The sequence below is a fragment of the Lepidochelys kempii genome, chromosome 8, assembly GCF_965140285.1.
Source record: "Lepidochelys kempii isolate rLepKem1 chromosome 8, rLepKem1.hap1, whole genome shotgun sequence".
Taxonomy (NCBI): domain Eukaryota; kingdom Metazoa; phylum Chordata; order Testudines; family Cheloniidae; genus Lepidochelys; species Lepidochelys kempii.
Window position 1 is genome coordinate 14,580,428 of NC_136387.1, and position 134,099 is coordinate 14,714,526.

The window sequence follows — 134,099 nt, forward strand, 5'->3', positions numbered from 1 at the left end:
TTGAGGCCAACATTTTCAGACTTGCATAACATTAGACACCTAAATCCAAATCAGGCATGGAATTAAGTGATCTCTGCACCTCTGGTAATCATAACATTTAATTAGGTGACAAAGTAGGGATTTCAGGGATCTGATATTAGGCACCCAAGTTTCAAACCTGTGGTCATCATGGTTTGTATTTTCACCCACACAAGTCACAAACAAAAAAGAGTCCCACCAGGAAGTAAACTGACATACTGTATTTATTGCACAATTTCCCCCTAAAATTGGGAATGGTTATTATAATACAAGTGCACATCTTGGGAAATATATACAAAAAACAAAAGAGATAACAAATATGTACATTTTACCCAGCATTTTACACATACCACCATCTAAATAATTTAGAGAAAGCAAAACAAATTGTCCTAAAACATCTGTCATAACTAACAGGGAAAATGTATGCAAGGTGTAAAATCCTGTTCTTTTTATTATTATTTTGTTTTGAGCAGACCAGTGTTTGCCAATTGTAACAAAATAAATTTGCTAGTAGATATGTTTAGTATACTTAATGTTTTCAGCCTAAAAATTAAGACATATTAATAGAGGTTGGGAATATTGAAGAAATAAATCAAACAGATTAGTTTTTTTATACACAAAAAAGGTGTGATACATTTTAAAGAGTCAACACTACAGTGTTGTTAAAGATCCCTTTTTTAAAATTATTCAACAAAGGTGCATGTACCACATTTCTCATGTACCATAAAAGAGAAGTTACAGGAACACTGCCCATCATGCTAAAGTTAAATTTGCATATTTATTACAACAGCAGTATGGTTAGGAAAAGTGTCCATACGTTTTAGACCTAAAGCTCAGATATTCGTCTCACATGGGGAGCTAGCATTGGTGACCTGATAACCACAGTGATGGCAAGATGGCCACTTTGTCTAGGACTGACTGAACAAATGATTGTATTAAAACAGTCTGAGGGAGTTGTGTTAGGCAGAAGAAAGCTGAAAATGATTTATCTTAATAACAATTTTTTCTCTCTCAAGTACTTAATTTCGTGTTGGCAGAGGCCATGTGTTTCTTAGAGTCAACCCCAATTTCAAAATAATGTCCAGAGTTTGCTTAGTGATGAGTAAACAGAAGAGAACAGAGTATTTACTTGTAATAATTCATTAGGGGCTTAATCCTACAAGGTGCTGAGCCATCAAAGCACTTAAGCATGTGCTAGTCTCATTGACTCCAGTGAGACTATTTGTGCTTAATGAGACTAGTACATGCTTAAAGTTAAGCACGTGCTTGAGTGCTTTGATGGATCAGGGCCAGAGTGCTCAATACGTTGTAGTACCAAGTCTTGTTGTACTACTGCGATCAGGTTATATTAACTGTAAACTATGTACAATGTTCAGAATTGTAATTATTGGCTACATACTGTATTCTAGCAAAAACAGTTTAAAATTCGTATTTTAGAACGCAATCCTACATTACTGATGTGTGTTTGTAGAATCAGGCCCTTAAACATTTGTTGTGTTCATTCTAAAACCCAGATGTAATATAATCATGTGCTTAAAAGAGGACATTTAAACAATAAGCAAAGTGACAAATTAAATCTTCAGACTATATTAAATATGAAAGTCTTCCCTGCAGCAGTCAGCATTAGATTTTGTATGCAGACAGAATTTCAGGACACACTGCCCATATTAAAGTTTGGCTTACTTACCAAGTTAGATTCCAACCCTACAAGGATAATGGTGCAGGTGCAAGTCTGTCCATACGGACACTTGTAGGAACGGAGTCTTAAGATTAAAGTTACGATTTTTTTATACTACTACCAAAACACACTGGGTGAAATTCTGGCCTTGTTGAAGTCAGTGAGAGTTTTGCTATTGATGTCAGCAGGGCTGGGATTTCACCCATTGTTTTTAAGTTCGATGGGGAGGGGGGGACTGTTTTGTTTTTAAAAAACATCCGCAAACCACAACAGAGAGCATGTTACACATTATTGAAAAGAGGCTTATAGAAAGAACGAGCTATTATAGAATGGTAAAGATAGTTTAGCAAACGAGTGAACCAGTACCTTTCACTTTTATTAGGGATAGGCTGTGAACTCCAGTATACTGAAAATGATCAATGAAAACAAGAACTGTAATTAGCTATGTGAACTGGCTGCTAGGACAAGCAAGCACAGAGAAGCACAGAACGCAGTGTCCAGTGAAACTGAGGTAGTAGCGCCTTTTGATACATAATCACCCACCTGCTGAACGTTCACATCACTTACAGCAGAGTGATTCCACAGCCGCTGGTTTTTGCGACTACTGTATGTCTGACGGCAAAACAATGGTGAGCGAGTAAAGGAGAAATGCTGAGAATGGAATAAACAGCATTTCCTGCTGGTAGCTAATCAAGTCGGTAGAAAAGGGATTACAACCACTTGCATCATTGGGACATTTTGTCTAAAAATAATTTTGATATTTCTGTGCAATGGCATAATCACACATCCACATTTGTAGAACTTTTTTTTTTTAAAAAATATATAGCAATTAGTTACCTGAGCAATTAAGGTTAATAGTCTATTTTTTCCTCCCCCAGTGCTTTGGTACAATTATTTCTAGCTCATTATTTCACTCACTCACTGACTGCTGTAAAAACAATATATTGCCAGAATATTATAGACTGTAAAAATATTAGAGGTAATAGTCATGGCATTTTTGGGATGCCACCGGGAAATTTCAATCATCATTCTCTCTTTAGCATTTGTTGGTTTTGTTTCAAAATTGCATTTCTTCTATTTTTTGTAAGTCATGAAACAAAAGTATCACTATAAAGCAACATTTAAACATTATAGCCATTGAATACCTGTTACAACACCAAGCCAAGAAAGGGAAATAGTCACATTTGCCAGTTTGTTTGTTGGCGCCCCCCGCTGCTTGAAAACGGATTACAAATACATTTTTAGCTGAGTGTCATTAGTAAGCTGTTTACAAAAAATCATTTTTCCTTTGAGAAATATCCACAATTTGACTATTTAGTGAAAAAGCAGTTGTTACAAATCACTGCAGTTTGAGAGTTAGAGATCTTAACCCACTCCTAATAAGTATAAGCCAGTCTCAAGACAGCTGCTTTCTTCTCCTGTTAAAGTTTACAATCAGCAAAAGCACTGTACATTATTACAAAGCAGTTCTTCCTTGCATTCCCTGTTTTTCACTGTACATAATTAGCCTCCTTGCAGAAACTGCCAAAACCATTTGCAGTTCTTCAGCTTTTTCTAAAATCTTGGGTTTTCTTCAGTAACCTCAAACTCAGGCTTTTCAATTATGATTATAGTTTAAATTCTTTTTTATGAATGGCCAAATGGGAGAGAGAAAAAAAATAAAAAGAACTCTCCAATTGTTTGTATAATATGCAGTCAGTGACGGAGACCCAGTCAGCTCAGCAAGCTGTTCAGTTCAGTTGCCTCCAGTGAAAAGAAACCAGGACAAGTGTGTTTCATGTCTGTCTCCTTGTCTTCCATTTCATTTCCAGGAAGAAAAAAAAAGTTAATCTCTATGCCCTTCAGCATTTTAAAGTAGTATCTGGGCAACATATGGAGAGTGAGTACTTGCTACAGCTGCCAGTAAAGGGAGGTCGCTGGATTCAATCCTAAAAGGAAGAAGAGAAACACTAAATCTAACCCAAAATGTAGGTGGGCTGTACATGTGCATTAACTGCTATATTATCCATGCCAAGCTAAGGTATTTGCAGTTGGACTATTCAAGGAGAGAACTTCTATATTTTATTTATAAAGCTTTAAACTACAAGTCATTCTCAATGTAAAGTTAAAACATTTGCATTTCTGAAGGCAAGGCAACATCACCACGTGTGATTAAAAATGCGAACAATTAGTTTGTTTTTCAACAGACATAAAAATTAATTCCCGATCTGCCTGGTGACTCACTGACAGATCTTCATTGTCATGCAGAAGACTTGGGTTCCATTTCTGCCTGCTCTCTTGGTCACTGAGCTAACCGTGCTGGCAAGGGAATACACGGGGGGGGGGGGGGGGGGAATTCGTCCTACCCACTGCACGCACGCAGCCTGAGTAAAGGAGCTTTATGTGGGGAACTCAGCACAAGTTAGGAGCAAAGGGGGGAGTGGAATTCATTTATTCCCCACTCTCAGGCAAGCCATGGCACTGTGCTGCAGCTCCTCCCTTTGCAGATACTACTTCAGCCTGTGGCTACACACCCCCCCCCACCCCTGCATCCTAGCCTTCAACCAATACCCATCTGCATAATGGAGTATTTAGAGCTGGTGATGAGATCGCCTTCCTAGGATCCATTAAATGGCCTCTCTGCTTGTGCCCCATTCCCACTGAGGGGATTCAGAGAGTGTTCTCTGTGCCAGGTGGGGAATGTCACCCTGGAGGTATCAAGTGCCTTGTGTTCTTCAACAGGGACTGGCCACCTAAAGAATGGTTCTGATGAACTCTGGAGTGGTGAGTCCGGGGGGGGGGGGGGGGGGGAATAGAGAGGGATCTTGGAAGACATGGAGACAGCCCCAGAATGGGAAATTCATGTCAAACTAATAGTCCTGATCCTGCACAGGGATCCACTAGCGCAGAGCCTGTGGCTGTGACAACCCTACTAGTACATGTAGAGAAGATTTGTGATAGGGGAAACACATGTGGAAACTGTACTGAACAACGTGATCATACCCAAGTACCACGCCCAGCTCCTTGACATGAACTCGCATCTGGCCCTTGAGGTATTCAGACAGCATCTTGCTTTTGAAATACAGCTCTTGCAGCCGATCTTCCAGGTGCATAACACACTAGGAGCACATGAAAACAATCACATCAGAAACAAATCACCTTGCAGCCCCCTATACCAGCCAAATGCCAAAGAACAACAACACAGTCCCCATAATTCTACTTTCTTTAGTGGGCCACGTCAAGGTACATAATTATTTGAAAGCACCTGGCAATAGCAGGGGAAGACACACAGCAAGAATGACACAAACTTTTGTTTAGATTTCTGTTCTGAAAAGTATTGTTTACGTAAAGCATGGATCTTATGGTCCTACTCTAGCAAGACTCTCACCTATTTCAGTGGAAATTTTGGTTGCAAATCAAATCAGGACCAAAGACAGCTATCTTCGTTACAAAACAAAGTTCAACTGAATATCCCAAATGGGCAAAACTGGAAGTTAGAAAATGCACAATATGACCAATTGTGGCTATGTGGAAGTATGAGAAATATCAACTTATAGCATCTTCGTTAACACACTAATTTAAATTATATTCTCAAAGTATATTCAGCCCTTTATATGTCACCCATACTTACAAAATTTGGAGATAAATTATGCTTGTAAAGCTGAAGAGTGGAATGAAGCAGATTGGAGATAAGGCTAGAGACTAACACCTCTTTTCCTAGTTTATTATCAATCATTCGCCTTTGGCTACTGGCCACTTGCACTGTCCATTTATCCGTGTCTGCGATAATGCAAACAGCCTCTGCAATTGGTTCATCCAAAACAGGATGCTTAAAAAAAAAAAAAAAAAAGACAAAGACAATAGTTTAAGTCTGAGAGTAACAAAAGACAACTCAATTTTTCCAAAAATAATTTGTTCCTGAATAGTGATGGCATTTTTACATACACTGCAATCCCTTAAAAATGGATCTTTATAACAGAAAAGCTACCACAGTTTTAAAAGGAAAAAAATACTACATTTTCCAAAGTAGTTTTCTTTTTATTATCCTCTATTGTATTGAATATCTTCTTCCAAGCATGAATATGTGTTTCAGTGCCCACAAAGTTTCCCATTGGACATTCAATAAATATTGATGTGTCCTGTTTGAATGGAGCTGACGTTAAATGGACATAGGTTAAAATTATATTTAAAAAAAACCCAACCCCCTGACTAGCTTTAACTGTTAAACTTTAGGTTATTAAAGCTGAAAGCATCCAAAATCTAATTTCCTTGTCACCATGTGTGCTGTTATTTATTTTTTGTATTTCACTCAGTTTGGACACTTTAAATAGTTTCACTCCTGTTACTAGTCAAGTTTTCCTTACTGTTAGCAACAGCTCTGGGGATAAGGTTTGTTAACTGTTGCTGCAGAACCAGCAGAGGGAGCAAACAACAAAGTCCACACTCACTCGTCTAGTGCCTTCAAACAGCGCATTGACAAAATATTTCTCTGCAATGGATTTTTCTTAAAAGAAATATTTAGAACTCTGTTGGTCCTTTTCCCATTATATTTTTGGCTTAACTGCTTGAGAAAGCATCCCTTTACCCAGAGCACCACCAATGTGGTGCTATGGTACAGTATGATTTTATTTGAAAGCCAGTGAGTAAAATCTTTTCTAATATTTTATATTCCTGGCAGTGCTTGATGTTATCAGTTCAGTTAAAAAGTTTGTTAGGGGAGAAAAAAAAATCTCTCTTTATTTTGTGGTATATAAGAATGAAGCATTCGTTTCACTCCAGTAGTCACTTTGAGATACTGAACTGGTTTCTCAAAGTTCAGCTGGGCTTTATTTATAAATGGGTGAAATCCACCCAGGTGTGCAGGGCAACTCAGTGGCTAACATGCATCTGATAGTTTTCTTCCCCTTCCCTGCACATAGCCCTATGGGAAATGGCCACAGATACAGGTAGCCAAACCGCATAAAACGGTGCTATTACTGGGGCTTTGTGGCAGAAGGGATCTGTTTACTGCTCACAGAAAAAGTGTTCTTTTATCTTTGCTAGGGACTGATCCTGCTCCCACTGAAGCAAGCTATTGGCTTATAGGGAAGAAAGATCATGCCCTTCAATAGCAAATGGCAACCCTTGTCTGTAATGTCTTTTCCTTTAATTTCCACAGAGCCAGAGGGGGTAGGGAATGATGCACTTCCACCCATCCACTCCTCCCTCCAACCTGCCCATTCTCCAGCCTCTCCCCCAGTACAGATAATGGATTATGCGGCTAGGACTCTGTTAGGGAAGAAACAGTGCCCTAGAGTCCCCATTCTATAGGAAAGAATAGGAAGAGAAAGGGAGATCAGAGTGCAGAGAGCCCTGCTCCCCATGCGCCTTGGGGTGGGGGTGGGGTGTTTGTCTCTCTTTTCCCCACAAAGCCAGCACCGTTGGGTCATTACCTTCTATGAAAAAGAAATAACAGTACTGGGAGATCCCAGTATTTCTGAGGACAATGTTAAATTTCACCACTGTAAGTTCTGCTTTGCAGACACTCAGGACATCAGCAGTTTGTTTGGGAGACATAAATAGGGAAGGCTATATGGCAGTTCGGACTCCATATCTCATAACGCTATCTATCAACGGGGTTGCTGCACCTAAAAGAAGAGAGACTTCATGATTTCTCTAAGGTTTAACATGAATGTCTCTTTTCTCCTAGGGCATGATCCTTCTTCACTGGCTTCAACAGGACCTTACGGTGCAAATCTGGAGCAGATAACTATAACCATGTTACTCAGGAGTAACAACTGATAGACAAGAGCATTGAGAAACTAGTGAAATGGGTGTGTGGAGACTAGAATGGAGCTGTGAGAATAAATATTTTCAGTTCCAGCAGGTTTGCCAGTTCAGAAATATTTGCCTCTCTTTATTGTGTAATATACATTTCATTGGATATAGTTTAATTACCTGCACCGCATGCGACAAATCCGACACCAAACAGTGTCTCAGTTTTTCATCATTTCCTACTCCTTGCAAAACAAAGTCAGGTACGTAAGATGAACAGTAGCCACCTAGCAAGGACCTTCCAAAATTGGCAATACTGGGCTGGATAGAGTTCACTTCAACTAATTTTGACCTGCAAGAAAGGTATATCATGGACATGTACTATAACTAGCACTGATTTTGACTCATTTCAGCTTGAGCAAGTGTGACATTTCCGTTCCGATCATCTCGCCTCTAAACGTGATCAGCTGTCCAACCACATTTTAAAAAGGAACTTCAGTTCAAAGACAGCTTAAAGTATTCAGCCCTGTGCATAAAATACTGTAGAGGAACAAGATACAAGCCAGGGTTGCCATGCATAATTAATACTGTTAACATCCAGATCACCATGCTCTTTAAATTCATTTTACAACCACCGAGCCCAAGAGAATCTTTCCAACCATGGATGCAAAAACAGGCGGCAGGACCTCAAGGCATGTGTATGGAGGAACGAGGAGAGAGATTATATTTACCATGGTGTCGGTTACAGTTGAAAATACTTACCCAGGAAAAGGGATCTCATCTTCTTCTGTCCAATCTTCATGCTCTCCTACGTAGTAATTACTGTTTTGTCTGGTTAGATCATGACCTGTATCTTCACTTTCACTGTCACCGAGAGCACTATCTGAGCTCTCGTTTCTTGGAATGTCCCAATCAGATCCGGGGGCAACTTTTTTCTCTGAATTCTCTTTATCCCCATGGGGGACACAAATAGAGATTGTGTTTCTTTGGTCCTGCTCAGCAAAGCATTTTTTGCATGTCTCCTGGCGATCAGATTCCATAAACTTACAAAATTCACTGGGTAGTTTGCTGTTCGTTGTACCTAATTTTTTAGAAAGTTCTAAACTGCTGCCATGATCTAGAACGTCTATAGTTGCTTGCATTGGAATATCATCAATAGTCCTGGTTTCAATTGAACCGTCATCCGTAAAATACTCATCAAACAGACTCATGCTCTCTGCATTGTAAGGATTCGGATTCCAATTCTGATGCGCGCTGGCAACTTGAGGGAACGGTTCAGCTGTCCCACAGTCTCTATTTTGGTCCCCAACAGTTTGTTTTGCTTCACAGTTCTGAGCAGCACTCACTCCTTCCTCCATTGCTGCTTGGTTGTGATGCCTAGCAATTTGTTCCACGACTGCTTGACTTCGGAGTTCAATATCTGAATCAGGAGACATGGAATCTCCAATCAGGAAAGTCACCTTTGTCTGAGCCTCAGCGGTACTACAAGGAAACGCATCAGACAAGAGCTTATCCGGAGGCTTCTTTTCCACTGCTATACCTGTTGATCTTGTTACTCTGATGGCCTGGTTACCAGATTCCAGTGACTCCTCAGTCCTCCACGTTCCTGCTGTTGGCTCTAATCCCGACTCTGCCATTGCACATTTGTCCACTGAAGTTGACCCTGTGCAGATTACTGTTTCCAATTTTGTGTCCAGACAAGATGTCAATTTATCCTTGCACTGCTTAATGTCAGCAGCATTTTCTTGGCAGTCAGCAACAGAAATTGTCCTGCTCTCATCTGAAGAAGTCTCCAGATCCACCTTAGAGGCATTTTGGGCGTATTCTCTCTCTTGATGTGAAACACCCTCTGTATTTTGCCCAAGAAGTGGACACTTGCAATATTTACAGCTACAGTTAGGAGTTCTCATTTCTTCAGACTCTCTAGATAGCAAATTGCTTCTGTTCCTGTGGATTGTTATGAGCACATATTCAGATTCCTCTACCTCTCCTTTCTCCAGTGTGGTAGTAATAACTGTTCCAGGCATTACTATGGCTTCATCTTCCCCATTTTCTAGAAGATGCGTCTCTTGTAGTTCAGAGCATCTTATGAAGTAAGTGAGGAAATAAAGCAATCTCTGGACTAGATCTTGTCTTTTACCAACCACCACTGTTTTTGCTAATCTCACAGGTGATCCAATAGCCCCATACAAGTCTCCTACAACAGAAAACAAAGCAAGCATCAATATTTTGCAGCTTTAAAATAATCATGCTGTTATTCTACAGATACTAGTTTTCTAAGGCCAGGTCAACAGTAGATGAGATTTGTGGGTAAAGCTAGACCAGTAAACCTCCCTAGTGCAGATACAGCTTATACTGGCAAAAAAGTGCTTTTGCTGGTACAATTGTGTCTACACTATTGCTTTTGCTGGTATAGAAATGTTGCCAAACAAAACAAAGCACACACTCCTAACCAATATTTTTACACTAGCAAAAGTTTCTAGTGTCAATGTTGTCTCAATCAGCTTGGGCACCTCTGTATTTAGGCTTGACAGGTGTGACAGGGTCAAGCCAGATGGCTACAGGAGAGTGACGGAAGGCAGATATATTAGCCCCAGGTTAAGTAGGTCCCTTTTCCCTGGGTAAGGTAACAGGGAAGGTTCCAGAACAATCAGGAACTTTCTTTAAACAAGGCAGACAGGCTGATTGGAACACCTGCAGCCAATCACGAAGCCGCTAAAATCAATTAAGACAGGCAGGCTAATCAGGGCACCTAGGTTTAAAAAGGAGCTCACTTCAGTTTGTGGTGTGTGTGCGAGGAGCTGGGAGCAAGAGGCGCAAGAAACAGAGTGAGAAGGCATACTACTGGAAGACTGAGAAGTACACACATTATCAGACATCAGGAGGAAGGTCCTGTGGTGGGAATAAAGAAGGTGCTGGGAGGAGGCCATGGGGAAGTAGCCCAGGGAGTTGTAGCTGTCATTCAGCTGTTACAGGAGCCACTGTAGACAGCTGCATACCACAGGGCCCTGGGCTGGAACCCGGAGTAGAGGGCGGGCCTGGGTTCCTCCCATCCCTCCATCCCCCCAGCTCCCTACTTGATACCAGAGGAGTTGACCTGGACTGTGGGTTCCACCAGAGGGGAAGGTCTCTGACCTGTTCCCCGATCCACTAGGTGGATCAGCAGAGACTGCAGGGATTGTTCTTCTTCCTTTCCCCATGCTGGCCAGTGATGAGGCTAACTGAGTGAATGGCAGATTTGAGCCATGAAAGTGGCCAAACTGAGGGCTGCCAGGAACCTCTGAGGTGAGCAAATCCACCGATAAGCACAGGACCCACCAAGGCAGAGGAGGAACTTTGTCACACAGGATTGCCTTTAAATTGTCAGTCATCATTAGACAATTTCACAAGACAGAAATTGACCAAAAAAACCACCACCAACAGTTGGCAAGCCCAGCCTCGCCCACATCTAGCGCCCACAAGGGTCTAGTGCAGAGGTGGGCATACTATGGCCTGTGGGCCACATCCGGCCCGCGGGACCCTCCTGCCCAGCCCCTGAGCTCCTGGTCCGGGAGGCTCGCCCCCTCCCCCGCAGCCTCAGTGCGCCATGCCACCGGCGCAATGCTCTGGGTGGCTGGGCAGTGCAGTTGCAGAGCCTCGGCCTGACCCAGTGCTCTGGGCGGCATGGTTGTAACGCCACCAGCCACCGGTGCTCCAGGCAGTGCAGTAAGGGGGCGGGGGGGTTGGATAGAGGGCAGAGGAGTTGGGGGTGGTGGGCAGGGAGCAGGGCTGTGGATAGGGGTTGGGGCGGACAGAAGGCAGGGGGGTTGAATGGGGGCAGGGGTCCTGGGGAGGCAGTCAGGAAGGGGGAAGGTTGGATGGGGTGGCAGGGGACAGGGAGAAGGGGTGGTTGGATGTGGCAGGAGTCCTGGGGGTGGAGGAGGCAGTCACGAATGAGAGGGGGGGTCGGATGGGGTGGCAGGGGGCAGTCGGGGTGAGGGGTCCGGGGGTAGTTAGGGAACATGGGTGGTGGATAGTGCAGGAGTCCTGGAAGGGAGGTAGGGGGGGCCATCAGGGGACAGGGGTAGTTTGGATGGGACAGGAGTCCCGGGGGAGCTGTCAGGGGGTGAGAAGCGGGGGCGGGGGGGGATCAGATAGGTGTGGCCCAGCCCCTGCCTCCTGGCTGTTTGGGGAGACACAGCCTCCCCTAACTGGCCCGAAATATAATTTTGAAAACCCGATGTGGCCCTCAGGCCAAAAAGTTTGCCCGCCCCGATCTAGCCTGATCTAGTGTCATTGGCCCTGCTGTCACGGCCCCGCACTTTAACATTCAGGAGCACAGAGGCCACCCCTAGGCAGGAGCCCCTAGCCATAGGGTGGCCTCTCCCACAGCCAGGAGCTACTCCTAGGGGCCCTGGTCAAGGATCCGTGCTCTCCTGGACTAGGACTGCCTTCCTCGCACCTTGTGCCCCTCTGTTGCACAGGGAGCCCCCTGCAGCCCAGATATCAGTTCTGGGAACCCCCTGCCACCGCCCTATCAGCGCTGCCCTAATCCGAACCCTAATACTACTCCCCTTAATTTCCCACAACTATGAATTGTTAAAAACATGCTTAAAAATAAAAATTGCTATTAGTTGCCAAAATTACAAAGAATTACAAATTCTGCCACGTGTATCTCTATTGAATACAGAGGATTGTAATAGTGCTGTTTGACTCATACGGAAGATGATGCACTGATCAGAGGAACATATGAGCTGCCCTATTTAGGCCCAATGGGATGAGTTCAGGGGGAAAGACATATGTTTTCTTTTCAAGGGGTAATTAGTTTTAGAGGGACCCTTCCATGGGCAACAGCCTTAACAGCAACCGTGAAACTACACACCGGATAGGGGTTACGACGTCAGTCTCACCATTACAGTCCAAAGGCAATGGAACCTTTCACCTCTACGCCAAGCCTGGCCCAGATTTATAGCCAGTGAAATTTATCCTCTGTTATCACTTCAGTGGTCTGTGGATGACGACTAGCTGGGTCTCACACTCTCACTTCAGTTCTTACTGAGCAGGTGTTTACAACACAAAAGCCAACGGGCAAGCTCAGCAGAGAAGCCAAGAATTCAGTGATCACGGAAACGGAGCTGAGCTTTTACTTCTGCAGGAGACTCCTCCAGATCAGGGTTTGGGGTCACTGGCAGGGCAGCAGGGGGAAACTTGTGCGGCCACAGCCAGTGCTCTAACTGTTCTGGGGATACAAAGGACTTTGGTCTCCAGGGCTCTCTATCCAGCACCTTTAATGAGCACTAAATTCATTCAAGCGTGTTTACAGTGCAGCTCTGCTCATGGCTGTCACTGGTTATGAAAGTGAGGATCAAGGAGAGTACATGGCCAGGGATGGTTTATTTCATCTTTATGGTCATTCTGGAGGCAAAAGGGGCCCCATACCGATCCTCTTTTTCCTCTTTCTTTTCACCTGTAGGAGCCACACTGCCTGCTCAGGCAGTCCACCCAAGGCAGTGGGTCAGATAGATGCAGAAGCTGGGTCAGCTGCACCTGCTGGAGGGGATAAGATTGCTCCTGATACTACTGTAAATAGCAAAAAGAAAAGGAGGACTTGTGGCACCTTAGAGACTAACCAATTTATTTGAGCATAAGCTTTCGTGAGCTACAGCTCACTTCATCAGACTATCACGGCTGTTACTCTGAAATACTGTAAAGAGCCACATCCCCAGGAGACTGGAGCAAACCCCACTCCCACCTAAGGGAGAGAGAGCCGAGGGAACAGTAAATCTGTGCCATCCATCAGTGCACAATGTGACAGTGCTGGGGAGAAACACTACCCAGCTGCAGCTCTACCCCTCCGCCTTCTCTTCCCTCCCACCCAGCGCTCTGCAATATTTTGAATGGGGGAGGAGTTCTACCCAGCCCCATGCTTATCAGAGCTGCTCTGGTTGTTTTGTTTGTGCAGGCGAGTGGGGGGCTTGGCTGTTTTAGGGGTACTAGGAGGTGGAGAAGACTCACAGGGAGCCAGAGGGCATTGCAAAGGCACAGCACCTCCCTAATAACAGCTCTGGCTTCCAGCAGATTCCTGGAGTTCTGGGATGTGAGCCTCTTGCAGGCCACCCCTGCCTATACCGAAGTGGGAGAAATTCTGTGAGGGGAACCTAAGTCTTCCTTTCCCCTGACCAACCCACTTCCAGGGGACCTTCTGCCGGAAGGGGCAATATGACCGAATTGTAGGAGTCTTAAATCTTCCTCTCTGTTGGCCAGCCATGAGATGGTGACATGAATAACCACACACAGGGTCTGAACCATTGAAGGCTTTCCATTGGTTTTAATGGGCTTCGGAATGGGTCCTTAGCCCGAGCATTACCTATGGGTTTTATGCATTAATCATTCACTGCACCTTACCATTCATGGTCTCTTTAATTGATGACACAGCTGTTTCTTATTCAAATTAATTTTTATTAAGTTTTTAAGTAAGTAATTTTCCTGTTTTCTACTGCCCCACCCCCAACTTGAGTTGTCAAGGATAGCAACCGAGCAGCTAGAAAATGCAGTTTCCCTAAAAGGATCCACAAGGAGACCAAAATCCCCCATCACCATCAAGACACTGTAAGACCTGCCCTGCCTAACATAAAAGGGACTTTGTACTTTTCTGCTGCGGCTTTATTAATGGTAGTGCTTAAAGTAATTACATAGTATATAGTAAATGCAGTATCTCTCTGTATGCTTGATCTATAGAGCTGTATCTTGGTCTGAGGGCACAGGTTTCTACTTGTAAATAATCAGTGGGATTGGTTAGCAGAAGTCACTGCACTGATACACATTTATGTGGTGTTTTAACAGATAGTTTGGTGAGGTTTAAGACATACCTAGTTGCGCCCACAGTGGGTTGTATGGATGAGTCTTGGCCAACATGTCCACACTCTGGGAGGAATGCTTTTCCAGGAAGATTTTTATAGGTGGCTGTCCGTTTGGCATGACTGTCGGGACCCAGGCCAGGTGGTTAGTCAGAATTGCAGTCAGAAGGGCTGGTAAAAATCTGAAAATGAAACACTCAGTGTCACTTTTTCCAATGAGGCATTCATAGAATTAAAGCAACAGCAATTCTATAATCTAAAAAACGCAGGAATGCTAGCTTCCTAATAAGAACACAGAGACAGTAAAGACCACTCGGTCTGCTTGGATTTCTTTATGCATCAGGCTGGAAAAGAAAATGTACTGCCCAAGATGAGAGGCATTTCTTGAAAGGAATATAAAATTAAAACTGTAGAACGTTTCCATATTATGGGCATTTTAATTCCTCAGTTTAGCAATATTATGAGACTTCTATTCACCAATGATTCCATGCATAGCAAGCTGTTTACTGTAGCCATAGATTGTGCTAAAAAATCTCTGTGAAACCAAAAGATCTGGTGAATATATTTACTAATAGTACACAGAGTACCATACTGCTAACAGAACTAACTGTAAGTACAGTTTATTATTAGAAAACACTAAACATATTATAGAATTTGCATCTAAAGGTAAAGGGTGGGTTTTAATTAAGTTGACATTCCACTTTAGCAACTCTTTCACTGTCCAGTAGTTCTTAAGTATGATATCTTCTCAAAACACAAGTTATTGGGCTTTATTACAGGAGTAAATGGGATGAAATTCTATGACTTGTGTTATACAGGAAGTCAGATGAGAATATGATCTAAAGGAATTATCCATTTTGGTCTTAAAATCTGTGAATCTATGAAAAAGAACATCTCAGGAAGAAGGATCCTTTATAGTTACTATCAAACCCTGAAAACAGATAGACATTGTGCATAACAGTTATGCAATTTAAAAATGAGACAGTCACTTGCTTTCAAAAAATGCTCCAAGTTCTGTGGCATCAACACATAGCTCTGTAACTATCAGCCAGGAAAGGTGCATCTCTAACAGGCAAAAACAGTTTTCATTTGCCAAGTTAAAAAGTTGGGTGAAAAAGCTTTTTGAAAAACAGAACTAGTAGATTTAATGTAATGATATAACATGGTTATTGACACTGCACAAAAACCAGCTTCACATTCAAATATAAATTGGGTAACAATCACTGGGAAGACTTTAAATAATCCCTTTGAAAGATGAGATCAAACCATTCTTCATCTGAAATAGGACTTTTACTACAGCAGATTTGAATTTAACATCAGTCATATGCTACTTTCACTCCATCAAGGCATGACAGAAAAACCTACAAAGCAACATACTTCATACGATAACCAAATTTTAAATTTGCATTTATACAGAAACACTACATTAAAGGATTTTAAAAGTCATCAAGGTGACACCTTGTTGTGTCTAAATATGGGAAGACAAAATTACATGCTTCCCTTCTTCCAAGCATTTTCTTTGTTTTTGTCCATTTGTATTTCAACCAAATTGTGTTTTTATAGGCCTTTGTTTTGCAAAGATATTAAAGGTAAACTGAGTCATTCAGGACAGAGAGACCTTGTATCTTGCAAGTGTTGGAAGTGCTTTGTATGCTTATGGCACTCCAAACAAACAACAATCATGCATCTATAGCTAATCCAATCAGATGGGAAATTTAAAGTGTTAGTGGGTTACAGATTCTATCCCTACTCCCGGTGGCTCAGTAATGTTAAACTGAGTTCCACAGAGCAGAACCCTTTGTTCTATTAAAGCATTATGAAAAGGTAAATTACTATTGTTTGAATTATTTTCTGAAGGCAGTATTCTGCACAGATTCCTGCTGCTGAACTGCACTGACAGTAATTTGAGAACTGTAAGTTGAGAACTGTACACTGAATGGACATTTTACATTTAAAAAGTCCCACTTGTTGGGGGAGAGAGAAAGCGTACATGGAAGACACAAATATGATGGATCTGGGGAGGTTCTGACCTACAAAGTGTCATTATTTTCCTGCAGTCAGCTGTTAGGCAGTCAACTGTTGGCAAATCTTAAAGGAGAAGCAGCACCTCATAGGGCTTCTGAGTTTCAGTGGCATTTTTGTTTGGATATTGTTTTTCCACACATTCTTCCCCACAGCAATGCTAACCAAAGGAGCTGCAGGAGGCCAGTGAGCTGGAGAAAGGGTTAATAACTCCACTTCTCCTACAGATATTTGCAGAGAGGTGACCAAGGACCTGGCATTCCAAGATTCCTCTTCAGACCAATGGGTGGTGATGGTTGGCCTGACTACAATTTCAGGTGCCCCTGCCAAAAATACCCCCCACCTCCAGATCCCTCTGGGCCTGAGCAGAACAGAGTCTATTTAAATACAGTTTTGTAGATCTTAAAAACCCAAAGGCTTTAGTCCTCTCGCTCTGGATTGCTGGCTGGAGAGAGTAAGGTGGAATAAATGAATGGAGCTTTGGAAATAAACTAGAAACCTACAGGTGTTGGGTTTGATTCTCCTTCCACACCAATGTGTATTAAGAGTATTTCTATTGAAAATAATGGAGTTACATCAATGTAAAACTGGTGTGACATAGTGGAGAATCAGGCTCACAGACTTCATTGCTGCTAATACCCTCACTGAAGCATTTAAAGGACAACACCATCCTGCCCCATTTAAAACAAAAACCAAACCAAACCAAACCACACTAGAAAATATATCTTAGAGTGTACAGTTCAGAATGACTGTGGGCTGAGGAGTTTAATCTTGGCCAAATGCTTCCATCCCGATTGGAACTTATTTTGGGAAAAACATTTTAAACTCCCTCTACAAATCATCAGGGCTTTTCACATTCCACTGACGTCTGCTGGCACTCATACTGCTGCAAGAGATCCCTTACTTACAGGAGGTGGACGATGCTGCACGGTAATTGTGACCTTCCTGTCAGGGGGATAAGGATTGCGAAATTACCACTCAGAGGCAAAAGTAAAAGGCTCTGAGGAACAGCAGAGTCACATTTTCCTTTGCAGATGCCTGAGCTACACTGACCAGCTGCTGGATCTTCTCCTGTCCATTTCTTTGAGTTAAGAGCTGCTTTGCAGTTCTATTCTCTCTCAGACTTCACATATTTGTGCTTGGTTTAGGATTTCAGTGAAGCCACACTTTTTAATCTCCCATATTTAAGCCTTGGAGGAAGAGGATGAAGAGAAGAGAAGACGAAAGAGTGACTCTGTAAGATTCCACAGTTGAGTTAACCAAGAACTTTTTTATTCTGAATTCTTAGCACCCGCTTAACGCTTTACCCTTTTGGGCCCCGTGGTGGGTTCTAATGTAGCACAAGTCCTCATTAATGCTTCATGAGGCCCTGGCTTTTTGTGGAAGCCAGGCTACTAACAATTTGTGATCAGACTCTGCCACCTGAGTGGCTCTTCATGAATTTCTGACCTTGTTCATTACAGCTCTCCTATTCAATGGTTTTGAAAGGTAGATTAATGCATTTCATAGGGGATGTTTTCCCTCCTCCCCTCATACCATCTCTGGTTTTCTATAGCCATCTTTTGAAGGCTTATTCTTGAGTTGGGATTTGATGAGATTGAGGGGAAGGAGTCATATAAGAGACTTTTTGTGTCTTCCTCTTGTCTTGCAGACTAGAATGTTTGTGACTTTCAGGGTACATCAACAATGTAAAAACAAAACCCCGCAACTGTGCGTCTCAGAGCCCAGGTCAACTGACTTGGGCTCAAGGGACTCCTGATACTGGGCTAAAAATAGCAGTGTAGACATTCAGGCTCGGGTTGGATCCCTAAGCGTCTACACTGCTATTTTTAGCCCCACAGCACAAGCCCTGTGAGTCTTCCTTTGCAGCGTAGAAATACCCTTAGCTGCTGCTAGCTATTTCATCAGCCTTTGTCTATGTTAAACACTGACAGCACGAAAAAAAACAAACAAACCCTAAACTAAACAACTTACTGATTTTTTGAGGCATTTTCCATTAAGAAAGTGAACTCCTTCATGAAGCGATGGCACAGCTGGTTCTTTTCTGGGATCCCTGACATCATGGTAAGCCAGACAGGTTCGCCAATACGTGGCATAGTATAGAGATTGCAAATAGTTGTTCTAAAAGAAATTTAAGAAGGAAAAGACATATGGGTAAAGAATTTATTATAATATTTAGTCCCAGTGGTTATTTATGTCAAACGTAAAATTTTTGTTATCAACTATTAGCCAAACTCAACAGAAAACAAAGAACCTTTCACCAAGTACACCAAATTCACCTTTCCACAGTTGCAAATTAAAACACTAGAAAATCCTTCTCAGACTGATCTCAAACACAATAATGCACATTGTCGAGGTTCAACAGGTTCCCTATTTAGAATGCAAAGGAAATGAAGGATTCCAGACAAATAATTGGTTTAGCATTCCTTTTTTTGTTTGTTTTAATAAATTTCCTACTTTTTATATAGGACATTCAAGCCACATAAATCCTTCCCAAGTTGGTGAATATGGCAATTTTGTGTGCGCATAATTTATGAAGTATTTTCATTTGCTGCTTAGTTTAGAATCAACAAATATCTCCACCAAATCCATAAGTGTATGGATTTGCAGAGAGACAGACCAGTTAATTCTTTACATGTAAATTTACTGCAGGTAATTACTGGACTGAAGGGTTACTGCATCTGTCCATACCTTTTTAGTCTTACAGAGGACAGTAAATATATGATTAGAATTTTGACTGTTTGCTAAAGCACCAGATTAAAATCTCAGATTATTGCCAAGTTTTCCTCCCCCATCCTAATGGGTTTTGTTTTAAGTACAGCACCATTAAACAAAATATTAAACCAGCAACATTCCAATGCTGTCAGCAACTTTGAAGAAGTCAAAGGAAATGCCTAACCACTTCAATTGGGTTTTCCCCAACTAAACAACTACTTTATCTCCTCCCCCACCCCCCCAAAAAAAAAAAAGATTAACAAGTCTCTTTCATCTAACAAGACATGCACGTCTCAGTTCCTGGTAAATCATGCCTACTCAAATCTCTTGCTTATAATGGTGTTTTCCAAAAGATCAGTGTATTGGCCCCAAACTTATCCTCTGCTCAGAACGGACACTTCTAGACCAGAAAACTGACGGTTATGCATGCCAGGAAGATGAACGCACTCAAGAAGCAGCTGCCAAAAAAGCTGAACCAATGAAGATTTAGTTGAAGATCTCTTGGAAGTGAAGAAGCTCTGGATGAGAGCGTCTGTGATGCAAGCCCACAGAAATATTCTAATATGACAGCAGAATTCAAAGGCAGAAATTGCCCTGAGGCAATTGGGCTCAGCGAAAAGAAAGAAAAAAACCAAACAAACAAAAAGAACCCCCCCAAAACAAACAAAAACACACAATGCCAGGAACCTCAGAGCAAATGGAAAATCTCTGCCCAGACTGAACTCAACGGGCCTGTCAAAACTTCCAACATATTGTACAGTGTTCAGCAAAGCAGTCTGAGAAAAGGGGAGGAGGGCGGCTTTTTCTCTTTTTAAAAATGATTCGCTCTATTGATTTTCATTTTTAAAAACAAATTCTACCTGGTGTTAGTAACATTCAAAACTGTCCCTCTCTTCCTTGGCAAAATCTTACAGTAAGCGCTCGAGTCTCAGTTACTCCGTTCCTGCACTTGTGGCAGGAGAGAGGCGGGATGGGAGTTAGACGGGAGGAACAAATGTGGCTTTAAAGACACCTTTGTGCTCACCATATTCTCAGGCAGTCTACGTGGCCCTAGGCTGCTGTAACTTACACTCTGCTTCTCATGGCTCTGTGTGGGCTCTGGGAAGCAGAGAACAGTGGTAGGACAGTATGCTGTGGCCATGGCTGCGTGCATGGCCTGGGGTGGTAGGGAGGGGAGTGTGTTTGTGCTGAGGCATTAGAGCTTGAAGGTCTCAGACAAAGTGCAGCTGCTTCAGTTCATTGGGGAGTTGATGCCTCCAGGGTAAATCGTCACACTTATGAGTTACGGCTAGAAACAGGATTATGAAAAGAGAGCCTCCCACCAGCCCTGATTCACAGCCCCTTCTCTTCAGTGGCCTTTACATCCCGTTAGTCGAGTGGGAGAAATCCTGAGCATCAGACTGCATATGACAGAGCTAAAAAACTGGTGTCAGACTCTACATCGTGAGAGAGAGCAGACCTTAAAAAGCCAGAGGTAAATCTAAGAGCTCGTAGGTAATAACCCCTCTGTGCTTCCGTGAGTGCAGACTAACACCAAATCAAGCTCCCTGCAGCTGTTCAGCTGGTTTCAAAGGAAAAAGAAACTATTTCTACACTAAAACCAAGATATTAAAATATTTGTTTTTGTTGAAAGGAGAGCTTGAGTCTTGTGACTTGTTATTTACTATTCTGGTAACCAAGGCTGCATCTGCAACTGATAGTGTTTCCTCAGAGACAGATCAGATTCCACTGGCCACCTGCCAGCAGGCATGTGACTGCAGTAAAGGGAACCTTCAATACCAGACATGTAAGTAATGGCACAGAAACCAAGGACAAGGATTAACTGCTTTGCAGCTCTGCTGATGGGGGTGGAAATCCCTCCTTTAAACTCAGAAATATTTTCCCAAACAAACGAACAAATATTCCTACTTTCATCGATCACCAGCCGTGATCTGCAACAAACACCACATTTAAAACCACCAGTCCCCTCCCCTTCGCTGTTCAGACCCAAACTTCCCCAATTCTGTATGCACATCAGCACCTTAAAGTGACAAGTCAGGGAAAGTTCACTTCGTAAGAGACTCTCTTCCTGTGAACCTTAAAAATGGGTTACATTTAGAAATGCGTAGGGGAGTCTGAACTTTAGCCTAGAACTCGCAGACACTCATGGTGTGGTGGGCGAGCAGACACGTCCCTGGCAGCGCAGGGAACCCTAAAGAAAATGTCATCTCTCATAATAGATTTCTCAGCTTTGAAAACATACACAAACGCACACACAAAGCCGTCGGAGAGCTGTGCAGTGTTTTGCTGTGGGTGCAGAGAGCACCTAGCACGCCCAGGCTGCTACCAGAATACAAATAACCATTATGCTTATTAAGAATGCAACTGTACTCCTTTGGAGGTAGCTCTGCCTACTGGTTAGAGCACAAGACTATAGGACTCTTTTCCCTGCTCTACACTCACTGTGACACCTTTGGAAAATTCTTTCACTCTTGTAGCGATATAGGAACCCCACTGGGAGAGGCACTGCACAAAGTCAGATCAAAAAGATGGTCCATGCCCCAAAGGACTTCTCCCCGTGCCTCAGATTCTCAATGGGGGTAATAATACCTCAGAGAAGTGTTGCAAGGTTTACTTCATTGCTGTATGTAAAGCATTTTGAGGTTCTTGAAGGCAAAGTGTTATTAAAATACTATTTTATGATGAGAAAATCTTAAAAATGCTCAGAGTATTTTTCTTTTATGTTAAAATAATTTTGCTGGCTTGCAAAATTCATTAACACTTACACTTTCCCTCTCCCACTCCATTTTATTTTCCTCTATAAAATGGGCATTTTCTTTAGACATGAAAAATATTACATTCAGAATGCAGGATTTTGGATTAGGAGCATGTCTGTTCTTTTTTGTCACCATACCTTCTGCTGCTCTGGGACAGCCCATGCAATATGCAAGACTCGTGCACCTTGCTGAGTTATGCATAATGCAAGGGGCCATACTGCACCATCAATTTTTAAGCAGAACTCTCCACGGACGTCAGTAATGTAATCTGCTTAAATATCACTGGTATGAAATAGGCCTAAGTCTGGTGCAACCATGTTACAAGAGGTGTTTCCCTTGTTATGTTTTTAATGTTTCCTCAGCTATCTGCATATTTACCACACCCGGAGATGCCACATGGATATTATTCAAATGCATAATCAGCACTATTAATGCACTCTGTTGGCTTGGCCCTTAGGGTTTTGAGAGCATCTGAACGTGTATGCAAGCACAGTAGCTTACTTTACAAAGCACGTGTCTGTGTATCTGAGATCTGAAGACAGCCTTCAGCCTGCGAGTCCAGTGTTAACAGCTAAATCCATTAGTAGTTTAAAAAATTTTAAAAATGTTTTAAAGTGAATAACAATTCAAGGTAGATCTAGAGTTTGATGCTAATATTTATTAATATCAACAATTTGCAGCAGGAAAAAAATTTCAGTCTGGGCCATTCATGGTAACAGCTTCCCCTCTCGGAGTATGAGGTAAGAGGAGCAAACCAGGGCACAATTTCTTCTTTACTTAGATTGTAAGGTCTCTGGGGCAGGGACTGTCTATTTGTTCTGTATTTGTACAGCACCAAGCACAACAGGTGGGAGCCCTAGTTGTGCTATCATAGCACCCGAGGTCCTGTCTACAAATCATAAATAAGAACATGTGCAGGCAGGTAAATGTAGAAAATCTAGAGGGCCGGATCCTCTCCTGCGTTAGAGCAGCTTGACGCTGCCATACCAGCACAAAACTGACCTAAAGCCATCTGTTCCAGCCACAAGAGGATCTTCCCTGCATAGGGGTGTCTTTGGACGGTAGCAGGTCTTGCATTCCTACCATTCCCAGCAGCCAGTGCAGAAGCGTGTGGCCCGGGAAAGTTATACATCCTAGTGATTCATGGGCTGCTGTCAGAGCCACACAGGGCCAGAGGCAGTTGGTGCCCATTAGATTTAAAGTCTAGCTTGGTCTGTATCTTTAACATACAGCATATAAAAAGCTGACCATTACTTAAAAAAAAAAAAAAAAAGAAAAAAGAAACCCAGAACCAAACTAACTTCATGGTAAATCTCTGTATCTTGGAAAGTCACAAGGCAGGGCCTCTATTCAAAGTGTCCCTCGGGAATCCCCATTTGCGTGGCCAAGAATGATCAAGGATTGACTAGATGTCCCGTGGGAAAGGAGGAAAGACAGCGAGATGCAGCATTATGCTACTTACTGCAGAATTAAGCTCATAGAGAAAGGCTGAAGGGCGGAGGGATGTGGGGAAGGGGAATTCAGGAAAAACAAGGCAGGTCCCAGAATCTAACAATGGACGCTGCCTGAGCACATGGTGAGAAGAATAATCCCCTCAGGATTCCGCTTCCTTCCTGCAGCCCAGAACAGATTTTTGTGGTTGGCAAGGAGAGGGCCACGGGTGGACCATCCTCATGTTCACTTCACCTCAGAGAAGTACATCAATTAATCTTTCAACTCCTTGGTGGTAAAGCAGGGAGCCCCACTCTCAGCAGATATAAATTAACGTTGTGCCATTGACTTCAGTGAAGCTATGCTGATTTATACCAGCTGAAGATTGAGTCAAGGATGTCGTATTCTCGTTGTTAGCAAGGACATATACTAACAATGCCATCACTATGGGGCTAATGGTGGGGTTAACATTACACACACACACGAATTTGCTGAATAATGCAGAAATCAAAGTGCCTATCCAGAAGATATTCCATTTAACCCCAAATAGATTTCTGAACTCAATAATCCAGATGTTGATATTTAGATGCACCTCTTTTGGTACAAACACTTTACTTATAAAAAAAACAAACCAAAAGCAAGTGTTTTTCTGTTCCATAACAACATTTTTATAGTACACAAGTTACAATATAGCACCACTATCCTACACAGCAGAGAAATAAGGTTCTAGAAGGCAACCAAAAGCCGCAAAGGGGCATTTGTAGCGTACATTCCTATTCACATACTTAGTTAAAATATAAAATCATCCAAACGAAGGCTGCAGCCCCAGGAAATCCATACTGGATTTAATTCACCCAATTATGCTGCAATGGAACAATATTTACAGCATCATGGAAACGCTGCATACAACGGGTAGTACACATACGTGTCCATTGAGGGTTACACAATCAATGTGTCATGTGAATGATCACATTTGACAATACTTTAAAGCCTCAGAAAACAAGCCTGTCAATCTTGCCCTATAAAGTGGGGTGTTTTGTTTTACTTTTCCACATGCATTTTCACCCTACAAGTATGCAGACGAGAACCTTCAACTTCTCTATTCAAACTGTGCACGTCGTCTACACTTCAGCTACAGCACAACCAAACAGAACTTATTTAGAGGGGAAGAACACATGGGTGAATTTCTTCTGTGCTGTGCCTTGCAGAAGCACAGCACAGAACTTGAATGCTAAGGGAGGGAGCCTAAGGGCGCTTCAAGCCACCTTTGAACCTGCCAAGTCTCCCGATGCCAGGCTGCTCCTAGAAATAGGCCCCAGGACAACATATGCAGGCCAGGTGGTGCTGGAAAGACTCACAGTGGGGTGTATTACAGGCCTGTCCCTCCATCCTGGACAGACAGCCGACAGAATAAAGCAAATGCATGAAGAACTGAGGATTTGGCTCATTATGAGATGAGAGATGTTTGGAAAATAGAACTGTGCTACGTTTGCCCTTAAATATCACATAATCCATGGCTATTCAGTAACACGACTAATTCTGCTGACTGAAACTAAACTGAAAACTAAACTGAAAAGTCATTTTTTCCAAATGAATGATCTTTCACTGCTAAGAAAAACACCCTGTGAGTGGAAAGCAAAAGGTTAACTACTTTTTTACAATATAATGTTTCCTTCTACAGGGCTTGTTAAATGTAGTTCTAGTCTCTCTCTTTTTAGGGGCATCCTGCCATTCCTATTTAAGTGATGACAAATCACTAGAAACAGACGGATTCCTTTTTTCTTTGCCCCTCCATCCCCCATGCTACCTGAATTACTGAAGGAAAATGCCAGTGATGTACTCATCTGTGTTATTTCTCAACAGAACTGAATAGATGCTAGGTTTTGATATTGACCCTCTCCTTTGTGCAGGTGTCAGAAGAAAAGCTTAGATGTTTTTTGAAAGATGCTCCTCCCCTCCAACAAACTACCTATGAGCAATAACTATGGTTCCCCTCAGAGATCTGAGAGGGGGAAAGGTTACGTTCTATTCACAGATTAGGAAAAAGATGAACTAGAACAGTGTTTCTCAACCAGTGGGTCGTGACCTGCAGGGTATACCATGAAAGGCAATCAAAGTTTTCAATGTCTCACATCCCCTCTATTACAGTGTAAAGCAAAGAAAATCTCGCTCACCTGTTCCCCACACAGCCCTGCCCTTTCATGGTCAAGTACTCTCTGACATCCTCTCAAAAACCATACACCCAGGTAAATTATACAGGCTTTCGCAAAAAGAAAAGGAGTACTTGTGGCACCTTAGAGACTAACCAAGTTATCTGAGCATAAGCTTTCATGAGCTACAGCTCACTTCATCGGATGTAGCTCATGAAAGCTTATGCTCAAATAAATTGGTTAGTCTCTAAGGTGCCACAAGTACTCCTTTTCTTTTTGCAAATACAGACTAACACGGCTGTTACTCTGAAACCTATACAGGCTTTGCAATGGTAGCATTAATACAGTTTTCACCCTGACTTTTACAGTTAGGGTAAGTGGGTCAGCACTCATTTTTTACTTTGAATAAGAGGTTGCCAATCTGAAAGCATTGAGAAACACTGCACTACAAAGGATCTGGAAGAACTCAAGCACATTAAAAGATACAGCAATAAAAGCTTTAAGACTAAATACTCACCTGAATTCATTTAGGGCGTCTACAATTCTGTTATATGCCAAGCTCCGTTGACTGGCATCAGCTGATCTACGGCTCATTTTCATAGCCTTGAAAACAATCATTAAACAGATAAACGAACGCCAGACGTGGCAACAGAGGTAAAGAAAATGGAAAACAAAGTCATGTGTTTGGCTTTATCTTTTATGCAACCAGTCAGGCAAATAACATTTTTTTAAACATGATAAATGATGGTACACTGCTAATTTTCATACGCAGGGAGAGTTTTATGTGTTTGCAGCCTCTTTCTCTTCCGCACTTTCAGTGATGAAAGCCAGAAAAGGGTTCAAAGGTTTCATATAGTCACTACTAAAGCATTTCCTAGAAGAGGATTTGAGACGAATTTATATGTAAAACTGTTCATTCTTAGAGAATCTGATAAGATTAGGAATCAGCAAAAAACAAAAATACTAGAGTTATTTAGAGCCCATACAAGCCCACTGAAGGATCCTGAACCTGCAATGCAATCCACTAGAGTAGACTCTTGTATAGCTGAGGAAAGGAGGCAAAGGAGGTCCTAAGCCACCTTTCAACCTTGGTTGATATTAGAGCTGGCTGGGAGCTGAAATTCCAGTGCAAGTTAGAGCAGCCTAAGGACTGTTCTAGCTTCCAGTGATCCTTGCAGAATAATGCAGCATGCTTTGTCCCCACCCCAACAGAGTCCCTATGCTGTTAGTAGGAAGCAGGGTCAAAGATCTGGCCCACTGAGCATAAATCATCTACAGATACATTAGTAAGATGCAAGGGAAAAAAAAATCGAATACAGAAAGTAAACGAAACCCAAGAGACTGTGTTTACCTGTTCTATTGCACTCTTCAGTTTGTTCATGTGACTCTCAAAAAGAGGGAAATGTGAAAAAAAGAAGTCATGAAATTTATTATTTTCATCTTCATCCTTTGAGAGTGAAAATATCACACCAATTGCTATCTTCTTTTTCCTAACAATTCCCGGGCTGGGACCAGAGCTGTCATCTGACAAATTAAAGCTTTCCTCTACGGACCTTGAAGGGGAAAAAGAAAAAGCTTGAGGAATTCATTGCTTTAAATGGCAGTTTGAGTTCTATGTAATTAAATATCAGAACATTTAACTTAAGCTAACTCCTTTTGTGTGCATTTGTTAAATCATCTTCCTTGGTAACATCAGTGTTGTCACTCTATAAAAGCATAACACATTATTGAAAGATGGGCCTTAAATCTCAAAGTCCAAATCTGATATTTCAATTCACACCTATTTTTGCCAATAGTTTGCTATTTTATTAGGATCTCAGGGCTTCTTCTCTTCAGAACTTGAATCCATATTTTTACCTGCAATTTGTTGTCCGTTTTATTCTGTGAAAAAGCAGTAAACACTATGAATAAATAAACCACAAAAAGCACCATAGATCGAATTCTAATTTCACTTACACCTGTATAAATACAACACAGCAAGTAATGGTGTTACACTGGGGTACGCCAGAGCAGAATCAGACTACAGGAATCTGCAAGAGCCTAAGGTAAAACCAGCGTTATCTCCAGCTCACCATCTAGGGAAGACCCCATTCTCCAAGCTTGTGGTCTGACTGCGACGCCAGCGTCTTTGGTAACTGCTGGCACAGCTTCTGGTAAGCGAAGAGCCCGGGGAAGGAAATGGAGTGATGAGCAGGCTGCTAAGAGATGCTGTAAGAATTAGAAAAACCAAGTGAAACACTTCCTACATAGCTAAGGCACACAAAAGAAAAGAATATTTGGGAAATTACGGTAGCAGTTAGAGGGACCCCACTAAATGCATCTGATATAACTCAAACATCTGACTTGTCCTTCCTATCTATACACATATCTTATTTTAAAAATGTCCAGTTTACAGTAAAACCAGCAAAGTATACCAGCACTGATGTGCTGGAACAGACTTTAAACCCTCCAGTGTAGAGGTAATAAACAGCATAGGCACTGTATATATGCAGATACCTTGCACTGTGTCTCCAACCCCACAAGGATGAGAGAGAAAATTCTTCTTCAAAAAGATAAGAAACTTGGTAGTTTCAACCCCTTAACTACTCTCCAAAAGCAGAGGTGGAAACAGACAGGAAGGATGGCCTATGAGATGGAAATCCCCAGTCGTAACAGGCCCAGCGTCCTGAGTTTATTGGGGGAAATTACCCATTCTAAAAGCTGGAGATTATTATTGCCCTCAGTAATAATGGGCCACAATATTTTTGAACACGGAGTTTGTTGTTTGGGGTTTGATTTGAGTTTTGAAATTTCCCGGCTCATTGGGAGTGGATTGTATTCAATTGTACTACTGTGCTCAGAGTATTTCTATGAGGTATTTTTAAGTATATCAAGGTTGCTTAAAGTATATGGATAGGTGCCCTTCTCTAGCATTTGCATAAATATATATAAATGAATACATACATTTCAAAACAGATCATTATAGGAGGGAAAGTCAGATTTCTGGATTCTGGTTTTAGGGTGGTCACCAGGCAACAGAGAAGGTGGCTTAGGCAAGAGGATAGATGGATATCTAATAGCAATCATTCATTAGTGCTCTCTAGTGTGCTGGGTTTTACCAGATCTCGCTATGCCGCTGTCTCTATCCTCATTCTGCTCCCTCCCAGGCATGTCCATAGGGTTGCTGTGAACTGTAAAATAAGGCACACCAATTAGCAAGAGAATATACATTCCTGTCCCTGTTTGTAGTGTTCCAGTTAATTAACAAAACCAAATCATGCTCATCTCATTGCATTAATTTAGATATTTTTCAACACTCTGTGCAAGCCCATCACCAAGAGATGCTGCTAAGCTGAACAAGCCAAAACATTTATTTGAAAAGCTCTTACATATTTTTCTGAAGTCTGCCTCTTTATTTTAAGCACAAAAAGAACCAGACCCACATTCATTCTCTCTCCTACAAAAAGATTTTGGAGTAAAATTCTAATTTATAAAGGGCTTTAGCTGCTTGGCTAATACCCTTTTGGTACAAGACAAAAAGAGTAACTTAGATTTTAGACGTGTATAAACCAGCAACATTGAATAAATGCTTTATATACAAGTCTGGACCATGTAATAAAGAATTCTTCCAAAATATTTTACAATAGCAGTGAGGAAGGAAAAGGATTACTATTAAAACTTTATACAGTGAATTGCTTGTTCAGCTAAGCCTTGAGCAGCATCTGTATTCATAGCCAGTCCTTATGTGTATAGAAGATAAAAAGTGTCTCAATCATAATCTTAAATGTGATATATTTTACAGATCTGTGAAACAAAAGCTACTCAGCCATGGAAGTAAGACCCAGCCACTGAAAACAAGCATTGTTTATTTTAAATGAACCAAAAGAGACTACATATTTTTATAAATTTGGTTAAAACAAGTCCAGATCTAAATTAGCTTGGAAAGCAACTAGTGTCAAATATTGCCTCCTAAAATAAATATGCACCATGCAAATGGGTAAGTGTCTATAAAACAAAACTCATTAAGAGAACAGAACTTTTAAAGCATCTACTGCTCTCGAGGATATGTGCTTAAAATTCCCACAAACGATAAAAAGCTGAAAAGCAGGCATCTCTGCTCACTTTACATTTTCCCCATGCCCTCCAATTTCACAATTGTATTTTTAAAACATCTCTTATTTCCATGGCTACACTACAAATCCACACATCTTTGTTACATCAACTAGACTATCCACACAGCACACTGCAAACCTGCAAAGAAAGAGGCGCTCCGGATCAGGCGGAGCGGACCTTGTTCAGAGAACGCTCGCCTAGGGCTGCAAAGCTGTGAAAGACCTACACGGCAGAACGTAAAATACATATGAAAGAAGGAGGTTAGTAAAGCAGAGCTGAGTCTGTAGGAAAAAAAAAAAAAAAAAAAGTTATAAGCCAACATAAATGCAGACCAACAGATACAGAAGAATACAGCTCTTATGCTCAGCAAGAGTTACAATCCAAGCTGAAGTACCTATGACTAAAACATTGTCTTTCCAATATTATCTTTTTTTAAAAACAGGATCCAATTTTACATTACCGCCCATAAAAGGGACTTTTAAAATGCAAATAATTAATTTAGGCAGGAAGTTAAGAACACCTACTAGCTCGATTCACAGATATTAGATTTAGCCTGATGTAAAACATGTGTTTTAATATCTCCATTGAGTGAGTGGCTAGGGTATTCCACCTTTGAAGATGATGAAAATAAAAAGCATGAATAAATTAAGTTTAATAGAGTGGCGAGAAAAATTACAGGTCACAATCACTGCTCATGAAAATTAAGAGTCAATACATGACATTAGTCATAAGAATGGTGGACAAAAAATAAACAACTTTAAAACCATGGAAAAATTCATTATTGAAAGGTAAGTTACATCAGGGAAATACATTATGCTTGTTCTGCATACATAACAAAATAAAAAACAACACTGACATTTTTAATTAGTTAATTGCCAGCTGCACCAAAAAGCTGAATTTGGGAAGCTATTGTGCACCCAAGGTTTTCTATGTAAATTAATTAAAAAAATTCAGAAGTTTGCACTTTAACTAAAGCTTCCCTCCCTTCTCTTTAAGTGACTTAGTTCTTTATTAAGGAAAAAGATGATAGGGACTAGCTTAAAAAAAAAAAAAAAAAAAAAGCAGGCATGTATGAAAAGAGCAGTGGGTAAACAGTCCCCAACCAAAACACACAAACTTTTTTTATATCATGAGCTGGCAAGAGTCAGTGGGTTAGAAGCATTTTTTTTTTTTTTTAAATTTAGCTATACAAATGCTCCAGTTACAGATTAACTTCTTAGCCCTGTCTTGCCCATTGTTCCTTCTGCCTTGTTTACAGTTCCCACTTCAAACACTGATTAAAGGATTGAAAGTTCCTGCAGTTTCATGGCGGTCTCAGTATTTTTGTTTCTTCTTCTGAAATGCTCTATCATTTGCTAGCTGTGTATCTCTGCGACTCCCAACTGATGTACAGACACCCCCTACAGCAGCATGCTAGAAGAGCTATTTTCCTTCTTTTTGCTGCTGTAGAAGGCCATCATTATGATGCTTTGCTACACCTAAGTCACTGAATCAGAACCGTGACAATGCCCACGTTTTAATTTTCCCCTGTGGATTTTTTTGTGGGGGCCAGGAAGGTGGGGGTTGGCATACTAACCATTCTGCCAGACAAAAGCCACTGTCATACAAATTGCAAAGGAAAGGTGATATTTTCAAACATGCCTGAGTTAGGAACTTCTTTACTTTGGCTCTTAACTCACTTAGGCACTTCTCAAAATCTCACACAAAGCCCAAAAGAAATACGGAGTAATGAGAATGTACGACTTTGACTTTCCACATTTTGTAAATGTGGATGCATTTAATGGACAACTGTCTCAAACCCCTTTACAAGGCTTCCCTTGTAAATGAATTCCTGGCAAGAAAAGTAGCACAAGCCTATTATCACTATTATACCTCAATTAGCTTGCAAATGATGATGCAAGTTTTAAAGAAATGTGTGCCACAACAAGGAGGAAAAAACATCTGTTGATGTTTCTGAACCTATTTAAAGCTGGTTCATTTCTGCAGTTTCAGCTATTTTAAAAGAATGACTTCATTTCTGATCTAGCAAGGCACTCACACGTGTTTAAGGTTAAGCACAAACGTCGTCCCATTGAGATGCATGAGGGCATGGATGGACCCTTGTTCCCAAGAACTGATGCTGTTATTTGGAAGCCAAAACCCCATTTTGGGGTAACAAGACATTCAATTAGCCTCAGAGGTCTGGATGCTAGAGCAGAAGAGTGTGTATGTCCACTGATAATCTCGGAAGCTGATCACTTAAAGTTTTAAAATTAACTTTTTCCAGCCAATTTTATTCTAACTATAATAGAACTGGCTTGAAAATTAAACTAACTAATTAAGGGAAAGTGGTGCTTACTAAGCAGGGCTGTATTTGTGTTTCCTGATATAGGCTGTATTTAAACCTCTAACCAAGATGGAAAAAAAGCTCTGTGTCCAATTACCAAGACCTAAGCTGTATGGCTTACTCTCCCCAAATCTATGCAAGGTTTCTTTCTATAAAATCCTTTGCTACTGTTTCAGTGGGTTTTATTAGCAGCATAATATGGAATTTTTCACAACAGACTGAAAATCTAGTGCTTATTCAATTAACAAAGGTACCAAGAAAGAAATTAAGCTTTTAAATTACCTATGTTTCCAAGGAGTCCATTCATAATTGTACTATGGTCTGGCTTTAATGTATTACTGTCCTGATTAATGAACTCAAGACTGTCCTGCAACCTAAAAAAAAAAAACAACCAAAAACCCAACAAAATCAGTAATTCACATTTTGGTACAGTGCTGTCTGATTTCATCAATAGCCTGAATGGAACAGACTAGCAACTAGTGCAGGGTTTCACTAAAGTTGTGGAAACCCCCCTACCACCTAATAGTGTTCACAAAGCCAGGCCAGCTGTACAGTTAGCTCATGCAAACTGAGCAGCAAGTAGCTGAAAGAAAGACCCACTCTGTAACACCTCACTCCCCAAAGGTATTATTGAGTGCCTTCAACTCTCATTGATTTCAGTAGGAATCAAAAGCACTCAGCCCCTTGCAGGATCAGTCTCCAATTGCCAAAATGCCAGCACCTGCTCTGAAGGAACACTCCATCCCTTTGCTTAAAGCAAGGTGAGGTGGAGATGACCACAAGCAAACAGTGGAGAGGCAAGCCACAGGAAACAATACAAAGTTCCTTGTGATGTAGAAAAAAGAATTTTGAGGCTCCTGACATGATCAGAATTCTCTTCCAAGTAGTGCTTAGGTTCAGCTACTCAGACTCAATGATATTATTTCTAATGTACTCACGTGTTTAGACTTCCATAGATGCTACTTCCAGTTCGAGCTGTAAAAACCTTGCTAAGCATGAGCTGAGGAGGGGAGCTATGAGACAAAGAAGGAAGAGGTCAGTACAGAACTATTGTCCCAAAACTTCCTTTTTTCTCCATTCATATTCCTTCAGATTTTAATGGCTTAAACATATAGCATGACAATTAGCCTAGCATTATTATAGGTCTAAAGCATTAACAGGATAAATACTATTTGTACCTGAACTTAGAAACTGCCTCTGCTCTGAATTGGAAACATTCACTGGAATAACAATTTTACCCCAATATAGAATCTTGTGAAAAGGACATCAGTAAAAAAAAAAAAAAGCAACAAAAAACAGAATGAGTCTCACCGGATTTGGTGAATTTTCAACGTAGAACCTTTGTAGCTCATGGCCACAGAGCCAAACATCATCTCTCCGAGCATATTGGCATCAGAGGAGCATCGAGAACCCTGCAGAACAAATCAGTTAATTATTTTGTTATGCACTTGAGCATTTCAAAAGCACGTTTTCAGTTAAGGCAACACAGAAACAAGGAAAAATATTTAAAAATGCTTTGCTCTGATGGATGCAAATATCAGGTACATTAGCAACACAACACGCTATAAGCCCCTTAAAAGCACAGTATAGTTTGCTGAGATAAGTTCTACTCCAAGAAGCAATCTTAAGGTTGGTTTGTGGACTGAACCAATCAGTACAATTACCAGAACAAACCTATCTCTATGGGAGGTGCAGTGCATTTCAGTACTGGCTGCTGGCAGTTGTTACTGAACACACAGCGGAGTCATAAAGGGTGGAGAGGAGTGGGATATATTCTTAGGAACTGATAAGGGATCAGTCCCCAGTTTCAAGGCGTAGATTAAGGCATAGAGTTCATACAAACCTGCCTGTGGCTGTAGAAATGCAACTTGTTTATAAAAACTGTGACAAAGTTCCTGCTCTACCTTAGTGGGTCTTGTGCTTATTGCTTGCCTTGGAGCTTCACAGCAGCCCTCAGCTTAGCCGTTTTTCTGAACCCACAGTCCAGGTCGATTCCTCCTGTGTCTGACCAGGAGTTGGGAGATTTGGGGGGAACCCGGGCCCGCCCTCTACTCCGGGTTCTAGCCCAGGGCCCTGTGGTATGCAGCTGTCTACAGTGCCTCCTGGAACAGCTGTGTGACAGCTACAAGTCCCTGGGCTACTTCCCCATAGCCTCCTCCCAACACCTTCTTTATCCTCACCACAGGACCTTCCTCCTGGTGTCTGATGATGCTTGTACTCCTCAGTCCTCCAACAGTCTGCGTTCTCACTTTCAGCTCCTAGTGCCTCTTGCTCCCAGCTCCTCACACACACCACAAACTGAAGTGAGCTCCTTTTAAACCCAGATACCCTGATTAGCCTGCCTTAATTGATTCTAGCAGCTTCTTGATTAGAACACCTGCAGCCAATCAGCCTGTCTGTCTTAATTGTCTCCAGAAGGTTCCTGATTGTTCTGGAACCTTACCTGTTACCTTACCCAGGGAAAAGGGATCTACTTAGCCTGGGGCTAATATATCTGCCTTCTGTTACTCTCCTGTAGCCATCTACATCTGACCCTGTCACAAAACATACAACTCTAACAGACTGCTATACAACCTGTCTTCCCAATTAAGATTTCTCCTGTTTGCAATATCGATAATTATAAAGAAATAATAAAGAAAAGGAGAAGACTTAAGTATTCTGTATAGTATTACATAGAGCAGTACAGAAAGCACTTCTAGAGGTGACCAAGCGATGCAAAAAGGGATTTGTAATTATGCTCTGAAATAAAATATTGATGAATTTGATTCACGGCTATTTGTACAATCCTATGAGTTGTTGTTCATGAGTATTCAGAAAGTCACTCTGGTATTTGTGAAACAGTTCACAAATACCAAAAGTCTCACAAATTTTAGTATCAATCATTTTCCTTCTGAATCTTTTTACCAGCAGTAAGTTATTTGTCATTCATTATTCTGCTCTTTAAAAAGTTTCAACTATCCAGACAAGAAACAGAAAAAAAATATCAGGTGACTTAAAGTGACCACTGAATAATGAATAGCAAATTGCTGAACAAAAACAGTTCACAGTCAGCTGACATGTGGTCACAAACTATTCCTTCCCCAGGTTCTCCCTTTTTCCACTGCAAACAAAAACTAGGTCTTCACTTTTAAGGTCATTCATGGATTAGCCCCACCCTATCCATAATCTTTTATGTACAATCAAGCCTTTAACCCGCTACCCTTGCCTTGCCTATGTTGCCAGCCTTTATCACCCATCAGTCCAATCGGCCCTCAAACACCTTAGTGCTTTTGCCCAGGCCCACCCTTTATGCACTGGAAGGAGTGCCCAGTAAAAATCCAAACAGACACTATATTGTCCTCCTTCAAAGCTCTCCTTAAATCTCGCTCTGCCATTTACCAGACATTTGACAAAGTCTACACAGTGGTGCTGTGTCTGCTGCTTATTACACTAACAATAATTGTGTCACTGTTACCTTGTGTTCCTCCCACATCTGTTGTGTCCACCTGTTGCCTCTTGTCTTATATTTAGGTTGTAAGCTCTCAGTTCCTCCACTGATTTCTGTCACTCATTAGTTGTGGTACTTTTTCCCAGGGGATACCATGCACTGAATAAGATCACCCTTTTTCATAATGCCACAAGAATACAAGAATTCCAGTCTTGTAGCACTTATTCTTTCACCCATATTTTGTTACAGAGTTTTATTAGCTGCTCAGTCAGAATTTTGCCTCCTGCTTTCAGTACATCTGCTTGAATTCTGTGAACATCAGGCGTTTCCCTTGTTTGAGGCCTTTGATGGCTGCTTTAATTTCATTGTGTGTTATTGGGACCTCTTCTATTTCCAACTTAGCACTGACATTTCTCTCAAACCTGGGCATGATTGTTGACTCTGGACAGTGTAATCTGAAATGGAAATGTTCTTTCCAGGCTTGTTCTTCATGCATTTTCAATATCTGTCCATGAGAATCATTGATCATCACCTGTGATGATCTAGTCTTTCAAAGAGGTCTTTCACTATTCTATACAGCTGCTTGAAATCTTCTCTCTTGTGCTGCTGCTTCTGCCTCTGCAGCCTTCTTCTGAACCCAGACATTTCTATCTTGCCTGAATTTCTTCTCTATTTCTTTGTCTTTTTCTCTGCATCTTGCATCTGCTCTAAAAGTTCTGCCTGTTTCTTGCACTATTCCTTTTTTACCTTCAGAGTTTTCTGTTTGTCAGTCGCTGCCCATGTTCCAGATGTAACAATCTATGCACCTTACTTTTGCCCTCTTCGGAGGCCCACTACTTCCTCTGCTGTCTCGACTACCATCTTCTTCCAGGCTGACCATCTGTCTTCCAGACTTCCATCAGTCTGGTTCTGTAAAATACTGGAAGGTTGCTAAATGCAATCTGGAATCTTATCTGCATTTCTCTGTCCTGGATCTTCTGTATTGCTATAACCTTCTTTTTGTCCATCTTTGTGAACTTTTTGAGTTTAATTTGTAATGTGGCCTCTCAGAGATAACGATCTGCGCCCTGATCTCTGCTGACTCTGACATCCCTCAAAGAAGATGCTCACCTCTCAAATATACACACATGACCTATCTTTATGATGTTTGAGCCACAGAGATTAAGGAGCCATTCATCATTATAAGTCTGGATGCCTTCTGCTGCTGTGCCCAGGACACCTTCCCAGCCAATCGAGTTGTTGCCAATTTGTGCATTGAAGTCACCTATCATCAAACTGATGTCTTGATTAGGCATGTCATCCAATACTTGCTGCACCTGCTTGTAGAATGTATTCTTTTCACTTTTGCCTAATGCATTTGTTGGTCATATACTTGGGCTACATTTACACTACAGAGCTTACAGCTGTCACACTGCTAGTACAGATGCTCTAAGGTGATGGGAGAGAGCTCTCCCGTCGACTTAATTAATCCACCCCCAACAAGCGGCAGTAGCTATGTCAGCGGGAGAAGCTGACATGTAGCCCACGAAAACTTATGCTCTAATCAATTGGTTAGTCTCTAAGGTGCCACAAGTACTCCTTGTTTTTTTGCGGATACAGAGTAACACGGCTGCTACTCTGAAACCTGTCATAATTCCTACACCTCTTTCACGGGTTCCTCCTCCTCAGCGCAAGATTGTAGCATCATCTTGGCACTCCCTGTGCCCACCTCATCTCACTGACACCAAGTATGTTCAGATGGTACTTTTTCATTTCTCATATAACTTGTGCCAACTTTTCCGTCCTACACATAGTAAATGCATTCAGTGTGCCTACTCCTGTTACAGATTTGGTTGTCAGGATTCAGTGTATCCAGTTCCCAGCTTCCTTCTGGCCTTCACCGAGATCTGTCATACTTGGGTTTTGAGCTCTGTGTGCACCTACAAGTAATGGCTTAATGGAACTGCTTCTGTTGCAGTACGGTTAACTTTGCCACTCTTAGCAACGGTGCCAGTCCCATGCTTGGATAAAAGAGTAGGGTTCTGCAGCTGGATTTGCAACCCACTCAGGTAAAACCTTACTGCCACACAAACTGTTCAGTTAATTATTATTAATTCTGTTTATTATGTTGCACCAAAGGGCCAACCAAGAATGGAGTCCTATTTGTGCATTGTACAAACACATAGTACTAGACTTCCCTTCGTTATCTTCCTTGTCCCAAAGAGCTTATACCCTAATAATAAATAATAACAATCATGTACAGTGCTTAGCACAATGAAGCCTTAATTGAGACTATTTGACTCTACTGCAATATAAAATGATTTTTATTATTTACAACAGTAAGACCACTTATGAATAATTATTATACTTGTAGAAATTTGTACATTTCTGAAGGATTTTCAAAGAGAAAATAGGGCTAAATTAGTAACAAATAATTTGACTAGCTCTGATTTGCTGCATTCCATCTCCTTTTAAATCTTTATTTGGCAACTTCTGCATTAAAATACCAGAGTTCAGAATTTCACACGTATTTAACATCTGGTTAAGAAAGATTTAAATCACTTGGCACCAGCTAAATGTGTTGCTATAAAGGATAATGTACACTTTCATGATTAAGCAGCAGGCAATGGCATTCACTAACATTAATTTAAACAGGTTCTCAGCCAGTAGAGTGTTTATCTGGGTTAATTTTAAGTTCAGCCCCATCAGGAAGGAAGATGAGAGGAGGGGATTTTGTGTGTGTGTGTGTGTCTTTTACAGAAATTATTTCCTCAAAATTACTTTAAGTAAATATAATTTCATATCACATACAAATCTCAACACTTCACTAATATCAGACAGGCCTACACCATAGTAATACCAGATATAATGCCTGCCAATGCATGGGGGGAAACTTAGACTGAATTATAGAATATAATAAAGAAACCATGGACTACCATAAGGAGAAAGTGCAATAGCAAAACAGTATACAAGTACTTTTTGAAAAACAAGTACTTATTGGCAAATCTTTTTTAGCTGAAGATGAAGACTGAATATACAAAGAAGTTGTTGCAGTGTGGTATGAGTAGGGATGCTTACTGATCTTTGCATTTTAGAGAAATCAAGGGATGCTAATTCTTCTTTCCCAAATAATCCAAGTATAAAAGTGAAGGCTCACAAAGTTTGTTTGATTGCTTCCTTTGGGCCTGATCCAAGGTTCATTGAAGTTCATATGAGGTCTTTCCATTGACTTCAAGAGTCTTTGGATCAGGCTCACAATGTACAGTAAGAACCTCAGAGTTACGAAAACCAGAGTTACGAACTGACCAGTCAACCACACACCTCATTTGGAACCGGACATTCAGAGTTACAAACATTTCAGAGTTATGAACAACCTTTTGCCGAGGTGTTTGTTAACTCTGAGGTTCTGCTGTATATATAATGTTTAGGAGTTTGAGCAATGGTTTTTTTCTAGGTTCCAGCAGAGGGGTGTTCAGAGGACAAATATGGTGTCCCCACTATGGCACATAACGAGGAATTAAGATTTTAAAATTAAGTAGGAATTCTAAAAGGGGAACTGAAAGGGTTTTTCTATAAATTAAAATAGATTTGTAAATTTCGAAAAAAAGAAGAGTGTTTAAAAGTCCAATTAATAATTCATTGTTGTTTTCAAAACACATTATTTTTAATTCATTGATCCAAACAGAAGTCTGGCCACAATCCATCTCTGTGGGTGTAATATCATGTGTATAAAGACACAGACATCAGGTCATGGGTCCCAAACCAAAAAGCATCCCTACAGAAGTCAACGGGGCTGAAACAAATGCCTGAAGTTAAGAACGAGCTTCAGTGCTTTCCTGAATGAGGGCCTTAGGGCCTAAACTTTTCTTTTATTTGATCATCAGAGCGAGAAGAGCTATGTGTTTACTGCTGATCGTTCTATGGAGATCATGGATTTTGGACAGGCTAGACCAATGGCTTCTTGACAAGTTAAGGATTGACTCATAATCACCTGTGCATAATAATTTGTATTTGACACTCTTCTGTCTATTGTTATTGTGCTGATGGTCTCCTTCAGTACAAGGAAAGAGCACATGATGCCATGAGTAATCATGCATTTCCTGTTACTTGACTGGTGAGAGTTTGCCATTAGCGATACTGATTGAGCACAAAGGAGGAATGTCATGTAACATCATATGCTAGATAAAGTACTGCACACAGCAAGCAAAAATCTTCAGACTAAAATTAAAAAGTTACCTAGGCTGATCAACTGAAGATGTTTTTGCAGCTGACAGAAACTCATGCCACTCTTTCCTCTCATCTATGTGCTGTCTTTCCAATCGTATGCATAAGTAAGCAGGGTCACTTTTTTACTCATGTTCTCTTTTGCTGGCAGTTCCTCTGCCCATTAACCTTCCAGAATTTAGCACTGACTCCCCACTAGCTGTGCCTGACCCTGACTAAATTAAATGCCACAAGGACCCCCAGAGCTCAGACACTTCAGAGCTGCTGCATTTGGGCACTAGGCAAAACAACAACAAGCCACATCCTTTGACTTTGTCAACTCCAGATGGCGGAGCAAAGAATTTAGAACAACATTTGCAAATGTGGGTGCTTAAAATTAGATACTTAAGTGTGCTGATATTCACAGAGTACTAAGCATGGGTTTGTGTACCCTCTGGGAAAAGTTAGACTAATTATTTAGGTGACTAAATATGGGTTTAGGTAACAACTAAGTTTGGCCTAAATCTAAATGACTTTCCCAATGTCACAGAGTGAGCTAGTGGCAGAATCAGAAATAGAATCCAGGCCTCCAGATCCCCACCAGAAATAATGAATATGTAAAGAAGGCCACTGGATTCTTCTACTTACCCTACCCATTGAAATAAGAACAAGGAGATACTATGAAACTCAAAGACAACTCATTTAAAACATAACACTTTCCATTACTTAGCTCTTTGAATCTTCAAAGCAGTTTGCAAAAAGGATCCATTACTAAGGTCAGAATACCTAACTTTTGCAACTCACTATCACTCCAGGAGCACAAAAAAGATGGGGCATGAATAAAAATAGCAACTACGAGTATAAAAATGAGGATATAATTACAAGAACTATTAATCTTCATGTGTCACGGCAAAAAACTGATCGCTACCAGGATCATGGATAAATTCCCATTCTATCATATTGCCTAACTGGCCAGGTGCATTGTAGGTAGTCTAGGAAAGATTAGATTTTAATCAATAAATATCACCCAAGAGCCTAAAAAATGTGAGTGTGGCTCTAAAAAAGTCCTTTTTTACAAAGTACTTGTGTACATGGAACACTGAATAATGATCAGTACAAACTATTAGGCCCAATTATGATCATTTTTATCTATGGATATAAATTGCGGGAGTTTTGAATAAGTATAAGGCATTTGAGGATTGTTTGGTTTTAATTTTCTGCCTGTGAAAATTTAAGTCTATAAAAACTGAGGGGAAAATACTTAGACAAAAATGTATTCTTATTATTATCATCATCATCAAAAATCATGAAAAGTGAAAAGCCGCTCATTTCAAACCTAATTACAGGGTTTTGTCTTTCCCCTGCAAGATCTGGAAAAGGCACTGCCAAAGACAAAGATACTCATGAGATACCCTGCTTTGGGGTTTGGCCTTCATATGTGCCTAATGAGGTACCTGGCATTACCACAGATGTCTACATTTATTGTGAGAACCTTGCTGCTGTTCAACCACCTGGGCGTCCAAGTTCTAGAAAACAGAGGACACCAAAGACCAAAGTGAAGTGCAATCAGCCAAGAAAAGGGGTTAAAAATTAAAAACTCATATGAGTAATAACTGAAGAGCATATGGCAAAAGGGCACGACTCTAGGGAATGATGACTTGGAAACAAACCAGTACCCTTGGTCAAATTTATGAGCGCACATAAAAACAGATCATAAATAAATTGCAAGTGTTCGTTATGACACATTAGCATATTAGAGTCAGTAATATTTGCATGATTTGGAAATCACATTTCTGTCCGGTAAATTTATATCATTTTCTAGGTCTATTTACGGCACATATTGCACAAAATAACCTTCTACACATATAAACAGAATTGCAACACAGTTGTAAAACCCAGGTCTCATGATCAAACAAACCTTCAGCCTGGATGAGAAAAAAAATACTCAAGTAAGATCCTGCAAACACTACCAGGTACAGTACATTCTACTATGGGAAGTCATCGGCAAGTAACCATTAGCAATATCAGACCTTATTTAGAAGCATCTGAATGTATTCTAGAGACATTTGTGAGTGCTTTAGATGGAGCATAATCAGAATACCACACAGCACCATATTTCATCTTCTAAATCACCTACATCACAGTCACATACATTTAAATAAAACTATCATAAAAAGTGCTATTAGCATTATGTTATTGGGACTTCCACTTCGCAACTGCAAAGGCTGCACATACTACATATATATAGACACCTTTATTCTCCAGTGCTAATCAGTGTTTGTACACAGCCTGCCCAATGGAGAAGAGAAATAAGTAGCTGTAGGTCGAGACATTGGTGAGCATAATGTTCTCCTGGTTACACAGGACACTGTGGGGGTTATGTTGTGCCAGAGGAAGCACACCAAGAGAAATGGAACAGCTCTTCCTTTCAAAACCACACAAAATACCCTTCCAAGAAGGGCGAAAGGGCAAATAGGACTTCAGTCACTTTATTGAAACTATGGCAAAGAGCTGTATGTGAAAGAAAAGACAAAGGGAATACATTTCTGGTCAAATATAGCAACAGCTAATGTGATGACAGATAAAAATCAATGCAGAAAGTTCATTCATTTACATCACTGGCGGGTTAAGACATCAGTAGTACTGTACCTCAAAATAAGTTGTGTAAGGGGCAGCTTCTCTCAAACATGTAATTAATTCATTACAAAGAGTATAAAGGCTCAGTTCTATTTTAGGATGGCTTAATATAAAATGCTTGTGATCCCATGAAAGCTGAGATGACAGAAATATATCCGTGTCAGATGACTCCGGCTAGTCTTGTAACCAAAACCTCCACACTTTTGTAAAATTTAACTCAAGTTATATAGCACTGTTACATAGCCTTCATCTACAGGTTTACAGCTGTATGTTGCCACATTTAAAAAAAAAAAAAAGTAAAGTTTCCCCTGACATAGAACATTTGACTTTAAATATATTTGTAATTCAGAATATTTAAAAATATCACGAGGCCTAGGGTCTGTCACTAGAAAAGGGCCCATACAGGTCCAAATACTCAAGGGAACAAAATGTCCCAACCTACCGTTATGGGTCCAGTCCCAAGTCTCATTTCACAGAAGGGGCTTATTGTCCAAGTCCTGTTCAGATATGGCCCAAAAGGTCAGGCCTCTCATACTCTGGAAATACTTCTGCCATTCAAGGCAGCGCTCTTGAGAGAACAGTTTACCATGTTTTAGTGCCCTTGAACCCAAAGCCCTAGTCTCGATTCACTCTCAAACTGCGACCTTAGTCTAAACCTTAAAGAAAAACTCCTGCCTCAGGTGGTCTCTAATTTTAAGCATTTTAAAACATTCGATACATCTGTTGCAAAATTTGACAAGATTGAAATAATATAAAAGAATTCTCACCTGGTATTTTGGGCATTGTTCTTTCGTATCGGAAGATGAGGAGGATGAATTGATGGAACTGTCCAATGAAGAGGAACTGTCTCCTCCAGGCTTCAGTTGGCAACATTTCCCAAAGACTCTCACCTGAGCATCACTACAGAGTTTCTGAAACACAGACCACATGCCTGTCATTAGATTTCACATCCCTAAAATCATTGTTTAATGGCACTGGAACGATCTGGTCTTGTATTCCCAATTTAGGAAGCGTATTTAGCGGCAAAAGGTTATATGCCAAGGCAAACAGTAAGCAGAAAGAGGATTTATTTCTCCTCCAGACTGACTACAGGGAAGGAGGCTGGGCCGCTTTACTTAGAAAACTGAACTGGGAGCAAATACAACACTCCTTGTTCATTTTCTTAAGGAACCGCAGGCAGTCAAGCTGCTTTGAAGATTTACAGAGAATAATTACTGGGCACAGGAGCAGGAGAATGGGTGGCAGAGAAAGGGATGAATACGGGAAATGGAACAATAGATTCCACCTGCCTTCTCCCCACCTTACGTACATACTAATAAGCGTTTATATAGTCTTGTGGTTGGCATAGCACTTCAAAGATGCAGATGATGACAACTGAAAAAATTCAGGTTTTTAGCCCTAATGGTTGTGAAGAAAAGCCTGAAAATGCAACCCACGTGTAACTGAAGCAGAGTCTGCAAAGGGCCAGAAACAATAGCTCTGAGAGGTGTGAATTGCCCCAGGCATCTCAATGGGACGTCAAAGCCAAGGCCTTGCTTTGGGCATCCTGCCAACACCACCCCAGCAGGGGGCTCTGTGCATGCGTCAGCTGGCAGAAGGAAAAAAGTGCAGGGAGGCCCAGCCCATTCATCCAAGCAGATACATGCCAGCTGCCAGGATAAGTCCTAGGTCCCTGCCACTCCCACTATTGGCCCTGTGCAGGGAGAAGATGGTCCCTGGCTGCTTGTGGGGGAGGGGAGGTGAATCAGAGGGACAAAGGAGCACCCTGCCTCTGCCCCTCCCTCCCTGAGCGGGGTAGGGGCCAGTGCAAGTGGAGCGTGGGCCTCCATGTGTTATGGTGCATGTAGGGCACGAGCTAGCTATAATGTGGCCCCAAGTGTAGACAGGGCTCCTGCGCTTACTAACATTTTCCCATCTTGTTGCCCACACTAGAATTTGCACTGTTGTTACCACTAGTGAAGCTACTCCAGTGGGAAAGGTTAAGGAAAAACGTATCGATAAGCTAGTGAGTCTGTGGCAGAGCTGGGAATGGAAACCCATTCTCCTGACCCTAGGCTTGTGCTTTAGCCACTAACACAAGTTCCCTCTCAGAGTAACCAACTCCCATTATGACACACTAGATTCACAGATACTAAGGTCAGAAGGGACCATTATGATAATCTAGTCTGACCCCCTGCACAACACAGGCCACAGAATTTCACCCACCACTCCTGCAAAAAACCTCTCACCTATGTCTGAGCTTTTGAAGTCCTCAAATCGTGGTTTAAAGACTTCAAGGAGCAGAGAATCCTCCAGCAAGTGACCTGTGCCCCATGCTACAGAGGAAGGCGAAAAACCTCCAGGGCCTCTTCCAATCTAATCCTTATGGGGAGCACGCTGAAGTCATGCAATGTGTAGATTTGCTAATGGCTCATATTTTTGGCTTGCGCCTAGTACACAATGCCTGGAACATGTGAACAATAATCATATGACTTTAGTAGGAACTCGTGAACTAGAATTGCATTTTATCTCTGACACAAAAAACAATGTCCTGGGCTAGGTTAGGCATCATGTGATAAAAAACCACATTGAATCCACAGGGTTACAGCAACTTGTGCAGGCAAACCACATTTCAGCTTTACATTTTCCATCAGATGTTGCAAGTTCTCATATGAAGATGTGGTAATAACTAGGCTTACTTCAGGTTATAAGTATATTAAATGCATTTTTGTAAAATGAAAAACTTCTGTGCATTAAATGACAGGCTAAAAAGTGAGCATTTTGCAAAACCTAATCATTTCTCTTCCCTAGCACTTGAATATTTTCAGCATAGTAGGTTTTCCCAGAACCACTGATGAGATCTGTCTTGAAATTATAGTTTCCTAATTTAAATACTAGAGGGGAACAGACATTTGATCTTTGCAGTGGAACGCAAAATGAACTAAGGAACCTGTGAAGTAAAAGAGGTCAAATGTTCAAGATCTTTTAGATACCATCTGTCAGCAGCTTACAAGTAGCAAATCATTTGTAAAACGCAGAACACTGACAAATTTTGGAACACGCAATTTTAGAATCCAGCATGTGTTTAAGTGTAACCTGTTGGACTATGAGATCAAGTATCGGTAATGCTCCTCCTCTCTGTAGTTACGGAATTTGAATGTCAATGAAATATTAGATGCTACAAATTGCTAGATGTTATGCAACAAGGGAATAGGCCAACTTGTGTTCCAGTATAATAGTCCAAGCATTTTCAAGTCATATTTCCCAAATAAGGCGGTAACTACAGCATTCAATAAGCTGCACAAACAAAAGTTTCAAACCTATTCTCTTTCTTCCCAAATGTACATAGTGCAGCAAATCGAGTCTCTAGATAAAATGCTGCTGGCAGATCTCTGCCATGCACAAAGTTGCCACAAAGGGGAGTGGTGAAAGGGGGTTTTTGCATCCACTGGCCAGAGTTCTTATGTACAAATTGCTGACAGACTCAGCTGCAGGTGGATATGCACTGAACACCCACTGTGAAGCAGCTCTCACCCCAGTGGCCTTGCTTCTGGACTTCTACCATGTACATCTGCAGCAGACTCTTTCCTAAATCATCTTCCCCAACCTGCCCCAGCAATGTCTGGTCCTGCTAAACCCCTTGATGGTTTTACAATGGACTGTCACTGGGTCCATAAACTCTTCATTGTATGGGCAGGGCACAAGCAGCATTTCTGCTTCTTCCACTGCAAGTTAAACAGAACAAGATTAAAACGAAAATAAATGAATCTTTAAAGTTATGGGAAGCCAGAATCAATGGGATGAACCCTTTGCAAACACACATGGGTAGGTCAGGGTAAATGAGCATAGGGGAAGGTTTCTTCTCCTGCTGGTATAGGTAAGGGACTCTGGTCTCTGAGCTACTGATCCCCACGTGGATAAAATGCCTAGCCATGCTCCAAAGGAGAATTGCCATAGAAGTGAGGTCTCCATTAATGGAGCTCAGACTGGACTACGCAGAAGAGCTGGCATTTCCAACACCTCAGAGGTAACAGCTGCTGGGAGAGGGGAGCGTAAACAAACTTAGGCTGGCCCTGGAGCAAGCTGCATCCTGACTATCTAGAGGCCTGAAATAAAACAGAAAGTCTGTGAAAGAAAACAGGGAGAAGGCTCTGGAAGGCTGTAGGACTCCAAAAGTCAGACCCTCAGCAACTGTGGGAAGGACGAGTTTCCTGAGGCAGGTGATGGAAGCACCAAAAACGGAGAGTAGGGTAGAAAAATTCCATTTGAAGGGAACCTAAGGGTATTGGACCAAAGCCAAGCAGTGTCATGGGTTGGGTCTGCATAAGAAAGAGAGAACATTCATCATGCGTTTTAATCTTTTGTCTGGCATAGAAGGTGCTCAGATTTCACTGCCATGGGGACAATGTAAGAACCCAACTGTCCAAACAGAACACTAAGCTGCCATCACCTGAGAACGATCCATCCAATATCCAGGCTTACTCGAATCCTCGGAAACAAAGGGACAATCACGCTGATGAAAAATGAATCTAGAGAAATTAACTCCTGCAGTTTATGATTGTTTATAGACATCAGCCTGAATTGTAACTGCAGCTATAAAAATATTAGTGCATCCACCCTAGAGTATTAGATTGTCGCACATTTTTTCAACTGCCAAGTGTTTTTTAAAGAGAATCTAGCACTCCTGAAAGTTGTCAGCTTTGTTCTCAGTGTTGTCTAGCTCCTGCAAGTATTCACAGGACAAGCAGGAGCAGTGACTGGGAAAAACATCCCTCTGCCGGCCCCTCAGTATGCCTCCAGTTCTGATGGAAGGGAATACTGAGGGCTGAGAGGGTAGGATTCAGTCTCCGCACTGCAGAGATGCCAACTGTAACAGTAGTCTCTTGCTTCCCAAAAACTTGTCCACGAGGAAACAGTTTGAGACCATCGTCTCAATTTCACAGGTCACCTCCAGGCAAACAGCTCAATATTCTGTTACTAATCCCCTGAGCAATTTAGTGCCCAACACGTACCCTTTGCTAAAGCATAATCAAATGTGTGGGTAATCCTGGCTTGTTTGAAATTATGTGCCATTTTTATGCCTTTTAACCAGTGTGGCAGTTGGAGTCAAAGATTCCAAATGAGGAGGTCACGGACTGCACTAGCATTGGGTTAAGTGTCACGGCACCAGAAACAGTGGCCTCTATGCAGCATGGTGAAAATGAAACTCAGCGGCTCCCCAAACCCTCTTGCTCTTCCCAGCCCTGTGAGTAACTCTGTGACACATAACGCAACCCCATGCAGTATCTTTGGGGACCACTGAATTTAAATTTATGAATGGTTTAGGTATGAATGTGTTCTGCTCTATGAGGGAGGGTTACCACAGCTCCTCCAGGAACTAAAAACAATGGTGGGCTGATTAAGGCACATCACTGAAACTGTAAACAACCCCACAGAGGTTCCACCCCTGGGGTAGTTTGCATATATTTGTTCCAACTGGGTTTCCCAGAGACTAAGGGACAAAGAGAAAACTTGGGCTCTATAAAGGCTGAGTATAAACAGACTCAGGGTCTTCCTTTAGATTCAGCAAACAGATAGGACCATTGATCCTAGGGGGAACCCCAACCCAAGAGGGAGGGGTTAGAAGGGCATTCGTCTACCAGGACCCCATATCATTGATGGGCGGTTTCTGGTACATTAGTAAGCGTGTAGGAACCTTTATTGTTTTTATAGGTTTCTTCTGTAATGCTTTTACCCTAAGAATAAGTGTATGCTGCTTAGAAAGAACGGTGTGATGATGAGTAACTCCTGGCAATACACTGGTTATAGCTCTCAGAAGGAAAGCAAACCACAGGCACTGGCCTTTAGGTGGACTAGCTGGCTGGGAATATCACAGTATATGGCACCAGTCAGAAGAGAGTGGCTTGGATCCCTACCCAGAAACGAGGGATGGCTGGAAGTCTGGTACCTGACTGGGCATTCCTGGAGCAGACCACAGAGTCTGCTCCAGGGGGGCGGACACAGGTGTCATTACCCTGAAACCGTGACAAACTCCATTGTCCTCCATCGTCCAAACTCCTAATGCTAGTGTCACTTTAGACTCTCGTTTACTCCTTCCCAAGTCCAATCCAGCTGTCGTCACATCTTGCTCCTTTGCAGCATCTCTAAGCTCCACCTTTTCCTCTCCAACACAACTGCCCAACTCCTTGGTTCCCTTTTGCTTTATCTACTGCAACCACCTTTTCTCAGCCTCTGCTTTCATTCCTTCTTCTCCTGTTCCCTCTATTATCATTCTTTAACCTTCTTCACGCCACACCTCCTTGCAGGTTTCCCCTTATGCTTAGAAAATTCTACCACTTCTCATGTACCAGTCAGCAACCATTTTCAGTCAAATCCCTTTTTGACAATGCCCTTCACCCACTAATCTTTGAGCCATAAACCACCAAAGGACAACACAAAGCAAAAACGTAGCTAACAAGACAATGGCAAAAACAAAACACACGTACTCTGTTCTCTTGGGAAAGCACTGATACAGGATTCCCTTCCTAGCGTTTACTTTGACCTCCTCCCTCACCTCCATTTTGTGGCATCATTTCTGTCGTGTCCTTGTCAAATTTGACTGTAAACTCCTTGGGGCAGGCACCTTGCATTGCTGGTTGTTTTTACATACCATACACATTCATGTGCTATATAATTAATGAACAACAACAGTTGAGTACAGAACTGTGTGCTCCCTGCAAATGGCCATTGTAAATGCAGTGTCAAGGTTGGGAAGTCAAGCACTCAGCTCAAACATCAGAAAATGCAGAGTGAAGGCTGAGAGCTCAGCACTGGCTCTGCCCTCTGGGGCTTAATACCTTAAAATAGGGGTGAAAATCTGTCTTTTGATTGCATATTTGCATCCAAATTCAAACCAGGTCGGATATTAATTTTTCAAGGATTTCTAAGGAACATTCTTCCTGCTCGTGCGCAAATGAATTTCCATTGGGACCCAGCGAAGAAGCACATTTCTAACTAATCTCTGGGTCTGGGTTTTGCAGACAGAAGGAAACAGCAATAAGGGAAAAGATGCTGGGGGAGAAGGAGCAAGTTCAGATGTGAGGCTACCAGGAGGCATTAAAGTGATAGACAGACATTATCACCTAAAAATGAATTAATAAGGTGCCATTATGAACAAGCCTCATAGTTGTATGAGGTGAGAACACTGAAATCTCTATGAAGGCAAATAGATCAGACTTACAAAGCTGCCAGGGAGGAGCATTGTGACGGTTTCCAACACCTGACTGACTAATAACTAGGGCCCTACAAAATTCACGGTCCACTTGGGTCAATTTCATGGGGGGTCATAGGATTTTAAAAATTGTAAATTCATGATTTCAGCTATTTAAATGTGAAATTTCATGGTGTTGTAATCGTAGGGATCCTGACCCAAAAAGGAGTGGTGGGGGGAGGGTCACAAGGTTATCCTGGGGGGGAGCTGCAGTACTGCTGTCCTTCCTTCTGCGTGGCTGCTGGCGGCGGTGCTGCCTTCAGAGCCGGGCAGCTGGAGAGCGGTGGCTGCTGGCCGGGAGCCCAGCTCTGAAGGCAGAGTCACCGCCAGCAGCAGCGCAGAAGTAAGGACGGCACGGTATGGTATTGACACCCTTACTTCTGCGCTGCTGCCTGCAGAGCTGGGCCCTCAGTCGGCAGCTGCCACTCTCCGGCCGCCCAGCTCTGAAGGCAGCAACAGGGACGTAAAGGTGGCATGGTATGGTATTGCCACTCTTACTTCTGCCCTGCTGCTCTCAGGGTGCTGCCTTCAGAGCTGGGAGGCCGGCCAACAGCCACCGCTCCCTGGCCGCCCAGCTCCGAAGGCGGCGCAGAAGTAGGGGTCACGGTATTGCCACCCTCTTAAAATAAACTTGTGACCCCCCCTGCAACTTCCTTTTGGGTTATGGCCCCCAATTTGAGAAATGCTGGTCTCCTCCGTGAAAGCTGTTATCTGTATGGTATAGGGTAAAACACACAAGATCAGATTTCACGGGGGAAGTCCAGATTTTACGGTCTGTGACGCGTTTTTCGTGGCCGTGAATTTGGTAGGGCCCTACTGATAACATCTGAAAAATGTAGGTGTTGTGTGGAGCTATTTGGTTAAGGCATTGGTAACGTCTGCTCTTTTCATCACACTCTGCCCTCATGCACTCCATATGCAAATGATTCCTGTTCTGATACATCGTCTCATGCTCAGATGTCACAATGCTGAAAAGTGCGGCCTCTTTCTCCTGAGATACTGGCAAAACTGAAGTGGAAGAAGCTTGTTCTAACTTTCTGCTGCTCATGGGGAAAGAGAATAGTCACCAATTAATTCCAGCACAGTGTCTAAGAATTGTGTAAGGCCCCTGGATACAGAAGGCTGACTAATCAGTAGGGACATAAAGTTGGGAAAGAACCTCTTGTGCCTCGTACCAAAAAAGGCACAGGATACACAAAAGGAAGTCACTTTGCCCTGTCCTACACGCCAAGTGCCCGGGCATCACAGCTGTCTAACGTGGATCTCACATCTAAGTGACAATGCCTGGCACGCTGCTCGGCCAACATTCTCAGTTCCTGAAGCCTGCAGTCCTTCTTGCCATGCGGCCCCTTCTCAGCCTTACCACAGAAGTTTAACCCTCTAGGGGTATGTCTAAACAGCAAAAAACAAAACAAAAACAAAAAAACCTGCAGCAGCAAGTCTCAGAGCCCGGATCAATAGACTCGGGTTTGTGCTGCAGGAATAAAAATGGCAGCACAGACACTGGGCCTTGGGCTGGATCCCAGGCTCCGAGACTCTCCTCCTTTGCCAAGTTTCGGAGCCCAGGCTCCAGCCAGAGCCTGGGTGTCTGCACAGCTATTTTTAGCCCTGCAGCGTGAGCCCCGCAAATTCTAGTCAGTTGATCTGGGTGCTGAGACCCCTGGCCATGGGTCTTCTTTTTTGGTGTGTAGATGTACCCAATAAGACCCAGGGAAAGTAACAACTCTCCTTCAAACTGAACGACAGGCAGTTTTCACCATGGCCATCAACCGTACTATGACCCCAAAGTAATAAAACACACAGATTCACTCACTCGGGAGAGTGTCTATTTGTCCCTTTCTTTGTATTTCCATTTGTTTCTTTCAACAGTCTTAATTTTCTCAATCTTGTAAAGCCAAGGAAGAATGATGGATTTTTGCATTGTGCGGTGATAGCAGACTGTTATGCAGACACCTCAGATTGCAAAATCATAATGTCTGCAATTAGTTAATTCCTCATTCAAGTACAAATTTTAACGTACAACGTTTATATATTTCCTTCCCTCAAGTCATCTAGCATAGCAGAAATCATCTGGCACCTCAGATGATTAACCCATTAACCGTCACTGTAATTCTGTTGTTAGCATTCCAAAATCTCATTTATTTGGCTTTTTGGATTATCAGAGGGCAAAGAGGCAAAAGAGAATTATTTAAGGATTTCATGATTTCGTCAGACATTCTTTCTGATATATAAACAAACACACAAAAACACACACAAAAAATGTTATTAGGATGTCCAGTAATGTTAGATTAGACCCCGCTAATATTAGATACTGCTGGTTTGCTGGACAATTTAAGAACATCTGGGTCAGCTTTTAGATTCTTCATCTATTCAAAATTTAAAGCCACGCATCCATCCAACTGACTAATTTAAACCAAATTCTCCTGCATGGAATACGTGGCTCCCTGGAAAAGAAGCCAAGGTGTGCTTTAAATGTCATAACCATATCATCCCTTTACAGGGTTTAAGCTGACTGAGCTACATTCACCCTTGGTTCATCAGATGCAATTCTGATATATGCAGGGGATTATGCATAGACAAAAGACAGCTGCATATATCTTGGATTGCTGCAAGAAACTACTACTACTAAATCATCATTGTGTTTAGTTGCATTGCACTTTTCACACACAGCAGAAAATCAGGGATATAAAAAGGGGCATTCTATAATAACATGCTGCTTTAAGGTTGGATTTTCAAAAATCACTCATCAATAGCTTAACTCAGCTGACTTGAATAGGAGTAGTTGGGCCAGTGCTGAGTGCTTTTGCAAAGTTCCCCCTTAGTGTATTTGCAAATGCACAGATGTATTAATCACATTAGGAAATTCAGGAAAAAAGCAGAGGACATTGCCTTTGGAGAGGCAGTTAACAGATACTCTTTCACAGTGGAGAGAGCCCATCCCACACAAACGTCTTACTGCAAAAGGGCAAGAGTGCCTTGGAATGTGCTTAGAGCCAAGATCTAACTTGCAGAGAGTGTCTTTGTTAAAATCATAATAAATGGGGGGAGAAAAATAAAACCAACACAATTCCTTGAAAATTTCCAATATGGACACCTCTATTCCGATATAATGCGCCCCGATAGAACACAAATTCAGATATAAAGCAGTAAAGCAGCGCTCTGGGAGGCGGGGCTGCGCGTTCCGGCGGATCAGCGCGTCCGGCTCAGACATGCTGCTCTGAGCGGCATGCTAAGGGTGCTGCGCTGGGGCCGAGGGGTTGGATAAGGGGCAGAGGGTCTCGGGGGCGGGGGGGGGGCAGTCAGGGGACAGGGAGCGGGGTGGGGGTGGATGGTTTGGAGATTCTGGGAGTGGGACGGTCAGGGGACGGGGACTGTGGGCGTTGGATAGGGCACAGGAGTCCCAGGGGGCCTGTCAGGGGGTGGGGGTGTGGATAGTGGTCGGGGCAGTCAGGGGACAGGGAGCAGGAGGGCTGGGTAGGGGGAGGGATCCTGGGGGTGATTAGGGATGGGGAGGAGTCCTCTGGAGGGGGCGGTCAGGGGACAAGGAGCCGGGGGGCGTAGATAGGGGGTGGGGTCTTGGGAGGGGTGGTTAGGGACGGAGGGGTCTCTGGAGGGGGTAGTCAGGGGACAAGGAACAGGTGGATTGAATGGGTCAGGGGTTCTGAGGGGTCAGTCAGGGGGCCGGAAGTGACTATTAATAACAGAAATGTTTGAGGCCAAAGCAAATTCGATATAACGCGGTTTCACCTATAACGCATTAAGATTTTTTGGTTCCCGAGGACCGCGTTATATCGGGGTAGAGATGAACTATACAAGTCTGTACTGAACTAGCAACAAGCTGAGTTAAGGATTGTTGTGCACATTTTTACCTGATAACTCTTGCAAAGGTTTGCTGAAAGAAGGAAGACTGCATGAGATGACAGTATCGGAATCATTTCGTTAAAGTGAGACCGAAAGTTGGGGAACGTGGCAAGAAATGTATCATTATAAATTCCCTTTCAAATACCAAGAATGTGACTGACAATCAAATAAATGAAGTCATCAGTTGCTAGCACTGGGCATTCCAGATTTGCAGCCTGGGAACATCCTTACCTCCTATTTTTTCCCCGTTAAGAAATGGCATAAAAAGAAGAGAGATTGTGGGTCATGTGATTTCAGATGCTTGTCACCCTACTGAAACAGGTCTATTTTTATTGGAACTCGGTAGCTACCAACCTGTCATGCTGAACTATGTATCAGTAATAAAGCCAATAATGATGGAAAATTGGCTGTGTAAGTATAGACACTTTGTAGATCTGCTTCGAGGACTCCAGTAAAACAACAAGAATAGGACAAGGGGGTCCCTCTTACGGACTGCCACAAAGCTTTGCTTAATTAGCACAGCAATAGCTCAGGCAGAGCCAATATATTTTTGCTGGTTATGTACTTTTGGACATTTAAATTGGTCTGTTTCGAAGTGGCACTTGCTACTGATACTGCAACTAAGCTTGTGTTAAGCACGGAAAACCTAAATTCCCAGGAAGAACAAGGAAATCCAGGTCTTGAACTGTGGATAGAACATTGATACATTCCAGCTACGAAAGTCATGGAAGTTCATGCCCAAAGCCACACAGATTACTTCCCAGAGTTAGAGTGAGGTATCTGGAGGAAGTAGGCAACCAGAACTGGGATGAGAAGCAGGAGGGTTTCAATAGGCGGGACCATCTTCAAACTTGAAGTGAAGACGGGGGCAATGTACTGTACTGCCCCACTTATAGAACTTAACTGTATGTGAATCCTAATGCAAAACTAACCATAACCACCCATTTGCACTCAGATAATGACTTCTATTTGAAGATCTTAACGGCTCTGCAGGCATTTTACAAATGGAGAAAATGAGATTCAGAGAGAATTCACACAGATAGTCTATGGCAATGCTGGCCCAGAACTCAGCTGTCCTGTGCCTACCCCCAAGAACATCCTCCTTCATCCTGCTATCGCAATTACACTGCAAATTCACAGATCAATAAACAGCAGTGCATTCCGCTGATGAAAGGAAAAACCAAAAAGAAAGTTTTCAAGTGTGTCCAGTTTTGGGCCCCACACTACAAGAAGGATGTGGATAAATTGGAGAGAGTCCAGCGAAGGGCAACAAAAATGATTAGGGGTCTGGAACACATGACTTATGAGGAGAGGCTGAGGGAGCTGGGATTGTTTAGCCTGCAGAAGAGAAGAATGAGGGGGGATTTGATAGCTGCTTTCAACTACCTGAAAGGGGGTTCCAAAGAGGATGGCTCTAGACTGTTCTCAATGGTAGCAGATGACAGAACGAGGAGTAATGGTCTCAAGTTGCAGTGCGGGAGGTTTAGACTGGATATTAGGAAAAACTTTTTCACTAAGAGGGTGGTGAAACACTGGAATGCGTTACCTAGGGAGGTGGTAGAATCTCCTTCCTTAGAGGTTTTTAAGGTCAGGCTTGACAAAGCCCTGGCTGGGATGATTTAACTGGGAATTGGTCCTGCTTCGAGCAGGGCGTTGGACTAGATGACCTTCTGGGGTCCCTTCCAACCCTGATATTCTATGATTCTATGATAAGTGACTTTCCAGCAAAGAGCTGGTACAATAGTTAGAAGAAGAAATTTTCTACTGCCTCTCTGTCACCATACATGGCATTGCTCAGGTCAAAGAAAGCAAGACATCTCTGAAAGAAAAAGGTTAAAAAGTCAAGGAATAAAAAGATCACTGTTGGAGGGAATCACTGAAGCTCAAATACTTCGCAACACAATATTTATTTAAAAATAGCATAACGTGGATCTTTATGTTTGAAATGTGAACACGTATACAAGCATTTTATGTATAAATCTTGTGGTACTTTTAAAAGATATACAATATACTGTAATCAAGTTTCAGTTAAATGATTAGCAATGCTCACCGACACAGATACTTCCTCGGTTTTTCTTTTAGAGCTGGAGTCAAATAAGACATTTCGCCCTCTTCTTTCACAGTCCTGATACACAATCAGTCGGATCTGACTTGGGTCAAACTCCGGCAAAGGCCAGCTTGAATGGAAAACAAAAGGACAGAAGCATCTATTACCACAATGAGTTATTACCTCATTCCTTTTACAATTTTTGTAGGCCTGACTTTATTAAAAAATAAAATCCTACACATGCAACGGCGATTTATTAAACACTTTGAACCTATGGCAAGCATCATGCCTATGTAGATAGAGGGCCAAATCGCACACTGGTGTAAACTGGTTTAATTCAGCTAACAGTATTCATCATAGTAGCATTTCCCAATTCTCTCGGTTTTATTGTGAGTCTGGTGATTTTTAGGGTATTTTTCTTAAAGCCCCAGCTGTGGGAATCAGAGATTGCAAGGGAATCTTCGCTTTCATTTAAAAAAAAAACAAAATAAACACACACACACACAAACAAACCAAAACCCAGCGGTAGTATTTTTTTAATCCCTCATAGTTGCAGAGAAAAACTTGAAACCGTGAGGTGAGAGGCCCCGAAAGCTTCAGGAATCCAAAGGCAAATAAATAGAGCCCAACATTTCCCCCCAGTCTCGTGATTTTTAAGCCGAACCTCAGGATTTTTAATGCTTGGGGTTGGCAAAGCTGAATATCCATCAGCATTTACCTGCACAACTGAAAAGAAATACACAGAGAAATCACTCACCCTCCCCTTTTATAAGGGCCCAAAATACTGTGAAATGACACTTACAATATTGGTGTTAAAACACACGTCGTGCTTAGGCTGGTGGTGTTATTATAGATGGGTCCACACCAAAACCCTAGATTAGAATCACCCTAAACACTAGACAGTTTACAGCTGGATGCGGCTTGGGCCTTTCTCCAATTATTAGAATTGCTGCATTCCGACGCAGAGAGAAAGAGTTTGGGCCACCATCACAGGCATTATAAGATCTTGTGTTACTAGACTGGGCCTTTATTGAGATTGTGCTTTCTGGTCCCCTGAAGACACAGTTATCCCCAGCAACTCCTCCTGTAGCCTGGTGACCCCCTGCAAGCCTTCTGCATTCAGGACATCCAGTGACTTATATTAATAGGAGCTCTGCGAATTGATAGCTTGCAAGGGGTCAGGTCCACAGGGTACTTTTTACCTTCCTACAGATAGTATTGCTTTTATGGCTACATCATAAACTTATGTTATTTATATTTTTAGCATGTAAAGTAAAGTTTGCTTTGCAGCCTAAAGAGAGTGGGAGGCCATGCACCGTGACTCCACAATCCAAATAAAAAAAGAAATTACGACGGTAGGGTTGCCACCTTTCTGATGCCTTGTAACTGGACCCCTATGGTCCCGTCCCTGCTCCACCTCTCCCCCTAAGCTCCCACCCCTTCTCTGCCTCTCCCCTCAGGCCCCAACCGTGCTCCACCTCTTCCCTCGAAAGCCCCGCCTCTTCCCCCCAGATTAAAAACAAAAACAACAACAACAACAAAACCGGATACAAATGGCACCCAAGAGACACAGGCCAAAATCCAGACTGTCCAGGTGAAAACAGGACGGGTGGCAACCCTATATTATGGAGTAACTAAAAATATTAGGAATCTGTAAAAGAAATTCGTGTTACTGGTAGATTAGTCTCAGCCTGGGGGGAATTTACGCAGCAGCAATAAATACAGTTCTCTGGGTCTCTTGGGAGAGGAAGTCCATTTCCTAACAGCTTAGCCCCACAATTTAGCAACAGAGGAGAAAAAGAGAAGCTGCAGACAGGATACTATGCAACAAACAGTAAGAGGGGGAAAAAATACAAGCGAAAACTTGAGCAATGTACAACTGAAATAAGTTGATGTCCAGAGGTTTCTTTGGGGAGGAGAGTGAGAGGAAAGATTCATGGAAAAATACATTCCCTTATCTACCCATATAGCTCTAGCTATATGTTCTTTTCATAAATGGTACCTTACTATGAAGTAGCAGCCGTGTTAGTCTGTATTCGCAAAAAGAAAAGGAGTACTTGTGGCACCTTAGAGACTAACCAATTTATTTGAGTATGAGCTTTCGTGAGCTCTCTAAGGTGCCACAAGTACTCCTTTTCTTTTTGCGAATACAGACCAACACGGCTGTTACTCTGAAACCTGTCATTATGCAAGGCACTGCATTTAGTCATATGGAGTGGAAATCTATCAACTGCATGAAAAAACTGGTACAGATACAGACAGACATCATCTTCCTTTCCAAATGCAAACAGATGGACATCGTACCAAAAGGACTGAAGTTCCGATGAAGTGAGCTGTAGCTCACGAAAGCTCATGCTCAAATAAATTGGTTAGTCTCTAAGGTGCCACAAGTCCTCCTTTTCTTTTTACTATGAAGTGTAATTGCTATTTGGTTGAGATTTTCACAGCACTAGGGGATTTAGACTCACATGTACCACTCATGTTAAGAGCCTGGTCTTGTCTTGGTGTACACACATCAAGCTAGTTACCCTCAATGAAATGTAGGAGAAGGGCAAAAGACCAGCATTGCTTGCAAGCGCTGTACCCCCAATGAAAGCTGCATACCTCAAAAGCAGACCAGACTGCTAAATAACTGAATTCTACCCAAAAAAAGTACTACGCTTTGCTAGGACAGCTATTAAAATGGCACAACAGAGTCAGAGTACAGCGCTTGCAAGCAATGCTGGTCCTCTGCCCTTCTCCTACATCTCCTACCAGCAGGCCCAATCCTGCGGCCCACTGAAATCAATAGGAATTTTGCCATGACTTCAGTAGCAGCAGATTCTGGTCCATTAACACTGCAGACTCTGCAGCACTGAACAAGTTCTGACTGATAGCTGGCATGCGAATCCATTCAAGATCTGGTGATGCTCTACTTCATGTGTCACTTACTGTGAAACACAAACACACAAATATTGGTTGGGACTGCACCAGAAGAGGGTTATTTAACTGAGATAGACACCAAACCACTACATTTGGGGATGTTTGGCCCCAAGCCAACCCCCTACACTCAATCTCTAGCTACTGAGGCGGGGCCAGTAGGTAATCTCACGCTCACAGCCCCAGTAGGAACATATGGCTGGGGCATCTCCTGCCCCTAGGTAAAGTGGGTGGAAAGTTTAGAAACCATTCTCTATGAACTATGCCATTGACACTATAATAAACAGGTAATAGTAATAAAATAAATAAATAAATAATAATAATCCATTGCTTGCAAAAACATTATTTTCACTTGCCCCACTCCTTCAATGCATTTGAATTTGCTTCTCTATTAAACAAGAGCAGGACTTCTATTAGTCAGTACTTCCGACATTCAACTTTGAAATCGCTTCACTATCCTGGCAAAGAAGGGCAGGAACCATTCCAGATATTCAGGAAAGTCTGCTTATAACAAGCTCCAAGAGCAGATTACACACTAAGAGGAAAGTAAGCTAAATATAAAACCCTTGCTGCATTCTGCATCATATTTGAGCAAGATAACAAGAGCCTATTTGCTTCTCCGTTTCTGCACATGTCATTTTAACTTTCTTGATACAAGTAGTCAACGTGTGCTGTAAATCATATTCGTGATAGTCCCAGTTTAGTGTTATCTGTGTTACATAATATAGCTCTAACACACAGCTTTAGCCTTGCAAAATATTCTCTGGCAGTACTAGAGTGTTCCCTGAATTGGAAGAAACTAAAGAGTACTAGCAGACGGTTCAATAGGGACAGGCAGTAAATAGAGGCAGGCTGGCCCCTCAAACTCACACCTGTCCATTCAGCAGTTAGGGTATGTCTATACAACAATTAGACACCCATGGCTGACCTGTGCCAGCTCACTCGGGCTCACGGGGCTGTTTAATTGCAGTGTGGACATCTGGGCACAGATGGAGCCTGGGCTCTAAGACCCTGTGAGGTGGGAGGATATCAGAGCCTGAACCCTGCAAACCTGAAGCAGCTGGTACGAATCTACAGGTGGGTGCCTAATAGCATTGTAGACATATGCTTAGACACATATTTTAGCAAGAAACAGAATACACAGAGTAGTTTTGCTCTCCTGTTTAGCAGATGTAAAGTATTGTAAGGCGGACATCTAAAAAGAGCATCTGGAGAAAATATACGAACTACTGTCGGCTATATGTAGTGCGCGCTCCCAAAACAAATACTGCAGAGCAATACTCTGGGACAGATAGTCGCTGTTGTAAAAGAAAAACTTACATAGCTAAGGATCTGCCCATCTGTATTCCCAAAGTGTGGGGGATTCTCTTCACTGCAGAGGAAGATGATGGTCCAGTGGTTACAGCACTAGTCTGAGACTTGGGGTTCAAGTCTCTGCAGTGCCACAGACCTGTGTAACCTTGGGCAAATCACTTAGTTGCTCTGTGCCTCCATTCCCCATCTGTAAACCGGGTATAATGGTACTTCTCTATCTCATAGGGGTGTTGAAAGGATCAATATATTAAAGACGGTGAGGCACTCAGATACTACCATAATGGGGCTACCTATGATAGAGGGCCCAAGTAAGGCTGTCAGAACTAGTTAGCTCTTAACCCGAGACTCAAAGGATGCAAAAGGATTGCCTTGTATAATGCCCCTCTATTGCTGACAATTTCACGTGTGTGGCATAACAACCTTTGGGGAAATTATGGTAACACGCAGAGAAAACTTTTTCTTTGGGGAGGAGAGTGAGAGGAAAGATTCATAGATATACCCATATAGCTATATATTCTTTTAATAAATGGTACCTTACTATGAAGTGTAATTGCTATTTGGTTGAGGTTTTCACAGCACTCTAGGGGATTTAGACTCATGTGTAGTACTCATGTTAATGAAAGCTGTGTCTAAACCTCCCAACACTGCTGTGAAAATCTTGACTGGTTTTGTTAATGAGAAGTTTCTCATGCATAAGCCAGCTGCTGCTACTGGATCTTCCTGTGGAGCTGATTTTAAGAAATCTCAGTCGGTTGTCATGATAGAGGATTGTGATGTCACAAATTTCATATTCTGAAGGACCAACAGAGGAAGATGGGGTGGACCATTTCATTTAGCACCACAGATCACCTGTCCTGATCGTATTATTGTAGTTCCCATAGGCCTCAAATAAATACTAATAATTCGTATAGAGTGAGATTTTCACATGCACCTAAATAGTTTAGGAGCTTTTGAAAATCCCATCCGTAATTAGCAAATCGTGTAAAGAATATGGCTGTTCAAAGATGGGAAATATGAGAAAAATAGCCTCTTTAAAGCTTATATAAGCAAACAAATTATTTAAAACGCAACTCAAAATTTAAGTCATTTTCTTTAGATCTTAGCAATGAAGTGCTGGAACCTGGCCCCTAAATGGTGAAGAATGACTTGGTTCTACAGGTACACTTCCAGATATCACATAGTATGTTAGTCGAATCTGCTGCAATTAGATCGTAAAGATGGACTTCTCTCCAAAGGGTAATACTACACAACACAATCAAGTGGGTGCATCATTTTTAACTTTATCACCTTAAATGTCCTTGTCATTTCTGCTCCTGCACTGAATGGGGAAGAAGTGGGGGCATAAGGAATTCTCAGAATACTACCTGGCTGAATCACCAAACTAACGAAGTAATTTTCAAAAAGTCACAAATGTTTGCAAATCTTGTTAGAAGTAATATTGCTAAAACATCCACTCATAAAAATTCAATGGTCAGACATCTCTTGCTCTTCCTTTCCCCTCTTTGAATCCCATTGAATGTAATTTGTTTGCAAAACCATTTAAAACACCACTGCTGAGATTTGTTCAGTAGTATACAAGTCACCATTCTGAATTCCCTCTCATAAAGGATTTTCTCACACATCTCTAACACACAGCATTTGTTGCTACCACAGATATTTCTCTTGAGGGGGTTAGAGTGATCTTAAGATGATGTTACACCCCATCCCTATGGATTTAATAAATGAGAAAACACACACACAAATCCTCCCTCAGTCCATTAAAAGTTCAATTTTTTTATCTGTAACTAGAAACACACAAACCCCCCTTGTTCTTCTTTAGAATATCAACAGAACCTTTTTCACCACAGTAAGAAATTACCTTAATGATGTTTTTTCTCTTGGCAAAGATTTTACCTCAAATAAGATTTCATGTCTAAATGACTTGGGGCAGTACCAGGTTACTTTTTAATAACTAACACAACTTTTCTGGAAGTACAAATGAAATCAGAGCAAACTAATCAAGACACCAAATAAATAGAAACCTGTAACTTAAATTACCAAAAAGCAAAACCTCTTTAAATAAAGATATGGCCAGGTCTCCAAACAGCAAGCTAAAACTATCAGTCAAATTACTGTTCTCAACATCATGTTACCCATAGGTATGAAAACTGCCCAGTGATGAATCACTTCAAACTATTTTTAAAAGCATCTACGCAAATGATATTTATAGTTTACAGCAGCTTATCTGTTCTGCATGTTTTTCATGTTAGCACCTTTTTAGAACGTTGATAGGAACAGCCACACTGGAACAGAACTCGGGTCCATCTTGACTGGTGCCCTCGCTCTGATGACGACCAATGCCGGATGCTTCATAACATAGCTAGCAGGACAATGCTACGTGGGGGAGTGGGAGGAGGATATTTTTTCTTGGCCCAGCTGGTGATCAGTTACACTCCGAAGCATGGGGATTCACAGCCCTTGTGGTTTTAACTAATCTACCTGCAGATGCTATTCTTAGAGGATTATTATGTATATGGCAGTTGTGATTAGAGTCCCCAGTCCAGGATTGGGACCCCATTATGTTAAGTCTTGAACAAACATATAACAAAAAGTTTGTCCCTGTCCTGAAGAGCTTAGATTCTAAGTCTAAAGGTGTAATCCATTTCTGAAATCTTTCTAAGCTGTATGCATTTAAAATATCCTGCAGCAGAGAGTTACACAGTTTAGCTACAAGTTGCATAAAATATATATTCTTCTATTAGGTGTACATGTGCTGCCTATTGATTTTGAGAGCCCCTCAGTTATTTTATTATGGGGAGAAGTAAACAGGAGCACCATAATGGCCTTCTATGTACCATTCATTACATTATCGCTATTACTGCTGATCTTGTTCCATCCCTTGTCACCTTAAGGATTTCCTTTCCTTTACCACTCCCCAATCCTCCAGACATTTTTGCTGTGTGCTCCTGGATCTTTTCCATGCCTATGCCTTTGAGAAGATGTGACAAAAAAAAAAAAAATGGAATGCAGGACTTGGAGCGAGGACATACCATGTTCTCGAACATTTTCTCACCACAAGTGAGTAACTCACTCACTGTTTTGACTGCTACTGTACTTATACAGACATATGTTGAACTATCCAGGACACATAGATCTTCTTCCTGAAAGAGTACAACTAATTTGGAACCCATCAGGTAAATAACGGGTGGTGTGTTGACAGTATTTCCAGTTTTAATGTAGCCATTTTTGCAAGAGACACCAGAAATGCAAATGAAAGGAATTATCCAAGAATAGGGAATCCAGTTCATACCACTGCTTTGCATTCATGGTGTTTTCAGCAAGGAGTTCTACTTAAATTTCTGAGATGTAATATGGCCTTATGGTTGCAGATGGGGGAAGGAGATAAGGAGATTCCATTGCTAGTGCAATTACAGGACCAACACTTAGAAAAGCTTTGCAAGGTACAGTTGTCCTTAAAAGGTCTCAGGCTGTTGCAGGGTTGTGTGTTCATTTTGGTGAATTTTAGGATGTACGGCCCAATCCCGCAGAGAAAATTCTGACCTATGTGATTTGACAAAGGCCACAGTCAGGGTCAGCTGATTGGGAGGCAGCTTACCCTACTGCCCTCGTCGACACTGCCTCCTACAGCTGTGAACTTAGTCTGGGATCTTCCAACAATCAAGGGTCTGTGGCTATGGATGGCTGTCAGGGAATAAGCTATGATCTCTAAAGCAGGATCACTGACAAGCTTTTATCCCTAGCCATTGGTTTGAAGAGGTTACGTTTTCAAGGCTTGACACGAGGAAGAGGGCTAGAAGCTGACTTTTCTTGTAAATGAAAGCTGAGTCTGCTCTTTTACATTTCTTGGTGCTCCAACCCTGGAAGGAGGAAGGGCACAGCTGCAGGCTGCAAATGCCAGCTTTGTGTCACATCTATAAATCTGTCTCATTGATCTAGCAGTTTAGCAATCCTCACTTTGAGTAACTGTAATACCCAGTCCCTGGGATCCTTGTGTTGCTTGCACTGTGCACATACTGTACCATTGGTCACACAGAAAACGGTCAGACATTCTGTACTCTGTACAGTATACCGGGACCTAAACTTCAGCTGGTTTCCACCTTTACTGGCTCCTAAATTCTAACTTGCTGTCTGAGTCCCTAGCTGCAAACTACACTAACTTCGTTTGTTTTCATTTTTAACTCCCACCTGTTAGTCACTTGCCTCTGTTTATCCGTTCAGCTCTCACTTGGATGCCTAATTCACACTTTAAACTCCAATACACCCTAAATGCCTTTTTAAATATGGACTTAGTTCTTCTTTGCTGGCCCCCGAGAAAAAGTACTCAGAATATAAAAACACAGTATAGACTGGTTAACCATATTATAATTAACACGTTAACCTGCAATCATCTTGAGACTGTGAAAATAAATACCCCAGAAGGTTTGTGAAAAGGATTAAATATGTTGACCATCTTTACAACTTGACTTCCAGCAATCAAGAATTTAAAGTCAACACTAGCAATTCCTCAACATAGATTTTTGGGTATATTTAATGCATGCCATTCCAGAAAACACCTAGTTAGTTTCAAGAGAATTTACAAACACACACACAGAGACACACACACTTTCCCTAATTTGTTCTTTTGGAAAACCAGTCTGTAATATATAAAAACACACAAAAAGCAAGATTAGTCCCTTCAGATTAAATTCATTAGCCCTGAACACAACACTTTTACACAACACAACATTATTTTAGCACATCAGCATTAGCCTTTGCAAAATTATAGCAAATGGCATTAATTTAAGGTATTTTTAAAATGCAGAATAGTGCCACTCTATATACAGCTATAGGCATTATCAACTATATCTATTTTAGAAAGCATGACATTTCTATAAAAAAATGTGGTATGGCATCAGATCTATTGTTAAGATATTTAGTAACCAAATTGTTAAAATAATTTCAATAACGTGAGGATTTATCATACCTGGGAAGCATCTTTGTCCCCCAAGCAGTTCCACTTTTCAGAATCCCTATAAACTCCTGTTATGCCCAGCTGCCAACCCAGGTTAATAATAGCAATGAGCCATATTCATCCAAAACCACAAGACTGTCAGGTGACATATTGAGAGGTCTGAATTTAACTCAAACAAAAGACTCTCCATGCGGCAATGCAAAAAGCTTAATCCTGGCAACCGGATCATAAAACCAGCCTTAAAGAAAGCAGATCCCTGAAGCAAAATATGGACTTTTCCACAAGGATCCATCTACACTGTCCTATAGTTTCATAACCAATATCCTGTCCTTCCATTCCGCTGCCCAGTCCAGGATCTTTACTAAAGTAAACATTGTCTGTTTTTCCAGTTCCTTTGTCTCCTCAAGTGTATTACTGCGGAGGAGAGAAGATCAGTCTAATTCATTTGATAGCTAAGTGCTGCTTTGGCAGTCAACGTAGGCTGTACATGCCAGTTTAAATCTATCCTTCTTCTTTAGTGAATCCAATATGGGTTGAGCCTCATGACCAGAATTCCCTGGCAATTGTGGCTGCAGTTCTAAACCCCCAGGATCCACATTTGTCAGGAATTCAGACTGATCGAAGAAGAGGGGAGAAAAACAAAGCAGCTTGCTCTCAGACACCTCCCCCTTGACATTCTTGGAAGCTGCAGGATGCTCCAGTCCAACCCAGGCTGACAGGCTGAGCCAGGCGAGTGGAAAAGCAAGCACTAATAGCCATCATGTGACCCAGAGCTGTCAGTATATGCCACCTGGATCTGCAATGACCCTGCCAGCCAATCCCAGCTCTGCTAGGATTCATGCACACAGATTTCACCATTAAAATAAGGCCTTTAAAGGTTTAACAGGATAGGGTGCCTGCTTTATACTGGAAATCCAAAAATGATGCCTACAATTATTCACAGTTATTGCACAGGTTTGGATTGTTGATACACAGTTACAATGCAGAACTGAAGTATGTTTCATGCTAAGTGAAAAAGGAAACATTTCATGTTTTCCAGCAACCTCTATCTTTCCCCACCATCAATCTCCAATAGGAACAAAGAAGGCACTGTATGCTCTATAGAGGCTCATTAAGATTACAAGTAATCAGGAACAGTCAAGACAATTGGATGGCAATATACAGATTAGAAACAGGAGATGTGTAATAAGACCTGCTAAGAAATCCTGACCAGCTTCAGAGCTGTAAACAAGGTTTCATAACTGCTCTTGGGGTAACCCCTGGCCATAGATGGAAGCTGTTTGGTAATACCATCACAAGAGCAAAAAGCTCAGTGTTTACAGGATTTGTCCCAAAATCTTTGGAATTGGGTAGACAGTGAAACATCCAGAAAGGTTCAGCGTGTGTGTGTGTGTGTGAGTGTGAAAAAGTAGGATATATGCAGAGGTAGAAAAACAACACACAGTGGGGACCATCATCCTTAAAAATCTGGGAGGAACCCCACTTTAATTTTACTCTGTATCTGGAAACTTAAGGGTTTTGCTAGCACCTAGGATACACAGGGAGTTATCAGAATCGGTTTTCCAACATTAGGATTTTCTGCAGCATCCCCCACATCGCAAAATGCACTACTACTGCTAATCCCTTAATTTCATAGAAGCGGAATGAGCTAATACATAGCTTCACAAACGTCATTCCTGGAGCCTGTCCTGCAGAGGATTTCCTACCTTCCAGGGTGAATTCCATTGAAGAACACAGAGTTCCTGTACAAACAGATACCCCTGTGGAACACGCAGAATGTTAGGACTCCAAGGGCAAATCCCTCGCTCCACTGAAGCCAATTGCAAAAATCCCACTGGTTTCAGTGGAGTCAGGATTTCACCTCAAAACTCTACTTGAGTGGTGACTTTTTGATCCCTTGTAATGGGAAAAGGAAATAAATACCAGAAGTAGAAACTCAGTATAACATCCTGAACTACAATCTCTTGTGCTCATTAGAGTGACCAAAATTAAGGACCAAAGCTCTGATCCTGCAAACAGTTATGCATATGTTTGACATAACACCTAACTAGCGAGTAATCCCAGTGGAATCAGCAGAACTACTCAAATGAGAAAAGCTAATCATGTGAGAAATTGCGGGCGGGATTGGTGCCTTAAACTCAGATTCTGCCTTTCATACTCTCAGCTCCCTTATAGATGATAACATTTGACCCTAAGTTATCTTCTTGCTTACCAAGGGGCATAACTAATAATACAGTAACATGCTCTTGCTAGAATGAAATTGCTTGAAAACCATCTATGTTATGTGCTCTGTATGCACTGCTCTCTATAAAAGTCAATGATGTCAAAAGTGACCTTTTTTCCTAGGGATGCAGCAGTGATGAGTTGAGCCCAATGTATTATGTAAACATTTATTTACAGGAGTAACGCCTGAAGTTTCCATATTATCTCACAGTAACTTGAGGCACATTAAAGAGACAAGCTTTGAAAGACGATGCAGCCACAGTCTAACAAGTGAGCAGGAAAAAAATCTGAATGGATATCACTCAAGATGTGCTAAGTGAAGTCAAGCCTCAGAACTACAGACAGACAGCAACAACTACCGCATCCTATACTGACAATCCTCTGTATGTTTCAGGAAGGCCATAGGATAAGTTAGAAACACCACCACCATGATGCATACATACAGAAACAGTCAACCTTTTCCTGGATGGCTACCCGAGACACATCCTGTTCCACAGAGATATATGCGTACCCCACTTCACCTGAGGACCATGGGAGTTTCTGGTCCCATAAGGAGCACAAGATCAGGCTCGGAGTTAGTAAAGTAGATCTAATTACACTATTGGTTATTTCCCATACACAGTTGTGTCCTCTTCCCTGTGCTATTAGCATGGAATTAATTTTGTGATAGAGATGCAGCTTCTAATACTGATAGGTGCCTCCATGAAAAAGGATTTCTAAAAATTTTGTAGGTCAGAGAGAGTTGTCTTAGTTTCCCATTTAAGCCAATATTTTCAGAGTTGTCTTAGTTTCCCATTTAGGCCAATATTTTCCTATTGACTTCAACAATGGATACAGATGCTCAGCACCTCTGAAAAATCAGGCTGTTTATTTAGGGGCTTAAATATCAATTTAGGCAACACAGCTGGTAAATACTTTAAAAGTTCAAAGTTCAAAAGCAAAATTTGCCAAAATGTCCTTCCTGAGGCCTCAATCCCACAATGAACTCCATGATAGAGGATCCTAGGCTCTCTGCACACTGAAGGCCTGCCTAGATGCAGGGGTCTCTTTGCATGTAGCAGCATCCAGGATTGAAGCCGGAGGTTTCATCCTTAAGTCATTGGGGCTTCCTGCACAGATCACAATACTAGATTGTTACAAACTAAGGCAACAAAGTACAGCTAAACCAGAATAAAATAACCACTCACACAGAAAGGCGTTTATTGCCTTTACTGTATACGGAGTCAAAACTGCAGCCAAAGCATAAATGCAATTTTGGGGAACAAATCACCTGATTCTAAATTCTTGAGATAAAAGTTTATTCGAACCCCAAGTTCAGGCTAAATAAAGGAGTTTCAGCCATTTTGTCCAATAGTAGAGAACACAATGAATTATTTTTGCTTAGAATTTGTCTTACGTAAGTAAAGTTCCCTCACATGCTTGGTGCATTTACACCAAAAACCAAAGCCAAGAAATGGTCCTATCTTTGGCTAGTAATGCAAGATGATAGAAGCTTGAAGCTAGGGCAGAAAAACATAATGAAAAACCAATGATGATTTGATTTGAAACCTGATTAGAAATATGGAATTACTATTGAGCTAGACTTAAAATTTTTTGCTTTATGTGCATTTTTGGATCATTGTAGAGAAGAACTACTGAATTCCTTGCTGGCTGGGAAAAGAAACTGACAGTATTGAATAGAGAACCGTAAAGGTGTGGAATTGGAATATATGTATATGAATCCAGGCTCTCTCAGCAGCTTAAAGTTAGCAGCAACCAAGATAATCAGGAAGAAGGAAGGCAACCCATATTGCCTCAGCAAGATAACTGAAAGAGCTGCATTTTCTACCAATCTAGAGAAACTTTTAAGAGGATCATAGAATCATAGATCCTGTCAACCTGCTTAGGCCCCCAGATTTATCTTCCTTAAAGAACACTAGACCCTATGGTTTCCAGTAAGAAATGCTTTTATATATATAAATAATAACAAATCTTTAACGTAGGACCGAATCCTACAAACCCTTTACGCATGGTGCTCACACTAAGCCAAGAAGACTTCAAGTTGGAGTAATTACTTTTCTTGACAGTGTAAAGGGACTTGACCCTAAATAAGAATCTGACACAAAGAGACCTTGTGCAATGCCTCATGGGATTTACCTTCCTTTTCACATGGTAAATGTTTGAGCTTGAGCAGGACGGTGTCCCCCTTTAAAAACTACATGAAAAATTAAGAAAGTAAAGATGCCTAATGTAAAAATAAACCATCAGAGAAAGAATCTAATGCATAGTTAAACTACACTGGAACACTGGTGTTTGTTTTGTATCCAGTTTCCAACTGCCATCTCCTATAAATAAGACATGAGACACCAAACAAACCTACATAATACCAACTGGTACTGCAAAACAACAGGGCATTTTTTCCCCTGCCAAACAGTTATTTTATTGTGCACTCCCAAGTAATCAGAGAGCTGAATAATCTCTCCCTGTAGCTATTAAAAATAAAGAGTAAATAGTTTAGTGTTGTGTGTATTTAATGGAAAGTTTTGGGAAAAAATCCCAACACAAATCACTCCCGATAGATATAAATAGTTATTATAATAGAGTGTGGAACATGAACTTGTCTTCACTTAGGTCATATATTTAAAAAGCAAATGAAATTCTCTTGTCTGGAAAGGATGCCTTTTTTAGTGTGTTGATTTTTTTCTGTGTAATTCTGGCAATGTTTTCTTTGATCCTTAAACCCATGTACAAAACTTTTGCCTCTGTCTTCCCATCCCTTCTGCATAGTCTTAAAGACAACCTAACATTCAATGGTAAAGCATCTACATTTAACTTCTACATAAAATTACTCTGCACACAATATGTTGCATTTCCCCCATTAAAACTAGCATCAACACTTCCTGCAAGTTCCCAACACTGTGAATTATCAATATGAAAAACTAATTTTGGCTGTTTCACAGTGCAGGACACGAAGCAATTTCAATGCAACTCAAGGTACTTGAAAAAAACAAGGTTACTAGCTTAAGTTTATGAGTTGCTAAGCCGATTTCTTACATGAATAAACGGTGACTTCGTATTTTAAAATTTTGGAGGTCATATATATGTTGAATACATCAAAGAACTCAAAAAGGGCACACTGTGAAGATATGAAAACATTTACTATCAATAGAGATAGTCTGAATACAAGATCTCTGCTGCCACTGAATCTGAAGGTGTGTGGGCCAGCTTCTCAGCGGATATAAATCAGCAAAATTCCATCACAGAATCATCAATTTCCAACATTCAAAAATCATGAATCAGGCCCCCAAAATAACAAAATTATCTTAAGAATCATGAGATTTTAAAAACAATAATACATTTTGGGTTCTTTTTATTTCTCTTCTGGTTTTTTGAGCCTTTGGGAGTCATGTTCTCAAGCTTTTCTCTGCAAGAAGGCTAGAAAAGGTTGTGGTTTGGTTTTTTTTTTAAATCAATTAAATCTGGCACTCTCCTAATAATATGCCTCCAGGAGCCAGAGCTTTAAGAAAAACAAGTATTGTAAGACTCTTGATAAAACTTGTGATAGCTGGCAATACTGCTATTACTTCCATGGAGCTTCCATGTTGATTTACACCACCTTAGCACCCTGATGGCCTATCATCTGCTTCTATATCAAGAAAAAGTAAATATTTTATTAAACAGTCATGTAACTTCCTAACAAACAGACCAATTATAAAAGATTATGGATAGAAGTATCCATACCCTATAAATACCAATGTACCCATACAGCATATATCCACACACTTAATATCAAAACACCTCTCTTGGCTGGCATCGTGGCAGCAGGAGACCAGGCACAATATGGGATCCCTGCTTTTTACACAAGACATGAAGGTGATATCACTGAGATCCAAACAAAGGTCACCGATTGCACCATGTTTTCCTCCTTCCTGTCTGGTCAATTGATAGGAGAATATTAAATGAAACCATCTGTTTTCTCCTGTAAGGGTGCGTGACCATTCCAGAACTCAAGGGCTCTGGAAAATGACAGAATGACTGGGAAACTGTCAGGTCTGCCTGAAGAATTCCCCATGTGCAGCAAACCAAGTTGAGTGTATTTTTTTTTTCATTCCCCTCTGTCTCCAGCTACAGCTCAGCCAGTCACCCTGGAATTCAAGGACTCATCTAAGCAACATGGACAGAGAGATGGATAGGACCTCCCTCCTCACAAGGGGACGTTCTCTGCCATTGCTCTACCTGACGACTACCACCTCAAGTCAGTACTACCAACTCTCACAATTTTATTGTGAATCTGACAACACTTGGTGTTTTTCTTAAAGCCCCAGCTCCGGTAGTCAGGTGATCACGGGACAATCTCAGCTTTCATTTAAAAAGAAAAAAGTACCTAGCCCTTGTGGTTGCAGAGAAAAGCTTGACAAAGACTCAAAAACCAGAAGGCAAAAAAAACGTATTTTTAAAATCTCATGATTGTTGAATGCATGGAGTTTACAATACTGCAGCTGCTATTATATAGTATTTGGAGCATCACTGATTTGCTGTGCTGATTCTAGCAAACTGCATGCCACGCCACTCCGGTAGGTAACTTGTTGACCAGCAGAGCAGATTTCCCCAAAGCTAGCAGCCATACACTGCTTTGTAACCCAAAAAGACCATAACCAACAAACTCATGTTCAACAGGACTGCTGTCCAGCTCAGGGGATACACAGATGACCCCTGGTGGACATCTAAATCCTGCAACCACTGTGTGAGAAAAGACTCCAGCTCTAGGGGATGAGGGCAGGCAAGCCAGTCTCATGCAGACTGAGGTTCCCAATAGGGTTGCCAACTATCTAATGGCACAAAACCGAAAACCGGACACCTGGCAACCCTAGTTCCCAATGACCACCCCAGAAGATCCACACATGCTGCTCTGGAGCCCAGTACATGACAGAAGTTGCCAGCATTAACGAAGCAACCTGTTTATATATTTTAAAAACATGCTGCAGGGTTTGTTTCCCAAATCTTATAAGGAAAAAATACTGCCTTGCTTGTGAAATTGATATGGCTTGAACATGTAGTGCAGGGATTTGAGCGTTCTTTGGCCATAGTCCACGTCCATATAATTGATTAAGGTGGCTGCACTTGTGACTAGGCGATAATTGAGAACCCAATAAATCTCCAGACAAGTATGTGCCAGCCGGACTTGGAAAGCGATTGCAACAGAGCCTCTGTAACTTGATGCAATTAAAAAAAATAAATCAAAATTAAAACAGGCTATTAGTTATTTTTCACCCACAAATGCCAAACCAGCCTGAATGCCTCATCCTGCATTCCTTGGCCACCAATTGCATCTCCAGCTGGAATCAAAGGAAGCGGGGGGGGGGGGGGGGGGAGACAAAGACTGATATCTTTTAAAAAGTCCTCCAGTGTCTTGAAAACACACGTGTAAACTTGACCACTGGGATTTTTTCCAACAGCTCCATCCATTCCCCTCTGTCGCCCCACCCCATGTACAATTCTTAGAGTGTAGATTCTCCTGCAGTTTATTCAATCCATTATCCTGGAGAAAAAATGATTCAGGATTTCTCACACAAGGAACCAGAGTAGCAGCCGTGTTAGTCTGTATTCGCAAAAAGAAAAGGAGCACTAGTGGCACCTTAGAGACTAACAAATTTATTTGAGCATAAGCTTTTGTGAGTTACACCTCACTTCATCAGTTTTCCACTGCATGCATCCAATGAAGTGAGCTGTAGCTCACAAAAGCTTATGCTCAAATAAATTGGTTAGTCTCTAAGGTGCCACAAGTACTCCTTTTCTTTTCACATAAGGAAGAGCAGTGATCCTCCAAAGATTCACAATGATAAGGGTATGAGTAACATTTTACTCCATCCCTCATGTGACCACTTAATTATGTGTTGATTCATTCAGTCATGAGATACCAATGTGACGCAAGCAAATAAGGATGCAAGCCCTAACACCAAAGAAAGAGTCATGCCTGTTCTGCCAGTTTCTATATTAGCAAACCACAGAGGGGACATCCAGTTCTGACAGACAAAATGGACATTTCTTTACATATAAGCCAATCGCCAAATCACTTCTTTTGCTAAGAAACAAACACTGAAATGGTCTGGGAGTTGGGTGCCCAAGAGACCCCTGTTCATTTTATCCCATCACAGAAGTTAAGACAAGCGGGGATATTCTGATTCTTAAATTCTTCAGAGAGTGAACCTTGCAAGGAATGTAGGTAGAGCTCTCTGAGAACAGGCCCTTTCCTCTGGTGATCAAGGTCTGAGCTGTTTCAGGATATGATGCACTTATTTTATTTTAAGCATATGAGCAACTTTCCTAGGGTACGATCCTGGCCACGGCAATATTTTTCAGGTTTCCTTTTGCCAGACAGCTTTTTTGTACTGGGCCTGGCTGCTGTAGCAACAGACACTTTAAAAAAAGAAAAACAAATCAATTTTCATTATAATGTAAACCAATTTACAAATGGTGTGGATATTTACAACAGGAAAAGTTGGAGGAAATTAATCTACATGTATTTACTTGAACTAAAGCCTGACGTATTGACACTTAAAATATTTTAACACTTTCAGTGTAAAATCTGGTTTCACAGTCAGTGTTACTCGGTGTACATTAACTCATTATGTTATTAGATCATTTATAAAAATGTTCATATAAAACTGACATTAAGCAATGGTGAACTAATGATTTTTCCACAGACTATATTTTATTTCATTTTGATGTGTTAGATACCTACAGCTTATTTCCATGGGAAAAATACTGCATGGGTTATTTATATACAACCTCGAATCTTTACTAGAGAATTTATTTCAATAGTAACATTTTTAGACCCGTGTGGCCTTATACTTCCTCATGGGCCCTCTAATCATAATGGTTCCTTTACAAATATTAGGCCCTAATTCAGCAAGCTACTAAACATGTGCCTAGCTCTAAGCATGTGAGTAGTCTCACTGAAATCAATGGAAATACTCAGGGGCTGAAAGTAAAGCACACATTTAAACACTTTGCCGAATCAAGGTCTTTGGAATGCACCAAAAATTCAGTCTCAGTTACACAAGAACAACTGCAAGCTAAACCACAGGTGTTGATTATCTAAACAAGCATAACAAATTAAGATATAACGAATGAAATACAGTACAGTTATAAACTATTTATGGTGATGTTCCTATACACTCATATTGCATATTAGCCGATGAACTTGCAATAAATAATAAATAAATAAATTATGGCCAACACTTCTCATCTCGTCACTTCCAGTGATTTTTTGCCATTTGTTAAGAGCCAACAAGCTCTTGGCTTTGCACAAGACAAATAGGGTATGTCTACACAGCAGCTGAACATCTGCAGTTGGCCCATGTCACGTGGATTGGACTGCAGGGTTGTAACACTACAGGGCAGACATTCAGGATCAGACTGGAGCCTGGGCTCTGGGACCCTCCTCTCTCTCAGGGTCCCAGAACTCGCGCTCCAGCCCAACCCCAAACATCTACACCATAATTTTACAGCCCCACAGCTCAAGCCCTGCAAGCCTGAGTCAGAGGACCTGGGCCAGCTCTGGATGTTTAATTGCTGAAGTCCCTAAACAATTTAAAATTCAGGGGCCCAATCCTGCAAACATATTCCTGAGTTTACAGAAGTCAAACACCCGTGTTTAACTAAAAGTAGTCAAGGACCATGTTCATGGCAATAGGAGCGATATTCAGCAGCAGCTGTTTGAAGGGCCAGGACATAAAAAACAGATGCAGCTATCATAAGACGCACTGGGAAACAGACAGGAAGGTGTGAATTGAGGAGGTTTGTTTTTTTCCCCCTCATATACAACACTGGGATGGAGAAGACATAAGGGGTTAATGTTTGTGGGAACTGCTCTCTATCTTTTCTACTGAGATGGCCCCTACAACCATAGTGCCAAAACATCTCCCAGAATGTAAGGTAGTCTCCTCATCACACTCCCATGAGGCTGGGAGGTGCTTTCCCCCCATATTACAGATAGGAAACTGAGGCACAGAGACACTAAATAACTTGACCAAGGTTACCCAGGAAGTCTGTGGCCAAGCAAGGTTTCACAAGTTCTAAACTATCTTTCTTTTGTAGTCAACTTTTTCTGGTCAGCATTGCAGAAGATAAATTTCAATTTACTTACAATTTTTGAGCCCAGTTATCATTATCTAATTGTAATTAACTTCAGCAAAGGGGCACTAAACCACCAGTCTCTGGGAATACATCTTCCTTATGCCTTAGTTGATATAACAGAAGCCTGTGTCGTATGGTTAAAAAGTACATAATGATCCTTATGAAAGCCACCGAATTGTTTATATTGATTAAAAAGTAGTTCTGATACATGCTACTAAAAATCAAAAGCAAAAGGAATGGCTTTGAACCTGAGATTAATTTAAACTATATATTGGATTTTAATTATAGTGATAAAGTCAGCACTCACTATGACAAACGGGGATATGACCAATCCAAGATGGTGTTTCAAAGCACCCTTAAACTAGGCAGCCGGTTTAAAACAAACAAAAGGAAGTATTTTTTCACACAATACACAGTCAACTTGTGGAACTCTTTGCCAGAGGATGTTGCAAAGGCCAAGATTATAACAGGGTTCAAAAACGAACTAGGTAAATTCATGGAGAATAGGTTCATCAATGGCTATTTGCCAGGATGGGCAGGGATGGTATCCCTAGCTCCTGTTTGCCAGAAGCTGGGAATGGGGGACAGGGGATGAATCACTTGATGATTACCTGTTCTGTTCATTCCCTCTGGGGCACCTGGCATTGGTCACTGTCGGAAGACAGGATACTGGGATAGATGGACCTTTGGTCTGAGCCAGTAGGGCCATTCTTATGAGGGCATTTCTCTGCAACTTAGTTCAAACTCAAGTACTGAAAATTCCATTCAGTTTCTACCCTACTGGGTCTTCATAATTAACATGCAGAAGAGACAAGCGAGTCCATTTCTGTCTTGTTTAAATACTACAAGCGTCATGTGGGTACTGTGAAGAAAAAGTCTAGACTGCTCAGTTCTCCATAGCAATAGTAATGCTGTTCAATGCTTTTCCAATTTAAGAACTCTAAGGTGACCTGAAACTATTTCAGGTAGGCCTATATATAGAGCAGACACTGAAAGAAACTACTTAACTTGACTTTACTATTCTATAACTGCTAGGAGATCAGGACAAATTAAGAATGGACATCTGAGCACACTGCACAGAAAAACAGCTCCATCTGAGGTTTGCAAAAGTATTTAACCTATGAGAAAAATGGGATAGCCTGGTAGTTAAGAAAAAAGTGAACCACAAACTTGATCCTACAAAATGCAGAATGCTTTGGTCTCCCGATCCTGCACAGCACTTATGTATGTGCTTAGCTATTGACCTCTGGGTCAACCCACTTACATTATCAGAATTATTTACAGGATTAAAACTAAGCACAAGGATAAAAAATTCGGCCTAGCATAAGGATACAGGTGACTGCCCAGACACTTTCTGGATGAGGCCTTGTACCATTAACAGGAAGGAGGTGAAGGAGCGTTGTCACATCATTAGTGCTTAGCTGCATGGAACGGTCTCGTTAAATTCAGACAATTGAAAAAATAAACATATACCAAAGAAAAGACAGGCCAAATCTAGACCCTGAAACTTGGATCCTTTCACATTGCAGTTAGAAGGGACAGTGGATTACATTTGAAACCCATCTCTACCATCTTGGTCAGTCAAGTTAGATCCCAAACAGAAAAGGGATCTGTTTTACAGTTCAGATACAGCTGAAATCTCTGTTCCAATAAATCACTTTGGATCAGCATCTCAACAGAAAAAATTACAAGATATTTTCAGCATTACTGAACCCAGACCCAATCCAGATTCAGGTTTGCTTTATATAGAGTTGACCTGAATGTCAAACACATGCTGAGGAAGAGGGGGGTATGCACAGAAAGGTTTTATGAATGAGGTTTTTAAAGAATCACATTATTTCTCCAGGTTTCAGAGTAACAGCCGTGTTAGTCTGTATTCGCAAAAAGAAAAGGAGTACTTGTGGCACCTTAGAGACTAACCAATTTATTTGAGCATGAGCTTTCGTGAAAATGAGCTCACGAAAGCTCATGCTCAAATAAATTGGTTAGTCTCTAAGGTGCCACAAGTACTCCTTTTCTTTTTATTATTTCTCCAATCTATTTTTGAGTGGCACTCAACCTATCATCTTTTGTCTCTCTCATATGCTCCTTTCATTGAACTCAGACTACTGAACAGCAACATGGAGAAAAGGAGCGTTTATAAGCTGTTGCGAAAGGAGAGTTTATAGGCTGGAAAATGAAATATTATTAGATTGGTGGTTTTCTCCTTGGGTTTATAAGTTATGCTACACCCAGCAGTACAATAATGAGGCTACAAGGGTGAAAATCATAATACACAGTGCTTGAAAAAAAAATTAAGATATATATAGCCAAGATTTTCAAAAGTGACAGGTGCTTTTGGGTGCCCAACTTGAACCATCTAAATGGGGATGGAATTTTCAGAAAAAGCCGAACACCCAATTTCTGAAAATCAACCTTTTTTTAAAGGTGTCTCAAGTAGGCTGTCCAGAATCATTAGTCATTTTTAAAAACTGTAGCCATGAACACACACTGTATGGAGATTATGGGTAAAATTTTCAGAAATGCCTTAGGGATTTAGGAGCCTACATCCCACTGACTTTCAATGAGACGTAAGCTCCTAAGAGTGAAAGTCACTTTTGAAAATGGGACTTAAGCTCCTAAATGCCACACATTCAAAGGTATATAGGTGCTTAAAGATGAAGATGGGCACCTAGTGGGATTTTCAATGGGAACGAGGCACCTAATCTCAGGGACCTAGCAGGATTTTCAAAAGTGCCTATCTGAATCTCTAGGTGCGTAAATACCTTTGAAAATCTGGCCCTAAGTGCCTATGTCACTTTGGTTGGTTGATCAAACTTAGTACAAAAGTTCTAAACAGAGAAATTTAAAATTAAGGAAGGAGCAGTCACCTTGCCTCACCTTACAGCATATAGATAATAAAATACACCCAAATTGTACACATTAGAACAAGCACTGTCTTTATCACTGGGTTCAGGTGGCACATACAAAACAAAATCAAGTTTTGCCTTGACAATTTATGCAGTCAACAGAAATAGCTGATAAAAGCTACATTGTGCAGTTGGATAGGTTGTATTCTATACAGATATAGATATAGATATATATATATATATATATATATATATATATATATTTATATATATATATTTATTTATTTATTTTACTGTGATAAAATCTATCTCCTTTGTTGCCAACACTAATGAACTAGTTCAGAGTGCTGTGCAAGTCGACCTAGGCCGACACAGCGGCTTGTCTGGCATGGCTAGAGCGACTCCTGTCTGCTTCTTGGTGAGACAATCATGCTGCAGCAGAACAAACCATTTCTGGTGCAGCGCTGATCTGATCCACTGCAGGATACCCAGGGTGTCAGCAAAGCACATTTTGTTTCGTTTTTTTTTTTAAAAAAAGCTTGAACAAAAACCTAGTGTTCCCCTATTCCCTGGGGAGGTGCAGATTTGGCTTTACTCTCACTAGAGCACAAAAAGGAACACTAGCATTTTTTGTCTAGCTTTTTTCCTCTATTAGATCAGTCCATGTGAGCATTTGGAGGATGGGGGGACCCAACGAAAGCTGGTGCCACGGATATCCTGTTGTGAACCATTAACAGCATGACAAGAAGCCATTTATTCTGCTGTATCAATTAGAAAGAATGGCTCACAAGTTGGATGGCTCGAGCTGTCAATTCCACCAGGCTGTGTTAAGGCTGGTTTTTCTAAAGGCGCTATAGGCAATATAATTGCTTGCTCTGCTCCTGTCCTCTGCTCCCATCTTTGGCATTGTGCATGTCACTTAAAATTATCTGAGTAAAGATCTTAGCAGCTTTTGCTCTGCAGACTGTGGCGCAAAAACAGGATGGTGCAGCAGCCAGATGGAACATGAAAGAGGGAGAGGCTGAGACAGCAGGCCTCCAAGAAAGGGGGTAATTTGGAAAAGGACAAAAGAATGGGTGGGGGTGGGGGAGGGACCTGGCTTCACTTGTTTCTTTAAAAGAGGAGAGAGAGAGAGAGAGAAAGAACACGAATTTCTTTTCCAAAAGCAGAGGAAAATGGATGTCACTAGTAGGAAGAACAACAAATAGAATTCAAGGAAAATACAGAGAAAGAGGCACGTGGAGCATTTAGGTTAATTAATGCTTTCATGTGTGTCTCTTGAAGGCTGGGAGAGAGAGAAAGAGTGTTCAGGGTTGAGAGAGAAGTTGCAGAATGTTATCACTTCATATCCAGCTAGGCTGACCAGATAGCAAGTGTGAAAAATCAGGACCCATTGGGGGGGGGGGGGGGGAGAGCTACATTTGCATATATAAGACAAAGCCCCTACCATCAGGACGTCTGCCCACCGTACATCCAACATTCACAGCAACTTGAGTTTCTAATTATGTGCCATTTTTAATGTTACTTCTTTCAAACAAACGTGGATTCCAAAATCCAATCTAATGCCATTTGCCTGCAGACATGCTGAAGGTGGAGCCAGCACATGCATCTGCTGATAAAGAACAAAGGGGCACAAGGGAGGGCACATGAGGTACCTCTACACTGCAGCTGGGAGCGAGCCTCCGGCAGACAGATTCCCGACAGCAGGGCTCGAGGCAGCATCATAAAAATAGTTGTGTGGATGCTGGAGTTCCAGCTGGAGTTTGGGCTCTCAATCCTACGGGGTCGGGTGGGCTAGCTCAAGCCTGTCTACCCCGGCTGGGGGAATCGCTCCCAGCTGCAGTGTCGACATGCCCATAGGGAGCAGTCTCTGGCCAGGGCATTGTTAGTAAATGCAGGAACAGAACAAAAGAAAAAAAGCAATGAAAAATGAGATAACTTTAAAATACCTTTGCCTCTTTTCTCCCCCTAACCTTTTCCTCTCTTACTTGTTGATATTTTAAATATCCTAGTATCACCATATATTTATGTAGCACCTGTTATTCCAAAGGAGCCCAAAGCACATTACAAACTATGGCCCTGATCAGGGAAGCAGGTGGACTTTTGCACCCACAGGGGTCCATTTACAGGAGCAGGGCCTGTGTATGTATATACATACAGAATGCACATTGCTTACTTCTAGGGTGAAACAAAACATAATACACAACTTGACGCAGACAACAATTTATGGCCTTGATTCAGTGACATGCATAAGTATGTGTTTACTGTTTTGCTGATTAGGGATGGACTTAAGCATGTGCCTACATACATCAAGGTCTAAGAGGGCAAACATACCCAATTAAAACTCAGGGAGGAGGGGATCTGGGGAAATAGGGTTTTGTTTCTTGCTCTAGCTCAGCGATTCTCAAACAGTGGGTCCGGGGTTGCTGGGGCTGGCTTGGACTTGCTGGGGCCTGGGCCTGAAGCCCGAGCCCCACCACCTGGAGCTGAATCCGAAACCCGAGAGCTTTAGACCTGGGCAGCAGGGTTCAAGTTACAGGCCCCCTGCCTGGGGCTGAAGCCTTTGGGCTTTAGCCCCCCCCCGACCTGGGGCAGTGGGGCTCAAGCTTCAGTCCCCAGTTCTGGGGTCATATAGTAATTTTAGTTGTCAGATGGGGATTACGGTGCAATGAAGTTAGACTTGCTTGGCTAGTCTCTTTTTCTTCCTGTTTCATTCTGTTCTGACTTTTCTCTCACCCCTTCGCCCTGGAATGTTTTCCATACTGGGCCCCAGCTTTCATGGCACTGAGTGGCTTTGACTCCTATAGACTTAATTTGGAGTTGAGGATACTCATCACTTGGCTAGATTGAGCCCTTTAGGTTTACCTTTATTTCTAATTTTCTTCTGTGCTGCAATTACATTCCCTGTTTTCTGTGCTAGTTACCTATCCATTCAAAGCTAATACAGTTCTTGAGTTTTACTTTGTTTATATGGCTCCCTCTCCCATTTGGTTGCCAAATAGTGTCCTATCACGACCACAGTTTATCTGTCTTGTTCTGCAGGCTACTAAAGGAAAACAAAAATTAAGGGCAGCCTTAAAATGAAAAGTGCTAAAGGAAGCTGGAAAAACATCTCCTTATGCTAATGGGGAATGGCATTTTACATTAATTCTCAGAAACAGAAATCCCAGCTTCTGTCCCCAGAGTTTGAAAGAATCAGTCTTATATATCTGAGAAAACACACACACACACACACCCCACTTAAATTAGTTTCATGGAATTATGGCACTTCATCCATCAGGATATAGTTCAATACACTGATCTTTACATTTTAGATAAACACATTTAGATTAACCAGTGCATCTAACATATCTTCATTTTATAATGCTGTGGTGCTTTTGTTCACTTAATTTGTTCAGGTGGGAGGAGAAAACCTTAACATATAAAGCAAGTTTACTTTATAACCAAAGTTTTTAAAAAAATGCAACACTTAATTATGTTGTCCATCACCCCCGTAAGAATCTGCTTCAGCATACTCTGATCTTTGCCTCTTTTAATACTATGTTTCCTACATATGTGTGTTTCAAAAATGTGGATCTTGCCCATTAAAGATCAGTGCTTTGTCTGCGATCTGGATTCAAAGATGTGGTAATTAAGAAATCGAGTTTATTCTAGTCTTTTCAGCTTCTTCATAACCATCCAATTTGTTGGTAGGAGGACTTCCTTTTCTACTAAGAAAGTAGAGTAATTTCCAGTAACTCGAGTCAACTGAAATACATGTAAGTAATGAAAAACGTTTTTCTGTCTGACTATTTTAGTCATCTATCAGAGATCAGGTTTCAGAGTAGCAGCCGTGTTAGTCTGTATTTGCAAAAAGAAAAGGAGTACTTGTGGCATCTTAGAGACTAACAAATTTATTTGAGCACAGCTTTCTGTGTTCAGTTTACCTTTAAATAGAAACATTCAGTGCTGAAAGCCAATTCACTGGCCTAACGTTGGAGACATTTAATTTAATTCTACCTAACAGATACATAGGTTTAGAACAAAACAACAGTATGTACCTAATAGCAGGAGAACTCTGGCACATATATTTGATGGTATATAGTTGTATGTTCACACAATGTCATTTCACCAAGATAATGTTCTGAGAAAGAAGACAAAGCACTGTCGCTCTGTATTTGCACACCAGCTCCCCCCCCCCACACACACACACACAAGAGCAAACGCATTTTCCCATCTGCCGCTGAACTTCATTAACATCTAACCTGGATCACGCATCACACATTCACCTTGGAAAGAAGCAGACAAACCCTTCAGCAGCACATCCGAATGGCATGCACATCATTCACGGATTATGTCTTCTGAGAAGTGATATAAAATAACTGACAAAAAAAATAAATGATGCCAGATGTTCATTCACTTGCTACCCATGCAAACTTGCTTTCTTCCAGGCCTGACTTTCACCCTCATAGTAAGTGATGTGCTTAAAAGTAGGCCTGAACCCCCCACCCTCAAACTTTCAATGCATGGACCCCCATCTCTATTTTAGACTTCAGGAATAGCTATACACAAACTGTCAGAAGGGACAAACAGAGGTATACAATAGATAGTGCACACACGAGCGCTAGCTAGAAAGCGGAGTAAAGCAACAGACTAAGATTCTGATGTTCCTTGCTATAGGAAAGAATTTCCAACAAAGCCAGGAAGAAAAGAGTTGCAATGCGGAGGTTAAAAACAAACAAAGAAACCAACAGCAGCTACCGCTAAAGCTTTGTCCTGGATCACTCCCTGATACCAGGTGTTTCATCACACAATCCATTTCTTAAGGGAAAAATGACATAGGAGATTTAGAGAAAACAGGCCAAGTTAGCCCTGGCTTAAGTGGGCGGAATGTCAGGTTCTTAAGCTAGTGCTGTATTTATCCAGAAGTTGTTATATCCTGCTCAGTTTCTTTACAAATTAGCTCAGACAGGCAGCAGAACCCTGAGATTTGGTTCCTGTTCCTCACCTACTGTGTATCTCACACACACACACTGAAAGGTAAGGGTGCTTGCAACACCATTAAAGGTTTATATTTTATTGACCCTTTGCCAGAAGTAGTAGAAAGACATTCAGAGACATGCTGAATTAAATATACATGGTTTTGAACAAATCTTATATGCTCCCTTTCAAGGGTGCTTGAGAGACTGGTGACTGAAGAATACTAGGGTCAACTGGACAGAACACAATTATTTCTCTTACATGTTCTAGTCTGGTTTCAGGCCACAATTAGTGCTGGAGACATACTGGAAACATCATGGAGAAGTATACTGGAGGCAATATGGAGATGGCACTAATGTATGATGGATGATGTTCATGCTCCAAGATGGTTAATTCTGATGAGGATTCCTCCTGGGGGTAATGGATATGAGACCGCATTCTATATTGATATATCTAACACGGTCAGCTGCTTATGCCATTGATCACAAGGTGTTGCTGATTCATGTGCAGGAACTATCTGGGTTGTATGGGTTCTCTCTATAGCAGATCTGTTCATTACTAAGTGGCACGGGGATCTCAGTCCAGAGAGCCCTCTAAGCTGAAGCAAATATGTGGTCTGGTTTATCAGCACGGTTTCAACCTATATACAAAAGCCACTTGGAGTGACAGCCTAAATTATGATTTTAGGGTTTAGGTTTTGTTTGCCTGGTGACCTCTGGGTGCCCATAGGCATCTAAAAATTAAAGGCTATTACATGTTCACAATATAGTGAAGACAAAAAAGGAAGTCATTTTGGTGGCACTTCTACATTTACTAACTCATGTGTTTATAGAGAAATAGAGGCAGGGAAGGAGGCACCGACTTCCTGAAGTCGGAACTATTTTGAGCTAGTACGTGTGTATGTTATAAAATAAACATACTACACACGTATGCAGTACTTTGAATACTACTTCCAGTTGTAACTCACACGTTTCAACAATGAATGTTGATTACAATGGGAATTATTCTTAAACCTCTGAAAAGTACATCATTGTATTCTGAATAATATTATCTACACAAGCTATTGGTTTTGCGACTGGGGGAGGGGGAAGGTTTCCAGGTAATCATTCTTCTACATAGGTGCAAATTATCCCACATAGACGTCTCAGTTGAACATTAAGTAAAAGCAAAATGCATCGTTTAAAGAAAATCCTCTTTGAAGCTGATACAGTAAAGGCTACATAATGACTACAGAACAGAACACACGTCTACATTTATTTTTAGAAATAAATGATTAATCCTTCTGAGGGACTGCCCCTTCTGAATGGAATCTTTATGTTGAATCCCTTAAACTGTCTCATATTTGTATTGTGCAAATGAGGTTTTCAAAGGAATATTTCTTAAATACAAGTGATGTTACTACTCAGCGTAAAGTGGAGTAACTGATGCATTAGCAAGGGATTTACAAATGACTGAAATTATTTTCTGTTTTTAATTGACAGAATTTAGCTGACGTAATTTCTTTTTTTTCCAGTAACAGTTCCAGAAAATTGTCCTCCCCACCGTACCACAACCATTTTGAGCTTTACTAAGGGCCAAATTCTGCTCACAGTTACATGGGTATAAGTCCACCGTACCTGGATGGTGGATTTACCCTGGTGCAACCGAGCACTGTATTTTTCTGGGAGTTACACAAACATGTGATTTTGTAGACACTCTGTTACATATGAAGCAACAGGAGAGAACGCACCCTGCAAGCACAAAATTGCCATGTACGTTATTTTCCACTTGAAAAATATGCTATAGTCATTTTTTAGAACTAAGACAGAATTACAGCAAAATAAAATCAAGTTTCAGCCTCTAACTAATTTGGGCCAGTTTATCCAACAATGAACAGTCAAAGAAAAAAAATTGAATCCAGGATGCCACTCTGAGTATGTGTTAGCTCAGCAGAATACAAACACCAAGGGCCAAATCCAACTGAAGAAAAGCATTGAGGGGATTGAAAACCCCATAAGTGTCAACCCAAGTAGTTCCTGTCTCATCACTGCAACAGAAGTTGGGGTTGGGAAGGGATCCTCCTCCCCCCGGCGCACATCACAGAACAAATCGGAGAGAGGCTTTCAGAAGGGCTATTGTATACTTCATGCTCCCAGCCCCCCGAGCCCCTCCACCTAAGACCTGACATGGAGGAGGAACAGAAGGATGCTGCCCAGAGCACCTCAAATTCCTCTAAGAGCCCTTCCTACATCAGTCATCAAACCCACACTCCCTTGACGATGGGGAGGGGCACTTGCATTCCATTACGTGGAGGTAATTTTCACATAAGGTAACACGGACAGCATATCTGCAGGCTCTGAGGGTCTCTCTCTCTCTCTATCACCATGGAAACAGTACACACCCCATGCCTCCTCTCCCAAGCCCACTGAACCCTAGTCTCCCCCACATCACAACATCTGGCTCATTTCACACCATGACAACCCAATGGAGGAAACGGCAGCAAGAAATCTATGTAACACTTTCTTCACAGACTGTGCTATACAAAACAAAAAGGCTGCCAAGCGTAATCAGAGTAATGCATGAAAAGATGACAATCAACCATAGGAAGAATCTCTGATCAGCTGGCAAGAGGATTAGAAGACCTAGGCCATCTAAGCAGGTACTGAAATGGCTTCCACAGTATATTGGTAGGATCAGAAATCAGACCGCATAGGCCTAACCTAGGGTCACCAATTCTGGTTGGACGAATTCCTGGAGGTTTCATCACACGACAATCTTTAATTAAAGATTAATGTTTAATTCCTGGAGACTCCAGGACAATTCTGGAGGGTTGGCAACCCTAAACCCCTTAAGATTCCAGAGATGGAAAGGGAAGCAATAGAATTCATTTGCTATAGTTTCGTTTCAAATAACATTATCCTAACAAGGAGACAAGACACTGGGAGTGGAACACAGAGAGACACTGCTGCAGAGGCAGCCTGGAGCAGGTCAGAGATAGCAACCCTTCTTCATAAAACTCCTACTGCCCCAGCATGAGGAAGTGATAATGCAGAGAACACAGGAGGCTGATACAAGCACGTATCACAGCAAACTCGTGATCTTTACTACAGCCTACAGCACCTGATCTCACAGAACACAAAAGAAGTGCTTGGCCACTGAAAGAGTCCAACCAAGATGGGAGTAACATTACTAAGGGGAACAAAGGGTGGCTTCAGTGTTTTGAAGTTGGCTGATTTCACATCTTTTAATTCCTTTTTTTTTTTTTTTTTTAAAGTTTAAGGGATTTTCTAAACATCAGCATGGGAGCAGAAGGGTCTTTTCACCTACTTAGTTTCTCTCTTGAAAAGGGCCAGATTGTGGCCATTCTGCACACCCACAAAGAAGAGTTTCAGAGTAACAGCCGTGTTAGTCTGTATTCTAACCAATTAGTCGCTAAGGTGCCACAAGTACTCCTTTTCTTTTTGCCTGAAATAAGTGTTCTAGAAACAGAAATGTAGTTAGGGCACATTAAAAATATCTTTCATAATGCTAGCCAAAGTGATCGTAGCTGGAGGGCAACTTCAGCACGATTTCTAGTGAGAGAACTGAATACATAATAAATCTTGCAAAACTCAAGCTAATTAGTAAGCCAAGAGGTCAGAGACTTTCCCACTCGTATTATAACAAAGAAGGATTGGGAAAAGCCAGAGAGAGAAATAGAAGAAAAAGCAAGGTTTAATAAAAAATCCTAGATAAACTTAATAAAAGACAAGAAATTTATTTTTTTTTTAAAAAAGCTTCATCAGAATCTGGTGGGACAAGGTTATAAATTGCTTTTTGGCAGAGCTAAAGCCTTCTAAACTCAGGAAGGCTAATCTGTATATAACTAAAGTTCCTCTGGCATTGTTGGAGGTATCGCCAAATTAGAACCAGATAAGGTTCCTGATCAAGTTGAGTTTTAGAATTGGCTTTAATAAGACTTTGTTGAAGGGACTTGAAAAGTTTGTAAGTGGACAAGTTTTCTGATACAATATCCTTGGCCACACAAGCTTTAATTCCAAAAGAGAACACATCAGCTTGACTGGCTGATAGCTAATCTGAGGAGTTATTTTAAATTCTTACTAAAGACTTTTGTTAACCATATTATCCACTAGAAGTGGCTTTCTAAAGTGATGGAATAATAGGTTTGATTCTCTGGGCCCAGGCTGGGCAGACACAAAGCCACCTATTGTTGATGGATGCAGAAAAGGCCTTTGACTGGGTGGAGTGGGGCTTTTTGTTTGCAGTCGACGGTAACCATAAAAGGGGTTTTGGCAATAACTGTATCAGTTGGGTTAAATCACTGTGGATGCTCAAGTCCAAAGCCTGATAACACAAAACCTCCAAACTGTCTGACTCCCACAGGCTCTAAGCTTTCCTAGGCACCTCATAAATCTTTCCCTTAAGGAAGGGCATGAAGAATATTTCCTATCACCACCTCTATTCTAAGCAAGGGGAGGGGGGACAACAAAGTGGCTTTCCACAACAACACCCCATCATTTGTGTTATTGATTAGTGCCTTTACAAATACTGTGAAAATCTATTGAAAGGTTTGGGGGAACTGTTTGGCTAGAAGATGAGCTTTACAAAGGTCTTTCACAATCTTCATTAACCTTACTCCAGCATTCCATTTTAAAAAAATCACCTGCGTCCAGTCCTGAGAGGTAACCCCTCATGACTAGAAATCTGTTTCAGACTAATTCCTTTCCATTAATTTCCACGTTCAAAAAAGAAGTAGAAGAAGTGTATCGTCAGTTACGATGGGAGAGGGATGGCTATGCTTCCTCTGGCTTCTAGAGCATCTTTGTATCATGCTACCCATTTTCATTTCTAGGTTTATTCCAATTCCCTTCATAAATTCAACTTCCAATATTATGCATAAAGTAAATAAATAAAATAAAATAAGAGAACACTCAGGATACATTTTAAAGCTACTGCAACAGAAGACGGAGAGAGTCAGGGTTGATAGTGGATACTTGCCTCATCTGCTTTCAGGAAATATTACTCTACAGCCAACCTTAGATCTTTCATATATACTGGAAACTTGACAAATCATTATCAATCAAGCAGTTTGTGCTCCAGAAAGACCCCAGGAAAAAGTATGTTTCCAGAATCGCTGCAAGTGGTCTGGTCCATACACAAGCAGGGGACACAAAAGTAATTTATTCCTGTCCCTCCCTATTTGGGACATTGTGCTCTCCCTCAGATATAGAAACACCTAAAAAGAGCATCTGGTGGAAAAATGTCTGCAGAGATACTCCCTGCAGAGATACTCCCCCAGTAGGAGGAGGAATTTGTATGGTTTATTTTTAAGTTGGAACAATTCCCACATATTTGTACCCCTTTAACAGATGCTTTGACAAGAGCAAAACAAAGCTGACAGGCATTTATGGAACACCACCCAGGACTGGAAAATTATTCTTTATAGCTCTTGAGATCAAACAAGACACTGGGAGGTCCTACTGAGCTCAGGTCTGAAGGAACTCTCAAGTTCAGTCTATCTTCCTGTTAATTGGAAGGGATAGCTAGATGTACAAGAGAATTCGAGTGCACAGAACTGTTGTGTGTAGCAGAAGGAAGCTCAATGGCTCTGTCATACACAGAACGCAAGAGTGCATCAAACCACAGTTAAGTATTATAGGCTTATTTTCTTTACACTAGTGGGGTGAGTCTATAATGAGGTTGAGGACCCATACCTTAAAAGGCTCAAAGTGAGCAACACACTTGAACTATATAGAAAGATGTAGCCTGCTGTTAACCAAAAATAAGCCATTAACTCCTGAGTTTTTTACTTGTAATAAAAGGAATATTTCATCTGCAGAAAAAGTAAAAATAAACTGAATGATGAGGCATCTGGTAACATACAATTAAATGCAGCACTGTAATGCACTATTAGAAAGCCAAAAAATAAATGCATATTTACCCACCTTCTGACCCTGCCTCCAGCATTCAGTAATATAAATAGTGCAACTCAGGATTTATTGCGAAGATGACAGTTTAGCGAGATGAACAACAGATGTTGCTTAGTTTACTAAGATTTTATTTTTTTATTTTGTTTTTTGTTTTGCTTTATTTTTAATACACAGGTTGGTTAGAGAATTCATATTGCATAGGGTTAATCTAATGGCTATTTTAAATATATATAACTGAACACCCTTGATTTTAAATCCAGAAATCTGTCAGACTTGTTTCTAACAACAGGAACACAGAATCACCAAATTACCAGACTGGATCAGACCAGCGGTCAACCTAGTCCACTATTCTGTCATTAACAGTGACCAGTACCAGATGCTTCAGAACAAGGTTCAAGAAACCCTGCAGTAGTTAGTTATGGTGTAAGGTGCCCCAGGGAAAGTTTACTCCTATTCCCCAAGAGCAGAGGTTAGGTTATGCCCTACAGCATGTTAAGGGTTTATATCCTTTCCAAAATCCTTAGGATGTAAGAATGTATTAAAATAATTTCTTTTAATGTATACTTACTATTATAACTTGGATATTCTTGCTATCCATAAATGTCTAATCCTTTTTGGACTTCTTCTCAGCTTCTGGCCTCAGTGAGATCACAGTGAGTTCCACACACTAGTTTTGCATTGAGTGAAAATATAATTCCTTTTATAAGATTTGAATTTGCCTTTCGATTTCATTTAATATCCCCCAGTATGAGACAGCATGAACAGAAGTTCCAAGTCTACCTTCTCTGTCCCAGTCATTGTTTACACATTTATCAGGTCCCCTCATTCATCTCAGCTAGGATTTTCAAAGGAGCCTGCAGAAGTTACACACTGAAATCCCACTGAAGTTCAATGGGAGTTGGGCACCTACTCCTAGGGCTCTTCTGAAAATCCTAGCACATCTCTCTGGTAAACATGCCAGTCTTTTCAATATCTTTACACATGAGAGCTTATCCATGCCTCGGCTCAATCTCAGCACCCATGCCTGAACTCCATTTCTGCTTTATCCTTTTAGGGATAAGGCAATCTGATCTGTGCACTGTATTCCAGATGAGGGCATACCATTGTTTTATACATTGGCATTACTTTACTCTCCGTTTAGTCTCCAAACCACATGTATCCTAACATTTTGCTTGCTTTTTAAACCTGATGGCTGTACGGTAAGGTCTTCCCTGAGCTGGCTACAATAATGTTCTGCTCTTTTTCCTGTTAATACAGAATGCACTTAGGTATATCACTAGATGAAATTACTTCAGGAATTATAAAAAAAACTTTGGTATAAAGCTTGGCTAAAATATGGGTGTTTAAATACATATTAGTCAAACTGTGATAGTGTACATACTTTATATAACTTAATTGAGTTGTGTTAAGGGCACTTAAGTGTAGTTATGAACTAGCAGGCAAAGCAGCTACTTCTCTAAGGAGAAACTTTGCTATATTGCAGTTAAAGAGGAAGACATCAGAATCTTCTTCATGGCTTCTCCTAAAGATTTTACTCCTCCATTATGTGCAGAACTGGGTCCTCGGAATGAAACCATATTGTACAAACACAGCAAATGGTACGTTGATTATTTGTGTGAGTACTAACATTAACTGTATGCCACATCACTACTCAATTGATTTCAATAAGACTACTTGTGTAAGTAACATTGCACATGTGTCAGAATGTTTGAAGGATTGGGCCCTGAGCTACTCATTTAGGGAATGCCACATTATCAATAACAAAACTCTGGAACTGCTAATTTAATCAGCACTCATTCCTGAAGCATTTCCCATAGTCTGACTTGATTCTGCCATGCAAGACTCCACACACTCATGGTGAATAATTTTTGGGGGGGGAAACAAGCAAGTAAAATATTGCTTTCATTAAAATATTGTAAGTTCAGTAGAATTTGTGCCTCTGCTGGTAAATTTTCATAACACTTTTGCAAGCATGACTCAAATGCAAAATGTATTCATAGTCAAGGAAGAATGAGTAACTTGCACCGAGTTACCTTGATCTCCCTCACATGTCAGTTATTCAGTTCCATACCCTTGCATGACAATTGCTCTTAAATGCTCTATTTAACATTTGGTTGCAGATTTGTTTTTAAATAACTGTTGCCTCAAAGAAGGCAATAAGTGCAGACATACAGACCAAGCCTTTTTTAAAATCCCTTTAAATACATGACCCAATTTTTCAAAAATGAAACTGATGGGTGCTTTGAAAAACTGGCCCACTTACTTAGGAACCTCAATAAGGAATTAGGGCTCTGATCCTGTTCCCATTGAGACCAACGGCAATGGTATCCTTGAGTTCAGTGATGCAAGATAATGCCTTATGTGCCTAACTTAAGCACCGATTCTTTAAAGGCTCATCTCTAATATTTTACTAAATACTTTGTCCTTCTATAGCACATTCTTCCAAAGTTTCACAGACAAGTTCATCATCACATGCCCTTCTTAGCTAAGAATTACCCCCATTTTACAGATAGGGAAACTGAGGCAGAGAGAAATTAAGCAATTTGCATAAAGGAAGTCTGTGGCAAAATAATAATAATATTCACGTCTTATAAAGAGAAACCAGTATTTTAATCAAAAGACCATCCCCCCCCCCCACCCCTTCCTTTCAATTTCATATCAACACACAACAAACATCTGGAGGATGCACTGGAGTTTTAAGTGCTTCCAGCTACTACTAGGCTGGCCCAGATCATATGAGAAGTTTGGTTTCCTTTCATGAAATATGGGTCTGATTCTGCACTCATGCAATATTTGGAACTCAGGCAGGGCCTTATTTAAAATAAAATACCTGTTTCCTACCCTTATGGCTTTAAAGAAATTCTTTGCACAGTCCAAGGGTTGAATGTACTTTCACTTTCCTTTATAAGAATACAACCATTATGCTGTTTATTGACTTTAGCATGGTACTTTACATAGACCTATTATTCAGAGTTTTATCATTGGAAAATTCAGTTTAGCAAAATACAATATTAACTGAAGATTAGGAAGACACCTTTTTATTAACATTCCATATCGTATATGTCTCCATTTAACTATATTTTAGAAATAAAACTTAAAAACCTGAACATGACCACTAACAGATTCAGCATATAAAAATATTTTAATTGTACTACAGGAAAACAATCAAAATGTGATTTGAAAAATACACATCCAGTTCTGGCACACATTATTCTGTGTTAAAAGGAGGGGAAAAAAGATGTCAGAGGAAAATATACTACATTTTTCTTCCTTACAACAAACAATCCGCAGATTATCCCCAAGTGTATGGAAAGCAGCTGTTGAATTATATACCAAATCCTCAGTAGAAGTTTATCATTAAGAAGTGTCTTAGCAGCGTGAGAACCAGATAAGTTATAAAAAAAAGAGGAGTACTTGTGGCACCTTAGAGACTAACGAATTTATTTGGGCATAAGCTTTCGTGGGCTAAAACCCACTTCATCAGATGCATGCAGTGGAAAATACAGTAGGAAGATATATATACACACATAGAACATGAAAAAATGGATGTTGCCATACCAACTATAATGAGACTAATTAATTCTAATTCTAATTCCCAGTCATGAGAGCTAGGTGCAAGATATTAAAGTGATCTAGAAAACACACACACACACACACATTTGTTAAAGAGGAATTTTGAACCATCCAATAGGTCCATAAAAAAGGAACCATTCAGCAGGAAAATGAAATGAAGGTGTTTTGGCAGCTATAAAACAAACTTAATTAAAGGTGTATTCCAACACTGGATTCTAGGTTATTTCCAAAAGTTCTCACTGACTTCCTAAGAACATGGAAGATTAATCAGTATGCTGTGAAAATGGTTATGTTGAAAGAATAGTGGGTGTGTTTACTAATTACCACCCCAGATACTTGCAGTGATACAGTCTCAACTACAAAAGGAACCTGGTACTGTGATCAATAGATATACCATTCCAGAGGACAGCTCTAGTAACATTTGGTGTTACATTATGTGATGAAACTCAAAAAGATTTTCAAAATATTACATGAAGAGAGGTTCCAAGTAGTCAATTTAAAATATCAGTATTTTCAGATTATGCTATTCATGCCAATAAATGCAAAGAAAGTATCATTTACATTTTAGTTACAAAATCATGATTGTGTTTTAAAATTAATAGTTTGCAACTAGACCAGACTTTTGCTACTCCAGCTGTGACTGGAAACTGATTAGTATTACAGAAATTTACTACGTAGGTACTATTCTGTGTATCTATTACTATTATTATTTTATAGACACTGAAAATACCTTTTTCTATGTCAACCTTTAAACTTAACTTTACAATTTTTATAGGTCATAATATGGGGAAACTGCCGAAAGTATAGTTCCGGTCCTGATTTTTAAGTTTTCACTGGAGTCGTCATAAAGAACTGCAAACTCAAGTCCTTACACCAGACAAGTGTCCATGGACCTCTAGGGACCTGCTTTCTCCAGCCAACAAAAAAAAAAAACCCATAGACTGTTAGGATTTCAGAAATACAGGGAATTACACATACAGCCAGGTCCAACGGAAACATTTAATTGTAAGAGGTGAAGAGGAAGGAGGAACATTCTTGGGGGGCAAGCGTTTTTCCTTGAAGTGTTGTTTGGCACCCTTTGATGGATTCGGTTTTGTTGTGGTTAGATCATGACAGATTTCAGGAGTAACCCTACACTTCTGCTGGCAGCCACACATTTCGCATTTGCTCTTCCCTCTTTATTTTTTTAAGGTCGCTCTTGCCAGATAGCAACCGCCTCCCAACTTCAAGAAAGCCAAAAGAATGGCGTCTTTTTTTTTTTTTTTAAACGGGGCTTGTTAAATCTGCAGCATCAAAGGTGCGTCTAAAGCATCAAAGGCAAATAAATAAATAAATGGGGATCTGAGGACAGGGAAAGGGAAGAGAGAAGAGATCCCAACCCACGCCGAAAGGAAGAGTCACAACCTGATCAGAGAAAGCAGCTCGTCTTGGGGGGCGCTAACCAAGGGGCTACTTCTGCTTTGCAACTTTTTACAAACAGGGCGGCGGTGAAAAGCAGATCCATTGCCTAGCGAAGGGCAGGCGCGGAGGGCTGGTATCCCCAAAGGGCGCCGCAGGAGGGGAACAGACCGAGGGCACCTTTACGAGGAAAGCTCTCTGGAGAAACAATGTTGCATGCGTCCCAGGGCATTGCTAAAAGCACATCAGGGGTTTCCGTCGAGCTCATTGTGTGGCCGGAGGAACCCAGGCCAAGAAACCTCCCCACCCCCGGGGCTCTCCTGAGAAAGGGAGTGGGGAGGAAGAGAAACAAGACATGCAAACTACATGCGTGTCAAACGGGGGAGGGGGACTGCAGGGGACCCGGGAGCCAACTCAGCAGCGTATCCAGTCGTGCACACCAGAGTCCCTGGAGCGCGCGCACAATCAGAGAGGGAATGAGACCCCCCCCCCGTCGGCCCCCTCCTCCTCTCTGGCCTCTGGCGAGAGGGTGGGGGGTGCAAACAGGCTAGAAAGTAACAAAGTGGCCCAAGTCGGGGAGCAGGGGCGAGACAGAGGAAAGGGCTCCTTACCTGAAGACACACTCCTCCCTGGGGTCCCGGGCAGGCGAAATCAGCCCGTGCTTCTTGTTGAAGAGCTTCTGAAACAAGGTGGGCGGCATTTTGGGGGTGCGCGGCTCCCCTCCCTCGGCCTCCTTCTCTCTCCCTCCAGCCAGCGGAGGCGCTGGGGCTGGAGCAGCCAACTCCTCTGGCAGGCAGCTAGTTCCGCGAACCCGACTCCATTTGGTGTCACAGTCATATGACAAAAATTAGTCACTTGGAGCTGCCAGAGGAGGAGGATCGCAGGGAGGCGGGCCCGGGAGGGGTTTCTCCGGGGCCGTGCACAGCTGAGTGGCTGAGGCCCCAGGACCACGTGCTCCGGCCGCCCAGCTGGGGTTTGGGAGGGCCGGGGGGAAAGCTGGACCGATCTCTTAGCGTTTGGCCGCAGCTCCCGCTGGCTAGTAACGGGGAATAAATCTAACCCCTCCCAGGGCCCCGGCTATAGCGCCGGGGCCGCCCGCATCCCACGGCAACCGCGTTGCAAAAACCTCCAGCCCGCACCTCGCTCCTGTTGGAGCCAGCCAGGGTCGCCCTGATTCACCCACATAAATACAGAACGAGCGTGTAGACATCCCTCTCCCAGCAAAGACCCCTGGGGCGTCTCGCCGCAAGGGTGCTTCACACGTCCAGGACAGGCAGCCGGGTCCGAATTTTTGCTCCTCTTCCTCCTCCTCCAAAAAAGAAAGCCCCTGCCTCAACAGAGAATAGGCTCCAGCTGCAATCGAGCCCCAGCTGGGCTCTAGCCTCTCAACTGCCCGCCCAATTGTATCAGCGTCTTAGGAAACCTTCCCGTTTTCCGGTAGGACCTGGAGAAACTGCATCTGTACCGCGTGTATTGGTAAAACGCGGGGCTGCAGCCATACATCCGCCAAATCCAGCAGGATGCAGGTGCATCAGAGTCTTCGCAGCTTTCTTCTACCGGGATTTCCTGGAGGGCAAAATTTCTTCCTCCACTACTAGAAGTGCCACTTGTTCCTCTATTTTGATGGTACAATTCCTGGGTACTCAGATGCAACAAGAGTGGCTAAACAGGATTTCTATGTAGGCAGTGGAATGTGTGGAAGGCCAGAACCTGGCAGGATCCAGATGCCAAATTGACACAGTTCCAGCATTGCTGGACCCTGCTACATCAGGGACCAGTTTGTTGGTGCTGTTTTTGGTGTAAGAAGAGCATATATGCCTGTTCTCTCTTTATGTGGTAGAGTTAGGATGATTGGGGCCAGAAATTGGCCAGGTTTAGAACAGTAACTAAGCTTGTTCTTTATTTAGGCCAAGGGAATTGTGGAGCTGGGTACAAAAAACAGGAGGCTCGAGGTTGATCCAGCTTTTTACCTTTTCTTCCTTTGTTCGTAGAGAGTTGCCGTTTGGAGATTTAAGAAATTCTCCCAGCGTACAGGGAGCTGAATGAAAGCAAAAGTGATGTGGGCGGTTCAGACTATGCAATACCAGAGGAAGGAAGGTAGGTGAAGGAGATTTGCATGAAGAGGAAGCTTCACCTTATAAACAAACATCACAAAATACTACCAACTAGTATTAAAGTGGTAACAACAAATTAATGTATCAGGAAGAAAACAGACCAGGTGGAGGAGGTAACAACTTTTTTTGGACCAACTTTTGTTGGTGAAATTGAAAACAAGTTGGTCCAAGAAGCGAGATTATTTCATTTATCTTGTCTCTCTAATATTCTGCGACCAACACAGCTATAACAACACTGCAAGCAGGAAGAAAATACAGTTAGAGCAAGTATCCCTGTTTAGCCTAAAAACTAGGTTTTACAAAAATCAAGAGGAGCTAGAGGTTTCTGCACAATCTCTTAGTAAATACCTCATGAAAACATCTTTAAATAATGTAGGACAACAACAATTTAAATAAAGGACAATTTTTGGGTAGATCTTAGGATTCCTCATCACTGTCTACAGTACAAACATGGCAGCATTGTACAAATGCAGAACTAGAAAATAAGGTTAACTCAAAACTAACTAAAGTGAAACTCACTAACCTCATTTCATTCTCCAAAGCCAGTGAAGTAAAACAACATGATGTAAGATTATTAAGGAAGTGTGTTTTTCTGAATTAATCTAAGCGATTTCTTTGAGTGTTACTAAAAGAAATTGCTTAAGTTAATTCTGATGAGTTTTTTAATTGTATTTTATTATTGTGACGAGGCCTTCATTACCCTTCAATATGTGCTCTTATAACCTCTTAAAGATTAAGGCAAGGAGACATAGCTCAGTGGTTTGCGCATTGGCCTGCTAAACCCAGGCTTGTGAGCTCAATCCTTGAGGGGGCCATTTAGGGATCTGTGCAAATATTGGGGATTGGTCCTGTTTTGAGCAGGGGGTTAGACTAAATGATGGTCCCTTCCACTCCTGCTATTCTATGATTCTACTGCAGTGAAAAGCCATGAGAGAAATGGTGGTTTCTTTTTCCTAGTTTGTGTATAGTCAATAGGTCCTCCTGCTGGACTTGGATCTTTGCAGACCGCACCTTGCCCCACATACAGCCCTATTAACTTCAGAAGGGCTATATGTGAGAAGAGAGGTTCTCTGCCCAAAAACTTAAGATGAGGAGCCTTAGTAATTTTACTCTGCTGATACTCACACCTTCTTGTGAACTGTTGGAAAAGGGCCACCTTGATTGCATTGGCCTCGTTAGTACTACAAAAGTGATTTTTCCTCCCTTGGTACTCACCCCTTCTCGTTAACTGTTGAGAATAGGCCACTTCCACCATAATTGAATTGGCTCATTAGCACTGGACCCCCCCCCCACTTGGTAAGTCAGCTCTCATTTTTTCACATGCTATAATATATATTCTGCTTACTGTTTTTTTCACATCCGATGAAGTGGGTTTTAGCCCATGAAAGCTTATGCCCAAATAAATTTGTTAGTCTCTAAGGTGCCACAAGGACTCCTTGTTGTTTTTGCTGATACGGACTAACACGGCTGCCCCTCTGAAACCTGTGAAATGACAAAAATTCAGTTGCAGATGCTCTAAAGTTTATTGCATGTATCAGTGAGTCACAAAGGCTGCATAATCCTGTTATACCAAATACACACCCACACACATATATGACTGGTAATTAATTATACATATACATACATATACACAGGAAGCATTAAGTATTTTTTCCTCTTAAATTGGAAGCACTTGAAATCAAAAGCATCCAACTGTAATTTACTTTTAAACTTAATAAAATAGTCTTGCTTGCAAATTGTATTTAAAATATAATTACTAAGTCAAATCTCTCTACTAAACATGTATCTATATGACATATTTCAGTGATTAAAATAATTAGCCTATATAAGAACTACACTAGAATTAGGATTCATCTGAAATGACAGTTAAAATCCTTCAAAAAAATATTTTGGCCTCAAGTTCTCAGGGAGAAGTCCCCTTGACTTCAGTGAACAAGGACTGTTCCTATGAAAGCTGCCTGCACAATTGGGCCCTTAAGCATTATACATGCGACTGACTGTGACCTGTAACCTTTTCCCACTAATACTAAGGAGCCATTTTTCATTTCCAGTGAAATTTTATGCAGTCATTTTTCTGCCTAGACTCAAAACATGAAAAAATACCGAATTGATTTAAAAACAGAACAAGACTGGGTGCTGTTGTGGTCTCAACAGGAATAGAATTTCCTTCCTGGGGCAAAAGAGTAGCTAGACAAGTAATTATACTAAATAAAACAGTAGCATTTGTCAGGGTCAGAGATGAAAATGATTTAAAAAGTGCAGCTGTGTGGAGGACAAGAAGATGTTAGTGCCCAATCCTACAAACATCTAGACATGTGAGTAATTTTACTCATATGCATAAGAATTCAGGCACTTTGTAATTCTCTCAAGTTTTAGGCTATGATATTTCTAGACTTAGTCATCCCACCACTTTGTCTCACTTATTTCCTTCACTTTTAATGTGATTGACATAGAGGTGATCGTATGACACGAAAGTTAAATTTAAGGTGCTACAGGTATTAACAAAAGAAAGAAACTTATAACAGGTCAGATACACAGCATGAAAAAAAAGAGCTGACAATCAACAATCAGGGACCTAGTCAGCCTCTAACCAAACCTTCCAGGTGCTCTAAAGTTTAAGAGCTTATATCATCTGGCAATAATGGTATTAGGAACAATTTCTTGTTACAGTGATTTACCAAATACACACAGATTGGGTTACCAAATATGAATGCACTCTGTAATACTGCAAATAATGGACAAAGATTTTCAGTGTGATGCCATAACCTTTATAATGCAGGCTTGGGGCCTCGTTATACATCCTTTTAAGTCAATGAGAGTAGGTTCAGGCCCTAAACTTTACTGATTAAAGTTGGATGTAGGTAAAAAAGTTATGCTTGGTTTTGAGAATCAAGGAATTCTGATTTCCAAGAAACTCACAAGGGATATAAACTAAGAGGTTTAGAAAATCACACAATGTTGTTTAAATTATTAAAAGCAGGATATGTATGCGTACAGACAGATTCTAATCTGAAGGGACAGCCAGTGGTTGTCACCAATATCAGAAAAATCTGTGGGTATCCAAGTCTACCTTTATAATAATAAAAGAAAGGTGCATGGGGAAGATACTATTCTAAAAGCCTCTTACCATGGTATTTGAAGCAATCAGCATCTTTAGTAATCTATGGACTGAATCAATGGGATTGATAATCTAACCTGCAAATCAGGTGCATGCTCACCTTTGCACAGCCCAGGAGGAGGTGGGAAACAAGGAACCTTCTTCTGAAGCCATCAGGAAACACTTTTAGACTCCTCTCTTTCCCCTACACACAGGGCACATCAAATAATCTTGATGGGGCCAGCCTCTGCTGAAAAGTTGGTGGATGCCCCAAAAAGGGAACATCCACATAGCCTAATGGCTTAGAACTGCTCTACATACCCCACTCCCTGAACCCAGTTAAGTCCAAGGCACAAAAGAATCAATTTTGTAACTTAAAATAAGGACTTGTCAAGAACAAATCTAAGCCTTTACTATAGCTTATGCAATATAAAGTTTAAATTAACACAGAGGGGCTGCATGGTGTAGATTCCTGGATGAAATTAGAAGCATGTCATTCAGAGTTATGTCACTGTTTGTGTCAACAGTGGAGAACCATTCCAGGAGGCAGCAGAGGGGAAATCTCATAAAACAGTGACCTTGTTGGGTTTTGTGTTTTGGAAAGTATCAGGGAGGCTGGGCAGCCTTTAGAGTGTTAGTAGAGAAAAAACCCTCTATTTTGTTTCTAAAACCTACCTTTTAGAAAGTTCTGCTGGGAACATAAAAATTGATTCTGGACAGAATGTGGTCAAAAAAATTAATCCCAGAGCAAATTTTTACAGTATTAGAAAAGGAACTGAGCAGCACTCACTTCAACAATGAGTTATTGAATATGTGAATGCTTTACATTAGAGGTTTTTAAACTCCTCATTGTATGTACTAAAGAATGCAATCGAGCTAATTATCTCATTAAATAGGACTGAAGTGAATGCACAATGGGTTAAATGCACCATACCTGTGTTTAAATGCATAAGGCTAAAAAGCAATCCTCGGTTGATGGATTCATAAGGGGATGCTAGTAATATTAAGAATCAGTCTAATGTTAAAGAATTAGGCCATATAGGACAGCTGGCTAGCGTAGCAAAAAAGGTAGCTGTAATATTTGTTTAAGGAAATTAAAATGAATTCTGCTAAGTTGTGTAGCTGCTTTGTGGTATAGAAGAGTGGTGATAGGAAGACCACCAAATTAGTGTACTTATGACCTACTTATGTAGACTGAGACTTCCATTCCTTTTCTTTCTGGTTATTCTTTCCAGGTTTGTAAGTGGTTGCGAGTTTGGCTGTGGTTCTTTAAGAAACCTAGGATGTGCTCCCGTAGGCTAGGAATTTCTAAAGGAATCTAAGGTAGCCAGTACTCAAATCAGATTGAAAGTCAATGGAATGTGGGTACCTAATTACCTTTGACTCCTTCCAAATTAATCACCTTACTTTTGTTTTAGGCAAATACCACTCCCTCCCTGTCAAAACTGAACAATAGTATCTGGAAACCTATTGCAGAATTAGAAAATGCCTTAGATCAAAGGTAAAACAACTAGGCCCCCCATCTTGCAAACATGTACATTTTATGCATGTATTAAAATGAAAGCCTGTGAGTAGTTTCACAAAAGTCAGAGTATGGTATTAATAACCCTGCCTGGTCAATATGATTACTCGTGTGCTGAATTTTATGTACATGCATACTGCTTGCAGGATTGGAGCGCTAAAGCTTCAACTTGCAAACTCTTACGTGAGTAGCCTTTACTTAGTCCTATTGATAGACTTCAGTGGGATTACTTGCATGAGTAGGGGTTTCCATGGTCAGGCTCTAATATGGGATTTCATCTAGACCTTCAGTAGATATTTTTCCATATGGCAAGAACACCACGATAAACTAATTAGTCTCTGTTCAGAATGACCATATCAGATGCTGTAGAACAGGACTGAGGTACATATGCAAGCTGTCTACTTGGATCACATCAACACTAAGTTTCTCACTTTCATGATTATTCTTAACTAAAAAAATAATCAGGACTTCAGCACTACTTTTAAAGTTTTCATAATTTTCTTTATAAATATTAGCAAGTTGGCATATCAATCCAAATGTTTCTATTTAATACAATTTAATCACCCATCCCTCCATGCATATTCTTTCAATTAATTGAATATAGATTAATCGAATATATGGTGCACCTACAGAACACTGCCCGAGTTGAAATATCACTTATTTGTACAATTTTTTTTAAACAAATCATTAAGAACTTCCTGCAAGGCATGTGTGAACACGCTATTTCAAATGCCTCAACAACTGACATCTGTAGATAATGGACTACACTATACAATGCAGGTTACACTTCTGTGAGCCTCCTCTTCTATATTGTGATCATATACTTCTGCCCCTTACAGTGGGACCTTTAACTCTTTCATTTGACTCCTGAAGAAAACCAAAGAGCTCATCCATGGTCACTGTAGACCCAGTTTTTGGTACTTGTAATAACATCTGAAAAATAATGTAAGGGTAAAAGTTTATCATACATGTAAAAACTCTCTCTCTAGAATATATCAGTCTAAAATTCTTTAGTTAGTCTGTGGCATAACTGGTATGTATAGTCAGCCCTCTGCTGAGTGGTAGCAGGTACCAGGGCCTTACAGGTCAGCTTCCTGTTAGAGGAGAAATCAGCAATGCAAAGTTTGGGTATATTCTTAATACAACTTGTTTATTTTACATTATATACCCCAGCCCTTGACAGAGGTGGTCACGGCATGCCAGCAATCCCCTCTCAAAAATCTCAGCCAAAACAGATTCCCAGGAAGCAACTGTTTCAAGAGCTGACTAGTTAGAAAGATTAAGGAACAGAGCAAACTCACTTTTACTTCTTGCCACGGCTCCTCTAAAAAGAAATGTCAAAAAGTATTTCTTCAGAGAAAGAACAGTACTCTCACTAATGAGACCTTGTAAGACTATGTGCAACTGCGCCATCTGGTGACCCTCGGGATAACAGTATTTAAAATTTGTGCAGCTATTTGTTCTGCAGACATTTTCCCCCTAAAAGTTACAGATAAGGAGTACTGTCCTGATCCTGCTCTTATTAGTAAGTGGCTATTGTCTACATACAATAAAGTATTTCTCAGGGATTGCCAGTATATGCAGAAATGTATGTGCGTGACAATTCCATGGAAATGAATTTCAGGATATGGTTCTAGGAATTCTTTAGGTGTACCCATGTTTCTGATAGCTTAACAAGACAAATGCCTGAAAAGACATGCTTACAGAGAGTTAACAGTATTTTGAGTTTAATACCTTAAGTTTGCCTTTTACATACTTACCAGAGGACTGAACTTGGAACCATTCTGCACACAGAATACCCCAAATGAATTGACATCTACTCTACAGAACTATGATCAGATCCTCCACAAGTGAAATTTAAAGGGGGTGAAGGAGGATCACAGAAATAGATGAAGTGGAAGTAGAGCGTATACAGAGGGGAAAATATATGCAGAAAGAGGAACAAAAACAAATGGGATTTAAACATTTTTGTACAGCTATTAGAAATTTGACAGATTAAATACCAGTAGCATAAGTTTTTAGTAAATTAGTTTCACTTAATGCATTAAATGTAACAATTACGTAAAGTTAAATATCAGTCTCAAACTTTTAAGTTAATAGGAGCTCTTAAGTGCTCAGTACTTTTGAGAACCTAAGTTTAAACATTCAGTTCTCCAAGTCTTATGTACTGCACAGTACTTTCTCAAAAAGAAGAGTTTTCCAATGCAGTGTTTATAATTTGAAACATTTCAATAGAGGAGTTCTATAACATGCCAGAGCTACAATATGAAAAAACTGGATAATCCGTTCAAAATAATCCGGAAAGTAGGGTATTATGGGAAATGTACGTACGAGGCTCAATTCTACAAGCTACTGAACACACTGACCCCAATCCAGGAAAACTTAGGCACATGCTTAATTTTAAACATAAGCATATTTCCATTGAAATCAGTGCAGTTAGTCACACGTGGTTAATTTTAAGCATATGCTTAATGCCTTAATTTAAATGGGAATATTCTTATGCTTGATGGTAAGCATGTCTTTGCTGGGCTAGGGCCAGAGTTCTCAGTCCATTGCAGGATCAAGCCCACTGTAAGGTAGCCAAGAACCTCTAATTTCTACCACCTCCCCCCAGGAAGATTAAATGAGTTTATAATGGACGGTGGATATTTTAAAAAGATTTCATGAGTCTACTTGTGACCTGATCGGAATTTGATTTCCGATTTCAAGGTAAAGGCTACATGCAAACCCAGCCTACCATCTTGCTAACGCTTCTGCTATGAGAAAGAGCTCAAAAAACTAGAACAGCAAAGAAGCTCTGAATTCCCCTTCTGCTCATGAATAAGCATTTTGTAATACTTTATAAATATGTGTACATCTTGATTTAGAATTGGATCACATTATGTTTTACAAGTGTCCCATTATTCCTGAACCAATGTTTATTTTAGTTACTTACTACCAGTTATTTTGGAATAGGTTCTGCATTTTTCTAATGCCATTGTGCACAAGATGAAAAGAGAACACTCCCTTGTCACTGTACTCCTATATCTATACAGAGGAAAGAAGTACTTGTGGCACCTTAGAGACTAACCAATTTGAGCATGAGCTTTCAATATGCTCATTTTCAAAATGCTCAAATAAATTGGTTAGTCTCTAAGGTGCCACAAGTACTCCTTTTCTTTTTGCGAGTACAGACTAACACGGCTGTTACTCTGAAACCTGTCATTATACAGAGGAGTAGCTATTGATAATTTTGACACATTTTGAAAAGCACTTAACCTATATTCTAGATGATCTATGTATTCTTTTAATATGGTAAAATGTAAACAATATCTTTTGCATTAAAAACGCCCATGAGCCATTTTGTGCTAGTGTCTCGTCTCTGGGTTGAAGCTAAATAATGCCATAGTCTAAATGGCCAACTAGCTGTAAATAGTTTTTCTGAAAAAGTTCTTGAAAGAAATAACATTCTTAAAACTAGAAGAATGTCTTAAACTTAACTACTAAGTAGAGACATGCCATCCAGAGGCATGCTAAGAAATCTGCAAATGAAAAGTTTACAGTATTAGTGAGACCAATACTGGAATACTACATCCAGTTCTGGTGTTCATGTTTTAAACAGGATGTTGGAAAAATAGGGAAGGGAGCCACAAAAATTGTTTGTGGGCTGGAGAAAATGCCATAGAGGGGGAAACCATTCATCCTATCGGAAAGGATACCGAGAGGTGACTTGATTAGTGTCTAAGTACCTTCATGGTGAGAAAATACCAGTTACTTAAGAGCACTAATCTAGCAGGGAAAAGGCAAAACAAGAACCAGTGGCTGAAAGCTGAAGCCAGACAAATTCAAAGGAGAAATAAGGCACAAATATTTAACAGGGAGGGCAATTAACCATTGGAACAAACTATCAAGAGAAGTGGTGGATGCGCCATCTTGTAAAAGTCTTCAAATAAAGACTGGATGCCTTTCTGGAAGATCTGATTTATTCAAACAAGTTATAGGGCTCAACAAGATAACAACTGGGATGGAAGAGGAAGATGCAACAAAATGGGCAATGTTTAGCAGAAAACTAAAAGCCTCAGCTGGCCACTAGCCTAACCAATTCCAGGGTATGATTTGTCAGCATCATGGCAAAGGTGGGTTTTAAGGAAGGATTTAGAAAAGATATGGTGGCAGCTTCATAAATATTGACACAGAGTTTTATTCCCAACCATAGGGCAGCATGGGCCTAAAGTACAGAGGTACCTGAAGCATCAGAAAAGTGGGTAAGTGAGGCTGTTAGCATTTGCAAAACAAAGGTGTGGTAGAAGATCAATGCCTTGATAAGTTGTGTAGGTCCTATTTTAATACCTCCTTCCTGTCCTTTTGGGGGTGACCAAAAGGACCCATGTAATCTCTGTGGACAAGCAAATGCAGAAACTGCAACTATCTGTGGCCCTCACATGGAGGATAGGCTCCAGTTAGAGTTTCGGGAAATTTCTTGAACACGCTCCCTATAATGCACAGTGATTTCACTACACAAGTGTGAAAGGTGTTTCATTTGGGAAGCTCAATAAAATGACAGCTTTCCTCTTCGAATCTTACGGAGAACATCTATGCTTCTCTGTTGCACCACTTTATTATAATTTTTCCATCTCTCAGATGCAGGGGTGTGTGTTTTAAAGAAACTACAACTCCCATGCTCAAGCAAGTATTTCTATCATTTGCATATGAAACAATTTTCTATATTCTGTTACCTTCAGGTATTCCTTCAGGGGGATGCAATGTGTTTCTGTTTACTGGAGTTCGGTGAACCATGGAGACCCTAAGCCCTGGTGACGTTTTAATAATAGAGCAGATTTCTTTGTTTTTTGTATTTGATTTCTTGTTTTGTGTTTCTTTGTTATGCAGAGACTGAAAAGAAGAGTGAAGCAACTCCAGTTATATAACAGCTATTGGCATGTAAGTGATCTTCTCACACACCTTCTTTAAGGGAAGGTCTTGATATCAGAAGGAGTTTGTACAAAGAGGGAGGAATAGAGCCATTAGAGATCACAGATATCAAGGATATTACTACAGAATATTAAACTAAGATTACTCTTGTACATTTAATTAAATACTATAGCAACAGTTCTCAAAATATTCAAGACACTTTTAAAGTCAAGCATTTAAATATTTTTATCATTAAGTTCTAGTCAACTGTGTATATTATTATAATACTCTTAATGCATTCTATCATGAAACTATTAGGCTAGGGCTAAAAAAATATATATACATCTCAAGATTACAACCTGATAAATTTTTTCTTCTGAACTCAAAGATGAAGGAACAATTTCTTCTGAGTTTACATATGGACCCGTTGAATTTAGGAATAAGTCTTCACCAAAAGAGGCCTTGTGCACTGGTGACAAGTTAAACTACACCTCAACCAAAATATAAGCAATATCAGTAATATGTACTTAAAATTCAGCTGATTTACTGGTAAGGTAATAAACAAAACTAAATTCAAATTGGCTAGCTCCTAAATGAGAGATGGCCTGTATTGAGAGAACTCCCAAATCACTGAAGAGTCACCTTGGGTAAATCATTTAGGATATGTCTTACACTGCAGCTGGAAGGGAGTCTCCCAGCCCGGGTAGACAGACTTGCAATAGAGGGGCTCATGGTAGTGCACTGAAAACAACAGTGTGGATGTTGCGGCATTGAAAGAAGCTCAGGCTAGCCTTCTGGGCTCAAACCCACCCAATCCCCTGGGTCTGAGCGCAGGTGTCTAGCCCAAGCCTCAGCCAGTGCCACAACATCCTCGATGCTATTTTTAGCATGCTTGTGCAAGCAGTCTGTATCGGGGCTGGGTCTCCCTCCCAGCTGCAGTGTGGAAATCTTTATGCTCTGATTTAGTATCTGCACGTATAAAATGGGAATAATGTTAATATGTCTCACGTGGCTTGTTAGGGTTAATAAATTTGAGTATCCAAAGCAGGTTCAACAGAAAAAGCTTGATGTATTATAATCAACACACAATACTGGAGAGAGCCAGTACATCTTCCTTCTGAATAATTTGGTTCCATATTATGGAGTCTTCCTATTGAAGGAGCATCTCTCTCTAAAACTGTGCAGTTTGTTTTGTCTGAATTCATCTCATGTGTCCTGCACAAAGATAAAAACTAATGCATTAATCTAAGGAATTAAAGGTTTTTAAAATACAATTTAAATATAGGTGGCATTTGTTTTTAACAAACATTTTTGAAATATGTTGGTGCAAATAAAGCTGTAAGGTGTTCATTTAACTATATAAAATCATTTTAAAAATCAAACATTCAATTTTAACAAGTAGGTATTCTAAGAAACATCCAGTTGACTGGATTTGCTGCACAATAGTTTGTAACTTAAAAATGTGTCACAAATCAGGTAATTGCATGCATAAGTGAGGCGTACAAATTGTACATCTAATTTATTCCTAAACAGTCTCAATTTATAAAAAAGATCAACTTTAACTCAACTGTTTTACCATATTAAAAAAAGATAGTACCCAGTAGTGTTTTGTATGTTCATCTCACCTCTAATTCTTCTGGCTGAAAGTATGCTGTGCTTGTTAGCAATTGTCTATTTTTTTCTGCGATCAATACTTTAGAATTCATTTCCTATTTAGAAATACAAGAGCATGTAAACATCAAAAATACTCTTGGCAATTTCCTTCATTAGTAATTTGGGGTCTTATTCTATTCCCTTTGTACAAAATGGTATATTCTGGGATTCTATTAAAATTTTAAGAAACTGATCTAAAAGGTAAAGTTACAGTTTATCCTACATTCTTGTTACTTTTGTTCTTGTATTCTTTAAATGAAGGCATGGAATCAGTTTACTGCAGCATAAAGGGATGAGAGTTTACTCCTCAAGCCCACCCTCAGATGGATAGATTAGACACTTCTTCCCTGTCTAGTGGTCTGATAGCAATTATATCTCTTCCCTGTATTCTCCAAATCATTCTGAATTAGGAAACAAGATAGAAGATACTAGTTGTCAGTGACACTAACTAGTTTTGTCTCCAAAGCAATCCACTTCATATCCCCCCACAACTTTCAGAATTAATTTAGTTTAATGTATTTGCCCTTGAGGGAATCTGATCATTTTTAAAAATCCAGACTTGTGACTTATTTTGATTTTCTGCAGCCATACGAATTCCACTTCATATGAATTCTGCCATATTAATTCTGCAATCACTTACTGTGGAGGGTGAAAATCCTCTGAACATGTATTATTCAGGCTTTCAGTTTTGAGTAAGGCATAATTCAGAAAGTCTGATTTGTTTTGGAATTTAATAGTTGGAAGAGCCTAAACATACTGAAGAAAGAAGAAACATACAATACACAAAGTGATCCAAAAACCAGCATTCAGAGGCCCGAGGCTGATAAGTCATTTGTAGGGTCTCCCCCACACACATACTTTGTTTTTGTGACTCAAACTCAGTATGGAGGAAAGGGGGGAAGATAACAGAAAATGTGGAAATGGTGGAAGTGCTAACGACTTTTTTGTTTCAGTTTTCACCAAAAAGCTTAGTAGTGATCAGACATCTAACAGTGAAAGCCAGCAAAAATGAGGTAGGAACAGAGGCTAAAATAGGGGGAAAGTTAAAAATGACTTAGACAAGTTAGATGTCTTTTAGTCTGCAGGGCTTGAAGACATACATCCTAGAATACTCGAGGAGCTATGCAAACTATTAGTGGTTATCTTTGAAAGCTCATGGAAGATGGGAGAGATTCCAGAGGACTGGAAGAGGGCAACCATAGTACCAATCTATAAAAAGGGAATTAAGGACAATCTGGGGAATTACAGACCAGTCAGCTCAACTTCAGTATCCAGAAAGAAAATGGAGCAAATAATCAAGCAATCAATTTCTAGACACCTAGAAGATAACATGATAAGTAACAGTCAACATGGATTTGTCAAGAACAAATCATTTCAAACTACCCTAATAGCTTTCTTTGACAGGGTAACAAGCCTTGTGCATAGGGGGTCAGTGGTAGATGTAATAGATCTCGACTTTCATAAGGCTTTTGATACGGTCTCACATGACCTCCTAATAAATATAGCCTAGATGGAGTGGGTGCATGACTGGTTGGAAAACCATTTCCAGAGAGTAGTTATCAGTGGTTCACAGTCAAGCTGGAAGGGCATATTAAGTGGGGTCCTGGAGGGATAGGTCCTGGGTCCAGTTCTGTTCAATATCTTCATAAATGATTTGGGTAATGGAATAGAGTACACTTACAAAGTTTGTGGATGATACCAAGCTGTGAGCAGTTGCAAGTGCTTTGGAGGTTAGGATTCAAAATGATCTGCATGAACTGGAGATATGGTCTGAAGTAAATAGGATGAAATTCAATAAGGACAAATGCAAAGTATTCCATTTAGGAAGGAACAATTACATACATAACAAAATAGGAAGTGTCTTCCTAGGAGGGAGTACTGCAAAGAGGGATCTGGGGGTTGTAGTGCATCACAAGCTAAATAGGAGTCTCTAACACTGTCAAAAAAAGCAAACATTCTAGGAAGTATCATCAGCAAGAGTGTTGTAAACAAGATACAAGAAATAATTCCTCTACTCTACTCTGTGCTCATAAGGCCTCAGCTGCAGTATTGTGTCCAGTTCTAGGTGCCACATTTCAGGAATGATGTGGACAAATTAGAGAGTTCGGATGAGAGCCACAAAAATGATTAAAGGTCTAGAAAAACATGACTTGTGAGGAAAGATTGAAAAAATTGGTTTTAATATGGAGAAGAGAAGACTGAGGGAGGGGGACATAAAGGTTTTTAAGTACATAAAAGATTGTAACAAGGAGAAGGGTGAAAAATTGTTCTCCATAATCTGACAGGACAGGACAAGAAGCAATGGGCTTAAATTGCAGCAAGGGAGGTTTAGGTTAGACTTTAGGAAAAACTTCGTAAAAGTCAGGATAGTTAAGCACTGGAACAAATTGCCTGGAGAGGATGTGGAATCTCCATCACTGGAGATTTTAAGAACATGTTAGACAAACACCTGTCAGGAATGGTCTAATTATTACTTAGTCCTGCCTTGAGTGCAGAGAATGGGATTAGATGACCTACTGAGATTCCTTCCAGTCGTACACGTAAATGATTTTATGCACATTTTTTGCCTATTTCTTTTCAAAAGCCATGAAAAAGGTAGAGATCTGAGAAAGTGACCAACTATTTTTGCTGCCTCTCCTCAGGCTAAATTTTTCGAAGTTTCCCAAACTCTTTGCTGTGCTTTTTATGCTACAGATGTCTTCATGAAGCATGCAGAGTAGTGTTCATTCCCAGGGAAGTTCCCATTTCTTTTAGATTGTTTGTTTTATAGCTAAGGCTACGATTTTTCAGGGATATTTTTCGTAAAAACGTCATTGACAGGTCACGGGCAAAAAACAAAATCATGGAAGCTGTGACCTGTTCCTGACTTTTACTAAAAACATCCCTAACAAAATGGGGAGGGAGGAGGGTCCAGCATCCTGCCCCCATCCCACAGCAGCTGGAAGCTGTAGGGACCCCATTGTCTAGTAGCTGGGAGGGGTCCCCCTGCTGCCCTGCAGGACTGGAGCTGGGGGGTCCCCCCCACTTCCCTGCAGGGGGGCCTGCTAGCGATGGAGGCTGAGGAACTGCAGCGGGCCCGCTGCCCCCAAGCGGCTCCAGTGTCTGGGAGCTGCAGGGAGCCCATGGCCACTGAGCAGCTCTGGGGTTCCTCTGCTACCACTGCTGGCAACTGGGAGCTGCGGTGGGGCCCCAGCTACTTGGGGCAGCTCGGCAGTTCAGGGGTCGCCGGCGGCTGTGGCAGCTGGCCAGTTGCAGGACGTCCCACCACTGCGCGAGGGTCCCCTGCCGCTCGCGGAGGCTGATCAGTTGCGGGGCCCCCAGAGTCACTGAGGTCCCTGGAAGTCATGGAATTCCGTGACATAATCTTAGCCTTACTTATAGTGTCTGAGACAGACATGTTGCATGCAGCAGATTTGATTTGTTCCAAAGCATTACAGCACTGGCCTAACTCTTCTCCCATTGAATTCCACTCTAATTTCTACTGCTGCATAAGACACAATCCTCAAGGCCATACAACAGGCCTTCCCGCAGCTCCCATTGGCCAGGAACAGCAAACTGCGGCAACTGGGAGCTGCGGGCGGCCGTGCCTGTGGATGGTCAATGTAAACAAACTGTCTTGCGGCCCACAAGTGGATTACCCTGACAGGCTGCATGCGGCCCATGGGCCACAGGTTGCCCACCACTGGTCTAGACCAAGCTTTTTGTTAGAATTCCTAACTGTTGCACTACCAATGATCAAAGCACTAGTGTAGACCAGCTGCTGGAATCTTTACTACATACTCTAACACTACTCAGAGCAGGTGGTGAAGATGCCACTTGGCATTCTACACTAGCACTCCGTCCACTGTTAATGAAAGAATGGAGATGTTAACCAACCAGAAGATTAGTATACACAAGACCAAAATGAGTATAACATACTCTAACCAGATTCATTTTCAGCAATATAGGGCCTGATCCTGCTTGCCTTGTGCACTCAGGACACTTATGCATCAATGGGCGTTCTGGGTGTACAAGGAAGGCTGAAAATGGACTATGTAAATGTAAGCCTAACTTTCACTGCTTCAAAGTGAATATATACTCAGTTTGCCTGATACTTGTCATTTCGAGATTGCAGCTTTGTATCAACCTTCACAGCTTCCATCATTGCCCAGTGGAATTCTTTTATCTGTGGGAACTCCTCATTTTAAGCCTCCATGGGTAAACAGCACAGTAGAAATGCTTACCATCTCAATGTCTGGTTGTTTGGATGACAGCACTTCCGCTGTCAACTCATGTGATTTAGTTGAAATGCGTTCTGCAGGAGATGCAAGCTGATGGCATGAAGATGTCTCACTCATTAACAGACTGCTGAATTTTACTTTTTTTCGGCACTTCATGTTTTTAGGATTAGCAGTTTGGTTATCAAGCTATAATGAGATGAACAATTATATTTTGTATTATAAAGTGGACCCCCATTGTCACCATCTGAAGTGCCAGACAAAAGGATAGCACAATACATCGATTCTTAAGAGTCAGATTATTGCCTTATACCACACTCCTAGATCTAGTTAAGCACAGTTAAATTAATCAATGTAGGCAGTAGCACCTAGCCACCCAATCAGGGCTCTGTTGCGCTAGACACTGCGCGCGCGCACACACACACACACACACACACACACACTCCCTACCTCAAAATGTACACAAATCTAGTATTACTTCCAGCCATGGTTCCAGAGTGACCCTCACTCGGTCTCTCCAGAGGCACCCCTTTTAAGTGATAGGCCAAGTGCCTACACTACTCTCAGAGCGGAATCCCATGACCTTTAGGTTGAGTCATCTGCTTACAACTCCTGTTTACCAACCATGTTTCCTCAGAAGGTCCAACTGGGCTTGGACCCTGCTTAGACTTCCCTTTTGGAGTTGTGAACAGTAGGTAGATGCAGTGACATGGAACAGTTTCTTCAAAACCAAGCATTATTTATCCATAGGAACATCGCAATCACAGTGAAAGGGGTTAAAACAAGGTATCTACATGCCTTATTGCCTGACCTAAGCTTAAGATTTCCCTCAAATTTGGGTAGGCCTACTTATCCTGCCTGCTCCCCCCTTTCTCTGGAAGCCAGCTTACAGTCTCTGCAGACTGTCTCTGCCTGTCAGCTTCAGGTCTGAGGCTTTTAACAGTGTCTACTTTCTAAAAGCCCTTACTCTGTCTCAAGATAGAGATGGTAATGTCTCCTTTGGATAGGCAAAGAACAACAAAAGGTTTTTACACCTGTATTGTCAGTTAAGCACCAGTAATCAGGGTGGTCTAAAGCCACTGTCTTTGGATTCTTGCAGATGTGCAAAAATTACCCAGGACTGAATTAATTCTTTGTACCCATGTAACAGTCAGCAAGCTAGAACACCTAAAAGATACAGCTATCTCCCAGGTTCTTTACACTTACCATTACCAAAGACCTGCAAAAATAATTGCCTTCAAAAACATTTAGGAAACACGGCCCATCAAGATATTACACTTTTTTTTAGTTCTCCTAGTGATATATGGGTGCTCAAATTACAACAAGGTATATTAATCATTAAAACCCTCACCTGTCTCTTTGGTCTTGCAGGTAATGAAGAGAATGTACTCCTTTTTATATCTGGAGTGTTTTCCATAGTAGACACAATTTTACACACTTGTTTTCCTGTGATGAAAACAATTGGTTTATTGGAGAAAAGGAGCATAGATGCTCTCCATCCCTACATTGTAAATTATCCCTTGAAAGAGAATCACAGATCATGCCACAATCCATATGCAGAGTTTGCTTCTCTTGCTCCCTGATTTTGCTCTGTTCCTGGTTCAGTCCTTGGTGGGAGAAGTTTAGAGTGCTTTTCCTGCTCGCCTGTCTCCCTACTGCTCCCTCTGCTGCTGCCCAACTTTGCACACAAACCACAGAGCAGAGAGCAAACACTATATAAGTCAGGAAGCAGCCTCTGATGGGGTCTGCCTGTGTTGATATTTTCAGCCCAAATTAACCAGAAAAAAATTAAGCAATTTTTTGGACCGTGGCCAAAACTGCAAAATTAGTTGGAATTCATTCAGAATTTGAGTTACCAGGAGCCACTCATGATATTAATAAGAGCCTTCACCTTCAAATACCACAAACAAAATAAAAAAACAAGACTCAAAATATAAGAATTAGCAGTCTAGTATCTGGCTAAATTAAACTTTTTTTTTTAATTATTGGGGAAGGGTAAGAAATTGCCTTTTTCATTGGACACTGTATGTGATTAACTGGTATACAGGGGGGTTTGGTTTCTCGTAAAAGTTGACTGTGTTCTGGATGAAACCTAGTTTTTACGGAAGGAGTTTTAACAAAGAGGTTCCTTCCCCCTCCCTTCTCCTGCTCATAGCAAGGCTCAGGTTTTGAGAGAGCTAATAGGTCAGGCACAAGCCTGGTTCTAACAGGGAGACCTGGGCTGTAAGTTTCATATAAAAGATAATGGAAGTTTCTATGGTTTTGGTTATAGATAGCAAGAGATTTGCTAACAGCAAATATAGTCAATGACCAGTGATGCGACACCAGATGGGGAGGGCTCTGAGTTACTACAGAAAATTCTTTCCCAGGTGTCTGGCTGGTGGGGCTTGCCCACATGCTCAGGGTCAGGAAGAATTTTCTTCTGAATCAGATTGGCAGAGACCCTGGCATGGGGTCACCTTCCTCTGAAGCATGGGGCACTGATCACTTGCAAATTTAAAGTAGTTTAATAGGTGGATTCTCTACAATTTTAAGTCTTTAAATCATGATTAGAGGACTTCAGTAACTCAACCAGAGGTTATGGATCTATTACAGGAGTAGGTGGGTGAGGTTCTGTGGTCTACAATGTGCAGACTGTCAGACTAGTTGATAATGATGGTCCCTTCTAATCTTAAAGTCTATTCCGTTTATTAAAAACAGAACATTTTACTTTTAATAGACCTTCTTAGCTGCTTTTCTGAGATTTAAGAACTATATAGTTCAGGTGTTTTTTTTTAAAAAGCACTTAACCTCAGTGGTACTTGTCTCTGCCAGATATTAAATACAGTGAAAAATAAAAGCAAGGAACTGCTTCTCACCTACCCCCTGCCAGTAAGACCAACAAGTCAAACCCCTTTCCCTACCAATATTAGCTATTATGAGCCCTTTCCTTCCAGTACACTCAGTCTTTATATTCCCTAAAATAATCCTTCCTGCATGCTGAGATCTCTCAGACCACACTGAAGTCACTGGCAGAGGAGATTAGGTGGCAAATTAATGTAAGCAGTTATCCAATTAACTGTGTTACCAAGACTTGCTGTCTCGAATAGCAATGTTCCTTATTGGTTTTCTGCAAGGTAGAGGGCTAGGCTGTCACTAGGTTGATAGGATCTAGTAAGACAGAATTCTTTGGGAATCAGTGTAACTGGTAGCAGACTCCAAATAAGTTTAAAGTGGAATAAAAAAATTTAATAGACTACTAATTTGCAAGTAGTACAACTATTTTAGGCCATGTTTTACCTGCTACAATTGTTGAAACATTCATCAATTCAGAAGAATCTTTATTGCATTTTGATGGTGACTCTCTGATAATAACAAATGAAAATTCTGTTATAAGTATCTTAAAATTTAGACAGCAAAATAATTACAGAAAACTAATTATAAGATAGCTCTAAACTTTCCTCTTCATTTTCATCAAAGCAGCTTAGGAGTTCAGTTACCTTTTTTTGTAATGTAATTTTTCCACACAAAATAGCTGACCAAATGATTCAAATACCTACAGTTTATCAAATCAAGTAGATTAAGAATATGAAGGGATTTTATAATTTAAAGACTGCAGAAAGCAAAAAGTAGTAACTAAAATCAAGTACTATATAGTGAAATATATCCAGAAGAATACCAAAAAATTTAGGTAGTGTGTAGTGGAGCCACTTAAAATCCAAGAAGTTTGCTTGTTTTAGTAGACATTTGTCTCAACCGTTCAAACACTTACTCACCCACTTATCTTAATTGATCAGTCCCACTTAAACCAGTGGGGCTGCTCAGACTGAAATCAAGCAGGTGCACAAGTATTTGTAGATCAGGTCATTAATTTGCATATACGGGACAAATTAAGGATATACGTGTGCTTTGTAGGTTTATTAAAAATTAAGTCAAATTCTCCGCTTTAAAGATTACCTCCCAAAGTACTGGTCTTGATGACCCTCTGATATGGTCTCTAAAAGACAAGAAAGTTTGAATTTAAAGATAGCTATGAAAGGTAGAGGATATCCTACTACATATTAATATTTATATAAAGTGTATTATAAACATGAACATTATCTTGAGGTGCTATTCACTATAGTGCAGAAGGGCCTTTCCAATGAATTAACTAAAGCATAGAGACTTACAAGGTCTTTCTAGAGTGAACTCTATTTAGTTTTAAATAAAGTGAAATAAGCATTTGAAATAATTTAATATAAAAAGAAGTCACCTAATATCTCTGAAAGATTTGAAAGCTGCAGCATCTTATCTATGGTCACTGCTTTGCTGGTGTCCAGGAGAGTAGAATTCTTATATTTGAGAAATTCCTCAGGATTGGAATTATTTCTGTCTGAACACAGAAGATATAGTTGGAAGTTGCCTTTCACTCTGTAGTTAATTCCTTTACCAAATGTATAATATAGACCTGTGATGTTTGAAAGATAAGTCCCTCATTTAGGGTGAAATGCATTGTGAGAGGTCCTCTGCCAGCTGTTGCAGCCAATCTCTTCCCTACATACCTTGCAAAAGCAAAAACCCATAATTTCCTTTGTTTTTTAATATAAATCACAGCTGAAATCTCTGATGCAATATAGTAGATCAGCGTACACTGCAAATGCAATTTTTATCCAATGATCTCGAAGCATTTAAAACATTAGGCCTAGACTGTCAAAAGGCACAATCTGTAGGCTTATTCTGGCCAATAGCACTTGAAGAACATGAATTCATGCCCACAAAAAAAGGTCAGACTTTTGAACATTTAAAGCTAAGGTCTGTGGAAAGGCAGAATGAGTCTAACTGGATAGTGAATACCAAGTATGATTAACAGTCCAACAAATTTTCTTTGCGCATCAAGGCAACATGCGGTGTCTATGATATAGGGAACAGGATGCACCAGAACTAGGGGGATCTTTCAGCATTTACATTGTGCTCCATGTTTAAATGTTCAGTGTCTTTATTTTGTTATCCAATACTGACACCCGTCAGAGAGGACATCCTTAAAGGAGTACATATACATAGAAAAGTAAAGTTTTGTTGCATATGTTAAATGCTTTTCTATTGTACGCAAGTTCAAAATATCTTTCCCTTTGATTGTTTTAAAATTCTAACTTTACCTGCTTTAGTCCCTAATTAAACATTATGAACTTTAAAATCAGCAGAGTCCTGTGGCACCTTATAGACTAACAGACATATTGGAGCATGAGCTTTCGTGGGTGAATACCCACTTGGTTGGATGCATGTAGTGGAAATTTCCATACCAGGTATCAGAGACTTCAAAGAGAAACTGCTGAGCTTCAGTTCATTTGCAAATTTGACACCATCAGCTCAGGATTAAACAAAGACTGATTTGGCTCGCCAACTACAAAAGCAGTTTCTCCTCCCTTGGTGTTCACACCTCAACTGCAAGAAGAGGGCCTCATCCTCCCTGATTGAACTAACCTAGTTATCCCTAGCCCAATTCTTGCTTGCATATTTATATCTGCCTCTGGAAATTTCCACTACATGCATCCAACCAAGTGGGTATTCACCCACGAAAGCTCATGCTCCAATACGTCTGTTAGTTTATAAGGCGCCACAGAATTCTTTGCTGCTTTTACAGATCCAGACCAAAACGGCTACCCCTCTGAAGCATGAACTTTAAAAGAAATCTGGGCTAGTTCCTGACCCTATTTTAATTGCTGTGCATTGCTCAGGCCACCCTATCCCAGACACATTTTGGGGGTGGATGGGGATGCGGCCAGAGCATGCTGTGCTCAGCTATCTCCAGCTAGTACTAAAGTCCCCAAGGAACCACTTCTGCCAGCCTTTAAAACTACTTCAAATTATGCATATGGCCAGTCAGCCCCTAGATTGGAGGATCAAGCCCCTGTAGATCCTGCAATGAGCACAGCCTGGCTCAATCCAGAGATCTGACCGAAGGAGTGAAAGATACAAATATTCAGATATAATAGTATAATTAACTATATCTATGCATCTTTCTACACCCATCATATCTTTCTACATCAGGCTGAAAATCCAATTTGAAAATTAAATTTTACCTAAACTATCTTCATCCCTGAATATTTCAGGTGATGGGCAACTATTCATGCTATCAGTAGACTCTGTACTGGAATCCATGTCCAAACAGCTCAGTAGAAAGGTAGAGACACCTGTAGGCAGAGTCATTCCTATAATTTAAGAGGAAAAAATGGTTGAAACATTGTCAATGGACCATCAGGTGAGGGTATAAATTCTGATCCTGCAATTGGCTAAATATCTTCAATTATTATGGGTAGTTTTAAAATACAACATTTTAACACAAAAGTGCAAAATAAAACCTGGCTTATCTTTATTCTTTAAAGGAAGTAGGTATCTCACTCATTTCATGCAAGATTCATTTTAAAAAATGACAAGGTTTGGGCTGCAAGATGCAGACAGATTTGTTTTGAACGTTAAAATCCATCAGACATGTGGCCATAAGCAGCTAGCAGCTTGTCATAAGAATGGTAAGGTCTTTTGGTATTTGGAGAAACTCTTGATGTGTGCATGAAGTTAGTTGTGGATCAACTCATCCATCCTCCTTCTCCAGAGAAAGAACCTCATAGGTTAGGGTCAACTTAAAGGGGACTCTTATACAAGCTCACACTGCAGCAGAGCTCCCTGTGTAGTCATATATACTGTCCTTTAAATGAGATACTAAATCTACAGTAGATCCCTTCTGGTAGGGGTCTAATGGAAGTCTAGGTAGAATCTGAATATTCCATGGCACTTTTCAACAAGTAGGGATAGCCCTGATTAACAGGCCTTCACTCAAAACTGTTCTTCTAGCCAAAGGACACAGATCTATTAGAGTAGCTAGGTAATCCTCCCAGTGACATTTTGGAGACTGGCACAGAGCTTAAACATGTTATCAATTATCCACCTAAAAACCTCTCTATATAATTAACTCCCAGAAGTAAGCTAGTTACACAAGAGACTCCATTCCCTTGGGTATAGCCAGAGCTGGTGCTAGGCATAAGCAGACTAAACTTTAAAAGAAATCTGGGCTAGATCCTGACCCTATTCCAATTGCTGTGCATTGCTCAGGCCACCCTATCCCAGACACATTTTGGGGGTGGATGGGGATGTGGCCAGAGCATGCTGTGCTCAGCATCTCCAGCTAGTACTAAAGTCCCCAAGGAACCACTTCTGCCAGCCTTTAAAACTACTTCAAATTATGCATATGGCCAGTCAGCTAAACAATTGCTTTTAGGGCCCCAAGTAGCTCAAGGGAGCCCCCTATTTGCTTCTTTTGCATTGGGGGATCAAAAATATTCCTGCTTAGGGTCCCCAGTGGGCTAGCACTGCCTCTGGGTCACATGGGACAGCATAATGGCTATCTGCTTAGATCATCCTGTTATATTCGGTTGGCCTTCTTTAGTACACTTAGAGACTCACCAAAAGGCATTATTCAAGTTCAAGGGTTAGAATTCTATCACTTTAGGTTTGTCTCCCATCATACTGTTGTCTGGGACACTTGACTACACCAGAGGTATAACTGAACTGAAGATTGCAACTGGAAAGATTAGGGAAAAATTAGACAAAAATAGTTGAGGATAGACCACTCTTCCACCTAAACCTCAGATAACTACAGCCAATCTTAAGAGGCCAAGTAATACTGATCATTAAAATGCCAAACGGTAACTAACAGGAATACATTCCTATATGCTCCTGGAAAGTTAAGAATACAGAGAAAGAGGGCTTTTCTGAGACGTGTCGATTTTGTAAGGAGAGTCCTCTTCATAAATGAAGGTAAAATATATTAGCCACTCAGAAGCACTTTGTAACAAAAGTTGACCAAACGCGCGTTGGAATCAACAGAAATAGAAACCCAACCTGGATTCAAACAGCGCGTACTTTCTGAATGTAATATGCAGTGCTGTAGCTATGTCAGACTCTGGATATTCAAGAGACAAGACGAGTGAGGGTAATATCTTTTATTGGGCCACCTTCTGTTGGTGAAAGACAAGCTTTCGAGGTCATATAGAGCTCTTTGTCAGGTCTGGAAAAGGTTCTCAAGCCCATCACAGCTAAATACAAGAGCAAAAAAATAGAAATGTGCTAACTACTTGTATTAAACTTGTCCAACGCCTGTTCTCACTTTCAGGTGACACTGTAAACAAGAAGCGGGCAGTATTATCTCCTGTAAATGTAAACAAACTTGTTTGTCTTAGCAATTGGTTGACTAAAAAGTAGGACTGAGTGGACTTGTAGGCTCTAAAGTTTTAGATGGTTTTGTTTTTGAGTGCAGTTATATAACAAAAAAATCTACATTTGTAAGTTGCACTTTCACGATAAAGAGCTTGTATTATGGTATTTGTATGAGGTGAATTGAAAAATACTGTTTTATCATTTTTACAATGCAAATATTTGCCATACAAATATAATACAACACTTGTACTCGCTGTTATAACTGAAATAAATATATTTGAAAATGTAGAAAAACATCTAAAAATATTTAATAAATTTCAATTGGTATTCTATTGTTGAACAGTGCGATTAAAACTGCGATTAACTGCGCTACTTTTTTTTTTTGAGTTAATCGTGTGAGTTAACTGATTTATCAACAGCCCTACTTTCTGAATGTAGGGCAGTCTGAGCTAGTACAGGAATAATGCAGAAGTCAAATCTAAAAGTTGTTCTGTAATAGCAATATTTATAGAATGGTCCTTTAATTCCAATTTTTAAAGTTGTATATATTCTATATATTAATAGCCTAAAATGTACTCACCTGAAGTAGTCTCAGTGTTTCTCAAACTTTCTTTACTTTCAGAGTTGATATGCAGAGATTCCTAAAATTAACAAGGGAAGATGCAGACGAAAATAGTAACAAATCTAGATTAAGAGATGTAATCAGATTTATTCTTTTATTATCAAGGATTCAAAAGAAAAGTTTTGAGAATGACAAATTTATGCAAAAAAGTTACTTAGGTTAACTGACAATTAAACCTGCCAGCACCACATAGCCAATATAGTTGTATCCTACTGTTTTGCATGTATCATTAGCAAAATTGCCATCCGACTTATTGTTCTGAATCTACTGTTAGTAAAAGTTGGCTTTATCCTAATTTTATTGCTTGGATAAAGCTTCAATTGAAGGCCTTCTGCAATCAAGGGAAGTTCTACATAAGCAAGAAGTGCAAGGCTAGTGCAAATATATGAAGCAAGAGAACACCACACACACCTTCTAGTTGACTTTTGCTTACAAGTAAAACTGATTTGCACAAATATGATGCCGATGCTGTGAAACGCACACAAGTAGTCTTATAGAACTCAAGGGGACTACTCACATCCATAAAGCTGAATGTTTGCATGATCAGGGCCCAGGTATCGAAGTAATTGATGGAAGGTAAATAAGGAACACCCAAATATAAATTTTACAGTAACATTTGAGGATAATCATTTTACAGTCAGAAGTGATGGGACTTAGTTTATAGGATGTGTTTGAACTAAAAAGGATTTTGTAGAAAAAGTGTGTTTTTTTGCTGTAATGACATTATCTAGCTATTATGTAGTACTTCTGATTTGTTAACGCCTTTATGAAGTGCTTTGAGATAAGTATTATCCCAGTTTTGCAGATGGAAAAACTGAGGCAGAATCCTGACATGACTTGACCAAGATCAGATAGCAGCTAGTAATAGTATTTCTGCATGTTTACCAGTTATATACCAGTTTTTGTTCTGGCAACCCACAGTGCAAAAAAAAGCTATAAAGCCAAGTTCAGCCCTAAACAAATGCATGTGACTGCCAATGACTTTGCAGTGAGTAATACTTTTGTAGAGAAGGGGAGAATTAAGCCTACAGCAGACAGGGACTCCATCCCTCCCACCGCTCCTCCCCCCCCAAAACTTACCTTCCACCAAATAGTACCAACCAATAAAAATTAAGATTTAGTAAAGGGGGGTGGAGTAGAAAATGTTCATACCCTCAACAGCATAGTGCTTTTTTCCCTGATGTCTTCATTTTCTTCCATACCTGTAATTTTCTCATCATTTAATTGATCACTATGTTTGGAAAAAGAACACAGCAAAATGAAGTTTGCACTTGCATTACATATGCTAAAATTTAGCTCATTCTACAATTTTTAAATTTAAAAGTTAAATTAGAGCTCATTCTATGGAAGTCCTTAAAAACAGCCTTTTAGACGGTGGTCAAATAGTTCAATAGATAACTGCTATCAGAATTTGGTAGGCATCTCTCCAACATTTATCAGACAGTTATGAATTTAGCACAAGCAGCTCTGAAGTTAAGTATTGTAACGGATAGTGGTATATTTGAATGTGTGTTACCACAGACCTCTGATCAGATGAACTGTTGTTTGTTTTGGTCACTTCAGAGTTTTCTTTGATTTTTGGTAAGGCTTTCCGATTGGGATTTCCGTTCACACCTACAGAAAAGAGAATATTTAAATTTAGAACTAAGACTACCATTAGCAAAACTATAAAATTAATCTATTATGGGCAGGGTCATAGAAGACAAATGACAAGTTAAAAATCTTATTTAGAGACAGTCATCGATCTTTAATATGTTTACAGTATTGGGGTAAAACTCTGAACGAGGATCCTACCTTGCTGTTTCTCCGCAGGTGCTTTGTTTGCTCACATACTAATATAATGAGACAAATCATACCATCTGGCTTAAAGAAATACAGCAGGCTGTTCAGAGTATGACAAGTCTCACTGGGTGTGACCCTTTCACAGGAAAACAGAATCAAAATTTTTGGAAGGGACATTTTCTGTGGGGTTTGCAAAAGTTTTGAGTCCAACTAAATTTTAATAACTAACCCATTATAAACTCTGAATTTATAAATCAGAAGTCTTTTAAGTCTTTTTAACAGGGATTGGTTACCAATGAGAATGTTACATACATCCCTGATACTGAAAACTTAGAAAAATCAACACCACGCTTCATTGCTTGCATCCCAAACATTACAGTGCAATTTGACATAAGTCAATTTTATCACCAAGTTAGCTTTACATTGTGGATTTTGGGGATATAGGGATTTTTTGGGGGATGAGACTATTACAAAAAGCTAACAGCCAACATAAATCCTGAAAAATTAGACATAATTTCAGCATTAATAAGGTAAGATGTTATTTTCAGACACATGTAAGGTCATTCCTTAATGAATTCATCATTTTAAAGAGGGGTCCGAAGCTTCACCTCCATGCACATTTCTTCCTATTCACAAGGGAGAAAATAGAACTGAGACCAATCACTACATAGCACTCTGCAGCAGCCCCTGGCTGGGACTCCCTGGATTTTGGGATTGGACAGGATTCAGAGCCAAGAATCATCCCCTACTAAGCCCTTTCCCTCTGGATTTGTGTAGATGTTTACAGTTTATAAGCATATTAACTCTCTATGGGTCCTCTCCATGACTGCTATCAGCACCTATTCCATTGTACAAGGTGGCTCAGGCAACGGAAACAGCTCCTGCAAATAAGAGTGGGAACCAGCAGAACAGGGTCAAGGCAGAAACCAATCACAGGGTTTTAAAAGCTGCCTTTTAAAGAGAGTGTCTCCTTCTCAAATGAGTGAAACTTAATAATTCTTTTGTGGGAAATGAAACAGCTGATCTTGATAAATCATGATCTGTCCTCATATAAGCAACTCACACAAAGACCTCCAGTTTAAGTTCTATCTGTAGTCAGTGTCTGTACACAGATTTTTAAAGTCGCTAGACCCTTCCTGCCAAGTCTCAAAGGAGCCTCTCTTTTCTGAGGATTAGTATGAACTGTTTTTGAAGTGCCTCTCCTTGGTGATTAAGGGTTTTGTCATGTGTTTCAAGAAGGGTCACATCTTGGATGGCATAGGGAAACAAATTATGTCCCTCCATGGGAAATATCTATGAATAGTAAACAATTATTTAAATCAGTCTAGAAGAGCTATTGATTAAAGGAGAGAGCAAATCAAGACCGCTGGGTTCTATTCCCAGGTCCACCTCCACCTTGTGACCAAGTCACTGCATCCCCAGTTTCCCTATCTGCACAGTTTTATTAACTACGCTTTCCTACCTGTCAGATAACCCTCCCACAAACACACACTTGAAATGCACTGCCTCTTGCTGCTTGGCATACTCAAAACTCACAAAGACACCCTTTCTTCTCTACAGCCTACTGACCCTTGATGTTACATACATCAGAAGCACATGACCAGCAAGCTGTTTTTCCTTTTTAAATCCCAAGTAAAATCAACTTGTTTACATCAAACAGCAATTTAACAACATTTGGACTGTCTTAGGGACGATAAGGATGAGCCATTTTTATTCAACGTATATCTGACTGTTTTTTTTTTTAAGCACAGTACTTCAATGTGCATCTATATTTTGACAGGACTTGGGCCTACATTTTCCCTTTTCTTATTAGGTTAGAGTCATAACATGAAGGTTACATGACAAACAAGATGCAGCGGTGGCCAAGGAATGTACACAGCTGATATGTAGGCCACTCCTTGCACCTCTCAAACTATCAGAGCCTAAAACTGTTGGACCCAATATGGAAGCAAGACCCAGAATGGAGTGGTGAGAAATATGCCTTGAAATCCCACCTGTCAAGCAGGAGGGAAAATCAGTTATTGGCATTTAATGTTATCGAATGGAATGCACCCTGAAGAACAAGAAATCCATTATAGGATATAAAGGGGGACATCAGGGTTCCAAGACTTGAAGAGCATTCACTGTCTTGGTTTAGCCATCCTTTATTCTGGAAGTAAATTGTTTATATTTAAACAAGAACTCCAAAATGCACATAAAGTCAAATTGGATCTAGAGAGAGGCACATTGCCCTAATTAATGTGGGAAGGGTGAAAGGTAGCAGGTAATACCTCTTCCACAAGTTACACTGTAACACCACCACAAAGGGGCCTCAGTGTGGCTCTAGTGAGGATACATACAACCCCTCCCCACCATACTGCACTACCGGGATCTGGCATGTAAACATCTCTTAATAAGCTTATCCCTCAGCATCTTGATAAGCCCACCCAACCTCAAGCTATATTTTTGCCTATCACACATTGTAGTGGCAGTTAAACTTCTAATGTGCCCATGAATGTTAAAGCAAACTCAGAGGAGGTGACAAGACTGAGTAACAGTTACTACTTTGGGCATGCTGTAGCTCACGAAAGCTCATGCTCAAATAAATTGGTTAGTCTCTAAGGTACCACAAGTACTCCTTTTCTTTTTACTTTGGGCATGGGACTGGAAGAGGCGGCAGCAGGGCTGGAGGGTGCTGGCTTTTCTGCTGCCTTGGGGACCTGATAGCGCCACCCCAGGTAGGGGGGAGGAGCAGTACGCATTCTTCGGTCTCTGTCGGGCATAGGTACGCAGCCTGAACCACTCCATCTTCTTTTCTTTCTCCTCCCAGCAGTGCCTGCAAGCAAGTATGGGGCAGGGGGGAAGAGAATCAGAACAGTCAGGAGGAGCTTTATGGCATCCCCAAAACCTGCCCCAGGGGCAGGGGAACCCCCCTGCTCTTCCCCAAGCCATCCCCTTTACCCACCCCAGGGGCACTCCCCTTCCCTCCCCCAAGGCCATCCCCCTAGCCCACTTCAGGGACAGGGACAACCCCCTGACTCACCACAGGAGGGACAGCCCCCTCCCCTCAGGCCATATTCTACTCAGGCTCCCCTTCCCCCGGGGCAGGAGACGGGGTACCGCACACCTCCCACCCCAGCAACCACTCTCCCCCCGAGAGGGCTCCCACACACAGGACAAAACGCCCTCCGGCGGCCGTTGAAGAAAACGGAGCCGGGAAGCTCCTTTATAAGCAACGGTCGCTGCCCAATAGGCCAACGCGGCCCCCTCAGTCCCGCCCACAATGCGCCCCGCCCCCTCCCCCAGCTACCAATCCGCTTCCCGGCAAGTGCCACAGCCGGCCGGCGGGCCGTGCTCCGCCCACCTGCCGCCTCGCGCAGCCCCCGCTGCCGAGCCGAGCGCTCCAGCAATCTCCTTCTAGGCCCCGCCCCCTCCAACGACCCGTCTGCCTTAGATCCATCCCCCCCCAACACCCCACCTCTCCTAGATCGACCGTCCACCCCTAACAAACCCTTAAATCCAGCCCTCCACCGACACACCTGTCCTAGATCCAGCCCCCGAACGCCCTAACAACCACCTCCCCTAGACCCCCCCACCTAATGCCCTAAACCCACTCCTGTCCTAGATCCGGCCCCCTAACAACCCACCTCTTCTGAGAGCCCCCCCCCACCTAATGCCCTAAACCCACTCCTGTCCTAGATCCGGCCCCCTAACAACCCACCTCTTCTGAGAGCCCCCCCCCCCCACCTAATGCCCTAAACCCACTCCTGTCCTAGATCCGGCCCCCTAACAACCCACCTCTTCTGAGAGCCCCCCCCCCCCAATGCCCTAAACCCACTCCTGTCCTAGATCCGGCCCCCTAACAACCCACCTCTTCTGAGAGCCCCCCCCCACCTAATGCCCTAGCAACCCACCTCCCCTAGATCCAGCCCTCACCCGACCCACTAAGAACTCCCTTAAATCCTACTCCCACCCAGCCCCCTAAGAACCTTCTCCCAAATCCAGCCTTCTAACAACTCCCCTTGCCTAGACCCAGCCCGCCCCTCACTCTTCCCAACAGCCCCACTTCCACCGTCAACCCACCTGCCTCCTATTGATTTTCAGTAGTGGTGAGTAATTCTGGTACTGCATTAATTAAGTACCTATTGTAGTGTGACTGGGCAAGAAAAACCACTATCGGCAAATAATGGATCGTAATATTTAGCGGGAGGTACTCTGCAATACTTTGGAAACGTGGTATTGTTTTTGTTGTTTAGGTTTTGGGCAGAAGGTGGCACTGTTAACCGTATGTGAGCTGTAGCTCAGGAAAGCTTATGCTCAGATAAATTGGTTAGTCTCTAAAATGCCACAAGTCCTCTTTTTCTTTTTGCGGATACAGACTAACAGGGCTGCTACTCTGAAACCTGTGTGTTCAGTGTCTTTTGAGCACTTTAGTGCAGTTGCATATTTGGCAGTTGCGCTGTGCCAATAAATTGAATGTATTTACTATGATATTTTCAGAATCAGCCAATCCCTTCTCGGGATACAGACTGTAATCCCAACCCATAGATTGGATTCATATTTGCAATGAAAGGCTATTCCCTGTCCCAATCAGTTCGGACTTCCCCCTGCCAACCTGCCCCCATTCCCTCCTTTGCCCAGAGATGGGCGGGGGGAAGCTATGCTGTGTGACCTAAAGGTCTGTTATGCCCCCAAAAGATCATAATTGTTTTTTCTTGTCTTCAAGAACATAAACAATTCTACTTTGAAATGGTGCTTTCTGATCAGTCAGGATGCACTCTTTTGTGGTCATCCTTGCCTCAAATTCTCATTTGTTGAGTATAATTGGACAATAGTAATAAAAATGGAATTAAATGTGTGCAGCAGCAGTGGCTTGAGAGAGGGCCTGCCAGCCCCAATTCCCCACTCTGCCCCTTCCTAAATGGCCCAACCCAGAAAAGGTGGCCTTTGTATCCAATTCATCATGTGAAGCAACAATTCATTCATGTTAGACATCCATTCAGGTTAGAGTTTTGCACTGTTTGTGAATGACAACAGAATCCCATAGGACTTTTTACTGCCATTGTATTTTGATGTTCAGTATATTTACTTTTTAATGTAGTGATAGATGCATAGGTGTGTTTAATAGCTCTAACAATAGGGGTGGTGTTATGTTTCTGTTTTCTGCATACTGCATCACTAAATATAAGGGGTTTGATTGTTAGGGGCTCACTTGTTACTTGAGTTTTAACAAATGAAGTTATAATAATACCTAGGTCTTAGAAAGCTGTTTTCATCAGCAGATCTCAAAGCACTTTACAGAGAAGGTCAGTATAATTATCCCTATTTTACAGATTAGGAAACTGAGGCACAGAAAGATGAAGTGACTTGCCCAAGGTCACCTAACAGGCCAGTAGCAGAGACAAGAATAGAAGCCCGTCCAGTGCTTTGTCTGCTGGGCCATACTTCCCCATAGAAGTGTGAAACTGGTGTATACTCTACTGGTTTGTTGTAAACCTGGTGCAATGGGGTAGATAAAGAGTACCCTAGTTGTCTTCTGAAATCTAGTGCCATGTTGTGCCTATGTTTAAAAGTCTTGCCAAATGTTGTCCTGTATTGTAAAAAGGGCAAACGGGATGACACAGATAAATATAGGCTGATTATCCTGACTTCAATCCTGGACAAAATCTTGGAAAGATTAATAGGGGATGTAATCAGTAAAGAATGAAAGGATGGTAGCATAATTAATGCCAAACTTCTTGGCTATGTTCCTTAATTAAAATAAATGTAATGTAGACTGAAAGTTGGCTTTCTGTGAGTGTAAAACGCAACACTGAGGAATCTGTAGTTGATTCAGATGTGTAATTTAAGATGAGAGAGAACATATGGATTGGATGACACATTCTGGCAAATTCCTTGTTTTTTCATGGAGACCTGTATGTTCTTGGTTTGTTCATTGAAAACAAGGGATTATTGTTCTGACTTAGGAAAAATTGAACTAGCTTGTTTTTTTCTCTACAACAGGATCATTGACATCCGGCAGGGCTGGACCTAGGCTTCACTGGACTGGCATCATCTGTTTGGGGCTCTGTGTAAAGTACATATGATAGGGTGTCACCTCAAATCTGCTTGTGAGTCCTCACCTCCCCACAACCACACATACACTTGTTTAAGAGGCTCCAAGGCCTCTTCTCCTGAGATAGACCTAGGGAGGGAAAGTTTTTATCTTAAGTTGTTCCTTCTGCTCCTTTCATCATTTTTCTTGCTCTCCTCTGAACTTCCTCCAGTCTGTCGGTATCTGTCAGGCAATTTGGAGAAATCAACTTATCTAGATCAGCTGCACCAGAGCTGCTGAGGTGGTGACTAACTATACAGAGTATTGCTTTTAATTAGGCCACTGAAGAGTGTATTTACTGTAAGAGACCATAGCTGCACATCCTGCACTATGTGACTGAATGCACCGAATTATTTTAAAGGTGAATTGAAAGGCTCTTTGTTTGCCGTGGTGTGAATGTAGGCCCTTGGTTTCTGCATCTCTTTTGGCTCACTAATAACAAAGTAGAGTTTGAGGTGTATGTGATGTCAGCTGCTGTAGCACAGCAAGCACAAAATTCTTGGGTCACACAGATGAAAGACACTAATTTTCAAATACTGTAATTTGCTTAAAAACATATTTAATTTAAATTAACACATCCCTTTAATGTTTGGGGTTCTAGTTTTTTGTATCACATTTCAGTTCACCCTTACTGCTATACCCTGCCCAGTGCTCAAGGGCCAGCAATGCATGCAAGCGTGAGCTAGGACCACAGCGTGCTCTTGCCCAGAGGAGCCAGAAAGAGTGTACATCCCCTTAGCCTGCACTGAGGAATCCTGCCTTGTCCAGCAGGGAGGGATCCTTTTGAAGAGAACAATCTGGACAGCATCTCTGTTCCACTTCACTGTTCTTGGTTCATAAATTCATATGCATATAGGCTTAGTCTTATAATTTCACTGCTTGGAATTCTTATGAGCCAGTTGAGTGCTACTTGAATCCAAGTTTTTATGGTACAGTACTTTTCTGATCAAAATGTGTTAGTCTAACAGAGCACTCCTGTCATAAATATAAAGGGAAGGGTAAACCCCTTTGAAATCCCTCCTGGCCAGGGGAAAGCTCCTCTCACCTGTAAAGGGTTAAGAAGCTAAAGGTAACCTCGCTGGCACCTGACCAAAATGACCAATGAGGAGACAAGATACTTTCAAAAGCTGGGAGGAGGGAGAGAAACAATGGGTTTGTGTGTCTGTCTGTAGTCGTCTTGGCCAGGGACAGAACAGGAATGGAGCCTTAGAACTTTTAGTAAGTAATCTAGCTAGGTATGTGTTAGATTATGATTTCTTTAAATGGCTGAGAAAAGAATTGTGCTGAATAGAATAACTATTTCTGTCTGTGTATCTTTTTTGTAACTTAAGGTTTTGCCTAGAGGGGTTCTCTATGTTTTTGAATCTAATTACCCTGTAAGATATCTACCATCCTGATTTTACAGGGGGGATTTCTTTATTTCTATTTACTTCTATTTTTTATTAAAAGTCTTCTTGTAAAACACTGAATGCTTTTTCATTGTTCTCAGATCCAAGGGTTTGGGTCTGTGGTCACCTATGCAAATTGGTGAGGCTTTTTATCCAACATTTCCCAGGAAAGGGGGAGTGCAAGTGTTGGGAGGATTGTTCATTGTTCTTAAGATCCAAGGGTCTGGGTCTGTAGTCACCTAGGCGAATTGGTGAGGCTTTTTACCAAACCTTGTCCAGGAAGTAGGGTGCAAGGTTTTGGGAAGTATTCTGGGGGGAAGGACGCGTCCAAACAGCTCTTCCCCAGTAACCAGTATTAGTTTGGTGGTGGTAGCGGCCATTCCAAGGATAACGGGGGTAATATTTTGTACCTTGGGGAAGTTTTGACCTAAGCTGGTAAAGATAAGCTTAGGAGGTTTTTCATGCAGGTCCCCACATCTGTACCCTAGAGTTCAGAGTGGGGGAGGAACCTTGACATGGTGGCACAGTGGTGGGATTAACCTGAAATCATTTTGAGATCCAGTTGAGATTTTTTGAACTAGAAATACAGATTTTAAAAAGGAATTTTTAGGAAGTCCAGAAGGCAGCTTTGAAACTGAAAGCAGCTTGGTTTCTCTCTGCTTTGTGGCCAAGCAGAGACAAAAGGGGATTATCTTGTGAATTGCAGATTTTCTTTGCCTGGAGGCAGGGTACTTAACTCCTGCAGGGAAATTCACAGTCTTCCAACCCAGAGGTTTTTTTTTTTTTTCTTTTCTTCCTAAAAGTAAATAGGGGGTGTGTGCTCTACCCATTTGCCTGGAGACAAAAGTGGCAGGGTTTTTTTTTAGGATTTTGATTTTTTTGTTTTTTTTGTTTTACAAGGAGCACAGGTTTGAAAAGAAATTTTTTTCTTCTTTGGGCTGGGTAAGCAGGTTTCCAAGTAGTTGGAGGTTTTTTGCTTTAATTTGGGCCCAGAGCAGAGACAAGGGAATTGTCTTTTTCTGTAGGCTGACAATCACTATCAGAGAATAGGTATTCTATTCCAGCACAGCAAAATTTTACAGCCAAGTTTTGTTTGTTTATTTCTAAACCTCGGGTGTAAAGTTAGTTAAAAACAGAGAGGTTAGAATGGCCAAATCCTCAGCTCGACTACAGCTAGAATTAGCCAAATTTCAGGCTGAGGAAAAACAAAGGGAACATGAAAGACAGATAGAACTCATGCAGCTGAAGAAGGAACAAGAAAGGGAGGCAGAACAACACCAAGAGGCTGCCCACAAGAGGGAAATGGAGGCAAGGAAGCATGTGGAGGAGGAGAGGGAAAAAGAGAGGAAGCATGTGGAGGAGGAGAAGGAAAAAGAGAGGAAGCATGTGGAGGAGATGGAGAGGATAAAGGCCCAGCAGATTATACCAACAAACCCTAGCAATCCTTCTCCAGGTACCACTTCCCATCCCAGAAAGTTCCCCACCTACAAGGCAGGTGATGATACTGAGGCCTTCTTAGAAAACTTCGAAAGGGCCTGCCTTGGGTACAACATCTCTACTGACCAATACATGGTAGAGCTGAGGCCGCAGCTCAGTGGACCCTTAGCTGAGGTGGCAGCTGAAATGCCTAAAGAACACATGAACAAGTATGAACTGTTTAAATCCAAGGCGAGAGTCAGAATGGGGATAACACCCGAGCAGTCTCGTCGGAGGTTCAGAGCCCTAAGGTGGAAACCAGACATGTCATTTACCCGACATGCCTACCACATTGTAAAACATTGGGATGCCTGGATATCAGGAGCAAGTGTTGAATCTCCAGTAAATTTGCCCTTCCTAATGCAAATGGAACAATTCTTAGAGGGTGTTCCTGAGGAAATAGAAAGATACATCCTAGATGGGAAACCCAAAACTGTAATTGAGGCAGGAGAGATTGGAGCCAGATGGGTGGAGGTGGCAGAGAAGAAGAAAACTGGTCGCAGTTGGAGCGGAGACCAGAAGGGACCACCCCAGACCACACCCTATTACCGGGGGCCGCCCAAAGCCCCACCTACCTCCCAAAGAACCCTCCAGACCCCTTATCGTCCCACCACCCCGTTCTCCAGCAACCCTCCTCGCCCCGGTGACCCGTCAGCTGGACGATGTTTTAAATGTAACGAGCTGGGGCATGTAAAGGCCAACTGCCCCAAGAACCCCAACAGATTACAGTTCATTGCACCGGAATCACACCAGAGGTCCACAGGCCCAGATACCTCCCAGATACCCTTGGAGCGGAGGGAAACTGTGAGTGTGGGTGGGAAGAAGGTCACCGCGTGGAGGGACACCGGAGCACAAGTGTCAGCTATCCATGCTTCCTTAGTGGACCCCAATTTAATCAACCCAGAGATCCAAGTGACGATTCAACCCTTCAAGTCCAACTCTTTCAATTTGCCTACAGCCAAGTTGCCTGTCCAGTACAAGGGCTGGTCAGGAATGTGGACTTTTGCAGTCTATGATGATTATCCCATCCCCATGCTGTTGGGGGAAGACTTGGCCAATCATGTGAAGCAGGCCAAGAGGGTGGGAATGGTCACCCGCAACCAGGCTAAACAAGCCGTGAGGCCTAGCTCTGTTCCGGAAACTTCTATCAGGACCCAGTCAGAGGTGATGGACCTGGACCCCAGGCCAATGTCTGCAACAGCAGTAGTGGATCCAGTCCCAGAGACCCAGACGGAACCAGTCCCAGAACCGGAACCAGCCAAACAACCAACACCAGACCCCGTGTCAGCACTGAATCCAGTACTTGCAACCTCAACACCAGAGGGCCCCACCGAACCTGAACTGGCAGCAGCCGATAACCCTACACAAGAGGCTCAGCCGGAGCCTGAATCCCAACATAGTGCACCAGCGGAGAGCGGTTCACAGTCAACAGAAACAGCTCCATCCCCTATATCGCTTCCAGAGGGACCAAGCCTAGGTCCACAATCCCATGAGGAACTGATGTCTCCAGCATCAAGGGAACAGTTCCAGACCGAACAGGAAGCAGATGAAAGCCTCCAGAGAGCTTGGACGGCGGCACGGAGCAACCCACCGCCTCTCAGCTCTTCTAATCGATCCAGGTTTGTTGTAGAAAGAGGACTTTTATACAAGGAAACTCTTTCTGGGGGACACCAGGAAGACTGGCATCCTCAGAGACAGTTGGTAGTTCCAACTAAATACCGGGCCAAGCTCTTGAGCTTAGCCCATGATCACCCTAGTGGCCATGCTGGGGTGAACAGGACCAAAGACCGTTTGGGGGGGTCATTCCACTGGGAGGGAATGGGCAAGGATGTTTCTACCTATGTCCAGTCTTGTGAGGTGTGCCAAAGAGTGGGAAAACCCCAAGACCAGGTCAAAGCCCCTCTCCAGCCACTCCCCATCATTGAAGTTCCATTTCAGCGAGTAGCTGTGGATATTCTGGGTCCTTTTCCGAAAAAGATACCCAGAGGAAAGCAGTACATACTGACTTTCATGGATTTTGCCACCCGATGGCCGGAAGCAGTAGCTCTAAGCAACACCAGGGCTAAAAGTGTGTGTCAGGCACTAGCAGACATTTTTGCCAGGGTAGGTTGGCCCTCCGACATCCTCACAGATGCAGGGACTAATTTCCTGGCAGGAACTATGAAAAACCTTTGGGAAGCTCATGGGGTAAATCACTTGGTTGCCACTCCTTACCATCATCAAACAAATGGCATGGTGGAGAAGTTTAATGGAACTTTGGGGGCCATGATACGTAAATTCGTAAATGAGCACTCCAATGATTGGGACCTAGTATTGCAGCAGTTGCTCTTTGCCTACAGAGCTGTACCACATCCCAGTTTAGGGTTTTCCCCATTTGAACTTGTATATGGCCGTGAGGTTAAGGGGCCATTGCAGTTGGTGAAGCAGCAATGGGAGGGATTTACACCTTCTCCAGGAACTAACATTCTGGACTTTGTAACCAACCTACAAAACACCCTCCGAACCTCTTTAGCCCTTGCTAGAGAAAACTTACAGGATGCTCAAAAAGAGCAAAAAGCCTGGTATGATAAACATGCCAGAGAGCGTTCCTTCAAAGTAGGAGACCAGGTCATGGTCTTAAAGGCACTCCAGGCCCATAAAATGGAAGCATCATGGGAAGGGCCATTCACGGTCCAGGAGCGCCTGGGAGCTGTTAATTATCTCATAGCATTCCCCACCTCCAACCGAAAGCCTAAGGTGTACCATATTAATTCTCTAAAGCCCTTTTATTCCAGAGAATTAAAGGTTTGTCAGTTTACAGCCCAGGGAGGAGACGACGCTGAGTGGCCTGAAGGTGTTTACTACGAAGGGAAATGTGCTGGTGGTGTGGAAGAGGTGAACCTCTCCATGACCCTTGGGCGTATGCAGCGACAGCAGATCCAGGAGCTGTGCACTAGCTACGCGCCAACGTTCTCAGCCACCCCAGGACTGACTGAACGGGCATACCACTCCATTGACACAGGTAATGCTCACCCAATTAGGGTCCAACCTTACCGGGTGTCTCCTCAAGCTAAAACTGCTATAGAACGGGAGATCCAGGATATGTTACAGATGGGTGTAATCCGCCCCTCTGAAAGTGCATGGGCATCTCCAGTGGTTCTAGTTCCCAAACCAGATGGGGAAATACGTTTTTGCGTGGACTACCGTAAGCTAAATGCTGTAACTCGCCCAGACAACTATCCCATGCCACGCACAGATGAACTATTAGAGAAACTGGGAAGGGCCCAGTTCATCTCTACCTTGGACTTAACCAAGGGGTACTGGCAGGTACCGCTAGATGAATCTGCCAAGGAAAGGTCAGCCTTCATCACACATCTCGGGCTGTATGAATTTAATGTACTCCCTTTCGGGCTGCGAAATGCACCCGCCACTTTCCAAAGACTTGTAGATGGTCTCCTAGCGGGATTAGGAGAATATGCAGTCGCCTACCTTGACGATGTGGCCATATTTTCGGATTCCTGGGCAGACCACCTGGAACATCTACAAAAAGTCCTTGAGCGCATAAGGGAGGCAGGACTAACTGTTAAGGCTAAGAAGTGTCAAATAGGCCTAAACAGAGTGACTTACCTTGGACACCAGGTGGGTCAAGGAACTATCAGCCCCCTACAGGCCAAAGTGGATGCTATCCAAAAGTGGCCTGTCCCAAAGTCAAAGAAACAGGTTCAATCCTTCTTAGGCTTGGCCGGTTATTACAGACGATTTGTA

The 134,099-nt window shown here is 41.4% G+C and overlaps 2 protein-coding genes and 1 long non-coding RNA gene across 8 annotated transcripts; 1 reads left to right on the forward strand and 2 right to left on the reverse strand.

Moving 5' to 3' along the window:
* Nucleotides 1–224: 224 nt before the first annotated feature.
* On the reverse strand, nucleotides 225–94,188 carry FNIP1 (folliculin interacting protein 1). Of its 6 annotated transcripts, none has more exons than XM_073355618.2 (18): nucleotides 93,964–94,188; nucleotides 55,143–55,269; nucleotides 42,771–42,914; nucleotides 33,069–33,169; nucleotides 32,696–32,770; nucleotides 32,040–32,131; nucleotides 29,570–29,653; nucleotides 28,438–28,509; nucleotides 27,412–27,547; nucleotides 26,691–26,892; nucleotides 25,857–25,942; nucleotides 18,262–18,408; nucleotides 14,278–14,447; nucleotides 8,192–9,626; nucleotides 7,613–7,781; nucleotides 5,307–5,504; nucleotides 4,679–4,794; nucleotides 225–3,624 (listed from the first exon to the last, which is right to left on the reverse strand). In XM_073355618.2, the coding sequence occupies exons 1-18, from the start codon at nucleotides 94,050–94,052 to the stop codon at nucleotides 3,546–3,548; spliced, it is 3,522 nt and encodes a 1,173-aa protein (XP_073211719.2). In that variant the 5' UTR covers nucleotides 94,053–94,188; the 3' UTR covers nucleotides 225–3,545. The 6 variants fall into 6 exon arrangements, 5 of the variants coding, with proteins under 5 accessions (XP_073211719.2, XP_073211720.2, XP_073211721.2 ...); XM_073355619.2 differs by lacking the exon at nucleotides 93,964–94,188 and adding an exon at nucleotides 64,336–65,102; XM_073355620.2 differs by lacking the exon at nucleotides 29,570–29,653.
* Nucleotides 94,189–100,646: 6,458 nt separating this feature from the next.
* Nucleotides 100,647–124,628, reverse strand: MEIKIN (meiotic kinetochore factor). Its single transcript, XM_073355633.2, has 15 exons — nucleotides 124,441–124,628; nucleotides 124,049–124,233; nucleotides 121,160–121,250; nucleotides 120,789–120,867; nucleotides 119,595–119,655; nucleotides 116,884–117,012; nucleotides 115,077–115,271; nucleotides 114,782–114,821; nucleotides 114,125–114,189; nucleotides 112,197–112,291; nucleotides 110,852–111,034; nucleotides 106,601–106,684; nucleotides 105,335–105,460; nucleotides 104,801–104,957; nucleotides 100,647–101,018 (listed from the first exon to the last, which is right to left on the reverse strand). The coding sequence occupies exons 2-15, from the start codon at nucleotides 124,203–124,205 to the stop codon at nucleotides 100,972–100,974; spliced, it is 1,509 nt and encodes a 502-aa protein (XP_073211734.2). The 5' UTR covers nucleotides 124,206–124,233; nucleotides 124,441–124,628; the 3' UTR covers nucleotides 100,647–100,971.
* Nucleotides 104,279–119,723, forward strand: LOC140915633 (uncharacterized). Its single transcript, XR_012160223.1, has 3 exons — nucleotides 104,279–104,329; nucleotides 104,955–105,005; nucleotides 119,637–119,723. It is a non-coding gene; the product is annotated as an uncharacterized LOC140915633 (long non-coding RNA).
* Nucleotides 124,629–134,099: the final 9,471 nt, after the last annotated feature.

Bases quoted from the DNA above. Each gene is read 5' to 3' on its own strand.
- FNIP1 (XM_073355618.2), bottom strand. From the start codon at position 94,052: ATGCCGCCCACCTTGTTTCAGAAGCTCTTCAACAAGAAGCACGGGCTG. The intron at 33,170-42,770 runs GTGAGAATTCTT...TTTGTTCTGCAG, and splicing joins AACAATGCCCAAAATACCAG to GGTTCTCGATGCTCCTCTGA. The intron at 4,795-5,306 runs GTAAGTATGGGT...ATGTGCTCCTAG, and splicing joins ATAATTTATCTCCAAATTTT to TGTGTTATGCACCTGGAAGA.
- MEIKIN (XM_073355633.2), bottom strand. From the start codon at position 124,205: ATGGAGTGGTTCAGGCTGCGTACCTATGCCCGACAGAGACCGAAGAAT. The intron at 105,461-106,600 runs GTGAGATGAACA...GTTGAGGTGTAG, and splicing joins TTCAGCCAGAAGAATTAGAG to TTTAACTTGTCACCAGTGCA. The intron at 101,019-104,800 runs GTAACAGAATAT...ATTATTTTTCAG, and splicing joins CCCTGAAGGAATACCTGAAG to ATGTTATTACAAGTACCAAA.